General features: G+C 41.8%; 1 protein-coding gene and 1 long non-coding RNA gene across 6 annotated transcripts; one reads left to right on the top strand and one right to left on the bottom strand.

Annotated features, from left to right (window-relative positions):
• Positions 1 to 4,135: 4,135 nt before the first annotated feature.
• pde9aa (phosphodiesterase 9aa) lies at positions 4,136 to 111,165 on the top strand. Of its 4 annotated transcripts, none has more exons than XM_053440161.1 (19): positions 4,146 to 4,304; positions 13,749 to 13,819; positions 14,808 to 14,885; positions 30,845 to 30,888; positions 42,049 to 42,103; positions 49,154 to 49,224; positions 62,787 to 62,871; positions 63,599 to 63,659; positions 64,130 to 64,204; positions 64,347 to 64,406; positions 71,227 to 71,313; positions 71,489 to 71,593; positions 85,180 to 85,262; positions 85,746 to 85,902; positions 85,977 to 86,090; positions 98,214 to 98,318; positions 102,271 to 102,399; positions 110,640 to 110,735; positions 110,815 to 111,165. In XM_053440161.1, the coding sequence occupies exons 1-19, from the start codon at positions 4,242 to 4,244 to the stop codon at positions 110,863 to 110,865; spliced, it is 1,590 nt and encodes a 529-aa protein (XP_053296136.1). In that variant the 5' UTR covers positions 4,146 to 4,241; the 3' UTR covers positions 110,866 to 111,165. The 4 variants fall into 4 exon arrangements, 3 of the variants coding, with proteins under 3 accessions (XP_053296136.1, XP_053296137.1, XP_053296138.1); XM_053440163.1 differs by lacking the exon at positions 4,146 to 4,304 and adding an exon at positions 30,063 to 30,670 and having other exon boundaries at positions 13,766 to 13,819; XR_008341791.1 differs by lacking the exons at positions 110,640 to 110,735; positions 110,815 to 111,165 and adding an exon at positions 86,898 to 86,956 and having other exon boundaries at positions 4,136 to 4,304; positions 102,271 to 102,300.
• LOC128456108 (uncharacterized) lies at positions 44,188 to 45,903 on the bottom strand. 2 transcript variants are annotated; one of them, XR_008341793.1, is made up of 4 exons: positions 45,750 to 45,903; positions 44,817 to 44,940; positions 44,527 to 44,704; positions 44,188 to 44,418 (listed from the first exon to the last, which is right to left on the bottom strand). It is a non-coding gene; the product is annotated as an uncharacterized LOC128456108 (long non-coding RNA). The 2 variants fall into 2 exon arrangements; XR_008341792.1 differs by having other exon boundaries at positions 44,188 to 44,704.
• Positions 111,166 to 131,610: the final 20,445 nt, after the last annotated feature.

Below are 131,610 nucleotides of genomic sequence, written 5' to 3' on the forward strand. Positions count from 1 at the left end.
AACCCCGGGTATGAGTTTATTTTAAAGCGAGCGACGGAGGTGGCAACGAGCTGCTGGTGACCGTCACCGGTTCGTGCAGCTCGGGGTGCGTGGAGCACATCTCTACGGCAAAACACACACACACACACACACACACACACACACACACACACACACACACACAAGCTACTACTCCGAGAGCATTGTTCCTCCACCCCGGACCCTTGGGCTTGTGACTTACCCCGACCACAGGCTCTGCTTCTCGGCCAGATCTCCGCCTCTCACCCCGCTCACTGGCTGGTTAGCGTCCCCCCTCGGCTAGCTTACCAGCTAACACCCGCCGCCTCGAGCTGAGGAGGGTGCTGTGGCTCGTAACGTAACCCGGTCTCCTCCTCCACCATATCTCCGCCTCCGGGGGGGGCGGCTATGCCATGTAGACCGACTGTGACGTCAATTCTGGTCGTATTCCCATTCGACGCACTCTATCATATAGTTCCTTACATAGAGGAGTCACAACAAATTGCAGAGTTGTTTTTTTCCAGAGTTTTTGGGACGGTAGACATGCTAGATACCCAAATTAATGTGTAGAAGCACTACAAAAGTGGATTTTTCATAATATGTCCCCTTTAAAGTGACCAGGGGATCAGTATTCATGATCCAACCCCATTGAATAATAATTTAATACATGGTCGATGTCATCTAAATAATCCAAACAAAAAACACAACAAATGAACGTGAACTAGTTCATTTAAGGACCCACAAACTTAGTAAAAAAATAAAACTATGAACCTTAACTTGTCCATTTTCATCTGTTTGAACTGAACTTTTAACTTGTTCTTTTTAAGTGTGAACTGGCACAACAATGATTGTAAGGTTGTCATCTAGCGGCTGTGGCTGAGGGGTAGACTGGTCGTCCTTCAACCTGAAGGTTGGCAGATCGATCCCCAGTCTGACCCATCTACATGCCGAAGTGTCCTTGGGCAAGATGCTGAACCTGAATGGCCCCCCATAGAATAACAAAGTGCTGCGAATAGATGCACTATATGAATGGGTGTGTGAATGGGTGAATGTAAAACTGTACTGTAAAGAGCTTTGAGTGGTCATCAAGATTAGAAAAGCACTATATAAATACAAAACCAAACCATCTAAATCATAACCATCCCACCCTGTTTACCAAGCTGGTTACATTCACCCTCAGCCAAATGTTTAATATTTATTCAGAGCATTTTTTGTTAACAGAGCCAGAGTCCATTTTATTTATTGTTTTGGTTGTGAATGTGATATATTTTATTTATTAAGCATTTTTAATTCTAATTCAAATGTCATAGTGAATAGTCTTAAGAATTGAAAGTTCATTGCTCTCTGAAAGGGATTACGTTCTAATATAAGTTTTAAATGATGAAAATAATATTATTTATCACAAAATTTTCTGGGATAATATATCATCCAACAAAATGTGTTGGACAGTATCAAATCCAAGCAAAATTGGTATTGTAGACTGAAATATCCCTAACTGAATCGATATTGAATTGAATCAAGATTTTCTGAGTCGTAATAATAATACCCCTTACATTTTATTGATTCCGATTCAACTTATCGGTGCCCCATTTTGATCAAAAAGAGTTAAAAAAAAATAGGTCAAATGTTGAGATAACAAAAATATCTATTTGACTGGACCGATGCACAGTAGCTGTGCTTCATGTTACAATGGGGCAGCAGTGGTAACACCTTGTGCTAGACAAGCAACATTACAAAAGAAAACCCACACAACTCATCTCAGAGCCTCATCAGACATGCTCAATGTTTTTAACCCAGCTGTGTAAATTAGTAGTAACTGAGATAGAGGAAATGTTGAAACCCTTTGCCTTAAAATACTGGTGTTTAAATTAAACATTAAACAAACAGTTGTATGTGTGGATAAATAGCAGAAAAAAATGTTCCAATTTTCCCTGTTAACTAATATAACATCAATAATTGTCAACTTTAAGATCTGTAATGAAAATTAATCTCTCATATATTCTATAACACAGTGGAAATTCAACAGTTCAACCATTTGTGGATAATAACTCTTTGAGCTAATTGTAGTACATCCTATTTATATGAAACCTACTTTCATAATCCATACAAGTCATGTTAGTGAAGTTTCCCTTGAATACCAGCGAGAACGGAGTGTCGCTGCCATCACGGCTCGCTAGCCCTGGAGGTGCTAGCGAGCTGCAGCTAGGCCAAGATGAAACACTCAGACTCGACCGCAGGACATTAAACGGTGTACAGTCTTTCAGATCGATGTCGTGCGGCCTTAAATGTTTGGTGAGCTTCCTGCATGCATTGCACGTTGCCTTGTCGTTGTTGTCTTTTTTAAAGTGAAGCCATACTTCTAAAGGTCGAATTATAGTACTGCGACTGCAAAGGCGGCTGGCCACGCAGTTGCATCGACAGACTCGTTTTGGTTTATGGTTCCTCAAGGGTTGGGCGCACTGCAAAGCAATTCCCCGCCAGAACACTAGGTGGCGTAATGTTTTTTGTCGAAGACGACCTTAGCGACGCCTTCTTTCTTCATCGTTTATTTACATCGCCACTGCAGCTACTCATAGCCTTTTTCTGGCGAACAAATCCGCCCAATCAGTTACGGGTTATACAAGTGGTCATACTATCAAATCTCTTCTGCCAAACGCTCTTCTATTAGGTCCATATTCGTTCTTCTAAATCTTCAATGTTTTGTGCCGGTATTATGGGGCATGAAACCGGAAATGCGACTCCGGAAAGGATGTAGTTAGCAGACCAATCACAGCCTTGCGGGCTGCGTGAGGCTCGCGTAGCTTTGTCGTATAGTTAGAAAAATTGGCAGACGCACGCAAGCCGCAAGAGGGGGGACGCAATAGGCACGTTACGTGTCATGCATGCTTGCGTGCCTGCGTAAAGAACGACTATAAATCGGCCTTAACTTCTAGCCACATTAGCCATGCATGCTAAGTAAAACATGTTGGTATATGCTTAAAACACATAATGACAGGTTAACATTTGTGATGCCTATCTTCTGGACACTCAGACATTTTGGTAGAGCCCTCCAGATGTTTATGTTGTTTGCTCTCTTAACTCTTGAGGATGACCTTTGACCTCGGGTGTTGTCTCCGACCATCTGGTGGATGGATGCAAATGGAATGTTTTGACCAATGTGTCTATATGTTCGGACACAAAAACGTGCCCTTATTTAGTCAAACATCCCATAAGGGGACGTCATTTACCTGAAGTCAAGGGTGGAACCAATACACAGAAGCTTATATAACTGTATGTAAGACCCCCGAACGTCAGATTTTCACCATTTGGCTGTGTGATGTCTCCGGGTTTCTAGATGCCCGTCCTGACCTGTGAAACTTCTGTGTAATAAACTTTGTTATACTGAAAGTAATAGGTCCTCGGAGTCCTTCCTTCATCATCAACAACTTCTACAATAAAATCTACCTCTCGGCTACATAGAATATTCTATAGCGTCTAGACAAATGGACAGGCTGTTGCGTAGTCCGTGACGTAGACACGTAGGAAGGTCCTAGCAGATACATACTCCCTTTACCGAATCCAAATGGTTCAGAATACTGCTGCACAGAAGTTAAGTACAATCAAGAAATATGAGAACATTCCTCCAGTATTTTAAAATGTACAGTGGCTGCCTCTTAATTCTGCACTGAAAAAGAATATAATTATGAAGCAATCAAGGATTCAATATTAACCCCATATGTGCCATATGAGCTTTGATTATTGAACGTAGGGTTACTTTAACTATACTAATGAATTGCTTTTGTTTTGAAAATAATTATATAACTCATACCTCATTTGCACCTGGCATTAAAATTCTTTCTAAAACAGGTGGTTACTACCGAGGGTTGAGGCAGCACGAAGCACATGGGACACAGCTCCGTTTGAAATATGTATTAAGATCAATTCACACACTTTAATACTTCGCACCAGTATGTGTGCACATGTGTTTTTGAAGTGACTGAAGAGTAGGCGGGACCAGTGTGCACAGGCTTTAACAGATGAAGCCCGATAGCGAGGTGACAGAGAATGCGCAGACCCTTAAGAAAGAGCTACTCTATGTCTTTGTGTTGAGAGACAGACTGGCGGGCTAAATGTCGGACCGCTGACTCAGTTTTCACCTCCTGATTTTTGTTTTTAACGACGGTTTGCGTAGGACTGGAGCGGCGGCACGGAGCCCGAAGCAGGAACCTCACAGTCACACGGTGACGCCGTGCAGACGGTCTACTATGGGCTCTGCTTCCTCCTCTTATCGGGTCATCCACCTGGACGTGGATGGCAGGATCCAGAAGGTACAAAACATACAGAATGGGGGTTGGATGTCACTGTCATACAACAAATGCAATTTATCTTAGTCATCTTGTAGGCACTCAATCATCTAGATAATTTAAAAAATTTGATATCTTATCTAACCTTAGAAAGTAGGCATTTTGAGATAACAAAATATGTAATATATATATATAAAACGTCATTATTTAGAATATAAATATTAATGTTGTCAATATTGAATAATTCAATTTGATTGGAAATTGTTTGATATATTTAGGTTGTGTTATTAGGCTATTGATTTCATAATCTACAAGTAATGGTTATTGTTTTTAAAGTACCAAGTAAATATATAGGGTTATCTCACTTTTTGTTGCCCTGCAAACAATATCTCTCAACTGTAGCAGCCTGATCGGTAAAATTACCAGAAATATATAGGTAAAACCTTGATAGACACCCTGAACAGCAGTCATATGAAGTCACCTAAATTAAACTATTTAAGGGCTACTGTTTGTCTGAGGGTTGAACAAATGAAACGAATAAAACATCACAGAGTTGCTTTAAATCCACAGCATGCACAGTGGAAATCTTGCAGCTCTCATTTGAATTGCATAAATATCTAAATGCTCAACATTTCAGTTCTTATGAGATCAACCTGCCTGATACAAGTAAAACCATGAAACACTGGACATTATTCTTCAGTTTTAGTAAGACAAAGCAAGAATTCCCTTGCCAGCATATGCAATAAAAAAAAAATTGGAATGCCTTCACACACCACACCACTGCTGTTGAGTCATTATTACTCATTGACAGTGAAGGGCAGTACATGGTCTTTATTTATATAGTGCTTTTCTATTCTTGATGACCACTCAAAGCGCATTACAATACAGTTTTACGCACTTTTCTCTGTGAGAAGGCTAGGATTGAACCACCAACCTTCTGGTTAGAGGAAGACTGGTCTAACTCCTGTCACACAACCACCCTGAAGTGAAAACATTGAAATGTTGAGAGTTTTCACTGTCCATCTCCAGAATGGAGTTTGTGAGACAGAGAATGTCAGAGCTCTGTTGACACTGACAAACCAATGGAGGAGGGACAGCAGATCATAAAAGGCCATATAATGAGGTTTATACCTCACCAGCACTTTGCATTTATTGTGTTGTGGCTCTTTTATGGAGTTCACAGAGAGTATGTAGCTGTCCGCTGCACAAAATACATGTAATTTCCTCATGCACACAATTTCACAAATTGTAAATAAAAATCCAGCAGGGTGAGAGGATTAACATTTGTATAAGGGTCATATGGCTTTATGTTTATCAAGCAAGGATGTTTTTTTTAACTGTCTTGGAAACTGGAAAAGATACTAGCCAACATTTTATGCCCAGTATAGTTCAGTGCTAAGGCTACATTTTGTTTTTTTATTGGGGCCGAGCACCGAATGGTGAGAGGCCCTACTGAAATTGTAAGGATTTTTATTAGGGCTCGAGCACCGAAATCGGTGGGAGGCCCTATTGAAATTGAAACTATTATTATTAGGGCCCGATCACCTCAGGTGGGAGGCCCTATTGAAATTGAAAGGATTATTCTGAGCGTTTTTCAACGTGCTCAAAAAGTTGTAAAAGTTTGCAGTAAATTAGAAATGTGTGAAAATATATTCTGGAGTATTTTGGAAATGGGCGCGGAAAAATGGCTCAACAGCGCCACCTACGCGAAAGCCCCTCATTTAGCATTCACTGATCCTCTCAAAAATGAGGATCGTTGTGTGGCATGACCAGATGCACTAAAAAGCCTCAAGGAGCATTATGAAAAACGCAACAGAAAGCCCGCCATTTTGGATTTAGTGGCCATTTTGGTCATATTCCATATTTTTACTTTGATGTACTTGTCGTAGAGCTTTCATCAGATCAACTTTAAATTTAGATGAGTGTCATCACAACAAGATTGAGATCGTGAAACACGAAATTGCTGTAACTTCAGTGTTCATGGTTCTATCTCACTCAAACTACATGTGTGTAACAACATCCCCCCCTTGAAGATATTCATATGGTTTTAAGGAATGGGCGTGGCAAAACAATTGACTAGCGCCCCCTAACGGGCAGCCCCGGCACTACGATTGGCCTACATTTACAAAAATCAAAAGGGACATGTGTCTTTTCATTACAAACACATAAGTATATTGGATACACATGCTAGACCAAACAGGAATTCCGCCATTTTGGATTTAGTGGCCATTTTAGCCATATTCTACATTTTTACTTTGATGTAGTTGTCGCAGAGCTTTCATCAGATCAACTTCAAATTCAGATGAGTGTCATCACAAGATTGAGATAAAGAAGATTTAGGGATTTATTTTCCGTCACACCGTGTGACCGTGGCGTGGCGTCAAAGTTTGGTTACACGCCATCAAAACACGGGTATCTGTATCTCAAACATACACGGTCCAATCCAATCCAAACTAGACATGTAAGACAGGAGTCCCGGCCTAATGACATCTACATAGAAATTATTACTTTCAATAACAGCGCCCCCTGATGGCTACAGGAAGTGACATGTTTTATACTTTGATGAACTGCTCCTGGCTGCTTTACAATATACAGCTCAAATGAGCTCAGTCAAGTCATTGGTTGATGGTCATTATTGTGACATTTCCTCAAACCGTGTAAACATTGAGGTGCGGCGAAGGATAGTCCTTCGCCAAAGAACACGATGTTGTCATAACTCCACTCTGCATTGTCATATCACTACCAAACTTCTGTCACCTGATCAGATTCCAAGCCTGAACAGCTCTATGTGTCAATATTTCCTCAGTGTCATAGCGCCACTTACTGATTCGCCATGAAACAGGAAGTACTTTGTTAATCCACTTTGCATTATCCAACCGGCTCCAAACTACTGACCTACGATCACAATCCTGATCTGAACAGCTCCATATATGAATATTGGTTCAGGGTCATAGCGCCACCTACTGATCAGTGTGAAAATTTAATTGTGGAAACATTGTCCAATTGACCCAAAATTGCTCATGCTACATCAGAGTGCCTACTTGAACAGATCTATATGTCTGTGCATAATAATAGTGATGGCGCCACCTACTGGCAACAGGAAGTAGGCGTTGTGCTACAACTGTCATTCGATGTACATAAAATGTTCACTATTTGATAGCGTGGACCGTATTGAGCAATTAGCAGGCAAGGATCGATATCGCGTGACGGACGCAGGAACTGAAGCGTTTATCCTCGCCACAGAGTGCAAAACGCATGCAACGCGGAGACGGGCTCTTTGTCATCGATCGCTCTCTCCACCGACCGCAACAGGCTTCAACGTGCGAGTGCTCGGGCCCGCAAGTGCTACAACATAGCCCTAGTTTTCTCTTTATTTTACTTAAATCTTCTGGTCGGGTATGTGTTTTTCCAGGAATGAGTGATTGCATTTGATGCCTCACCACCAGCTAAACCTGCTGTGTGGACTGTTAATAATATTGAGTTTTTTGTCTCATTGGTTCAGTAGTCACTTGCTGTGAGGCTGCTTAGATCCTGTCTATGCTGTGTAACAGACTTGGCTTTGGGTTTTAACAAACTACTTTTAGGTCATAGTTACACACTGAAGGTCAAATGCAGCAATATGTCTATGTAATAATGAAGAATCTGAACAAAAATCAAGGGAAAGGATGTTATTGAAATCAGTCCCAGCATTTTAAAACTCGAGCATGGATATGTTTGGCAATGGATATTAATGTGGAGAATGTAATTAAATAAACACTGTGATTTAAATCCTACCAAGGACTGCAACTGCTGTATAACCAAAAAGTAACACAACGCATGTTTACCTTTTTTCATCAGTAAAAGTGCACTCAAGTGTTGTAGGGCTGTTATTGTTAACTAAAAGACATATATTTCTTTCAATATATAAATATGATTTTATCTTTTTTTTTCATGTTCATCATCATCATGTTTTGTCTTAAAACCTTGTCTTAAAATTATTTATTTTCAATTAGATTTAATTTGTATAACACCAAACAAAAATAAAGAATTCATCTCAATGAACTTTACTAAGCAAGGTCGAGACCATCTTGGGTCTTAGGAAATTGTGGTTTCCTAAAACCTTTTTTTTCTATCTAAATGTTTTCAATTTATCTGTTAATTGATTTAGCAGATCATGAGAAACATGTTAGTTGAGTCTTAGTCCTTATGCTTTTCCATACACTTATAATTGTAACACCAGCAGAATTTTTTGGTAAATGTCTTGCTGAGGAGATTTACAGAAATTAGAATCAGCTCAACTTTTCTGACTACATAAAACTCAAACCTTGTAGGATATTTAAATCGATGTCGGTGTTTCTGAAGCACTGACCTCCATCAGTTCCTGTCTCTTCCACATGTGATGGCTGCCAGTATCACACTGCTGAAGTCAATCAATCAATCAAATTTTATTTGTATAGCCCATATTCACAAATTACAATTCATCTCATAGGGCTTTAACAGGGTGTGACATCCTCTGTCCTTAACCCTCAGCAAGAGTAAGGAAAAACTACTAAAAACCCTTTTAACAGGGTAAAAATATGTAGAAACCTCAGAGAGAGCCACATGTGAGGGATCCCTCTCCCAGGACAGACAGAAGTGCAATAGATGCCACGTGCAGGAGAACATCATCAATAATCAAAGTCTCTAGCAGCATTTGATGAGGGTAGACATCCCGAAGGACAACCCCAACATGACATGCCAAGCAGTCCCGCTGCAAGCACAGTCCATGCTCAGCAACCATCTAGACCACGATCCACCATCCAGACCAGACGCCACTCCAGTCCTCAGTCACCGTCCACCGCCGCCCACCAGGACCCATCACAAGCCACCACCGCGGTCCTGGTCCACCGCCCGGGCCCAATGCCAACGCGACACAGGGTCCGCCACCAGCACCACGATCAGCCCACATGACTCAGAATCCGCCACACTGGATCCAACACCGCGACCCCCGGTGCGCGATCCACAAACCGCAATCCATGGTGCGGCCACAGAGGCCCTGGATCTGCGGGTGATAAAGCAAAGGGATTCCAGGGAAGGGGGATAGGGATGGAGAAGAGGAAGGAGAAGCTGGAAAGAGAAGCTCCGTGTGTCATGTGTCATAAAATAGAACAAGTAACGTTCTGGGGCACTAATTAGCTCTAACTATAAGCTTTATCAAAAAGGAAGGTTTTGAGCCTATTTTTAAACGAAAAGATGGTGACTGCCTCCCGAACTGAAAGTGGTAGATTATTCCACAGCCGAGGGGCTTGATGGCTAAAAGCTCTGGCTCCTACTCTACTTTTAGAGAATTTAGGGACAACAAGTAGGCTTGAATTCTGGGAGCGGAGTGCTCTAGCGGGTTTATAAGGTACTAACAGCTCTTTAAGGTAAAAAGGCGCCATATTATTAAGGGCCTTGAAGGTGAGGAGAAGAATTTTAAATTCTATTCTAGATTTAACTGGAAGCCAGTGTAGCGATACTAATACTGGAGAAATGTGCTCTCTTCTCTTTGTTCTCGTCAGGACACGTGCTGTGGCATTTTGGACAAGCTGTAGAGTCTTTAACGACTTACTGCTGGAGCCTGATAATAATGAATAACAATAGTCCAGTCTCGATGTAACAAAGGCGTGGACTAGTTTTTCCGAATCTTTTTGCGAAAAGGACGTGTCTGATTTTTGGGATGTTACGCAAGTGGAAAAAGGCAGTCCTAGAAATTTGTTTTATGAGACTATTAAAGGATAAATCGGGATCGAAGATCACTCCCAAGTTCCTGACTGTTTCATTGGAAGCAAGGGCAATGTAGTCTAGCGCAGCTATATCATTAGATAATGTATCTCTAAGGTGTTTGGGGCCAAGTATTATAACCTCTGTTTTATCTGACTTTAATAAGAGAAAATTGCGGGTCATCCAGGTTTTTATGTCCTTGATACATGCTCGAAGTTTAGTTAATTGATTACTTTGTTCAGGTTTTATTGACAGATATAACTGGGTGTCATCCGCATAGCAGTGGAAATTTACCGAGTGTGTCCTGATAATGTTTCCTAGTGGAAGCATATATAATGAGAATAAAATTGGGATGACTCATCATTAATTTGCACGAATTGGGAGCGATAAGAAAAATAAGATTTAAACCAATTTAGGGCGGTTCCTTTAATTTTAATTAACTGTTCTAGTCTCTATAATAAAATTTGATGGTCAATTGTGTTGAATGCTGCACTGAGATCTAACAGAACGAGGACAGACACAAATCCCTGATCTGAGGCTATTAGAAGGTCATTAGTGACTTTTGCCAAGGCTGTCTCTGTACTGTGATTGGCTCTTAACCCCGACTGAAAGTCTTCATATATATTATTTTCCTGTAGAAACTCACACCGCTGATTGGCTACAACTTTTTCTAAGATTTTAGACATGAAGCGGAGATTATATATCGGCCTGTAATTGGCCAAAACTAGTGATGCACCGATTTATCGGCCGAACATCGGTAGCGGCCGATATTCGCCTTGTTTACTGATATCGGCTTATCGGTAATAAACTTGACTTTCACCGATATCATTGGCCGATGTTCATATTTGTGGTAAAACCGCTGGGCATGTGCCGCGGCTGGGGGAGCAGTCGCTCCGTCGCCCTCCTCTCCGCGCCGCCGGAGGCTCAGTGTGCGGCACCGGGAGGTCCTCATCCGGTGGCGTCTCACGGCGTCGCTGGTGCGGGGGCTTTCTTTCTCTTGGACCGCGGGGCGATGTCCGTCGCCGGTGCGGAAGGTGGGCCCTTCGAGGGGACTGGGTACCTGGCAGCGGCGGCCACTCTGGACGCTTGTCAGGCCCTTCTCGCTCATCACCTCAGCTACGGCGCCCGCTGGGGAAACACTCTGTTCGCGTGGGGGGGGCACCCTGCGGTGCGCCTCGGCTGGCGCCTAGCAGCTGACTGAGAACTGGTGCGGACCAGGGGAATCCGACTGTTTAATTAAAACAAGCATCGCGAAGGGCCACGGTGGGTGTTGACGCGATGTGATTTCTGCCCGACACTAAAAACAGGCAAAACTGAGGAGGGCTTGTTAAGTTATCTTGACTCACGCAGTGTAACTTGGCGTAAAAAGTATGAGCGTAGCGTCTGTTTAAGTACTTTATTCTCATGTGCATCGGCTCTATTCATCCGTCTCATGCACAGGTAACAAGGGAATTGACAACATACGTCATACACACAGCAGCCGTAACACATCTAATAAACGGGCAATACTGCTACCGTAAATCAATGAGAAGAGCGTTCTCTATAATGATACTTTAACATGGCTGTTTTAGACAGGGTAAAAAGGTGCTGTTTTAAATTATCCTTGTGGTATTTTGACCAAAATATGTTAGTCATTTCATTAAGATCCCAAGGAACCATTTCAACTTGCGGTAAAATGGGCATAATATGTCTGTTAAATAAAGTTTAGTTAAATCAAAGATTGTTTCATAAATCTGATTCAATTTGTGCTCATTAAAGGTAAGAGTGATGAAGGGCTGAACATTTTTTAAATAGTGCTTTTTAAATAATGATTTAATTATTTTTCTGGCACAAAAGGGTGAATGAATAACAACAAAAAGAAAATAAACAAATATCGGTATCGGCTATCGGCCAGATTGTTATTTTAAATATCGGTATCGGTATCGGCCAAGAATTTCCATATCGGTGCATCCCTAGCTAAAACCTCTGGGTCTAAGGTGTTTTTTTTGAGAAGGAGTTTGATTACAGCTATTTTAAAAGACTGTTACATAACCTGATGATAATGACAGATTGATTGTGTTAAGTAACAAACTATCAATTAGGGACAGAATTTCTTTAAGTAATTTTGTAGGAATGGGATCTAAGATACAGGTTGTTGGTTTAGAACCTGAGATTATTTTTGGTAAACTGATCACGGGTGATCAGAGAGAAGCTGTCTAAGTAATGGGAAGGATTCTCAGCCGTTTCTGAGATCTCTGTTGTTGGGAGGGTATTAGTGCCAATTGAGGTCAGGAGATGTTTGATTTTATTTCTAATAGTTAGAATTTTATCATTAAAAAGGTCATAGAGATATTGGTATTTCGGGATCATGGAATACTGGGTTCGGTGGAGGTGTGACTCTCTGTCAGCCTCGGGAGTGATCACTCCTGAACTCAGACACACTGAGGACTGAAACTCTTGAAAGGACTGAGCTGTAAAGCTAGTTGCTTTAAGTTGAAGTTTATTTATGTTTGTTGAAGTGTGTCTGGATTAAATAAAAATGTTAAAACCTGGATGGTTCGTCTCTGGCTTGGTCTACTGTTACAGTGCGTTTTTACATAGTGTGGAAACACTTTAGGAAGCCAGCGGAAGAGAGGAGACGGGGACTACTGGCTGAAGTATCTGCTGTGATATATTTGTTATTGAAACTCCGGAGAAGCCAGCGCTGTTGTTTGTGGGTCCACAATGCCAACCGGAAGAGCACACAGCTCGGGGATTTTCACTTGCTTCTCCAGGAACTGTGTCTCTTGCTATGCAATAGACATGAATTTTGAGTCTAATGTTCCTGCAAGTTGCGTCATGCATGTTGCCAGGGGTGAGAGACGCAGAATTTGTGTCAATTGGCATCTTTTCTCTTTGGGTTGACTTAATATGTAAACTTGTCGCGCACCAATCATCACAGCAAAACAATGTCTCGAGCACAATATCAGCATCAAAATGACCTCTTCGTCTCTCTAGATAAGCAGGGTACTCAACCCCAAAATAAAACATTCGACATCGATCTAAGCAAGATTGTCTGATGGCAATATGGATGTTGCCATCAAGAGGCTACACGTCAGTGAAATAGGATTCCTAGCACACAAATTTAAGTGTGTTGTGCAGAAAATTGGCCACATTACCTACATTACAAAACAAATAAATTTATAAATGGGCAGGCTGCATCAGAGCAGTCTTTAGGTTTAGGAAATCTAAACCATCGTGAAGGCAAAGCACCAGGTAAAAGGCCAGGTCAACCAATAATATTTTATTTTGGAATTCCTAGATTTTAACCAATTAATTCAATATTCATGTGTGTGGTAATTGAATTAGTTTTTTTTGTTGATATTGTTGGTGTTGATGTCGCTCCTGCACGTGCCCTTGGGCAAAAGTGTGTGCAATTTTCCGGTGGTGTAAATGAGGTTCGAGTTGATGAACTTCGGGGCTTGAATCACCACACTTTTTGTATATTTCAGTGAACTGTCCCTTTAATCACTTAATTAGTTTGTTATCATTTCTTTAAAAACACACACATTTTGAGAGTACAATAAACATACCCAATAGATCTGAGTTTTGTATTGGTAAAACTTTAATGATACTCATTTGTAAATCCCTGATTGTGTTTTACTTTCTCTGCCTTTCAGTGTGCCACCATGTTGTAGATATTTCAATTTTATTCACTGCAAGTTAACTATTGGGTCATCAATTATAAATTAAATCCTTGTCTTTAATGAATATGTGTGTTGTTCTCAGGTGGTCTTCAGTAGATTCTGCAGCCCGTATGACATTAAGGAACTGTTCTGTACAGCACTCGGTGTGCCAAGGTAAAACACACACACACACGCACGCACATTTACCTTTGCTTTATTTCTCACAAAGCATAGATAAATCTGAACAATATTGTCGACCACATTTGGCCACTACACATTTAACATTTTTAATCGGTTACCATTATCTACTCAAAACTCAGCAACCAAGCATCTATTCCCCTTCTACCTTACCCCCCTTACAAATACCCTTACTGGTCCTACTAAAGTGTAGTTTATGCTTGCTGTTCCCGGATGAAGATTGCAGAGACTATTGATAAGGTATTCTGCAAGAAACTATGGAAAGGCAAATAAGTATGTATATTTAACCAGCCTTTTTCCCCAAAATTTTTTTTTCAATGATTTATAAAAATGGCAACAAAACAGTTGCAGCAGAACAGTAAGGTTTTTTTAACTTTCACACATTTGGAGGGCTAAACATGCGTGAAAAGTCGCAAAGCTCGTCACGCATATCGGAAGTGACAAACATTTACTTCCAATATGGGTCTTGCATGTGTGGTAAAATGGCTAGATAGGGCCCCCTATACAATTTCTTTGAAGCAGTCCTGTAGGTAGGTATATGTTCTATGTCCAGACAATTTAAAAAAAAGAGCCCTAGACCCTGCAGGAAGTTGCACATTTTGAATGTAATGTACAATATTTGCTTGTTTTTTTACCAGTAGCATTGTACTTTAACAAACTCCTCCTACAGGATTAATCGGTTGGCTTCATATTGGGTCAGTGTAATCTAAGCACCTTCAAAACTAAAAGTTTGTTTTGTTCTGTTTCTTCCCCTTTTTTTTTGTATTGTAGCTGTACTTCTCTCAGTGGGGACACCTATTGTTTAGGAGAACACTGCACTGAGTCACTGCACATCAAGCGGGCATATGAAATGGAAAGGAGCTGTGTCATCATCACAGTTGGCTAGAGACTATGGTAGACACACATCCACGATATCTTAAATTCAACATCCGGTAACACAACATCAATTTTTGTCTTCTTGCAGAAACACTAATCTTTCCTTGCTGGATGCCTCTGGAGCCATGGTGTCCATCGACCCCACCATGCCACACAACACAGAGAGGTATTGAAAACTAATTGATTCATTGATTGGCAGAACATCTGTTCAGTCCACCGGATGGCTGATGGACTCTTTTGCCAAATGACCAGAGTTTTAGATGACATTACTTTGGACTTTATAGATCACCCTTGGAATTTACCTGAAGCTTTTTGATAACCAAGTAGTCCTAATAACAACTAACTCCCAACAACCAAGGCCCAATCCCATTTCACCCCTTGGCCCTACCCCTTAGCCCTTACCCTACATTTTGCGCAGTCACGTTCAGGGGTAGGCTCTCCCAATACCTGTTTGGACAGAGGGGTAGATGGCTCTATACCCCTCCAAAGGGATATTTTTGGATTTATTTTTCTGGGAGTACCCAGAATGCCTTTCGAAAAGCCGGCAAGGTGCGAGAGAGACCTCAAAATGTAGTATTTTCTACATTAATAAGGATTAAAAATTTACGATAATGATTGTAATATCTTAGTTTTAAATCATTTAAATGTATTATGGTCACTTTTCGAGATTGAGAGCCCGCTAGTGTTAGCACACCTGAATTAGCATGCTAGCTTTCCTTTTTTACATAATAATCCTGTATTTTTACATCGATGACTACTGATGATGTAACGGCTTCTTGAAGGGCTGTCCCAATTCTTAGATTGGCTTCAACCACTACCCCTTGTGACTCCATTTCAAGAGGCAAGATAACCCTAAAAAGCAAGAGGTAGGGCCAAGGGATGAAATGGGATTAGATCTAATACCCATTTTTAACAATTTTTTAACACTTTTATTAACATTGTTTACTTTTAGTGTAGGGGGATCATCCTGCGCACAGCTTATCTTGGTTTCCTATCGACGCTCCAAACATCTGACAAACAAGCAATGTTGACAAGCAATGGAGGGAAAATTTCCATTCGAACATTAGACATTTTTCCGATGTTACTTGATTCAATAATAGCTTTCCTCCTTTCATGACCTAAAGGAGAATCTATCTGATCGCTGAACACATTTATCAGGCAGTGTTTACGAATAGCACTGGTGTTTGACATTTTCTATTGTAAAACATGTCTTTAGGGGTTGGGATCACAATGCTGTGCTAAAGATCATAATGTCTGTCAGCCATCAGTCCAACCCGACAATATTGACTTTCATAAAGAGACAGTTACCACTGTCCAGGGTTCTCATTTATAACCATTGCATACGCAAAAAACGGGGCGTGAAACATACGTATGCCACTTCTAAAGCAAACGTTGGGATTTATAAAAACAAACTTGATGGGAAAATGTAGCGCATTTCCATGCAAACTCTGACCCATGCGTATGAACGTTTTGGAGACGGTTCATCATTTACATTAAAACCAACAGCTTTAGTTGTTCTCGCGCTACATTTCTCTTCAACACAAACCTTTTAATAGATAAATATATAAAACAACTTATAGCAAATTATGTTCAGAATCCATTGAACAGCAGAGTTATAGAGCCGAGTCATAAATAGGTTTTAATAATATCTTCTAACACTGTGCATGTATAATCAGATCGCTGCAGTGAATGTGACTTTGCCATCAGGCAAACAGAGCACACAGAGCGCACTAGTGATCACTTCCAGGATCAGCCTAAGTGATTTTTCAGAAGGTAGAACCCCATCTTCAGAGGCCAAATGCTCATCGGGGTCGGTGACCAACAAATACTCCAGGTAACAGAGCAAGCTGCTGAAGTTCTCGTCTCCCCAAATAATCGAAAAAATCATCCGCATGAAGGCTGCGGGACTGGTTACAAGAAAACATTCCCTCTAAGTGCAGGAAGGACCTCCACTTTGTGAGGCAGTGGTTGTGCATCTTTTACAGTCTTTGCATTGAGCCATCTGAAGTCAGTACAAATGCACAGACTGACATCTTTCTTCCACACCAAGACCAGTGGGGATACATCGCATACTCACTGTGTGATGTCCGGATTATGCCCTTTTTCTCCATTTCATTGATCGATGTTCTCAGTTTACATACTGGCTTGGTGTATGCAGTGGTAAGGTAGTCGGAACAGTCTCTCGTCCACGGGGTGTATTTCGTGGACGAAGTCTGCAGTCTCCCCACAGTCCATCTTGTCCCTTGAAAAGACAGACTCATATTTCTCAACAAGCTACATCCAAGTCTAAGTCTTATTGCCCTAACTTGTTTAAAGCATCCCTTCTCTGCTTAGGAGACTTTGTTGTCAAAGAGCCCTGTGTGACATCATGGTTATTGACAAAAACCTTTTCAGGTGAAGTCAGCTCCGCAGCTGCGACACACGGAAAGACATCTGCAATCTTGCAGTTTTGCCTTCTAGTCACTGCCCTGCTGCTAGGGTTTATCCGTTTAAGACGAACCCACCTGTCACCCCAGAGGTGTGAAAACACGTCAAACCAGCACATTCCTGGGTATGGATCTTGACTGCGTTGTTTCAACAACCACTGTGATAAGGTGCGGATGCGGGCAGCTTGCCCCAAACAAGGTGTTTAAGAAGAGGTTCAAGTGTCACACTCTGTCTCAACTCTATCATGCAGATCTTGTCAAGCATTGGTCCTCCCCACCATTACTCCGAGTTGGAGAGCAGGGAAGAGATTTGGCCACAGTCCTCATCTGCAATGTCAACTGGTGCAGCAAGAAGTCTCGCATAGTCTTCAGACTTTTTCATCAAGTGTATGATCATCTTGATTAGCCTGGATGTCAGACGAACTTAGCCCCGCCCACAACATGATTTGGTCGGGCAGTTCGGTCTGGGGTCGCTCCATTGGGAAAAAATTATGGCCGGACCGGGCCAATCAGATTGTCAGGGCGGGCTTTATACGATGATTGACAGATGATCAATGGTAACGTAATCAACCACGTCATCACAGTGCCCTCGGGTTGAATTCGTTTTCAACAAACATGCCAGCCGCTGGCGAGCTGAGATGTGTAGATGCTGCCATTGAGTCTGTTTTAGAAGACATCGACAGCGCATTCATTTTGAAAGAAGAACACAGAACGTGGAGGCTACACCAGAGCACCGCGCTAATCCCTATCGCCCCGGCGCTTGGCTGTTCACAACGGACACTGAAGCGACGCTGAACCGCCGGGCAGCGCTAATAATATCACCCGTTGATCCAGTAGATCGCTGCACGGCTTTGTGCCGGTCACACCGGAGGCTGAAGCACCGCGCTGCGCCAAGGCTGCCTCGCGGTGCTTCAGCCTCCGGTGTGACCGGCACAAAGTTTTAACATGGGAGTGGATGGGAGCCAGCTGTTATTTAAGGCTTGGCGCTGCGCTGAAGCGTCCGGTGTGAACCCAGTAAATAACTCACAATGCGTTGCTTAGCATACGTCACATACTACGTTGCTCTGATTGGTTGTACGTCTATCCAATTGAGCGAAGAGGAATTTTACTTCCTGGTCAGTTGAAACACGCCCCATAATTTTTTCCCAATGGAGCGACTCCAGACCGAACTGCCCGACCAAAATGTTGTGGGCGGGGCTAAGTTCGTCTGGCATCCAGGCTACATCTTGATAGCATTGCTACCAACAATCATGTCATTCGCTTGTCCAGGGATGACCAGTGTTAGGGATGAGCAACTTGAAACCAAAGATAACCACCTCTAAATCATAAACTGCTTTCGGGTAGAAGTGATGACCTCCAGCTCCAATAACAACAATGTCATCAGCAGGACAACTCTTTAAATCAGGGCAGTGTTGCAAGAGACAAGAAGCAGCAGCTCCATTTAGTGAGCAAGACATAGAGCCACTCTTAATGAAAAAAAGTCCAAAAATCAAAAAAGTGGTCCGGTGAGTGGCACAGAAAAAAGAGCTTATGGTCACGACAGTGAGTGAAGGTGGAGTGAGCTGCATCATTACAGACAGAACAAGGCATCTCATGTAACCCTTTAAACCTGGGATGCTGTGAGCCAGTGACTGTCTGGATGGAACTGAATGAACAGGTCTCCGCAGAAGCAACTTCTCAAGCATGCTGATAAGGTGTACTAGGGTTGCACAGTCTGTGGCCTGCAACTGCGATGAGCCCTGCCCCCAGTAGGTGATGGAGTGGCAGTGAACTGTGTGTTCATTGTAACCCTCTCCTTACTTACCTTACTCACTATGGATGTCACCCCTGAATGATACTCACACTCATTCTCAAAATGTCCTGAACTTCCTGAGCAGTCAACTTGCCCATTGTCTTCGACCAAAAGGTCATGGAAAGTTCAGGATAGGGACAGTTTCTTATGAACATGCGTGTAACCTCAGTGCCAGGATAGTCAAGCGACTTGCCCTACTCTTTCAGACATTCAATGGCAAGGTCTAAGACATGGTGCAGCCTGAGCAAGTAGTGAAATGCATCCTCACCTTTCTCAGGCAGAGTGGTATAAAAGTCTGCTAATGGGAGGTGTGAGAATGGAGCTGAGTCAGAGACCATAAATATTAGTGATGGGAAGTTCAGATCATTTTACTGACTCGGTTCTTTGAATCTCGTTCAGTAAAATGAACAAATCTTTTTTCGAGTCATTCGTTCATTTCAGCGGGCGGGCTTGTGAGCGCCGCTGAGCAGTGTTTCGGGCCGGAGAGGAGGGACACACGGTGAGAGCCTGTCCGAAGCGGAGTGACCCAGCTCCAGCCGGCACTAATGCGGCTACGAGCGCTGGGGCGGGGACCACGCTGCTCCTCCGGTAGCGGAGCAACTGGGACCCGCTGCCCCGCCGGCCCCCTCGGGGAGCCGGATCGACCCCCCTACTGTGCTGGCCGGCCCCAACGGGGAGCCGGTCACCGCGGGGCGGGCCGCCAAATCCGAGCGGCCGGTAGCTGCTCCACGGGCTTCACCGCCAACATCTCCGCGGACCATGTCGGGGCGACATTATCAAAAGAACTCAGATAAATGCCCGTCAGTTTGGATGATTTGATGTTGGTCATTTATTATCATGCTACCATTTAATTATCACTGCATACAAATACGCTGCACTGAACTGTAAGTAAAGTACAAAAAAGTTAAAATAACGAAACCTGTAATTATTACTTGTGAACGAATATCATTCACGTCTTAATAAACCTAGTCACGCGAAAGTGAACGAGGTAAACAAATCCTTTCTGTGTCCTCTTCTGAGCCTATGAAGCTCACGTGAAAAATTATCCAAAGACTCGTACCTGGCAGATGAACGAATCGTTTATCTCCCGACCGTGTCTTGGGGTCTCAGGTTACCTTTCTTAATAAAAGTCCTAATGAGGTTCTCCCACTTTCTGACAGAAACAAGGTCAGAGCTGTTCCCTCTGAAGCATGGGGGATCTTCTGACTCTGATTGAAAATCTCAGTGGCAAGGGCATCAGTGCTAAGAATAGTAGAACTATTGTGTCGAGACTCATGTGAAATGCATACAGGGCGACTTAGGGGAGAAGCTACATCCCTATTGATTGAAGGGAACCCTGGTGTAACCTGTCTGTCCCCCTTAGCATTGGCGGTAAAGTAACCACCATCCAGCAAGAGAACCGAGGTTCACAGAACCAATGTTACCTCCTCCATATTGCTCTGCTGCTGCTATTTTAATGCACTTCATAGGAGTCAGCATTGTATGGAGAAGTTGGACCGATTTATTCTGAAACACATGGGACAACCAAACAAACACAGTTGTGCAGAATTAATGGCAAGTTGGTCAAAAGTCTGTCCCCACTCGAACCACAGCGTTTGCTACTGAGAGATAAGCACAATGCACCGAATTTAGTGGCGTGGTTATGGCAGCGAACTAGGCACACAGGTTTTGTGTGAGCTCCTGGCAATTTTCTATTAAACTCCTGAACATTATCCTTTAAGATCACGGACACGAACACCAATTGTTTGATACACCTCTCCAGTGTACATGTTCGATAATATGCCGACGAAAAAGGCAAAGAACGCCGCTAAAGCGAACTTTTTCCCAACCGAGGAGGATGACGAGGTGGATGCTAGCAGTCATGCTAGCAACCTAGCTAGCAGCCCTGCTGGCTCAACAGGTAACACGAGCCCTATCGCTACTGTTACGACCCTGTCTAGGGGAAAATATAATCGCAACATGGTACAATAGTTCCCCCCCCTCCTTGCCACGCTCCCAAGAACCAGCCACAACAATTAACAGCCCGTTCGTATTTATTGACACATTTGCTTCAGGGTGGGCTTACAGCAAAATAACAAACAGAAAACAACCCTAAGGCGAAACAACCTAATCTTCCCTACTCAAAATAAAAGAAAACAAAAGACATCATACTGACCTAACTCCTCACCAACAAAACAGGAGAAAACATGGTTGGAACGGAAATGCTACCCACCCCTACCAAGAACGGGCTGTTACCAAAAGAACAATTTACAGAAGGCTGCATAAGTTGAGTCCGGCTGGAGGTCCTGCTGGCAGTGGCAAGAGGAGAGAGAACAGCAGGAGCTTTGGGAACCGTCCTCTTATCCTGGAAATACGATCCACCTCCATCCTTCGGCTGGAACCAATCCGCTCCCTGCAAACACATCCACCCACTCATCCACTCAAAGAGCCACACCTGAAACGCATCCACCCACTCATCCACTCGAACAGACCCACCTGAAACACATCACACAATCATCGAGAGAGAGCGAGATAGAGATAGAGAGAGAGAGAGAGAGAAAGAGAGATCCACACAACCTCAAGGTTGTAACACTACCCTCCCGTCAGAAGTAGCGGCTGCTGAAACGGTTCATAACTTTGATGTCATTAAAAAGCTTGAATTGATAAGAAATGGCATTGCCACAAAAATTGACGGAAACCCTAAGGCAATTCAAGATGTTCAGAGGTATGTGCAGGATTTTTCCGGTCGCATGGATGAAGCAGAGTATCGCATTAGCGAGGTCAAGGATACAGTTAACTCAGAGAAGGGCAAGACTGAAGCGCTGGTTAAACAAGTGGCTCTCCTCACAAACAAGGTCGACGAGCTCGAAAACCGCTCACGGAGAGCCAACCTCAGGCTGGTTAACCTGCCCGAAAAAGTGGAAAATAATGACACAGTTGCTTTCCTCGAGAAGTGGCTGCCTGAAGCACTGGGACCTGCAGCCTTTCCTACAGCACCGGTCATCGAGAGAGCACACAGACTGCCCTGTCGGACACAATCTGATCGAACCTCTTAACCGAGAGTCCTTATTATGAAATCTGGGAACTTTCAAGATGCAGTCCGAGTTATGCGAGCAGCCAGGGCCAAGGGCAAGGTTCTTTGTGGAGGACAAGAAGTCATGTTCTTCCCTGACTTATCGGCGCAGCTGCACCGGCAGAGGAGGCGTTTCGACGTGGTAAAGCAACGACTGAGGTCCCTGAACATTCCCTATGGAATAGTGTGTCCAGCCAAGCTTCGTATGACGTTCAATGGACAAAAACGTGAAATCATCTCCGCAGCAGAGGCTGAGGACTTTGATCAGGGCATACAATGCGACGAAGACGCACAGAAGAGGTAAAAAGAAACTATGGAGATTCTCAATTATTTGCACTTAAAGCTGAATACGAGGAGCTTCCACACTTAAGGCTGAGAACAGTCTAATAAGGCATAAGCAAACTTTTTACGACCAAGGTGAAAAACCCGGGAAAGTGTTATCCTGGCAAATTAAAAAACTTAACTCAGAAAGAGCCATAAATGCAATTAGGAATGAACAGGGGGTAATCACTACAGATCCATTGGAAATTAACAATACTTTTGTTTAGTTCTATAAGACCCTCTATCAATCTGAATATCCAATAAATTCAAGGAATCAGAACAGTTTCCTAGATAAATGGAGTTTCCTAGAAATTCCATGTATCTCTGAAGATAAAAAACTTTAGCTGGATAAAGATCTAAGGGCGGTAAGGCATCAGGCCCGGATGGGCTCCCAATCGATATTTATAAATTATTTAAAGAAAAATGTATATCTTCTTTGTTAGATATGTATGCAGAATCCTTTAAACAGGGTTACCTTCCCCCTTCGCCACGAAGTGCCGCTTATTCTGAAGCCAGGTAAACAGAATGGGGCTCCCACAGACCAATCTAACTCTTGAACTCTGACGCAAAGATCTTTGCCAAAGCCTTGGCTATGAGACTTGAGACCACCCTACCACCCCTGATACCGCCATACTGTCACTTGACGCGGAGAAGGCATTTTACAGAGTCGAATGGCCCTTTCTCCTGGAGGTGCTTAGGCGTTTCGGGTTCGGTGATTACTTTCGTAGATGGGTTGAAATTCTTTTTGTTGATTCATCTGCAGTAGTATCTACAAATAATTTGATTTCACAACCGTTAAAACTCTTTCGAGGCACGAGACAAGGCTCACCAATTTCACCTTTGCTTTTTGTAATAGCAATGGAACCTCTAGCAATAGCAATAAGATCACACCCTTCAATTTGTGGTATTAAGACAGGAGATCTGGAACATCATATAGCATTGTATGCAGATGATGTCATTGTATTTCTATCAGATCTAGTTAAATCAATACCATCCCTCTTAGAGCTGATCAGCCAGTTTGGTAGCTTCTCTGGTTTTAAAGTGAACAAAGATAAATCCTCTATTATGTTCCTAAATGAACAGGAGAGAAGGAATCCAACGGTTGCTCACCCATTTGTAAATGCTATAAACGGTTTTAAATTTCTGGGTATTAGAATAACCCCTACGATAAACACCCTTAGTGCAACTAACTATGAGCCCATGTTAGCTAACCTGTCAGAAGATGTCCAAAGATAGACAACTTTGCCTCTGTCTATACTAGGAAGAATAAATATAATTAAAAAGAATATATAACCTAAATTCTTATACATTTTTCAATCAATCCCATTAGCTCCTCCACCTTCTTTTTTCTCTAAAGTAAGGAAGCTGCTTTCAGACTTTATTTGGAACAACAGGAAGCCACAACTAAGACTCTCTCTTCTATACTTGCCTTATGATAGGGGAGGGTTACAACTACCAAACTTACAGTGGTACTACTGGTCTGCACAATTGAGGGCCGCCATGTTTTGGTTCTCTAAAGAGGATGCTCAGCCCTGGTTACAAATTAAAAAAATGTTGTGTTCAAAGGGTTTGACGCTGGATAGTTTTTTATACTCGGCTCCCCTTAAGAAACTAAGAAAAAACACAGATAATCCCTTTGTGATAAACACCATTACTGTCTGGCATGAAGTGCATAAATATCTTAGATATCTCCTAGTGTTGTCCTGTTTCTCACCTATCTGGGGCAATGAACACTTTAGCCCGGCTAAGAATGACATGGGGTTTAAAGCATGGTTAAGTAAAGGCATAATTAAACTACTAGATCTCTATAAGGACAACACTCTAATGTCGTTTGACGAGCTGAAAGCAAAATACGATGTACCACAGAAACACTTCTTTAAATATCTACAACTGAGAAGTTTTATTCTTAAGTGTTTAAAGATTTCAGTGCAACAACCCCCAATGTCCACACTGGAGATATTTTCTACAAAAACTTGTTCCAGTAAAGGGGTGGTTACTCAATTATATAACATATTGGTGGGAAACCATAAAGACAACTCTGAAAGTAAGAGACAGCAGTGGATTGGGGACTTACAAGAGGACATTTCTGTGGAGGATTGGGGTATCACACGACTGAGAGTAATACAACATAATTGGATAATGAGAACGTACATCACCCCTGTGAAGTTAAACAAGTTTGATCCTAATATGCCTGATCGATGCTATAAGTGCAATATTCATCAGGCTACTTTATACCACTGTTTGTGGGAATATGAGGAGATTCAAAAATGTTGGAGTTCGGTGATACAGTATATCTCTCAAATTACCTCTTCTCCAGTACTTCTAAATCCTAAGCTATGAATATTAAGCCTCTATCCAGACAATTGTTCTCTGTCTAGTAGAGATAGAAAAATGGTTGACCTGTGTCTTCTACCGGCCAGGCGCTCAATCACTCTGTCTTGGAAGAATGTACGTTGCCCCTCTCTAGGCCACTGGTTAAACTTAACGACGAGTTTGTCTCTTGAAAAGTTAACCTATATAGTTATGAAGAAAGCTTCTCAATTTTACCGTATATGATGTTTTTGGACTTTATTAAGAATGGTGACATTGAAGAGGCATTGGAAATGCGAAGTGACTATCTGTTGTGAGGAATGTGTGCTGTACTCTGATCAATGTGTGTGACTGTAATTTATTTTACTTATGTATATATTTATTAAATTTTTTAAATTAGTACTTTCATTGTAATTTTTTGTCCTTCTTGAATTTATGCTTTAATTATAACTTAGCAATTTTTGTGATATTTGTATGATTTACTGTCATTTTTTACTGCCATATATGTAGGTTGGTGAAGGTTCTTGTATGTATGTAAATTGCTGTAAATGTATAAACCAATAAATATATGTTTAAAAAAAAAAAAAATGCACCGAATTTAGTTCGACATCAGCTTCCGATGTGGATTTTCAAAATAAACCACTTTAAGTTAAACTATGGTTACAGTCCGACGTTTAACAGTAATTAAACAATAAACAAATTCATTATTTACACTATTACGCTCCTAGCTGGTTTAAAATGTATACCTCAAATGTGCTCAGAAAAGCAATACGAACTTGATAATAATTCACATTCAAATTGTCGGTTTACAGTCATAGTGCCACCTATTGGTAACAGGAATTAAGTCTTGTATGACAACTTTCATTCTGATTTATGTGCGTGGTCTAGCACTGCATGATGGACACAGGAAGTGACGTGCCTAGGTTCTCTCTAGTGCCCAAAATGCACTGAGCTGTTTTCCTAAGTCTGGTTTGCGTTGCTGTGTCCGGCCTTGGCTTGTCTCGACATGTGCAAGGTGCGTGGGCCTGTAAGTGCTGCTTGCTGCCCTAGTTATTACTATTATTATAATTACTTTCAAGTCCAGGGGCCTGTAGTATGAAGCTAATTCAACATACCCAGGATATATTTCAGTTATCCTGGTGAACTTAACAAACGCAGTCAGGCTAAGCGGTCACAAGCTGTTTATCCACTTTTGTAAGTCAAACCAGGCTTTCCTGCTCAGCTTCTCATATTTGGTGGCATCTGATCATGATTGTGAATCCTGATCAAGGTGGCTTCTGACTGTGGACTATGATTAGACTTGATATACAATATGTCTTCTCAGATACTCTACCATTACTGACAATAATCCACAATTAATTTACCTTCCATTATGCTACAAACTGTTTATTCTAATCAGAGCTGTAAATACACTTTACCTTTCTGTTGTTCTCCATTACACGTGGCATCTGTTGTACTTCTGTCCGTCCTGGGAGAGGGATCCCTCACATGTGGCTCTCTCTGAGGTTTCTATGTTCTTTGTACCCTGTTAAAAGTTTTTATCACTTACTCTTGTTGAGGGTTGGGGGCAGAGGATGTCACACCTTGTTAAAGCTCTATGAGACAACAAATTGTGATTTGTGAATATAGGCTTTACAAATAACATTTATTGATATTTAGGAGGGATTGGACAGGGTCATTTTGCTGTGAATGTATTGCTGCTAAAATATTATCTAAGTATGCCATCAATCTATCATATATGCATGTTCTGCTTGGTACAGTGGTTTGTCAACCAAACCTTGAAAGAAACTACAGATTTTACAAAATGATGTTATATTCTTTTGTGAAATCTTGCATCCCCTCATACTCATATTGGCAATGAGGAATTCAAAAAAGTAGAGCTGAGGCTGTAGGGTGGTCATCCCCCAACCAGATGGTTGGAGGCCCGATCCCAGTTTTCCCCATCTGCATGCCGAAGTGTCCTTGGGCAAGATATTGAACCCTGAATGGCCCTTTATAGAAAACAGTGCTGCCCATACATGCACTGTATGAATGTGTGTGTCAATGTTTGAATTACAAAACTGTAATGTAAAGTGCTTTGAGTGGTCATGAACACTAGAAAGTGCTATATAAATACAGACCATTTACCAGTACAGCTCAGAGTAGAACAACAGAAGCTGAATCATGTGTGGTCATAGCACCACCAAGTCTGGGGCAGACACCAGGGAGCCATGCGCAGCTCCACTAAGTCCACTTACAGTGTTAATGTGGGTCTTAACTTTCATGTTAGGACTGTGAAAAGTTATTTCTTTAAGGTCTTTAGCGTCTTCGTCAGTAATTTACTGCTCCTGTGTCTCTATCATTCACGCTGTGCGCTGCGCTGACTGCGTCAAACCAAACAGAGTGCCCCCCGCCACCTCCTGCTCCACATACATATACTAAGTCTAAAAGGTCGGTTGTTTTAACCCAGACTGAGTTTACACATGTGCCTGATCACACTGTGTGTGTGTGTGTGTGTGTGTGTGTGTGTGTGTGTGTGTGTGTGTGTGTGTGTGTGTGTGTGTGTGTGTGTGTGTGTGTGTGTGTGTGTGTGTGTGTGTGTGTGTGTGTGTGTGTGTGTGCATGTGTGTGAGAGAGACACTCACTCATTCATAAAAGAATCGATCATCATGTGTTGATCAGTGTTGATATTGTGACTAAAAACAAATCAACTTTTGAGAGAGAGAGAGAGAGTCTCAGTCTGTGTGTGGGCTGTTACGTCCTCAGAGACCCTTTAACAATTTGTGAGCTTCACAGGAAGTTACCCCGATAAACGTGAATCCTGCCTTATAGTACAGGCCCCATGCCATTCCATAAATTGAATGGTGAACCGACGAGCAGTTCCATCCAGTCTTGCGCAATCCATCCAGTCTGAAACATGTTGTTACTGTGTGGTCCTTCAATCTAAATGATTATGGCCTGGGGTGATTCTACTCTACTTGATAGCTGAAAGCTCTGGCTCCTACTCTACTATAAGAGACTTTAGACATGACAAGTGAGCCTGAATTCTGGGAGTGAATTCCTCTAGTGGGGTGATATGGTGCTATGAGCTCTTAAAGGTATGATGGTGCCATATTAGCAAGGACTATTCTAAATTTAACAGGAAGCCAGTGTAGAGAGGCTATTATAAGATAATTGTGATCTCTTTTCCTGGTTCTTTTCAATAGTCTGAAGGCCTGTGGGAAAAGCTCTAGGTGAGTCTGCCAGAGGGCAGAAGGTTAAACGGGGCAGGGTGCGTGGAATCTCTGACTATCTTGGCGGCTCTGCTAAGGCAGCGTGTCTGTTGTACTGTAGATCCTGTATAGATATAGAGGCTCTGATGATTTTCTCTTTCGTCCTCACCACTCTCTGGAGGGACTCCGAGGCAGTGCACCTGCCATACTAGACTGAGAGGCTGATGGTCAGGATGCTCTATAGTGCCTCTGGAGAAATTAGACAGGAGAGGCGAGGTTTGCTCTCTTCATCCGCCGAAGGAATTGAAGATGCTGCTGTGCCCTCTTGACAAGGGAAATGGTGTTTGTAGTCCCAGGAACTTGGGGCTTGTCACTGATTCCACAGCGTTTCCATGGATTGTATGTGGAGTATGTACAGTGTGCTTCCTCCTGAAGTCAAAAGTGTTCTATCTTGTCTTGTTGACATTCAGGGACAGGTTGTTGTTGTCACACCAGACACAGAGTTGGTGCATTTCCTCTCTAAAGGCTGAGTCATTTTCATAGAGGCCCACTACCACTATTGTGTCATCTGCAAACCCGATGATATGGTTCGAGTCCTCCTTGGCACATTATATTACATTATTATATTAAATCACATGTCATTGAATGTTGATGTTGAGTGCACTAAGTGTATTGGATAAAAGCGACTTCCACTTAATGCATTCAAAATCTATGAGAGGCCCTTCTGGGTTCAGCATCTTTCCCAAAGACACTTCAGCATGGGCTGGGATTCGAGTAGCTGACCTTCTGGTTGGAGGACTACCACACTACCCCCTCAGCCACAGCTGACCACAGCACCAGCAGGGGTCATCAGTGGAGCGGTTATGTTGGTATGCAAACTGGAGTGGGTCGAGTGTTGCAGGGAGTTTTGATGTTATGTGGTCCTTGACCAGCCAAGTAGTATGGTCTTCATTTTAACGGTGGAACTCTATATCTTCCGAACAGTAACTTGAGACAATTTCAGTGTTGGAGCACCAGTTGTTTAGCCTGGATGCCAGACGAACTTAGCCCCACCCACAACATTTGAGGTCGGGAAGTTCGGTCTGGAGTAGCTCCGTTGGGGAGAAATTATGCCCGATTCGAAAGTGACCGGACCAATCAGATTGTCAGGGCGGGCTTTATACGATGATGGACAGATGATCAACGGTAACGTAATCAACCACATCATCAAAGTGCCCTTGGTTGAATTCGTTTTCAACAAACATGCCTGCCGCTGGAGAGCTGAGATGTGTAGATGCTGCATTTGAGTCTGTTTTAGAAGACATCGACAGCGCATTCATTTTGAAAGAGGAACAGAGAACGCGGAGGCGACGCCAAAGCGCTAATCCCTATCGCGCCGGCGCTTGGCCGTCACACCGGACACTGAAGCGACGCTGAACCGCCGGGCAGTGCTAATAATATCACCCGTTGATCCAGTAGTATAAAAGCATATACTTACTTGTTGCTCCAACATTAAGCAACAGCATCCCAACATTTGTCTTTCTTGGTGTTGTCTTTATACAACATGTTCCGAGGATCATACAACTCACTGCACTTCTCCACTTCAATTATTAATTTAATGTTATCCATGTTGAAAAACTTCTCCGCTGTTTGCTCCGTTAAATGTCGGGTGTCGAGGGTAAATTACGTATTCTCCACTCAAGCCTATGTGGAGAATACGTAGCCCCCTCTCTCTTTCTTTTTATCTGTATCACTGCTTGTGTGGCCGTAGTGGATGGGCAGAGGGGGACATTTAATAATGTCATTGGTCAAATTAAAACTCCAGAACAACAGAAGGGGAATTCAAAGTATGGGATGCATATTTGATCATTTATATCATACAAAATATGTCATCAATATCGTTTAAAATCTTTTTTTCAGTGTGTTTCCTGGCGCGATACGCTTGCGTCAAGCGCAAAAAATAGACTCGACGCAACGGCGCGAGGCAGCCTTGGCGCAGCGCGGCTCTTCAGCCTCCGGTGTGACTCGCACAAAGTTTTAACATGGGAGTGGAAGGGAGCGAGCTGTTATTTAAGGCTTGGCGCTCCACTGAAGCGTCGCTTCGGCATCGCTTCAGCGTCCGGTGTGAACCCGGCGTTAGTAAATAACTCACAATGCATCGCTTAACATACGTCACATACTACGTTGCTCTGATTGGTTGTAGGTCTATCCAATTGAGACAAGAGGCATTTTTTTTTCTGGTTCAATTGAGCACCATCATTGTCTTTGGCAGGTTGAACATCTTCAGCTGCCGCAGGAAGTACATCCCCTGTTGAGCTTTTTTGGTGAGAGAGATGAAGTTCAGCTCCCACTTGAGGTCCTGGGAGATGATGGTGCCCAGGACTTGTCTACTTCTCCTCAAAATTTAAAGAAATTGTTGACCACAAAAGAAGGGTCTATGTATGTCTTGTTTTGATTATTTGTTTCTTTTTTTTGCAAATATAAGCTTATATAATCTACTTTAAACTCAGTTACGCACCTCAGTATATTAATCACTTTTCTGTTCCCTTTCAATCTATTGGATCTGGGCTATATGTCTAAACAACCCACTCCCATCCGGTGACAACTTCACCTCTTCCACCCTGACAACTACACTTAATAAATTGACTAAAAAAGCCTCACACCCCCACACCTCAAGGATGTGTTGAATTAACACATTATATTGCATTACATTGCATATTGCCATTTGACACTCTACTGTTTGCATTTTGCATTTCACTCTTTACTGTACTTTTTATATCTTTTATCTTTATATTTTTTATTTTATATATTGTTTTTTATTGTTATACTTATTGTGTTTTTATGTTCATTGTATGTACCAATAACCGAGGCAAATTCCAGGTAGGTGCAAACCTACCCTGCAATAAATACCTTCTGATTCTGATACTGATGTTCTTCCATGTGTTATATTTTGACATGGTGAAAAATAACAAACACAGTCTTAAAAAATAAGGACTCACACCATCTCCGGTATTAACTAATCTTTGCCTGTATGTGTTTCCTGTTGTGTTGTAGGTCACCGTACCAAGTTTTGCCTATGACTGGAGGACAGTTTGCCGGTGAGTTGTAGAACACACTTAAGCAAAGCCTTTATATGACACGTTTAATAGTTTTTCTTGTTTATTGCACACAGTCAATCGGTTTAAAAGCCATGAGTTCACTCAAGTTCTAACACAAAAATGCCTAACCCGCAGGATTCTTAACACGATTTGTGCACTAATGAAAAATTTGAAAAGGTGTAACTGTCTTGTTGTATTTATGGGAGGGAAACTCCTAAAGCTTTTTTCTCTGTGACTTAAAATACGTTGATACACATGTGACTATTTTGTACAGCTACAATTTCCTTTTGACAAGTACAAATTCCATTGTCACAGTGGCTCGGTATTTTTGGACAAAAAAAACTTCATAAATACTGCAGTAACTTTCATAGGACAGAGCTGGAGGGGATTAAAATGAGGCTTCTTACTAAAACATGACCAGTTATATGTATCAAAAAAGAGTGGATTAGACAAAAAGTTATTCTAGAGTGGAGCTAAATTAAGGTCCCATTACAAATTAAGGAAATACAGTATACAAATATTTGTATATGGATGATGATTGAAAGAGTCAATCTACTGCCATGTCACACAATGGGCAGGTAATGAACAGGCCCCCTTTATTGCAGGACTGACAGGAATGCGTTGGAACCTTCAACCAAAATGTTGCTTATTTACTTTGCATGGGGTAATGACTTGCCTTACTTAATTGCATTTTGTTTTCTTTGTGTCACTTTCCATGTAGCAACAGAGGCACCAGCCAATCAAATTATGTTTAAACAAATACTCAAGAGCAGGCACTTGCCAATCAAATCCCTTTATTGCTAAAGAGGAGGCAGTGTTAACTGGTGAGCCTGGTGTGTTAATATGGTCTTGGATTTAATCTATTGTGTTCTTCTCTTTAGTATTGTATTGATAGCTAGCATGGAACATTATCACGAAAGAGGGCTATGTTGTGTGTCCAAATCATGGAACTGTAATTGTTGTCATTATGATGATTACACATGTAATAAGCACCATCAAGTTTTAATGAAAAACATAGGTGTGAGTCCAGCGTACTACTCTTTTTCAGTGCAGAGGGAGAGATACCCTCATTAGAAAATGTCATACGTAAGAGAGATCAACTTTTTCAAGTGTCTTTTTGTAAATCAATTAAAATATTTCACAAACTTTCCTTTAATTGTCCGTCCTCCTATATAGTCTGTTAAGTAGGTATGTATGTGTCGAATTAGTTTTTCTAAAACCTAAGTCTTGCCAGCTTACTTTCAATTGTGTCCTCTTGACTCCTCTTAAAGTCTAACCTTAATGATTTGCTACCTATTGTTTCGATATACTTTCCCTGCTATTTAGGCAAAAAATACACATTTAATATTGATGGTTTAACTTAAAGACAGGACTGGAAGGTTAGAATTAGTTAGTTAGTTTTGCAAACTAAAATAACTTTCAAATCGCATTATAATTCCAGGAATCGGGCCTTTACTTAATCCAATTACAGAATACCGTTGTATCACTAACATGAGATGGACATCCTGAATGTTTAAATCTACTCCAAGCTAAATCAAAATATTTAACATTCAAGTCTGGGGATCAGTGCAAACCTTGAATTATCTACTTATGGTTATCAGCTGAATTGCACAATCAAAGCAATTTACAGTAGCTGTTTTATGAGCACTAAAGATAAACATCTCTGGTGGTCACTTATACCGTCAACTAGGGATGGGCATAATTAATCGACGATCGATTAATTGATCATTAAGAATTTCGTCGATGAAATAATTTTTTCATCGAGAAATTCGCTAATTACACATTTGACCACGGGGGGCAGTGTTTTAAGAAAGCGCCACAGTCCTACTCAGTTATCTGCGACTGGCTGCGAGTTACCGTGTAGTTCCATTTCCAAAGTAAACAGGAAGAGGTCATCGCGAAGTGTAGCGTGGGACCATTTTGAGTTAAAAAATGACTTGGTTCACTGCCAATACTGCGAAGCTATCCCAGAGACTGGAGGAGACGAGGAGCCTGCGTTGTCTGACACGGAGGAGGGGAGCGCAAACACCGGAGCCGCGGCCAGGCTAGCCAAGTTAGCACGGAGCTACCTGTGTATCACGGCGACGTCAGTCCCCTCAGAGCGGGTTTTCCGGCGGCTGGACTGACGGTCACCAGGCTGCGTTCGCGTCCGACCCCAGAGCATGTTAACATGCTCATCTTTCTCAACACAAATCCGTAGGCTGGTGCTGAAGTTGTATGTGAGTTACTGGTTATTTTTAGGAAGCTTTCTCGACTCGGTACCTTGTTTGATAGTTTTGAGTTACAGTTGGCAAAACCTGTCAGACCTAAGTATTATATATTTGTAGTTGTTGTTTAACATTATGTTTTTTTATATTATTATTATTATATTTTGGAGGAAAAAAAAAACGAGGGTCAGTTGTGTTTAGTAGCACCGGCTTCTAGCCGGTGCTACTAAAACATGCGCTGCCGCTGCTTAAGATTACGGCAGCGCATATTTTGTTCATCTTGTAATAAAGATCTCAATGAGGAAACACGCTTTTTTTCCCCACTGCATTTTAATGTAGCTTATAAATAGTGAATTTTTGAACTTGAAAATATTAATGATTAATCGAAAATTCGTCATTAACTCTCCCGACGATCGACGAAGACAATTTAATCGAACGCCCATCCCTACCGTCAACTCAAACTCAACTCTTCATGTATTGAGGGGAAAATTGGACATATCTGTGTCAAAATCAGTTGTGCTCTAGGCACTACTTGCAGGAACCTGGGCGCCCGCAGGGACTCTGAGATTCGCCCGCAAGGCATGCTCTAAATAAAAAAGAAAAAAAAAAAAAGTCAAACCGCCATCTCACTCTTTGCCAGTGATTCTCCAACTGGTGGGGCTCAGAGGCATAACAGGTGGGGCTCGCAACCGGGAGGGGGAATGTGAGGCGGAACTAATGTTTTGACGTGCGCATCTCTTTAACAGTGGAAACAGTAAACAAAAAGTTATTTCGCCGTAGCCAGGGGTCGGCAACCCACGGCTCTGCAGCGGCTCCCTGTACAGCGTTGTGTATGTCGCGCATATTTTTCGCGAACAGTGAACTCACGTTCACGTTAATTTGTTAAATTATCATTGTATCAGGCCAGCATGAAATACCAGGAGCGGGAAATGTGTGTGTTTGTCCCCAAACCACATACAAACACACAGGCCCCGGGGCTCCGCCCCCACTCACTTGCTCAGAGAGACACACAGTGGGATCACAGCTCGTTCTTGTGAAGCAGTCGTTCAGTGACAAACAAGATTAAGTGTTCAAAAACCAAGTTGAAAAGAAAGTACGATGAAGCCTGTCTTGCTCTTGGGTTCACAGTGAATGAAGGAGGACATGAGGGTAGACCAGTGTTTATTTTAGGTCTGAAAACTCTGGCAGCTGACTGAGACAGTAAGAAACAATTAAGAAGACACCTAGAAACATTACAGCCCGGTCACATCCATGTTTTTTTTTCTGGTTGAGCTTTGTAACAAAGTGATTATAATTTAATAAATTTTTCTCTAATTATTGTGAGAAATAATTAAACTTGACGTGGTCTCTTCACATATATTATTATTAATATTAAAAGGTGATCTGTGCAGCTTTGTTATTCAGGAAGTTTGTATCTAACAAGTAGCCCTTCGTACTACTCCGTACCTTCGAAGTAGCTCTCAGTCTCAAAAAGGGTGGTGACCCCTGCTCTAGACTATGCCATAAATACAAGTAGAAGCTTGTACTTATTGTGGGAATCCAACATTTAACAAAGCCTCTATGAAGAGCAGGATTGTTTTGAAGTACATCAGCATGAAAATCAACCATTGAATTATCTGTCTGTCCTACTTGAGAGATTTCAGTATACTACATTCTCCAAACTTTGAGGGAAAGTGTTATAATGTGGAGGATGATTACATCAGCCGACAAGATGGTAGATATCCCTTATTTCCACAACTTTTTGCAGTGGAGGTGTTACAAGTAACTTTCAAATTGAGCTATGCAATTACAATCACTGACTTTTTTTGACAACAAGAAATAGACAACTGCAGACTATATCTGTAAAATGCAGTTGTCATTTCAGAAGAATGAAAAGCTCTACTCTGATTTTCTATGGAATACTTACTACTGTTGTGCACATAGTCAGATTTTGATTGTTGACTCAGTTTAATAATCATTAAAGATGGTTATTGATATTTCAAAAGCTATTTAATCGGATTTTATCTATATTATAAGGCACCACCCTCGCAATAATAACGATCAATATACTAAATAAGTTTAAATTTAAATGTTCACCTAAAATATCAATATATTACAACACCAGATCAGAAACAGTTGAAATTAAAACTCATCACCTTTGAGAATGATGATTATTTGACCTGTTCTACAAAGAGACGATAAAAAAGCACATTATTTGATGTTTGACCTCATGAATTGTATTGTTTTTTCAAAATAAACACTTTTTTTCAAGTTTGATTCTTGAAACATATCTCAAAAAAAGTTGGGATGGTAAAGCATTTACCACTTTGTAATGTTGCTATTCCTTTTCACCAGTGGTGGAGGAAGTACTGAAGTTTAGTACTTAAGTAAAAGTACAAGTACCCAGGAAAATATATACTTAAGTAAAAGTAAAAGTACTACATCAACAATCCTACTTAAGTAAAAGTAAAAAGTACTTGCTTTTAAATTTACTTTAAGTATTAAAAGTAAAAGTACTCACGCAATGGGTTGTCTCTCAATGTCTAGGCTGTGCCATTTTGATAAAGAATGCAGATACAGTGCCTTGCATAAGTATTCACCCCCCTTGGACTTTTTCCCATTATGTACTGTTACTAACTGGAATTCAAATAGACTTAAATAAACTTTTTCCCGTTTGATCAACAAAACATGCATAGTACTTTGGAGGTGCAAAATAAATGTTATTGTGACACAAACAATAATGAGAACAAAAAAGTTGACATTTGTTGGGTGCATAAGTATTCACCCCCCTGTGTCAATACTTGGTAGAATCCCCTTTCGCTGCAATTACAGCTGCAAGTCTTTTGGGGTATGTCTCTACCAGCTTTGCACATCTAGAGATGGAAAGGTTTGTCCATTCTTCTTGGCAAAAAAGATGAAGCTCAGTCAGATTGGATGGAGACCGTCTGTGAACCGCAATCTTCAAGTCTTGCCATAGATTCTCTATTGGATTGAGGTCTGGGCTTTGACTGGGCCATTTTAGGACATTAACATTCTTTAATCCAAACCATTCCTTTGTAGCTCTGGCTGTATGTTTAGGGTCATTGTCCTGCTGGAAGATGAACCTCCGCCCCAGTCCCAAGTCTTTTGCAGACTGCATCAGATTTTCTTCAAGGATTTCCCTGTATTTGGCTCCATCCATCTTTCCCTCTATTCTGACCAGTTTCCCTGTACCTGCTGAAGAGTTGCATCCCCACAGCATGATGCTACCACCACCATGTTTCACTGTTGGGATGGTGTGCTCAGGGTGATGGGCAGTGTTGGGTTTTCGCCACACATATCGTTTTGCATTGAGGCCAAAAAGTTCAATTTTGGTCTCATCTGACCAGAGCACCTTCTTCCACATGTTTGCTGTGTCTCCCACATGGCTTCTGGCAAACTCCAAACGGGATTTTTTATGGATCCCTTTCAACAATGGCTTTCTTCTTGCCACTCTTCCATAAAGGCCAGATTTGTGGAGTAGACGATTAATAGTTGTCCTGTGGACAGATTCTCCCACCTCAGCTGTGGATCTCTGCAACTCCTCCAGAGTAACCATGGGCCTCCTGGTTGCTTCTCTGATTAATTTTCTCCTTGTCCGACTCTTCAGTTTGGGTGGACGGCCTCCTCTTGGTAGGTTTGCGGTTGTGCCATATTCTTTCCATTTTCTTATGATGGATTTTATGGTGCTCAGAGAGATGTTCAAAGCTCTGGATATTTTTTTATAACCTAACCCTGCTTCATATTTCTCCACAACTTTATCCCTGACCTGTTTGGTGAGCTCCTTGGTCTTCATGATGCTGTTTGTTCAGTAATGATCTCCAACAAACTCTGAGTCCGTCACAGAACAGGTGTATTTATACTGAGATTAAATTGCAGACAGGTGGACCCTATTTACTAATTATGTGACTTGCAAATGTGACTTGTGAATGCAATTGGTCGCACCAGATCTTTGTTAGGGGTTTCACAGTAAAGGGGGTGAATACATATGCACTCAACACTTTTCAGATTTTTATTTGTAAATAATTGTGAAATCCATGTAATATTTCCCCCCACTTCCAAATGATGCACTATTTTGTGTTGGTCCATTACATAAACTCACGATGAAATAAATTTTAATCTGTGGTTATACCATGACAAAATGTAGAAAAGTCCAAAGGGGGTGAATACTTATGCAAGGCACTGTATAGCTACTGGTAATACTCATGCCTCTACAGATGTCACTACTAGTAATAATTATAAGCAACACATTTGTTTATTGGAAAGGTTGGTGTACTTATTGTGCTTACCCTCTGTAATACTGTTCACACTCTATCTTACAATTCTGCGGACGACAAGTTACCAGGGATTATCTGCAAAGTTAATACCATTAAGCCAAACCAATAAAGACATGTTATATCTTTAAATCTTTTATTTAAATGTAAACGTGTAAAAAATGGAAACATGGAACATGAAAAACAACTGTAAAACTGGTCAGAACAAGGCAGATCTTAGAATGAGAAATTTAAAATGAAGGACCTTGAAATGAAAATTTGACCATTGGTCAGGCAGCCAAAAGTTAGTGTAAAAACATGGCCATCACAAGAACATGGCAGTATAAGTGCCATTCAGAACCCTTTCATCAACTTTGCATTAACAGAACCTTTTGTTCAATTTCAATAAGAGTTGGTTTTCAAAATTTTTGGACCCTATTCTGCCTCTCTTTGCAGAAAAAATATGCCCTGCTGTACTAAAGAGCCGTTCACATGCTGCAGAGGCAGGCAACGGCGTGTTGAGCTTCAGGGACAAATTGGCAACTGTGGGCACTGACTTTAGGGTGTCCATGGAGGTAGCTGAGTTCGCCAGGTAGGCATCCAGTTGTTTTGTGGTTTCCTGGACGTTTCCCTTCATAAGGCCAAAGAAGTCCTCCTCCTCTGACCCGGAACTTCTAACTGGTGATGGGACCGCATTCTCCTCCATGTGTCTCTTGATGTAGTCCATACCTACACAGAACAACCCAAAAACAGAATAAAGGAAACATTATTTTAAGAGTACTGTTTGTCTCTATAACCATCATGATAATCGTAATAACTATGGCTGTGGTATTTTTGGATCAACTGTCTGGAACAGGGTAGGTCCTTTGCCAGGCTTCCTTTCCAATTGAACACTTGCCAATTTAATAACCATTTAAATGACTTACCCAACTTCAGCAAGTCCTCATTGCTTGTCCACGATGTGCGAAACTTCGGAAGTAAAATTGCTGCAGCAATGAGCTCAGGGTCAGCAAGCATGTCTCCAAACCGCCGCTGTATTCCTTCTTGAAGGGCAGTAATCAGTGGCTGGCAGAACTTGGATGATGTTTTGAGGCGGTCAAGCTTCACAGTTAGGAGGGTTATAGTGGGCACCAGCCATCCCATGTGAACATCCACCTGTCCCTGCAATATGTTGAGTGCCTTGGAGATTGGGTTCATGGTTGACACATATTCCGTCAAGAAAGCAAGTTCTGCAGGGCTGAACCTGTAATACACAATATCAGAATATGCAGAATGTCATTAAGAGATATATGAGAAATATTTCACATACCTAGATATACACAGTGTCATTACACAAGTGAATATTCAGCTATTCTGAATATTTCAACATGCATAAGCATACATCTGAAAATAGCAATTTCAACCAAAATATTTATGCAAGATTATGTGTTTAGCTACAGAAAACTATTAAAATATGAAATAGTGGCCTGTCTCATAATAAGGGATAGGCATTGAGACATGACACAGACATGGCTGATAAGCTAATAGTGTTCTAAATTATCTAAATAATAATAGGCTACTCTACTGCAGTTGACTTGAATGAGGTGTACATGATTAGTCAACTACAATATTACTACACCCATATCATAACTGCGCATCTGCTCCGAGCCATACTTACATCGGGACTTTGAGTGCAATGGTAACCGCTCTGATGGCTCCTTCTCCACTCTCTCTAATTATTCTCAGTATTCGTTCCACTGAAAGAAAGTGAGAGTTCCACCTTGTGTCAACTGGGCGGATGAGTTGCAGCTTGCACTCCTTTTCAACTACCTCTGCAGCAGTAGATGAGCGGGCACTCTTGTTCCAGAGAGCTGAGCATTTGGCAAATGCTGCGCGAGAGATCTTCCTGTAGCCATCCTTTGATTCTGCTTTTTTGGCATCTACTGTTGAGATCAAATTCAGAAGATGACATGCACAACGGTGATGCTTTGGAAGTTGGTATTCAGAGCACTCATCTTCTTCCTCCATTAAACCTTCCACTTCAACAGCCTCGGTCTCCACCTCCAGATCTTCATCATCCTTCTCACTGTCATTCACATCTTCCCTCTCCTCTTCAGTTGTACTTCCCTCATCACCAGCATAAACCCTGAAGGCCTTTATAAAATTTGAGGCATTGTCAGTCGTGGTCCTCACAATCTTTTCCCGAATGTTATACTCTGTGTGGATGTCATTAAGGGCCCCGGCTAGTACATCGTATGTATGTGCTCCTTTTAGCCTTTTGCATGCCAGAGCAACAGAACATCTCTCTAAGCTATCAGGGTCGATCCAGTGGGCAGTGACTCCGATGAAGCTCTGTCTATGAGCTGTCCAACAGTCTGTGGTTGTTGCGATGTATTTAATGTTCTCCATTGCATTTATCACTTTGGCTTTCATTTGCTTTGTGTTATTTTCCATTCTGTCTCTCAAGGTTGTACGTGACATCCCTCTGTAACTTGGCAGAATATGCTGCATTAAAGCAATGAAACCAGGCTGCTCTACTACACCAAAAGGGTGCAAACCCTGGACAAAAAAGTTCAGTACAGCCAGATCTGTGCTCTTCTGAGAGGCTTTGGTCTCCTCAAGTTTCCGCTGCTTACTGGTTGAAGCACCCTCACCAGCAGGCAATGTCCCCTTCCTTCTGGTTGAGGTTGCTGTCAGGGCATTGTAATTCCCAAGAAGTGTTCTGTGCTTTCTCTATAAAAATAGTAAAAATAACAATAATATACTGTTAATCTTCATCATAATTTATTCAACCTGTAAGTCAAATTCTCACAACCTAATTAAAAACATTTGCAGGGACAAGACTATTTTATATAGCACCATATAAGCAAAGGTCAAGTGCAAAGTGCCCATTGTAGCATCCCGGCTGAATGATGGTCTGATTCTTTAACTGATGGTTCACATCCTTTTATTTCCATTTTCATACACACTGTGATATATGAACACACCGTAAGAACTAGAAGGAAAACAAAACAAATATTACTTCCCTTATATAACTATTTATCTTAACAAAATAAACTCTTAATAGAGGGCTGCATATAAACATATTTCACTTGAAAAAAATTATTTGTCACCTTATAACATAACCCATATCATATTATCGTTAAGATAATGACAAATTATAAGAGTGAATGATATCATTTCCGTATGAGCATACCTTGCCCCACATTGTAAATTTAACACACGCACACACACACACGTGTCCTTACACCGCAAAAATACGTTTAGAATTATGTTTATAATAAAGACAAAAAGTAACGAAATAATCACAAACCGTGTGCCTTTATCAGCCACGTTTTTCAGGAACTACCTTTTCAAAATAAAAGTATAACATTTCTCTTTCCGTCTAAACCATTTCAAAATATATGTATCAAAAACCAATAGGGCATTAATAGGTCATTTAAACCCATTAACACTAATCTAATAACCTAGAAAGACAAGGGCCTGTACTTCGATGTTACGTCGTGTCTTGTGATCACCATCTCTAGTGAAAGACGAGCCACTGACCACGAGATAGGCGGTCAGCACCACTGTACCAAGCAGACCATGACGTCGAGCTAGCACGCTAGCTTGACATAGCTAACCTACCAGCTTTATCTTATCACTACGTTAAATAAATAATAACGGTACAATCATGTTAAGTTGATGCTATTGCTGTATGTCAACATGCATGTCGCTAGATAACAGTATAATGTCACGTCAGTTACCGAATTAAATATATATATTAATTAATTATTAAAAAGTCAGGGACATGAACTTAGCATAGCAAGAACTCCGCTTACCTCGATGTGCTTCCTTAAATTTGAAGGCGAATTCTTGAACGCCAGCAACTCCTTTTTTTGAGGGAGACAAGAAACGCATTCAAACCTCCACGAGTCATTCTTGGGGCCTTTGAACGTGAACATCTCTTTTAAATAGGGCCAAGGATGGCTCATTTCCGCGGGCTCAGTTGAGGCTGACTCTGCATCCATGTTGATAACGGGAGCTACTGGCTAGCATGTACCTGCCGCTGGTGCTGCTGCCGAACGCCCACTCTGCTGTCATTGGAGCTGATAGAGCCACCTGATTGGTTTAAACTTCCAAAACAGCAACGCAATCCATATTTCCCGAAACTGTGTTCATGAAATGTAACGAGTAACGACACATATTTTTAGAAATGTAACGGAGTAAAAGTATAGATAATAGCTGCAAAATGTAACGGAGTAAAAGTAAAAAGTATGCACTATTATTTTTACTTAAGTAAAGTACAGATACGTAAAAATTGACTTAAGTACAGTAACGAAGTAAAAGTACTCCGTTACATTCCACCACTGCTTTTCACAACACTTTAAAGACATTCAGGGACTCAAGACACCAAGTGATGAAGCATTTCAGGGCCAGAACCTGGCTTTGGGACTTGTTGCTGGTAACAGTCTGGATGGTCCTTTTCATCTTTGGTCTGGAGTAAACAGCGTCCATTTCTTCCAAAAAATACCTGAAATACTGGCTCGTCTGACCACAATACACGTTTCCACTGTGTTATGGTCCATCCCAAAAGCCTTCAAGCTCAGGGAAGTCACTTCTGGACAAAGTTAACATAAGGCTTCCTTTTGGCACAGTAAAGTTTTAACTGGTATTTGTGAATGTAACTACGTGCTGTGTGTATGAGCAGCCTTTGTGAATCTACACTTGCTCTCTCAACACAGATAAAGAGGAACTCTTTCAGAATGTACTGACGCAAGTAGCTGAACAGTTTTCAAGGTAAGCAAATGGCTGAACATGTTTCTCACAGCAGCAGCTCTATTAACTATTTGTACTGTAGTAACTGTTGAACATGTACATTTTATATGTGGATATTTTCTCTGGTAATGTAAATCATTTTTTAAGTCACTCTTACTTTCCTTTTATATCAAGATTTTAATTCTTGTGAGTATTTTATATTGTATCTCCCAAACCAAAGACTGGCTTAAGCAAAGCAACTTGTTTCGTACCTTGTAACAATACAATAGAATGGTCTCAGCTCATACAGGAGTTTGCAATCCTTCGTAATCGCTAAAGGGTTTTAATGCAGTTGCAACATGTGAGTTCAACAATTAGTGATGTTGCCTTTTCTCCATATCACTTCTTTCATACAGTATCTGCCTCTTGCCTTTGTCTTTGCACATTTCATACAGTGCCTTGCATAAGTATTCAACCCCCTTGGACTTTTTCCCATTTTGTACCGTCACAAACTGGAATTCAAATAGACTTAAATAGACTTTCTCCCATTTGATCAACACAGAATGTATAGTACTTTTAAGGTCCACATTTATTTTATTGTGACACAAACAATAATGAGAACAAAAAAGTTGACATCTGTTGGATGCATAAGTATTCACCCCCCCCACCCCGTGAGTCAATACTTGGTAGACCCCCTTTCGCTACAATTTCAACTGCAAGTCTTTTGGAATTTGTCTCTACCAGCTTTGCACATCTAGAGATGGAAATGTTTTGTCCATTCTTCTGCAAAAAAGCTGAAGCTCAGTAAGATTGGATTGACACCGTCCGTGAACAGCAATTTTCTGGGCTTTGACTGGGCCATTTTAAAGGGAACATATTATGCCCATTTCACCACATTTGATATGGTTCCTTGGGGCCTAAATGAAATGTCTGTAACATTTTTTGGTAAAAATAGCACAAGGATCATTTAAAACAGCACCTTTTTACTCTGTCTAAAACAGCCCTCCTGAGATCAAGCTGTTTTGAGGGCCCCGCCCCCCTCTCAGCCCGCCCCCATCTTACCCCACCCCCTTTCACCCCTCTCATCCCTCCCCCTTCTCACCCCTCCCCCCTCTCATGGAGGTGTAGGACATAACGTTTTTTACCTCCATTAATTAGTGTGTTTGAATGTGTTCTCACTACAGAATGCATTCAACATCTATAGGGCAGATTATGGGCCTTTATGTCTAAGAGGAATAGAGCAGTAAGTTTTTTTTTTTTATGCATGAGATATCAGTCATTTCTGCAATACAAATATGACTGAGGAATAAAATACATAAATTACTCTTCCCTGTGTATTACTTTGCTAACTGCTCATCTTACACGTGTCAATTGTTAACATGTTACATATCAAACATTAAAAGCACACAACTGTTTCTATAAACTTTTATTGTCAGAAAGATTGCTAGAAAGAATGCCACAGAGCTTTTAAAAAATAGTTATTAAATGTACTGGCTGGGACAGAGGTAATAAATACAAAAAATACCAAGTATAATGAAAACATTGATTTCAAAAATACAATTTGTGCCATCAGTAGCCATACTGTAAACAAAGGAACACTTTATATTTGTGTGTCACCTTTATTCTCTAAATACAATGTGAACTTTGCTCAGCCGTTACAGGTATTTGTCGTAGAGAAGCTTTGTTAGCTGGTGTTGAGGCTATCTGGGCCGGAGAATCAGGGTGGTCCTGCCCTCCTGCTCGGTGCTCCAGATACGCAGAGTGTTCCCTGATGCTCAGGGAAGTTATACAGGGTTCAGACCTGCCCTTGATTGAAACTCGACACATAGCTGGCTATAACTTCCTGCTTGTCAGGTTTCTCATACTTAGCAGAGAGGTCCTCAGGTTATGAGATCTTCAGCACCTCATTCACGTATGGGGCCGGGTCCTGAAAAACCTGGTGAAAGATGAGGTCCAACAGGTTATCCACGTGATCTGTAATACAAATTGAGGGGAAAAGTTGGACATTTTGCAGTTTTTGTATTTATTATTTTCTTTTTATAATTATTTTATTCTACTTATCGTGAAGACGATAAATAAATGGTCTTTAAATCGTGAAGACAATTTAAAGACAGCAGTTAATCGATATGTTATTTATGTTTCACATACTGTTTGTACACTGTTTGGCTTTTAAATAGAGCCTGTGAGAATCACGGAAGGTTGCATCTGCTTTCACCGGCTTTGCTGTGCACTCGCCCTTCTTATATATTACATCTGTCCCCCGCCGACACACAGGACACACCTCAAACAGCTCCAGGAGGCAGTTTTCATAGACAATATATGTGGGTGTCTTATGAACAGGGTTGGAAGATTCCATTCTATTAGAACGACAAAGATTTCACCAAAAGGCTGCAACAGCTAAAAAAGTGTAGGATGGTAATCTATCTGATTATTGAAATGTTTAGATTAAATATTGAGTCACTCACGTCACATCTGCTGACTCAGTCAAGACTGTGATCGAGTCATCAGGATCATAGGTAGCATCCTGTGGCTCTCCGAAGTCCATACTGCAACAACTTGGGTTGTCCTGTCCCTCCTCCAAGCGAGGTCTCTTACAGCTGAGGTCCCAACACCGACATCAGTGCAGCACAGTTTTCTGTGTGCCTATGATAAAACAGACACAGTATCCATGGAGTCACAACAAATGAGATGCTGTTACAACTTTAACACAGAGACACAATCAATGACATGACGAAGTAACTGAGGGTAAACCAACCTGTACTTTTGTAGTGAGGTCGCAGTGTTTTCATAGAAAGCTGCGTTCCATGTGTGCGCATCTTTGGTGGGTCCGTCTGGCATGCTACGTGATGTAGCCTAGCACCGTGAACAGATGTGCTTGCCTGAACACCAAAAGCAGCAATGTTATTCATGTTTGTACTACTGTCATGGATACAAGGGCACATTTCCCCAACTACGGCTGGTAATGAATAATCGTTCTAGTCCCGCACATTATGACAACAACATCCTCCGATATCTTGAACGAGCGCCCGTAGCAGCAGCTGTAGCTGGAAGTTAGGTTCGTGAGTGTTGTGCTCTTCACGCTCTTTCCCTCCGTCCGCTCGTGTGTCCTCCCTGGTGTACTGTGCCGCCGATTTTTTCCCACGGCAGCACTGGGCTGGAAGTTAGCTACAGCGCCAGTAGCAACCTTAGCAGCTACTGACGGCCGGCGCAGCTACTGACGGCCGCGGCAGCTACTGACGGCCGCGGCAGCTACTGGCGGCCGCGGCAGCCGGCAACCGTGGCAGCTACTGACGGCCGGCGCAGCTACTGACGGCCGGCGCAGCTACTGACGGCCGGCGCAGCTACTGGCGGCCGGCGGCCACAGCTAACTTCCAGCTACAGCAGCTACTAGGCACACACCAGCGGAGTGGGGGAAAGCGCGTGGAGAGCACAACACTCATGAACCTGTCGTGCGAACACTGTTCGACGCCGTCTTCTCGCTAAGACTCGCCAGCCGTCCTCGATTAATTGTTCAATAACGTTATTAACAGTCGAACATGAAAACTCCTGTAAAGTCTCTCCCTACCCCCCACCACTACATACTAGCCCCCCACCCCCTCACACACGGCACAACATGCTAACGGCACTAGCCTCCACACAAAATGTCAAAAAGAAGCAAATACCAGAATTATTTTTAAAAAAAACGTACATTTCCCTCGTCTTCAGTATTGCGATGGAAAGATGGCACCGACCCCTCTTTCAATAACAACCTTTTAGAGAATCCGTTGTTATATTGGCCCAGGTTGATAAAACAGTCCGATTCAAAGTGGTGGCAGGAACGTTGCCATCATATATGAACTCAATCCATCTCAAATTTGTGTCTTCTGAAGCTGGAGTCACATGAAGACATTTGTGCTGATTTGTGCAGCCGACCACTGAGCATCTCGGTTGTCGAAATTGATTCATGCTGCTGTTAGCTTATCCAAGTGTTTCCAAGGCCAAGGCTTGCAAGAATGAAATGGCGGACACCGGTGGGCCGAGCTTCTATAAAGTGGGAGGGTCCATCTAGGGGTGGGTCGAGTGGTAGTGGGGGAGTGCATAGAGCAATGGGGGAATGTACTAAATGGGCATTTTTCGACTATGACGTCTATTTCGGTGGAAATTCCATTGGACGCACTTTAGCACATAGTTTCTGAAATAGAGGAACCACAACAAATCGCGGGAGTGATTTTTTTTCAGAGTTTTTGGGACGGTAGACATGCCAGATACCCAAACTAATGTGTAGAAGCACTACAAAAGTGGAATTTTCATAATATGTCCCCTTTAAGACATTAACATGCTTTGATCTAAACCATTCCATTGTAGCTCTGGCTGTATGTTTAGGATCATTTCCCTGCTGGAAGATGAACCTCTGCCCCAGTCTCAAGTGTTTTGCAGACTGCATCAGATTGTATTCAAGGCTTGCACCGTATTTGTCTCCATTCATCTTTCACTCAGTTCTGACCAGTTACCCTGTACCTACTGAAGAGAAGCTTCCCCACAGCATAATGCTACCACCATCATGTTTCATTGTTGGGATGGTGTGCTCAGGGGGATGGGCAGTGTTGGGTGTCCGCCACATATAGCGTTTTGCATTGAGGCCAAAAAGATACATTTTGGTCTCATCTGACCAGAGCACCTTCTTCCACATCTTTGCTGTGTCTCCCACATGGCTTCTGGCAAACTCCAAACAGGATTTTTTTATGGTTCACTTTCAATAAAGGCTTTCTTCTGACCACTCTTCCATAAAGGCCAAATTTGTGGAGTAGACAACTAATAGCTGTCCTGTGGACAGATTATCCCACCTCAGCTGTGGATCTGTGCAGCTCCTCCTGAGTTGCCATGGGCCTCTTGGTTCCTCCTCTGATAAATGTTCTTCTTGTCCAGCTTGTCAGTTTGGATGGATGGCCTTGTCTTGGTAGGTTTGCGATTATGCCATATTCTTCCATTTCCAGATGATGCATTTTATGGTGCTCCTTGAGATGCTCAAAGCTTGGGATATTTATTTATACCCTAAGCCTTCTTCATACTTCGCCACAACTTTATCCCTGACCTGTTTGCTTCGAAATGTCCATATTTTTCAAAGAAAGTATCTGGAGCATCACATTTGTGGGTTTGATTATATAAACTCAAAATGGCCAGAAAAAGAGGATTTTCATGTGAAACTCACCAGTATATTCTTGTTCTTAGAAATTAAGGCTATTCCATGCGAGAAATTGCGAAAAAAGTGGGATAATTGTATAAGCTGAAAGGGATTTTAAATAAGGAAGGCTATCACTCCATTTTGTGGACAGCGCTTGATTGGAGCCAATTTCCTCCTACAATTGGACAGTGACCCAAAGCACACCTCCAAATTATGCAAAAACTATTTAGGGAAGAAGCAGGCAGCTGGTATGCTGTCTGTAATGGAGTGGCCAGCGCAGTCACCAGATCTAAACCCCATGGAGCTGTTGTGGGAGCAGCTTGACCGTATGGTACACAAGAAGTGCCCATCAAGCCAATCCAACTTGTGGGAGATGCTTCAGGAAGCGTGGGGTGAAATTTCTACAGATTACCTCAACAAATGAACAGCTAGAATGCCAAAGGTCTGCAATGCTGTAATTGGTGCAAATGGAGCATTCTTTGATGAAAGCAAAGTTTGAAGAACAGAATTAATATTTAATTTTAAAAATCATCAATTCTAACCTTGTCAATGTCTTGACTATATTTTCTAACCTGTGAAACGGTAGTATACATGTGGAACCTATTTACTAATTATGCGACCTGCAAATGTAACTTGTGAAGGCGATTGGTCGCACCAGATCGTTGTTAGGGCGTTCACAGTAAAAGGGGTGAATACATGCACTCTACACTTTTCTGATTTTTATTTGTAAATAATTTTTAAATCCATGTAATATTTCCTATCACTTCCAAATGATGGACTATTTTGTTTTGGTCCATTACATAAAATACCAATTAAATAAATGGTAATCTGTGGTTATACCATGACAAGATGTAGAAAAGTCCACGGAGGGTAATTACTTACATTTTTCAGGGGATCATGATTTCACTTTTTTCTCTGTGAAGACTCTGAAGTGCATAGGAGTACAAAAGTTGACGAGTAGACGTACAAAGTCTGACAAAATGTCTTTAAAGAGCAAGGGATGAATCAACATTTTAGTTGTAATTCCATTTGCTTATTTTGTCTGGTTAATGGCCTGTCCCAATTCCTCTCCATTAGCCCTACCCCTACATCTGAATGACCCCACAACAACAGGACTCGCAACATCATAAGCAGCCGACCAACTTTATTGCAGTGACAAACAATATCAACTATTAACATATTAACAACCGTTACAACCAAAATTATAATAGTGACAGTGACACATCTGTACAATTTGAAGGACAGACGGACAGATTGATTCATCAATCAATACACACTCAATCACCACGTGCTATTTCAATGTTACGTAAGTCCTGTCCACAGAAACTAAATACTGAATTTTATAAAATTGCTAACATTTTGGAAAACTGCATATACTGGAGTAACGAATGTTACTCATAACTCTTAATCAGACCGGTTATAATCTTGTTTGCTACTGGATTAAACTAAGATATTTCAGTGGATTCTAAAACATTTTCATGGTAATTTTGCAAGATTTCATTCTGAAATGATTTGCCACAATGGTCACCATGTTGATTCGCTTTGTCCCTTTGTGAAGCATTTGAGATTTTGTATCTACCCCTTTGTTTTTAAGGTGGTCCTGAATATACTATGGTTGAAGGGTTGATGAAAGGCTAGATGGCCGATACCCGTAGATCACATGGAGAAACACGAAAGGCTAGGGCTAAGTGGTAGGGCTAAGGGGAGAATTTGGACAGGCCCTAAGTATTGCATCTGTTAAATTCACACAGATACCTGGTCTGGTTTGGTACAAAACAGTTTACACATTATTAAATGCTACCTGCAGCAGAAAAGTGTAATACAAAAGATGCATTGCTATCATAGAGACAAAGTCTCAGATGGCAGTAACTTTTCTTTCTTAAGTAATTTCTACCTCTGTCTTTTTCCCACCTGTGTCAATCTCTCCAAAGGGCGTTCAAGATTAATGAGCTGAAAACTGAGGTCACCAACCGTCTTGCCATGTTGGAGAAGAGAGTAGAATGTAAGTTTGTTCCCATCACCCCATGTAAGTATGTTGGCATTTATTTGACAGTTTAAAGACTGGAAAAATTGGTGGAGAGACATGCAACAAGCTCCCTGGTTGGAATTGAACTGGTTGGTTACATCCCCATATTTTCATGGCCCATAGTAATGTATTTATGATACACAGATTAAACACAGTAATGCAAAAAGATGCAGACAATCAGTTATACAGTACCAGTCAAAAGTTTTGACCCACCTTCTCATTCAATGGTTTTTCTTTATTTTTCTATCTTTCTACATTGTAGATTAATATTGAAGACATCAAAACTATGAAGGAACATATATGGAATTATGTGGTAAACAGAAAAGTGTTTTAATTTTAGATTCTAAAAAGTAGCCACCTTTTGCTTTGATGACAGCTTTGCACACTCTTGAACTTTCATCAGCTTCATGCGGTAGTCACCTGGAATGGTTTTCAACTAACAGGGTTGCCCTGCCAAAAAGTAATCTGTGGAATTTCTTGCCTTCTTAATGGGTTTGAGACGATCAGTTGTGTTGTGCAGAGGCAGGGTTGGTGCACAGTTCTATACAGTGAATGGGCCCATTCTACTACAGTTGTAATCCATATTATGGCAAGAACCACTCAACTAAGTTAAGGGAAAAGACAGTCCATCATTACTTTAATACAGGAGATCAGTAAATCCAGAAAATTTCAAGAACTTGGAATGTATCCTCAAGTTCAGTCGTAAAAACATCAAATACTATGATGAAACTGGCTCCCATGAAGACCGCCCCAGGACAGGAAGACCAAGAGTTACCTCTGCTGCAGAGGATAAGTTCATTAGAGTTACCAGCCTCAGAAACCGCTTAAGAGGCAACATAAATGCTTCACAGAGTTCAAATACTTCTCAACATCAGCTGTCCAGGGGAGACTGTGTGAATCAGTCCTTTATGGTCGAATTGCTGAAGAGCCACTACTAAGGAAGAACAAGAAGAAGAAGAGACTTGCTTGGGCCAAGAAACCCAACGAATGGACATTAAACCAATGGAAATCTGTACTTTGGTCTGATTAGTTGAAATTTTAGATTTTTGGTTCCAACCGCCATGTCTTTGTAAGAGGCACAAAAGGTGAGCAGATGGTCTCTACATGTGTGGTTCCCACCGTTAAGCATGGAGGAGGAGGTGTGATGGTTTGCGGGTGCTTTGCTGGTGATACTGTTGGTGATGTATTCAAAATTCAAGGGGCATACTTAACCAGCATGGCTACCGCAGCATTCTGCAGCAACATGCCATGTATTTCAACAGGACAATGACCCCAAACACACCTCCAGGCTATGTAAGGGCTATTTGACCAAGAAGCAGTGTGAGGGAGTGCTGCGTCAGATGACCTGGCCTCCACAGCCATCCGACCTTAACGCAAATGAGATGGTCTGGGATGAGTTGGACCACAGAGTGAAAGCAAAGCAGCCATCAAGTGCTCAGCACCTCTGGGAACTCTTCAAGACTGATGGAAAACCATTCCAAGTGACTACCACATGAAGCTGATTGAAAGAATGCCAAGAGTGTGCAAAGCTGTCATCGAAGCAAAAGGTGTCTACTTTGAAGAATCTAGAATATAAAACATATTCTGGTTTGTTGAGCATTTTTTCTGTTTACTGCATAATTCCATATGTGTTCCTTCATAATTTGGATGTCTTCAATATTAATCTGCAATGTAGAAATAAAGAAAAATAAAGAAAAACCATTGAATGAGAAGGTGTGTCCAAACCTTTGACTGGTACTGTACATTGAGAATAATCAGAGACTTGCTTAGCTTTGACTTTCATCTCAGCATTGAATATCACATGGTGCATTGAGGCAATTATCCAGTGATTGCTAAGGCCTTAAGCAGAGAGTAGTCGTACTTTCCTGATTTATCAGTGGCCATAATTATGGAAAAAGAATCTAAAGCGTCCAGGAATTTTGAAATAAACAGCATTGTAGAGCAGTGCTAGGGTCAAAGTCATTACCACTAAAAGCCAGTTGGACTATCAATAACAATATCTGCACTTAAATTATAAAGAGTAAAGTCCAATACTGCACGAGTTTGAAACACAAAATAAATGTTTTATGCAAGTCCACACACCCTCAGGATCTTTGTACAGATCATTGCAGCTTGAGGCATGTTACTTCGACAATAAACACACCAGCTCTATTTCACCCTGACTCAGGAATACACCACTGATGTATAACATTTTAGGTTCTTCATATACAACAGATAAATGGTAAATAGTCTGTATATATATATATAGCGCTTTTCTAGTTTATTGACACTCAAAACACTTTACTGTGGAGTTTTACAAACACCCATTTACGTACACATTCATACAGTGCACCTAAATGTAGCAGTTTTCTCTATGGGAAAGAGCAATTTGCGGTCTAGTGTCTTGCCCAAGGACACTTCGACATGTGGAATGGGGAAGGCTTGGATCGAACCGCCGACCTTCTGGAATCACAGTCATCATTTATTATACAAGTATATGATTATAATCAAAATGAAACTGATCTGTTGACTGTTGTTTAAGATAAAATCATTTAAGTTTTTGCAATTTTGTGTCTCATTTGAGTTTATTGTGAAAGAAAAAACAACATAATATAACCATCATATATCATCATTTGACCACGTTCCTCTCTAAATATTGACACCGGTTGTTAATCCGTCCCACTGTCATGCATACGATATCTAAAGAATGCCTTGAGGGTAACTGATTTGATTTTGGTCGTCAAAGGTCACGCTGACATCTCAAATAAATGTTTTGCATTATGAAGGTGAATTGGATCTGAGAACAATGACAGGATGTTACACTTTTTAGAACGTATAGTGCTCTATTTATTAACAATTACCTAGTCACGTATTATACATTTTTATACATTTATGAGGAACTCATAATTCTCCCATCTATGTTATAGTAACTGTGTAATGACTCTTAATTTAAAACTGCAGTGTATTGGTGACATTAGAATAGGCCTAAAATGTTTACATACACTGAAGGTCGTGTTCCCATGGGAATGATACTTCAGTCGCCCAGAAAGGGCAAACTTGTTAGAAACAGGGTTCTGCGTTTGTGTCTTGAAAAAGCAGCATAAATTATTTTTATTTTATTTTATTGCAAGGTAGAGAGGATGAAACATCAACAACAAAAATGATACAAGGCAGACAAAAACAGTGGATAAATGACCATCACAATAACGAATCAGAATTGTGTGTATAGATATGCGTGTCGGTGGGGGGGGGGGGGGGGGTGTCTGTGCTAGATGCCTGTAAGTTTTGGTTCTGTGGAAAATAAAGAAAACCTAAATACAAAATAATAAGTTAATAAATTAAGAATAGAGGAACTAAATCAATAAATAAATTAAAAAAGGAGTGGTTGGTGGAATTGACTGAAATCAGAGCTTATAGCAGGACCAAGACGATGTCAGGGTGCTCCAGAATGGGTCAACAGGATCCTCGTGGGTCAAGAAGGTAATGTTTTGTGTGTTCATTTTTGTATTATTAGGATCTCTTTCTTTTTCCTTTTCACTTTCTAAAACTTGGTTTACAGCAGCCAAAATAACACAAAAAACAAACAAACAAATGGAAGCAGCATGAATTTGTCAGACAAAGTAGAAGTGCGGCCCTAAAATAGCTTAGAAAAATTATTCAGACGGGGAGGTTGTTATTAAAAGTTTGTTGGGAGTTTCTTTACATAAATTACACAAAATGGAGGATCATACTTACACATTAACAACAGAGAAAAAAACGATGAAGCATAGACCAACGTTGTCAAAGACTGCTAAAATACATCAAGGTGAAACAAAACAGGACATCTGACAGAAACGGGTCTAATACATGTGTTGCTTCCAAAATGGAAATCTCTGATGACGGAAAAAGGGTTTCAGAATGACGCAGAAGTCTCCAGTTTTATACAGGACAGGTAATTCACCACAAAAATATAAATCAAGTTTTGTATCTGTTTTACAACTATGCGCAAGACCAGAACTAAAGTTTTGGTAAGTTGAACCCAGGCAATGTATCAGAGACAGTTAGACATTAACTGTTGAACATTATTACATCAATGTTACATTTTAAACAAGACAGCTACCACAGAAATCGTAAAGTAACATTTACATTGTAACAGACAGTTGGCATCAGTTTTCCAAGCTTCATCTACTAATGCCCAAGGTCAGTGTTGAGCATTCCTAGATTTATATATTTTGAGTAATTTTGTTTGTTTGTGCAAGTAAACTTCCCACCACCTTGGGCTATAAAGTATTATATGAGCAAAGTAGCCCACTGTGTCATGTAGCTCTTATTTTCTTACTGTTCTTTTACAGCTATCAGAAAGACCAGACTGCCTGTAGGGAATTTCATTCAATCTGGACCTTATATGAATCTGAAAAGAAGTATGTCGAAATATGTACACCGAAACTTCAATGGGAAAAAAAAATGGTGATGTATTGGTCTTGTTAATATCATGCAGACCACGTTGGATTATAAAAAAATGTTTTTATATTAAAACAAACCTGCATAGCTTCATTGTTACAGTTGTTGTGATACTGCCTTACACAGGCCAGACAATATTAAATGTTGTGCCTTTGGGCATCCATAACTTTAGCTATCAGAAAATATTTAATATTGATATTAAAATATACTCCATAACATAAATGAAATGGAGTTCTTGACATTGTAGAGGTTGGCAAAATTCACACTTATGATAGTATAATAAGACCGATTCTTGATCCCACGGGATTAATAAAGTATCCATCTATCTTAACGGAAAAAAACACGTCCAGCAGTTGAAAATAGTCTTGGGTTTAAAATAAATAATAATTTTAATTGTAGATATTATGAAGGATTAATAATAGAATGCATTCAATACAATTATTCCCTTTAATTTAATAAGTATGATATAAAATCTATGACACTTAATATCTTCCTACTACATCTATAACATGTGCAAGTTAAGTGGATTCAATTATTTTATTGATTAATAAGAGCTTGTTTCATCAAAAGATAAACATAATTATATCTCATAACAGAGCAAAGTTGATTTTGAATGTCAAATGCTTATTTCATAAGTGTAGCAGCCGATTGTCAAACAGATAAACGTATCAAATCAAACTTCGAATTATACTAATCAAAGGGCCACTGTTGCACCATGGGTTGTGGTGTACGCGGATGGGAAAAACATAGTGTCCAAACAGATGTCCAGTTTCTGCGAAAAGCGTGGTTTATTTAACCAAACAGCGAGCAAACAAAGAACAAAGAAAATTCCTGTGCCTCTCCCGCTCCGGTAAAAAACCATTTGCCCACCCAGGTGCATGCTGGTCCCTTACCGACAGCCTACCTATATAACTTCAGGTGCCCCCCTACCGTGCCCAAATGAAACAAAACACAAATAATAAACAAGAAACACCTAAAGTAAACAAATAATAAACTAGAATACTAATAGAAATCTAATCATAATGAAATCAAGCAAATTGACTGAGAATAACCAAAAAACTAAATACTCACTAAACAAAATAATAAACTAAACAGCACTAAGTACTACAACTAAATAAATAGCTCCAACAATAAGGTTTCAAAGTTGTATCCCCACTTTTTGCCAACACCTGAAAATGCCTGCTACCTGAACTTGTTTGGTGAACAAAATGCCTATTACGTCAACTCCGTCAAATCTGTCTGTGGTGACAGGCTTATTACGGAGTTTGATGGTAAGAATACTTTTGTGTTTTTTGAGTCTAATATAGATATGGATAATTAGTTCTTCAAATAACTTTCAAATATACTAAATATGTGGCATCAGCATTTCCGCTTTTTTTATTGCTTTTGTGAATCATCAACTCTTTTAGGGTTTAGTTGAGGGAACAAACACAAACATACTAGTGAAGGTAAACAGACACACTCCCTTTCTAGTACAGGAAAATACGACTTGACTTGGTGAGACGAAGAGCATTTTGCAGAGGGAACGACAAAGAAACATTTAAAGGCATGTGCTTCTATGCAGATTTAGTGAAGGGGTGAGATGTGTGTGTGAACCACGTGAAAAATAAAATCCCGAGGACTTGGTGGGGATGACGAGCAAAGTCTCCGATTTGTGGCTCTGATGTCATCTTGGCAGTTACACAAGCAGAAATGCTATACATGAACAGAGATAATATAGTGGTATAATTTTACATTACAGGGTGTTTTTGACTCCACCGCCAGATATCGGTCAACTCCGTCAGGTCTAGGTCACCTCAATAAGATGCATATTTTGATAATATTTCAGTATGATATTTGAATTTTTTTTAAGAATTGTTGGTCATATGTGAAATAGTAATCTGTCTCCTAACATGATGTGTAGTTTAGATATTTTGTCTAGCATAGCAGAACACCGTTCACGTGTTTTAAATCTAAATAACATTTTGATTGCTTTTTAAGGTAAAGTTAAAAATACATTATACAGTACAATAAAAAAAACACATGAAAATCTTTATAATGTGAAAATAAATACATATTGAAAGTGCTTTTCTTGAGGGCTCTGTCAGCCTAGGTGAAGATTGTTTTTGCTATAGTTTTTATATATCTAGCATTATGTGAGTGAAAATAAATTTGAGTTGTTGGTGTTAAGTACATGGTAGATGCCTACATTTAGTTTAATTTTTCTGGGCTTATGGTGAAAATAGTCACTATTGGATCCAGTTTTTTCTCAGTTCTCAGTTCATTAGCTGCACTACAAACAAGATAGCGGTTAATAAAGAAAACTACAATGGGTGTCTCAACCACATGGCTGCTGTGTTTCTTATGCCACATCCCATTATATCTTGGAGCTTGGCCCTCGGAATGACATCACACCTAAATAACCGTGTTTATTGCATTCCAGTTGCAAACAGGAAATGTTTACATTAGTCAGCTAGCCATTGTCAGAAAAATATTATTTCACGTAAACTAACACCGTAGTAACACGTCCACAGACAGTATATTGGTTTGTATTTTATATAGTGCTTTTCTAGTCTTGATTACCACTCAAAGCGCTTTACAGTATAGTTTGTCATTCACACACACATTCATACAGTGCAGCACTTTATTTTTCTATGAGGGGCAATTGAGGGCTTGGCATCTTGCCCAAGGAAACTTCGGCATGCCGATTGGGAAGACTGGGATCGAATTGCCAACCTTCTGGTTGGAGGTTGGCAATTCGATCCCACAATTCGATCCCACAACTGTGAATTAACTGTAAAAACTACAGCTTTCACTATTATTGATACACTATTGGCCATCTTGGATTTGAAGTCAGGGGTGGTGAGGATTTGGATTGGATTTCTTGGATCTTGGATTTGAAGTCACCGACCTTACGAGTCAAAATTCCGACTTGAGGGGGTATTTCAGTTGCAAATTCTGACTCGTGGGTTGGCAATTCTAAACATGAAGAAAAAATATATATGTTCGATTCTTAGTGATACTGCAGCGGGTCAGAGGACGTCAGCAGTGTATGAGGTCCTTCATATGTGCTTTCACACCTGTTCTAAGAGCTGTGAATTTGTGATCCGATCAAAAAAAACACATGTTAATACCAGTTGTGTATTGGGCCAAAGAAGACATGTATTCAGGATTTGGGTACACATGTAGTTCTGTCTATTATTCTCCAAAAGTGGGTCCCAACACAGTGTTTCCAGGCTCTCCTCCCTGCAGGAGCTGCTCCGGGAGCCGACCATTGTCTCGCCCTGATAGATCCTCCGCCCTCTTCCTCTCCCACCTCCTCATCCTCACTCTTCACCTCTGTGCCACGCTGAGCTGTTATAGTCTGTCAAAGGAGAGGACATACTTGTATGTCTCCTGCTAACTTTTTTGCGAAAGTTAGTTTGCTTTAGCATTCAAACAACTACCTAATGTTTGTAATATAGCCGAACCACAAAATGGTTATAACTTTTCTACATGTAAGATATCAACTACAGTATATAAAATATACAAATAACATATTTAAATTTATGAATCTGAATATATCTCCTCTTTTAAGTAGAGACTGCCCAATGCGGTTGTTGATATTTTTCAGTAAGGCCATCGTAGTTCTCCTCACGATTGGGAAGTGAGTGGGTGAACCGAGGGCTAACAAATTGGTTTGCTCTTCACCACTTTCATATGTTGTTCTAATTAAGATACAGATTATATTTTTTTAAATGCGACCTCAGTCTGAACAGCCATTTGACCCATATCGGAATACAGATTTAGATTAAAGTTACCTCTGGGCCCTACCCTTCAAAAGAATAGAAAAGATTCACAAATCACAATTTGTCTCATAGGGCTTTAACATGGTGTGACATCCTCTGCAGTTAACCCTAAACAAGAGTAAGGAAAAACTACCAAAAAAACCTTTAACAGGGTAAAAAGAACGTAGAAACCTGAGAGAGAGCCACATGGGAGGGATCTCTCTCCCAGGATGGACAGAAGTGCAATCAGTGTTAATTTTGGCAGCTATTTTTGATTTAGTCTTAGTCTTAGTCTTTTGACAAAAATGCATATTAGTTTAGTCACATTTAGTCATTTTTATCCTTCTTAGTTTTAGTCTAGTTTTAGTCGACGAAAACGAATTACATTTTAGTCTAGTTTTAGTCACATTTAGTAGCCACATTAAACTCCTTATCTTCCCTTCTCAGGCCCAGGGACCCTGTGTTGTGTCTAAAACTGCATAATAGTCTAGCTTGCACTACTTAGGTTGTCCATTAGATATCCCTACCAGCATAAGTCTATAGCAGGGGTCGGCAACCTTTACTTTGAAAAGAGTAATTTTACCCCCTCTTCCCCCAAATAAAATTTGTCTCAAGCCGCAAAACATATTTGATAACAAAGCTAATACATTTTAATATAAATTATACTATACTAAACTATAGTTTGTTGCATTTACGAAATTATAGAACGACAATAAAGAAAAAAGAAAACACCGAACACTTATGAAGAGAAGAAAATACACAGGCAAGTGTAGGCCTACTTTGAAATAAATTAAACAGAACTTTGTAGGGCTATTTGAGTCCTCCTAATATTTGTGGGAAATGTATGAAATAAGAAGTACGCTATTTTTAAATAAATAAAAACATATAGCTGCAGCCTAATAGCTTAGAAATATATATTTAGTTTTAAATGTGAAAACAAAAAGTGAGAGAAGTTCAGGCTGGAGGCGGACACAGAAACTGAAGCTCGTTACAAACCACCTGCAGCTTCTGCTCTGATCAAGAAGCTGCTGCGCTGATCTCTGAGCAGCTGAGACCAGAGAAACTCTGTTTTCACTGTTTCCACTGTTAAGAAGCAGCCGGTTCACGTGAACGAGCTCTGATCTTGTGTCTCTGAGCGAGTGAGCGGGGCGGGGGCGGAGCCTCGGGACCGGTGCGCTATCTGGCGCGCACACACACACACTCGCCCGCTCATGATACTTCATGACGGCCTGACACGATGTCTAAAAAATTTTTTGTGACTTAGTCAACCACCAACATTTTCGTCTCGTCAACGAAAGTTAAAATAGATTTAGTCTTAGTTTTTATTTTCAAAGATCCGTTTTCGTTACGTCTTCGTCATGTAAAAAAGATCGTTAACGAATATTTTTCGTCAACGAAATTAACACTGGAAGTTACTTGAGTTTTTTTTTTCTTATTCTAAATTCAAACACAGCAAATCAGAATGCATCATTATATCCTCACTATAATATTTCACAAATTCACTTGACAAGATATCTTATCTTCTAAATAAGACTGATAATGATATTTTTCAAAATCCACTCTCCCTGACTGGGTGTACCATAGTAGCAGTTTCAGATCTGACGCGCGTAGCCACTTTACACAAGAATGCCATTTACCTGCAAACCTGGTTGCTACAGAAACATCATGGAACCCACATGCATCTCCATCTTCTCTTTGCTTTTGTCGCCATGGTCACAGATTCTAATGGGAGCTGGAATGTTGAGCTGATTCAGAGAGGGGTGGATTATGAAAGAGGAGGATAGGAGCTACAGTCCTGCACACCATTATTGGCACCCAAGAAGTTTAAGTACATAATGTGGACCATCTCCTGAAAATAGAGAATTTATGTTTGATATAAAAGAGCAAATGATAAACAATTTAAAACAATGGTATTGGCACCCTTTGCTGTAAATAAATATGGAAACACATTATGACTCAACTGTGGTAAATCACAAATGAGAATCACCTGTGATAAATTGTCTCTGCCAATGTGACATTAATTAGCCAATGAATAATGACTTCCGTGTTTTAAAAAGCCACCTGTTATTCCCTGTTCCTCTGTCACAATGGTGAAGACAAGAGCTGTCTGAGGACATCAGAAGGGCTATTTGAATACACAAGACCTCGGAAGGGTATAAGGCCATCTCCAAAGACCTTGGTATCCCCGTTTCAACAGTGCGTAACGTTATTAAGAAGTTTGCCAAGCATGGAACTGTCAAGAACCACCCTGGAAGTGGGGGTGAAGAGAAAAATTCTTCGAAGGTTGGTGCCACACACTAAACCAAACAGGGCTTTATGGGTGTAACAACCCCTGGCTTGACCAAGCATGACGCAGAGAGTTCTGAACTGATGTTACAGCTTTTTATTCAAAACATCACATCGTGGCGCCGTAGAAACAGCGTAAAACTAACTTGTTTTATTTTTGTTTTATTTTATTTTAATAAATAAATAAATACAGATTTTAAAAGCATACATGATCTGTGTAAATATATTAATACTCTGTGATCAAAAGGACTCGAAAGGACTCAAAACTCAAACAGCAGGACTTGACTTGAGACTTGTCAGTCTTGACTTTGGACTTGACTCTGGACTTGCTTGTCTTGACTTGGGACTTGACACAGGACTTGCTTGTCTTGACACGGGACTTGAGGGCAAAGACTTGGGACTTGACATGGGACTTGAGGGCAAAGACTTGAGACTTACTTGGGACTTGCAAAAAAATGACTTGGTCCCACCTCTGTTATCAGTTAAGACATTTGAAAGTCCAAAAGCTTCTGGTAGCAGCTGCAAGTCAGCACATATGTAACGGTTTGTGGACAGAGATGGACCCAGGAGCCGAGGTATTTAACAATAAAATATTTAATATAAAAATAATCTTAACTAGACCAAAACACAAAACATAAACACTAAAAGAGTGGAAAAAACGGAAAGACAAGATCAAGAGGACAAAAACACTAGGACACTTACAAGAGGCTCAGGAGATCAGGACAGGGCAGGAACACAGGAAAGGACAGCACCATGGAACATCAAGAACATCAAGAACAGCAAGACAGTGAGAACAGCAACAACGCAAGAACAATCCGACAAGGACAAAGGGAAGGACAGAGGCTTATATACACAGAGGGAAGGCAGGGCCAATTAAACACAGGTGAAACTCGTGAGGACTGAGGAAGACAATCACCGACAGGAAGTGAAGACAAACAACACACAAGGAACAGAGACTACAAAATAAAGCAGGAAACAGAAACAGAGTGCAAACATGAAAACAACTCAAACAGAAACAACAGAGATCTAACAGATAAACAGAAAACACTTACAGAATTAAGCTTGACAAATACAATCTAAATGCCAGACTGTTACAACATATATACTTGTATTTTACTATTAGCCAGTGAAGCTGGTTTTGTTCTTCATCTGGTAAATTTGTAATTTTAAAATTTTGAAATCTCTTTTTAGTGCTATCCTTCAACTTCTTTTCTAGAGACAGACAGAGATGAAGGAGGTGTATGTGAAGGTTAAACACTAAACTTTGGCAGTTCCCTAACTCTATATTTCTGAAGCCCAGCTCATCTAAAGAATTTGAATCCAATCCCTTCTGTAACTTAACTCTGCCCAAATATTCCAACTCTTATTGAACTACTTTTTACCGTAACTTTAACAAATATCCTGGGAAGGACTTCCATTCAGGGCTCCCGCCTACTTCCTTTTTCTAGCCTGATCTGCAAAGATAGGTATACTGGGTATACGAAAATACTTTCTCAGTCCTGACATGCATACAGAATAAATACTAAGCGTGGAGAATGATCTCCGAGTCGCCGTCTCCAAAATAAAACAGAAAATGGACTTGCTCTGCCCCATGCATATTGCCCACCTATCTCATTTGTGTGTTTAAGAAATGGAAGTAATGTGTAGGCTAAAATAAATAACCCTTAAGTTTTTGCACATGGCAGCAATAAGGTGTCTGCTGCTCCTTAATCATACAGACGCGCACAGACAAACACAGACACATAGCTGCCAACTTTTCAAAAAACCTTGGAGTGAGATTTTGTAAGGGTGACCAAAATTTTGCCACGCACGCAGCCACACATGTTGGTGGCTCAAATATCAGGGTATTGTAATTAACTTGGCGTTGTGCCCTGCATTCTGGTGGTTTGTGGGGCCCAAAGTCGTTGATAGGGGCGGCCCACTGGAGATGGGCAACATTGGTTACAAAGACATAGCTGAAGGTCCACCCCCAGGAAATTTTGGTTTAAGAAGATGTTATTTTCTGCATTCTAGTGAATTTTTGGGTGGTATGCTAAAGATGTGCAATACCTGAACTTATTCGGATTCATGTTCTTCTGATCATGACTTGTAGGGCCTTCTAGACTTGAGCTGAACATTCAACCAGAAAACTATAGTTGTGCCTCAATGACTGTCTATGTACTGATGTGTCGTCTGCAAATTTCTGCAGAAATCACCTGCACACTTTTTCATGAAAAGGGGGAAAAGGATCCTCTTTGAGGTGCTGTTTGAAATCCAGTGAAGCGGTCTTGCTGGTTGTGGCTCCTGTGGTTGTGCATCTACTGGTCAGACTTTGTGTCGTGGCCAATTGCAGTTCCTAGGCAGGCTCTCGTTTTGCTGCCTTTTGGAAGGTTTTAGCAGTCTGCTTCAGGCAGGCCTACTTAGGGCTTGAAAGGGGTTGGGTAGGGAGAGGGGTCCCTGGTTGGTTAAGCAGAGCTGAGAAATCAGAAGAAAAGAGAGACACCCACCTTTCATACAGGAGAAGTGAGTAGAAAGAGAGGGAAAAGAGGGGGAACGGGGCTTTTAGGTTGAAAGTTGTGTCCTTGGGCAGGTTTAACACCTAGGTTTGAAGTTGAAGCACTCTGAGAGTCTGAGTTTTGGAAGCTCTAATTTGTCTCCAGAACAAAGAAGACATGTGGGAAGGCTTTGGCTACACCTGTAGGCCCAACTACTGTTCACAAACACCAATTTTTGTACATGTTAGTCAATCCTGGTGCTAGGGCTGCTCTTAAGGGCCGCTGTTCAGCTATTTGGCCAAACAAATTACCTTAAAACCATATTAAATTGCTTTATTTACTTAATGTATATACTTTTATGCAGTGATGGGTACAGTGCTTTTTTTTTATTGATTACATTTCTAACCGACAAAATGACTCTACATTAAATGTCACAAAAATTAAAAATCGGTTAGTAGCTATATATGAGACCAACCCATCTATCAATAAGATCATTTTAATAAATACAATAATTAAATGCCTGATTACTTCAAACGAAGACTTAAACAATTTTGGGGAAACAATAGGTCTAATAAGGTATTAACATTTAACATGACATTGTATTTGCCTACAGTGGAGGGCATGAAGGTGGTGGAGATTGAGAAATGTCGCAACGACATCAAGAAACTCCGTGAAGAGATGGCATCAAGACACAACAGGTTACAGCTCCAACAGTAACAATTCGTAAATGGTCTATATTTAAATCGTGCTTTTCTTGTCTTGACCACTGAAATCACTTTACAGTACATTTAGCCATTCACCGCTTCATAAACACAGTCATACAAAATTGGGTGTCTGCCCAATAATAATGCCTTGATTCTCACTTTTATTGCAGCTCATGCTTTTATTGAGCAGCAGACTGTTGTCAGGACATCTGCATTACATTGAGCATCACGATACTCTAAATGCCAAAATGCACAGTGGTTAGTAAGTAATTAGAATGCAATTTCCCTTTTACTGCAGTAGTAGCGGAAATAGTAGGAGCTACTGTATTATTGGCATGGGTTCAAAGACCGAAAATGTCATAATTAAAAACATATTTAAGTCATTTATTAAGGTAGCATTTGAAAGGTTATTTCTTTAAATCAGTGATGTCCCATGTGGAAATACAGTATATCACAATGTTATGATAATAAAGATAATTCAGATAAAAATGACAACAATCAGTATTTAGGTGTCACTTGTAGTTCTAGCATTAAACCTTAATAGCAGCTGTTTTTACAATGGGAATAGTAACAGACTGCTGAAAGAACATTGTTAGAAGATCTATTTTGGAAATAAAGGTAATTTAACAGACTTTGGATATTATACAGAATATACACAGTATGAAATGTTATTATTTACTCTTGTTTTTTTTCCTAATATGAAGCTGTTTTCTCTTGTTAGTAACTTCCTGGAAGACAATAAGAAGCTGACACCTCGTAGAGATGTGCCCTCCTATCCCAAGGTAAGGCTTTACTAGAAAGTCTCCACTGCAAAATAAGCCTCATGCAAGACCATTTTTGTGGAATTTTCATAATATGTCCCCTTTAACATTCTACAAGTCATGCTAGCCATCATGTGTAGCTTGCACAAAACGCATGACAACTGCGCTATTAAACAGAATAATGTCAACATAATTATGAGGTATAATTTATATGGATACAATCCATTAGTGTAATTTTTATTAGAATAACAGCAGATTAATTTCGTGCCACTCCTAGGACAGGACTACAACATATGTAAATTATGTTGGTACTTGAAAGAAAGTTAAAAATACGAGAAACCTGAGCCGTTTTCAGTAGGGATGCACCGATATGGAAAGTATTGGCCGATACCGATACCGATGTATAAAACAACAATCTAGAGGATAGCCGATACCAATGTTTGTTTCTTTTGTTTTTGTTGTTATTCAACTGCGACCTCTGTTGCCTGCAGTACATGCTGTCACAACAGACCATAGACGCCCTCAAAAAACCCTACTTTGACGTCTGGCTGTGGGAGGCCAATGAGGTAAATCTCACGACTCACAGCTAAACCTGTCTCACCCATAATTTGTATCTCTTTACTCTCTCCCTGTGTTCCATGTCGTCCTGTCTATCCGGCTGCCTGCTCTGTGTGTGTGTTTGTTTGTGTGTACTACCATCTGTCTAAGGAGACAGTAGAAGCTCTTAGATTTCCTACATTTGATGCTTGGCAGTGGGAGCCTAAAGAGGTGAGACTTGCTCTGTGATTAATCAATTTATCAATTTTGCATTAAGGACAGGCTAATAAAGTTTAATTTTGTTTTAATTTCTGATTCATCAACTAATTGAGTTATAAATATCAATTGATATATATACTTTTAATAAGTTCTAAATCAGACAATATCATTTCCTTAGTTGAAGTAGGATGTGATTTTAATTGGAAACTCACATTCTCTGGATTAAACTTACTGAACAAAAACTGTCTAATGGCAGACATTTTGATCTGAAAATAATGTTGAGTGCTTCACCTATTTAGCATCACACTTGTAAAGAACCTGATGGACTCATAATGGAAGACTTAAAAGGATCAAAATCGATACAGCTGAACTGCAATTGTTAAGCCCTATGATATTTAATTGTATTTGTGGATATGGGCTATACAAATACTATTTGACCTTATCCACAATTTGTCCTACTTCATGATAAAGGTTGGGAAATGTGTCTCCAAAGAGAATGGCATGTGATAAACAGTCTCTCTGGCGAACATAAGACTCTGAGAAATTAGCTTACTATACCTTTCTATCCACTCATCATTTCTGCCGGAAGCAAACGTTAACTGCTACTAAGATAACAAAACAAATTACCAACTCCATTACCAACCACTGTCAATGGTCAATTGTACTTTATGTAGGCGCCATCATTTGACAAGGAAGAGGAATGTTTGGAATATACTGTCAGCAATAATGGAGTATTTGAGTTGACTTATTGTATATCAAGCAGTCTTGTTGTAATCATAGTCCATGATCAGCAGCCACCATGATCCACCATCATGGTCAGATGCCACCATAGTCAATAATCCATCGTCATGATCCACTGCGGCCATCAGGATCCGCCATCAGCTGCCACCTCGATCTTGGTCCACCACCACAATCCACAAGTAGCTGCCAACACAATACAGGATCAGCCATTACTATCACAATCAGCCAGCACGATACAGGATGCGCCATTAGGATCACGATCTCTGATTCACGATCCACCATCATAATTCACGATGTGGCTGCTGCTGTGGCCCTGGATCTGCAAACGATAAGGCATGAGGACTCCTGGGAAGAAGTCAAGTCAGGAACATGTATTGATGAGATATTAATTTCTTTAATGTGATAAGGAGGAAGAAGAGATGCTCCCATGTGTCCCCTGACATTCTAGACCACGACTGGGCAACTCGCTGCTCTAGCCCCTCATGTCGCTCTTAACCCCCTCTACAGTGGTTCCGTGCATAGTGTTGTGCATGAAAACGTTCATATGATTCATTCATGAACGATGAACTGAACGAATCAGTTTTCATATGATCAACGTGAACGTTAGTGAAGGTCATTCAGGTTCATTCATAGTCATATCAGGCCATCATGTGAAATGCAAGGAGCGAGCGTGTGTGTGCTCCAAGATAGGACAAGCACACACAGGCTCCGGGGCTCCGCCCTGCCCACCCCCACTCACTCGCTCAGAGAGACACGCATTGAGATCAGAGCTTGTTCATGTAAATGAGACGGTAAGTGACTTTGATCTGAAGTTATTAGACGGTCATTAGTGACTTTTGCCAAGGCTGTCTGCTTGCGATGATGAGATTCTAACGCTGACTGAAAGTCCTCATATACATTACTTTCCTTGAGCCACTCACACAGCCGATTGGCTACAGCCTTCTTTTAGACAGGAAGGGGAGGTTTGATATTGGTCTGGATTTGCCTAAACCTCCAGGTCAAGGGTGTGTTTTTTTTTTGAGAAGGGGTTTGATTACAGCTAGTTTAAAGGACTGTGGTAACTATCCTAATGATAATGATAGATTTATTGAATTCAGTCAATTACTATTAATAAGAGGTAGAATTTCTTAAGGTAACTTTGTAGGAATGGGATCATAAGATACAACTTTGGGTTTAGATGATGATATTATTGTGGTCAGCCGATCAAGGGTAATCAGAGAGAACCTGTCTAAATAATTGGTAGAATTCTCAGCTGTTTCTCAGATTTCTATGCTTGATGGTGTATAGATGTCAAATGAGGGCAGGAGATGGTCGACTTTATTTCTTAAAGTTAGAATTTTATCATTTAAGAAGGTCATAAAGATATTGCTATTAAGGGATGGAGGAATACTGGGTTGGATGGAGGTGTAACTCTGTCAGCCTGGCTAAAGTGCTGAAGAAAAACCTGGCGGCTTTATATTCTATTTTTTAGTTAAGAGTAGTAGCCAGCTCTTGCTTTGTGGAGTGCCGTCTTATATGCTTTAACACTATCTTTTCAGGCTAGGGCATTTTCAACACAGTAGTTGGAGCGCCACTCCCTTTCTAGTTTTCTTGATGCTTGTTTTAATTCATGTCTGTTGGAATTATACCATGGAGCAAATTTACTATGTTGCACAAGCTTCTTTTTTTAGAGGCGCTATGGAGTCTAATGTTAACCGTAATCAGTTTACAGAGATATCGACAAGATGGTCAATCTCAGGGGAGCAAGGGTTTTTAAAGATTTCGTTGGTTATGTCGACGGATAGTACGGGTTTAAATGTAATTGAAATTATTTCTTTAAATTTAGCTACAGTATTATCAGATAGACATCTGGAAAATAAGTTTTTCATTAATGGTATGTTGTCTGATAATGGGAAAACGAAGGTTATTTAATGTTGGTCTGATAGAATCGGTTTATGTGGAAGTACTATTAGATGTTCACTTTTGACACCGTATGATAATACAAGGTCAAGTGTGTGGTTACAACAATGAGTGGGTTGGTTTATACACTAACTGACACCGTATGAGTCAAATACTGACATGAATCATCATTATTGTAAATATGAATATTAAAGTCACGGACAATAATAACTTTAATTATCTGTTTTTATGACTATGCATGATAAAAACTCAAAAAAAACTACAGCAAATATGATTGGCTGTTGGTATTTTTTGGATGGGTGTGGAAGACTAACAAGACTTTCAAATGATTGTAGCTTAGTTTAAGTTTAGGATTAATTGATAGACTGGAGTTCAAAATAGCAGCAACTCCACCTCTTCGGCCGGACTCGGGTAATGTGTTTATTGATATCAATCAATCAATCAATTTTATTTGTATAGCCCATATTCACAAATCACAATTTGTCTCATAGGGCTTTAAACTGGTGTGACATCCTCTGTCCTTAACTCTCAACAAGATTAAGGAAAAACTACTAAAAACCCTTTTAACAGGGTTAAAAGAACGTAGCAACCTCAGAGAGAGCCACATGTGAGGGATCCCTTTCCCAGGATGGACAGAAGTGCAATAGATGTCAAGTGTAGAGGAGAACATCATCAGGATAAAGGTTTTACCAGCATTCATAAGGGTAAACATTTTGAAGGATAACTGAAGGTCAATGACTTGAATTGTCAGTAATGGTCAAGTATCTGAGAAGGAATACTATCAAGCAGTCCTGCTGCAATCATAATCTATGGTCAGCAGCCAGCAAGATCATGATCCACCATCAAGATCGGATGCCACTATAGTCCACAGTCATTGTCCACTGCCGCCAATTAGGATCCATCATCAGCTGCCACCTCGGTCATGGTCCACCACCATTGTCAGATGCCAACACGATAAAGGATCCGCCATTATTATTACGATCAGCCAGCACGATACAGAATTTGCCAAACTGGCTCCATCATTACAGTCTCTGATAAGCGATCCACAGATCGTAATCCATAATGTGGCCACAGCTGTGGCCCTGGATCTGCAGACAATAAGGCAAAGTGACTCCGGGGGAGGGGTCAAGTCAATGCTGCTTTTGGTCGGAGGTGGTTAGCTGTGAGAGTCAGAGGCATCAACCTCCACCACGAACGGAGCTGAAGTGTCAGGGTGAATCAAAACAGGGGCAGAGGAAAACAAATACTCTAACTCAGAGAACGCAGCCTCAGCTGCCGGCGACCACCCGAAAGGGATTATCTTTTTTATCCACAAAACAGAATCCTGCCCCCATTGGTGATGGGAATGGAAGAGGGACGAATGAGACCGGTAGCAAGAGAGTCAGTGATATAATCCTCCATGGCCTCTCTCTCAAGTTTGGACAAGTTATAAAGAATGGAAGAAACAAATCACGGTCTATAATAAATACCTCCTGGAGGTGATGATACTCAGAGGGACAGAGGTGAGATCAACCGGCTTGGATGGAGACGGTGTGGTTTTTATCTTGGGGGGAATGGCGTCATGCAAACTGTGAGAGTGACAGAAAAGGCTCCAATTGGTAATGGAGGAGGTAGACCAGTCTATGTGTGGACTGTGGAGTTTAAGCCAAGGGAGACCTAGCACTAGAGGAGCAATAGGAGATCAGATAATGTAAAGTGATATTGGTTTGTGATGGTTACCAGAAAGCAGTAGAGAAACCGGTACAGTACGGTGAGTGACACAGTCAAGGAGCCTTCTATCTAGAACAAACACATTCTTGGGTTGAGGAAGGGGCTCAGAGGGAAGATTTGACTGAGTAATGAAGTCAGAGTCAATGAAATTGTCATCCGCACTGGAGTCAACAAGGACGGAAAGAGGTAAATAGACCTGAGACCATGAAACAGTACCTTCGAGTAGCAGGCGGGAAGGAGATCAGATAATTTAAGAATGGCTCACCAGTGCTTCTCCTGTGGCTGATGAGCCGCCCTTTTGGCAAGGCCGGACAGTGGGCTACCTCGGTGCGGGGGGGGGGGGCTGTCTGCGGAGGAATTACTCAGGAGGAGGATGGTGAAAGAGGAGAGTCCGCAGGACCCCGAATGTGAGGGCTCTATGTCTGACTCAAGGGAGGGGTGTGGCTCTCCCTGCCTGATCTCTCCCTGCGTCTTTCACGGAGGTGGTTTCGTCCCAAGCAGCTAACTCATCTTTGAGCTCCTCCCTAAGACCACGGAGAAAAAAACCTTGTAGCGCTCTCATCCCATCTTCTCTCGACTGCCAGAATGCGGAAGTCAATAGAATGTGAGTAATATCCTTGACACAGAGAGAGGAGCCGGCTACTGGCTTCCTTAATTTGCAGGGGGTGGTCAAAACTTTGACGAAGTCAGCTGTGAATGATTGAAAAGAGTAGCAAATGGGAGAATTACTGTAGGAAACGGCAACAGCCCAAGCCGCGGCTTTCTCCGACAAGAGACCCATAATAAAGGCAATCCGTGACTTGTCTGAAGAATAAGTCAACGACTGCTGGTTGAACACGAGACTAAACTGGTAGGGTTAGGGTTAAGGAACTGTCTACATGACCCTAAAACTCCTGCATACCTGGCGGGCCTGGGGCAGAAGGGTTAGTCAGTAACAAAACACAAGGAGCTGAGGGAAATACCTGCGGCTGCGCTACCGAACAAGACAGAATTATCTGTCAGCGTAGTGGAGTCAAGACCAGGCTTTATTGAGAGGTGATTTGATGAATGACGGCAGGTGTGCCTTGTCAGCTGCAGCGGGGAAGCCAGCCACACCCCCTGCCACACACACGACCTGCAGTGAAAGAACAGAAAGGGGAGGGGGAGAGAGAGAACACCAAAACAGCCAAACATAGAATCATCACAGACTATTGTATATAAGCAATACTTACTTGTTCTATAAATAATTAGAACAAAACCAAAGAGAAAATATTGATTAAAAAAATGCTGACATAGAATTAAAGATACAAAGAAAAAATTGGTTTATAAAAAAAAAAACACATTAAATATAACATTTATATAACATATGTTAAAGCTTTTAGAGTTGGACAGTTCAATGTTCCATTATCATTTTGTATCCAGAAAGCAGCTCATAGACTGGAAGTGCATTAATAATGGGGCGCAACACAGTTTAGCGACCCTGTCAAGGTTGGTCTGTCAAGCTCCGGAGATCTAAGCCAGGGGTGTCGAAACTTTTTGTCCCATATACAGAAAAATATAAAAAGGACTGGGCCACTCATTAAACGTGAGGTATACTGCCTCACTTCTAATGCACTAATATTGGCAAAATCAATCAAATGCAGGTAAATTACTTTTGATAATTGAACATGTTTGAAGAAAAAAAGCCTCCATCATAGTTCTCCATAATGAGATTTTCATATTATTTTTACAAAAAAGTTGGCAGGTCATTCTCTCAGTGACAGCATCAGATTGGTTCTTAGGGTGCTGATCCCCCTTCATTGTCCTGTTAAAAGGCAGAGACAAGAAGAGAAATAGGGGATGTGTATATTTCAAGCTTATTACACAATTTAATTATTGGGCTTGTTAACAAATTGTCATCAAGTTTAATTGACTGAATTTATTAAGTAATTGGGCATATTAACAAATGAAAACTGTGTATTTTTTTAACTCACCTGTAATGGGAAGATTGTTACGCCCAGTGGGAGCAGCATTGGTCTTAAGAACAGCTGGCAGGCCAGGAGTAAGTTTGGTGCCACCTAGTGTTTAAACCAAGAAGTGCAATACAGTGGGCCATAGTCCCTTATATTTTTAGACTTTGATACGGGCCAATTAAAAATGGATGCCGGGCCGCAGTAGGACTGCGGGCCGTAGTTTAGACACCCCTGATCTAAGCCAATCAGTGTGTGTAAGGTAGTCACTATGCACACTGCATTAGTGGAGTAAGTGAGCTGGATGGAAGTATGGGGTCCTCAGTGAGTTTTATTTTGTCTGTGTGTTATGCCTGATAGAGTTTTACCTAACTGCTTAGATATTGTATCAGATCCTCTGTAAAAGTTAGCACTAAATGACCAGCCAGTGCCCTACTATATGCTCCTGCGCTACAACATACACTTTTGTTTTTTGTTCATAGCTTTGTATATGGTACCGGAAGATCCCTCACTGCATACAGACACATCACAACTGCTTTCCTTTGTTCTTCCAGATGCTGAGCTGTCTGGAACATATGTACCATGACCTTGGCTTGGTTAAAGACTTCAATATTAACCCCATCACACTCAAGAGATGGCTGGTGAGACCTGGACCACAACAATTCAAATAGATTTACAGAAACAATGCAAGAACTTCCAGATTCCTGACCAAAGTTATAATTGCACAGCTTCAATATTTAAAAATGTTGGGGATTTATGTGAAAAAACACAGAAAGAAATAATAACCTGTCTCCATTTCTTTCTCTCTCTGCGTAGTTATGCATTCATGACAACTATAGGAATAACGCCTTCCACAATTTCCGCCACTGCTTCTGTGTCACCCAGATGATGTACAGCATGATCTGCCTCTGCAGCTTGCAGGTAATCAGCTTCATAAAGATGAGACTGCTGTGAGGTTTCATCCAATAATGACTTTCAACTGTACACTGAACCAACCTTTTTGTTATCCCCCCGGTATATATGCGGTGCAATATAGTGTTCAGTATACAGTGCTGTCAATCTGTCTTTCTGCAATCAGTTTGTTTCTAGAGCAGAACTCATAAACCTTCAGGAATTTCATGAAACTTAAAAGTTATGTGAATCAGATATTTAATTTGAGTCTTATTATTATGGGTGCCGCCTAGTGGCTGGCACCTCTAGGAAACGCTACTATTCCGAGGTGTTACTATTACTATTCCCCGTCACTTATTATCAGGGGTGGACTGGGACAAAAATTCAGCCCTGGCATTGTCTGTCCAGACCAGCCCACTACATTATCAGCGGACACCACATAGAAGTCCACAAATCTCGCGGCGTCTTCTCTCATGCATACTACTGTTACCACCTAGCTCAAAGATGGCTACAAGAAGGGAGGCCACACACAAACCTCTCAAGCCAAAAGTAAATTTATTTAACTCCAAATCAAGATAGCTCTAACTACGTAGTGGGATGTGTAAAATATGTAACGCGTCAGTGGTGTAAACAGTGTTTGGATGTGTGAAAATAAGGTGTGATGTATGTTGTAAGGTGCAGAAGCAAAGAAAAACAAAGGCTGAGGGCCCCATGCCCCTGGAAGCAGCCTTTAGATCTGCAGCTGAAGCCCAGCCCAAAAGGGCAGGCCCAGGGTGACGCCCCTGTTAGCTCTACCTGTGTCTGGAAAACAACTCCTCAGGCTCTCACATGTCAAGTGGTCAACCTGAGAAGGACATGGATACATTATAATGTCTCTAATCATCACAAATTAAGTATGATTTCATAAAACATAAAAAATGATAAACTCACCAGACTAGAGGAGACTCAACAGACAAACTTTGGTACAGTGAAGGCAGAGAGTGGAGGCAGACAGAGAGCAAGTCCTCGAACATGGACAGAGGGTGAACAACTCCTCAGGCTCTCACATGTCAAGTGGTCAACCTGAGAAGGACATGGATACATTATAATGTCTGAAAAATAGAGAAAATGTTTTCCTCTTTCCTGCAACTAGAGTTGAGAACTTTTTGGATGTGTGTTTCTTTTAAAACCTTTTGAAAATTATTATAATTATGAAGTATGAATTTATACATTAAAAAATACATTAAACAGTGGTCCCAAATGTCCACATATAAAACAGAGGGAGAACGACTCCTCAAATATATCACAACAACCTGTAATAATTGATCATTTAGTGTACACAATCACACCATTAAGGATCAACACATAAGCACTCTCATCTCTATTTACAGCTCAGAAAGTTGACTGGTGCTATGGCAACAGTAAACGACGTTAGCAGCTCTTAGCTAGCTTAGCTGAATCATCTGAACAACAATAACCCATAATATCACAATTTGGCATATTAAAACAAAATCAAAAACGTTTTCTACTTTGTTTTGGACATGTCTCAAAAATGTTACTTACCATGTGTGCCTCCACTCGCTCATCATTGTCAAGTCCTCCTCGCTCGTCTCCCGGCGCACCTGCTGCTGCTGGGCTGGTGAACCCGGCACCAAATAGGTCCGTCAGTTTGGCACAATTAGCAGCCTCCACCTCCAGAGACTTCAGCTTTCTTTTCCGATGCTTCTCAGCGCCTCCCGGGTGTTTTTTACTCTTATTATCCATTTTAAGTTTCTGTCTCAGCAGCAGCCCGTCCCGCGACTCCCCCCGCCAATGCCATGAGGTCCCGCCCCAACCTGGTTTGTGTTGTGATTGACAGCACTGTCAGGGCTCTCTGAGCCTGTCAGCCCATGATTGATTGACAATGACAAACAATAGACCAATAATATGTGTCGATGCTGGCAACAGACTGCTAGCCCTATGTAGCCAATTGGCCGGCCCAATTGGAGGGAATTTAGAGAGGAAGATGAGAAAAAAAAAAAAAAAACATAGCGGACCAGACCGGCCCACATTGGGTCAACGGCCCACCGGGACGATGCCCGGTATGCCAGATGGCCAGTCCACCCCTGCCATTATTATGGGTGTTGCGCCATGCAACGCACTACATTTACTATGCCGAGGTGCTTATTATGGGTGCCGCCTAGTTGCGCCATGCAAAGCATTACATATTACTATCCCCCATACTTATTATGGGTGCCTAGTGGTGCAGGCACCACTAGGCACCGGTGTTACGGCTCCAGGATGTTAGCTTGCTACATCTAGGGGGGGAGTAGGGGAACCATAACACATGTTACTGTTAGGCTGACTCGGAGAACAACAAAACAGGGCACAACAGCAAACTGGATAAGTAAGTGTGTTTTATTTAGCCAGCGATCCGCCAAGGGGAATAGGGAACTATAAGCGGAGCCAAAGCAAAGAAAACAAGATAAAGTGACAACTAACTAGTGCACACATACAACCTAGCTAATACATACAGAGGGTGGCCCCGCTCCTAACCTGATGTGATAACAGAGTATGGTCTACGTGATGGCAGTGTAAACCCAAGGGTGTCTTACCTATTCACCTAAACCCCGGTGGCATCTCACAAACAAAAGGCAACAGCCCCACACAGCCCACACACAGGCAGACAATGGCCTTCCTCAATGGAGACAAAACAGGTGCAAGTTATCAAGGCCTGACGACACTGATTGGCCAACAGACAGCTCCCAGATTGGACAGGGGGTTGGACGATGGTGGAGGAACAGCCAATGGTGTGAGACCTACAGAGAATGAGAGGGGAGACACAGGAAAACAACCACACACGTAACACCCCCACCCATAAGAGCAAACATCACACACGAGAAAGGGCATCCGCACACATATTCTCGGAGCCCTTCTTGTGACGAATCACCAGGTTGTACCCCTGCACAATCAGCGCCCACCGCATGAGGCGCTGGTTCTGATTATACATCCGGTGGAGAAAAACCAGCGGATTGTGATCCGTGTAGACCACAATTGGCCTAGAACTCGATCCCAAATAAACTTCAAAAAACTGGAGTGCCATCAGCAAAGCCAGAGCTTCCTGCTCAATAGTAGAGTACCGTGTCTGGCACTCATTGAACTTCCGTGAGAAGTAGCAGACCGGATGGTCCAGCCCGTTGGAATCCTCCTGGATAAGAACGGCACCGGCACCTACATTGCATGCGTCTACCTCCATCTTGAATGGCTTCTCAAAGTCAGGAGCCACCAGAACAGGGGTACTACATAGCAGAGTCTTAACAGAAACAAAAGCGTGTTGGCAATCTGGAGACCACGCAAACGGGACCAAGGGGCTCAGCAGACTAGTCAGAGGGGCGACAACAGAGGAAAAATTCCTACAGAACCCACGATAATACCCAGCCATACCCAAGAAGCGGCGCAGCTCACGCCGGGTGGTTGGCACTGGGAAGGCAGTGATAGCAGTCACCTTAGCCTCCACGGGGCGCACCTCACCACCCCCAACCTGTTTACCAAGGTAAGTAACGGTAGCCCTACCAAACTCACATTTTGCCAAATTCAGCGTCAAGGAAGCCCTCGCCAAACGCTGGAACACTGTTGTCAAGGTATCTACATGAGCAGCCCAATCAGACGAATACACAACCACATCATCGAGGTAAGCAGCACAGTGTGGGATGTCAGCTAAAACAATATTCACTAAGCGCTGGAAAGTGGCAGGTGCATTCCGCATCCCAAACGCCATCACTGAGTACTGCTGAAACTTGTCTGGAGTGACAAATGCGGAGATCTCCGAAGCACGAGCAGTAAGTGGGACTTGCCAATATCCCTTTAACAGATCCAGCTTTGTCACATACCGGGCAGACCCAATGGTGTCCACACAATCATCAATACGCGGCAACGGGTACGAGTCAGGAACCGTGACTGCGTTCACCTTCCTATAATCCGTACAGAAACGGAACGTGCCATCAGGCTTGGGTACCAAGAGGCATGGTGAACTCCAAGGACTAGAGCTCGAAGACGCCAGACTATTCTCTACTAAATAAGACACCTCCTGCGACATGATCAACCTTTTCGTAGCGTTAATGCGGTATGGATGCTGCTTGATAGGTGCTGCACCTCCCACATCTATATCATGCTTCAAAACGTTGGTCAGGGAAGGAACATCACCGAACAGACAAGGGAACCCACGTATTAGGGCTACCATGTCAGCCCTACGTTCCTCATCCAGATAGGCCAGATGCGAGTCAAGAGATGACAGCATCCGAGAGTTCAACAACCGAGGGGTCTGTTGAGGAGCACTCCGCAACTCCAATCCATCCTCGTCACCCTCAGGAACCTGGTAGGAGCCTGGAACCAATACAGCTGGAACGGCAGACTTGACTGTGGGACCCGTAGACCCTTCTACGGAGTCCTCAGGAGGAGTAACTTTTGCATGATACAACTTAAGCATGTTAACATGGCAAACTCTTGTCTTGCGCCTCCGATCTGGGGTCTGTATAACATAATCTGTGTCACTCAACTTCCGTCCCACACAATAAGGACCGGAGAAACGGGCAGAGAGGGAGGATCCGGGAATGGGAAGCAGAACTAGAACCTGGTCACCCGTCTGCAGTGAACGTGGGACAGCCTTCTCATCAAAGTGACGCTTCATCCGCTTCTGTGAGGCGGACAGAGCTTCCCTAGCGAGGGCACAGGCACTGTGCAACCGTTCACGGAACCGGCTCACATAAGTTAACACATTTTGAGAAGAAGCACTACCCGAGATAAGCTGGTCTTTCAGAACTCTGAGAGGGCCGCGTACCGTATGTCCAAAAACAAGGTCAGCCGGACTAAACCCTAAGGACTCCTGAACGATCTCACGAACCGCAAACAAGGCAAAAGGAACACCCTCATCCCAGTCTCTCCCGGTCTCGAGACAGTACTTTCGCAGTATGGATTTAAGCGTTTGGTGCCAACGTTCGAGGGCACCCTGAGACTCAGGGTGGTAGGCACTGGAAACTCTGTGTGTAATAGACAAAGATGTCAGCACCTGCTCAAAAAGGTTAGAAAGGAAATTACTTCCTTGATCAGTTTGCACCACTTTCGGGAGCCCAAACGTCGAGAAAAACTTAACCAAAGCCTTGACCACTGCCTGAGCAGTGATTTTCCGAAGGGGAATAGCCTCAGGATAACGTGTAGCAACACACATAATCGTCAATAAAAACTGGTTACCAGTCTTAGACTTAGGCAATGGGCCAACACAATCAACTAACACGTGCTCAAAAGGCTCACCTAACGCGGGTATCGGACAGAGAGGAGCGGGTGGAATAACCTGGTTTGGTTTTCCTGTGACCTGACAGGTATGACAAGTACGACAGAATGCAGCTACATCACGTTTCAGTCCAGGCCAAAAGAAGTGCCTTAGAATCCTGTCATAGGTTTTCGTGATACCTAAATGACCAGACCATACGTGACTATGAGCAAGTGATAGAATATCCTGTCGATATGCAACAGGCACTACAATCTGATAGATCACACTCCAGTCACGTTCTGAATCAAGAGATGAAGTCCACTTACGCATGAGAAGAGCATTATCTAGGAAGTAACCCACCTTACCGTCGATATCCCCACCCGGAGTAACAGCCTTCCCATAACACTGCTCCAGTGTAGAATCTATCTTTTGCATAGCAACCAGCTTATCACGAGTTATCGGTAGAGGCAATGGGTCGAGACTAAGGCCAGCACTCTCAACGGCACTGTTCTTATCAGGCTGTGGAGGGGGCACAGAGGTAGAACCAGTAACCTCATTTACGTCCCCCACTGGGACAAGAAAGGAGTCAGACAGGTCAACCACATTACTCAATGGTCGGGACTGCGCCCGTGTAACAGCCCCCACCGGAAAAATCCCAGGGAATCTCTCGGCTAACTCATCCTCAGCGTTAGCTTCGGGACAGTCCAATACCTCCAACATAGGCAGCACTCTGCCTCCAGCAATATCATTGCCCATGATAAACTGAACGCCTTTTACCGGCAGGTTATGACATACCCCGACTTTGAAAATTCCACTGACTAAATCACATTTTAAATGTATCAGGTGCAAGGGGACTGGCACAAACCCCATCTCTATGCCCTGAACCAAAACACTGAAACCACAGAATGAATCACCTGACAATGGCACTGCATCAGAGAGGATAAACGACTGGGCCGCCCCAGTGTCACGGAGAATCTGAACCTTTTGCTGTTCCTTTGGATCACCGGTCAGTGACACGAGACCACTCAAAATGAATGGTTTGTAGCTGGGGTCAGGAAGGTCAGAAATACACACATTCGGCATAACTGCCACAGAGCGAGAAACTGTACTTATCAACCCAACCCCCTTTGGTTGTTGAACGGGCGGTGGATGATTTCTCATACGAAGCTGACAGTCAGCAATTAAATGGCCAAATTCATGACAATAATAACACTCCCGTTCCTCCCTAGAACGTAAAGGTAGTGAAACTGACCTGCGAAACTGAGTGGTTGGAGAGGTAGAGAACGAATGAGCGGGCTTGTGGGTGAGTACAAACTCGTCCGCTAATACAGCTGCCTGGGACATTGACACCACTTTTTGCTCATTCAAGTATGTTACTATACGTTCTGATACACTATTCTTGAATTCCTCCAGCAGGACTAATTCTCGAAGAGAGGAAAAATCTGTAGTTTTAGTGGCGGTGCACCACCGATCAAACAAGGTGGACTTCTCTCGAGCAAACTCCATGAAAGTACGATCAGGAGACTTTTTGCAACTCCTAAATTTTTGTCTATATGCCTCAGGTACTAACTCATACGCACGAAGAACAGTGGTCTTAACAATTTCGTAATCTAGACTGTCCGCCAACGAAATGGACGCCAACACCTCCTGAGCTTTACCAGTTAGTTTACACTGAAGCAAGAGGGGCCACACCTCTTTAGGCCACTGCATAGAAACTGCGATGCGTTCAAACACACCAAAATAAGAATCGATTTCCGATTCCCGGAACTGCGGAACCAACGCCATTTGTTTAGTCACATCCAATGTGCAAAATGAGCTAGCTAGTGGAGAAGAGAGGGTGGTTTGGGGTGAACGTGCTGCACTTGCAGCCTCCAATTCCAACCTCCGTAGTTTCACCTCCTTCTCTGCCTCAATCCGTCGGATCTCCAGATGGTGCTCACGCTCAGCTTGCCTCTCTCCACGCTCAGCCTCCATTTGCAAGCGGGCCAACCTTACTTTCAGACGGGCGTCCTGAGACGACATTAATAAAGTAGGTGACAACGGATTAAAGCGTGGTAAGGTAGCGGGTGGCTTAGCCTCTGCCCCAGCCTGCATGTCCTCCCTATCATCACTACAAGGAGAAGCCACATTCACACCAAGCACCTCCTTGCCCACCAGCATATCCACGACACACTCCTTAAGTCTCGCTTTGAGCAGGGTCCCCTGAACTGGAAACTCAAAATGAGCCGCTATGGCATATAAATCAGCCTTCCGGCATCTGTCAATTCGATCCATAGACGGATCAGCCAAAAAGACACCCAAATCAAAAGCCTCCATAACGAGCCCTACAAAAACAACTACTGCCTATCTTATACACACAAACCAGCTACACTATGTGCACACCTGCATCGAACACCTCACAGCCAGCCCGACGTGGAGTCCTACAATGAGGATCCCGGACGAGCCCCCAAATATGTTACGGCTCCAGGATGTTAGCTTGCTACATCTAGGGGGGGAGTAGGGGAACCATAACACATGTTACTGTTAGGCTGACTCGGAGAACAACAAAACAGGGCACAACAGCAAACTGGATAAGTAAGTGTGTTTTATTTAGCCAGCGATCCGCCAAGGGGAATAGGGAACTATAAGCGGAGCCAAAGCAAAGAAAACAAGATAAAGTGACAACTAACTAGTGCACACATACAACCTAGCTAATACATACAGAGGGTGGCCCCGCTCCTAACCTGATGTGATAACAGAGTATGGTCTATGTGATGGCAGTGTAAACCCAAGGGTGTCTTACCTATTCACCTAAACCCCGGTGGCATCTCACAAACAAAAGGCAACAGCCCCACACAGCCCACACACAGGCAGACAATGGCCTTCCTCAATGGAGACAAAACAGGTGCAAGTTATCAAGGCCTGACGACACTGATTGGCCAACAGACAGCTCCCAGATTGGACAGGGGGTTGGACGATGGTGGAGGAACAGCCAATGGTGTGAGACCTACAGAGAATGAGAGGGGAGACACAGGAAAACAACCACACACGTAACAACCGGCAGTAGGCAGTGGCACTACATATTACTATTCTGTATACTTATTAGGGATGAGCGAGTACAGCATTATCTGTATCTGTATCTGTTAACCATATGAATTATCTGTATCCGTATCCGTACTCGGAGTGGGCGGGGCCTAACCCGGACGTGGGTGTGATTTAACCCGGAAGTAGGCCGGGTTGTCTTGAAACGGGCGGGGCTTTAACCAGTATGTTATTTTAAGCATGCAATTGATATGGGTTGATCAGAAATTGTTATATTTATTGCTGATTAGAAAACTATTACAGGACAGCATCAGCAAGTTTTGCAACAATGACTACAAAACATCCTGTTGCAATTATGAAGTGAAATGTAATAACAAGTGTTTTCATACTCAACATAACTTTCTTTTTTAACTTTGAAATTTTTTTATGATTTTTGTATTTTTATTTTTTTTTTATTTATTTCCACACCAGGTGTGTGTGTGTGTGTGTGTGTGTGTGTGATGTTGTTTTCTTGGACAAGGTTAAAAGGGAGGTAGTAGTCCTTGAGGTAGCCTGTGTCTATGACCTCTATATGGACATAGCCTTCCTTGACAAGTTGACCAAATACCAGCCCATTGCTGCTAAAATAAGAGACCTAGGCTATACATGTAAGCTGGTAATATTGATATTTTGAAGTCTGGGGCATGTCCATAAGCTTTCGGTCAGTGGACTACGACTGGCAGGACTTTGTAAGACACGATCTAAACAACTAGCAAAGTTCTGCTCTGTATCAGCTGCTATAGGTAGTCTTGCTGTTTGGCGTAGGAGATGTTTCTTGTACCCATGAGTCACTAAGCTGTATTCAACCCCTGAGAAATGTTAAAATCCTTTTTGTATGAATATGATTGGTGGATTCAAATAAATTATTTAAATTAAATGTGTGTGTGTGTGTGTGTGTGTGTGTGTGTGTGTGTGTGTGTGTGTGTGTGTGTGTGTGTGTGTGTGTGTGAGAGAGTGTGTGTATGAGTGTGTAAGAGAGAGACAGAGAGAGAGAGGGGGGCGGGGAGACTGTGTTCTACGGATCAAATAGTCCGATGCTGTTTTTCAGATCTGCATTGACTTTAATGAAGTCAATGTCCTGCAAGGTTAAGTGAACTCTGACTGGTGGTTCAGTGTCAGCTGAATTACTCTCTGTATCACTCATTATTCTGTATCACTGATCATGAGAGAGAGAGAGGGGGAGTGTGTGTGTGTGTGTGTGTGTGTGTGTGTAGCTCAATTTGTAATATTTTTTATACCACTACTACCTAGAAAGTGTCAGACACCCAGTGCGTGAAGTAAAATAAAACTGGTTAGAGCCAACTGACGGTTTAAAAAAAAAAAAAAAAAAACTCCAACGACCGGCAGAGAGAGGGAGAGAGAGAGAGAGTAGCCAGACGCTAGAGAGTAGTCAGACACTCAATGCATGAAGTAAAAAAAACAAAACTGCCGACACGTCTGAACGAACCCACGTTTAACAGAACTCTACTGGTTAATAAGTAAGTACAAACTGAAATAAAAACAAACTTCAAGCTGAAGAAACCCTAAATGTTAACAGAAAAGACCCGCGAACCTGAGTGACTGAGAGACAGAGAGCTGTTCTGTGAGTGAGTGAGCAGAGCGGTGTGTGAAGGGGAGGAGCGCTGTGACGCTGTGTGAGGATTTTCATTCAGTCCGAGCACAGATATTGACTCGTATTACTCGTATAATACTCGTGCTCGTCAAAAGTGCTTTATCCGTACCGGATACTCGTTTCAGCCGAGTACCCGGCTCATCTCTAATACTTATTATTATGGGTGCCTTATGCAATGCCTAGAGGTGCAGGCACCACTAGGCATTGCATGGCGCATCACTAAAACTGCTCTCAAATCCCCAAACGGAGGCCCTCAGACATGATTTTTAGATATTTGAGGTGGTGAGATTGTTTCCTTCGCAGAGATGTCACTCTCAAATCTCTCGGACCTGTGCTTATATCCACATCGAAAAATCGAGGAATTACTTCTGGATCCTTCTCCCATTGGAGCCCCATGTTAATTTTGAAGATTTTTCTGAAAACATTAAAACTGAAAAATAAAACGTAAATCGCTCCCACGGCTCCATTTCTCAGCTCTCATGAATAAATAATAATAAAATATATCTGGTTATATCTGGTTGTAGTGTAAACTCTTGTGATTCTCAAAATGTTTTCATTTTCCAGATAGGACTAATAGTTTTTGAGTAACAAGTATTTGTTTGATGACGGTGCTAGAGTGTGGAAATAAATCTGCTCCATTGAAGTCAATGTAGGTTTTCGGAGGAGATTTATGAAATGAGAAGTACGTTTCTAGACTGCTCGCATGGCCTCATTTTTTGTCTCTAAACAATAATATAGATATGTACTTGTTCGTCCAAGCCTTGTGATTCTCACGGTGTTTTCATTTCACGGACAGGAGTTATAGATTTTGAATTAGAGCATTTTGTTCGGGACCTTCTCCTGAGGTCTGACGTCTCCCTCTCATTCTCGCACACCTGCGGTAATTAGCGAGTTACACACGCTGAGGAGGGGGGCCAAATGGGGAGAGGGGAGATTCAGTACTATAACAGGTGTTGATCAACACTATAGGTGGGGAAGTCAGCAGAGCAGAGGGACAGTGACCCAGAGGTTGTCGGTTCAAGTCCCAGTGTGGGCGGGACTTAAACATCGATTTTTTTTTCTTTGTCTTTCAGGGGGGAACTGTTGAACTACAATGTGATTGGCTCTACATCAGATTCCTGTATTAGTGTGTATGAAGTGATAGTGATAGCGCCACCTGGTGGTCGGTGTGAAAATTAAGTTTAAGCAATCGCTCCCAAAATCCTGTCACATGATCAGAGCCCTGACCTGAAGAGATCTATGAGTGTGTATGCAGTGTTAGTGATAGCGCCACCTACTGATAAAGTCTGTATACCAGCCAGTTTCTCTCTCTCTCTCTCTCTCTCTCTCTCTCTCTCTCTCTCTCTCTCTCTCTCTCTCTCTCTCTCTCTCTCTCTCAAATTGACACAGTCTGTCTCTCTTCCCCAAAACAAAAAAAAATTTAGTCTGGAACCGGCAAATTCTAGGCACCCATTTGAAATTTCTCGGCAGGAGGAATTTTCTAGTTATTCTTACTTCTTCTTCCGTAAAATGTCGATACACTTCTCTTCCCACAAATTTTGTCACACATTCACGAGACCTATAAATAAACCTGCGGAATTACATCAATCAGTGTGCTATTACTTTTATAAGATAATTTCTCCACTCATGCAATCCAATGTACATTTTAGGAGGAGATTTATGAAATGAGAAGTACGTTTCTAAACTGCTCGCATGGCCTAATTTTTTTACTCTAAACAATAATATAGATATGTACTTGTTCGTCCAAGCCTAATGATCTCACGGTGTTTTCATTTCACAGATAGGAGTTATAGATTTTTAATTAGAGCATTTTGTTTGGGACGTTCTCCCTAGCTATAATGTCTCCCTCTCTCACATCGCACCTGTCGTAATCAGCGAGTCACACACGCAGAGGGAGGGGGGCCAAAAGGGACAGTGAGATCTATTTTTAGACTACTGCACAGGTGGTAATCAGCACTGCAGGTAATTCAGTCAGTAGAGCAGAGGGACAGTAACACAGAGATGGAGGTTTCAAGTCTCAGTGTGGGTAAGACACAAACATTAAATTTTTCTTTTTCTTTCAGGGGGGAGCTGTTGAATTCTTTAAATAATCAACTGTCAATGATATCTAAAGTCAATGTGATTGGATTAGTGGGTCTGCCGCTGACTCGGTGATCCACTGGTTGTGACTTCAAAACCAACAGAAGCCAAAAAATACTTTTGAACAAATATATTAATATATCCGGTAGTAGTGTCAAGCCTTGTGATTCTTAAATTGTTTTAATTTTCCAGATAGGACTTATAGTTTTGTGAATGTAAACAATGTGATTGGCTCCTCATCAGATTCCAGGAGAGATTTTCTAGTTGTCTTTTAGTCTTTATATTTGGAGTTTAATGTTTTTTTCCCCCTGTATTTCCATGGCAATACGTTTAACTTGGCTAAGTTGAGAATAGGCACTTAATGGTAATGGTAAATGGTTTTGTATTTATATAGCGCTTTTCTAGTCTTGATGACCACTCAAAGCGCTTTACAGTACAGTTCTTCATTCACGCATTCACACACACATTCATACAGTGCATCTATTCGCAGCACTTAGTTATTCTATGGGGGGACATTCGGGGTTCAGCATCTTGCCCAAAGACACTTCGGCATTCAGATGGGTCAGACTGGGGATCGAACGGCCGACCTTCAGGTTGGAGGACGACCACTCTACCCCTCAGCCACAGCCGCCCATGCTAATGCAGAACTCTTTACCAATTATCAGCGGAGAGACATACCATGTTCACAGGGTGTCTATTTCACTCAATACCCTATACCTGCACAGTAATTAAACACTATATAAGATAAGGATCAGGCTGTTCAGCAGTTGGCAAAGGAGTCTTTTCTAGATTTGGTGAATTTCCCATTTATTTCAATAAATAGATCTGATATTTTATTTATACTTTATCTATCAGATAAAATAAGCTTTTTACCATCCTTCATGTTTAAATATTGTGTAATGGGGGTGTCCTTTGCAGGAGATGCCATATGGTCTCTTTGCCCTTTCCTCATATGTCCAGCTTATCAATGTTTTTAGGCTTAAATGCTCACTCTGGATTGGAAAGTGAGTCTGACATTTAAGTTTGTTACCTACTGTATTTCCGGTACTACTTTTATTTAAAAGAAAATTCAGAATGACGTAAAAAAAAACATATCTGTGTGTAGAAATTAACTGGTTTAATTTATATTAATAAACTAACCCTATAATAAATATCTAAGCTTTCATTATAATTTTGCCTGGATAATATATTTCTCTTTCCTCTCAGATCAAGTAATCATATACTTGCCTCTCCTCAAACGCTTTTTTGTTTTGGCAAAGTCTTTCAGTTCACCATCAAGTAACATTTTAATTAATATGATGTAACAATGATAATGCAGTCATGCTGTAAAAGTCATTGGAGGGTTGGGATGGAAAGCTATGCTGTGAAAAAGTGACATGTCAAATAATTGTAAATGCTGAAGAGAGAATAACCGGGAAGGAGGAGCTTCTTGTCAGGAACTCTCCCTCTCATCTCTTCTACCTCTGATATTTTAGACGACTTTTCACAAGAGGCTTAATTATCATAGGCCTAATGAATGATTATGAAGCATTTGCACCAGTGATGGGCTAACAAGATCTCACACACACACAAAACACAGTTAAACACTTGATTGCTGCATTGTGTAATATAATTTTATATATGTAATATGTTTATTTTTAGGAGAAGTTCACACAGGTGGATATTTTGATTCTCATGACAGCTGCTGTGTGTCATGACCTCGATCACCCCGGATTCAACAACACGTAAGACAAACTAGCACAAACACATGCATACTCAGAAATCTCACCATACATTGTAACTATTTAGTTTCTTTGTTTCAAATTATTTGTTCCTGCTCTGCATCATTTCTTCCTTCCTCCTCACTCCTCACTCAATCTTCTCTTTCTCCCTCTCTTACTCTTTTCTGTTTTTTTCACATACTCTTCCATTCCTTTTTACTGCTCCTTCCTTGATCTTTCTGTGCCTATCCATCTTTCCATCCCCCTTTGCCCCAACTCCTCCCATTACTGTTTCCTACTTGTAGCATTCCCTCGGTCTTCTATCTTAGAATTAGACTTTATTAAACATGAACAAACAAGTCACATTTACCCTGGCAGTTAATTTAGTGATGCATTGGCAAAAGGTACTGAATCCAGGCTCTAGAGATAACAGTTCTCTCCTTTCTTTTTGTATTTGAAGCTTAATTCTTGTTTGCTCTTTCCATCTCATCCTACCATTTTTTCCAGGTACCAGGTCAATGCGAGAACAGAGTTAGCAGTTCGCTACAATGACATCTCCCCTCTGGAAAATCACCACTGTGCTGTAGCTTTCCAGATCTTCGTTCAGTCTGATTGCAACATCTTTTCCAACTTCGACTCAGAGGCGTTCAAACAGATACGACAGGTAAGTCTGTGTGCTTCTGTGTGTTTGTGTATATGTGTGCATGATGAGTTGTTTAACCTTGTGCTTTGTTTCAGGGAACAATCACACTGATCCTGGCCACAGACATGGCACGTCATGGTGAGATCCTTGATTCATTCAAGCAGAAAGTCGACAACTTTGACTACTCAGATGAGGAGCATGTCACCTGTGTAAGGACACTTTTATTTACAAACAACTCGAAGGCTGCTGTGTTGTCACAGACAGTTTTTAAAGATGCTATATTACACCAGCATCATCAAAACATGGACACACTATAATTAATGATACATAGATTATTGATGATTGATAATAACAGCCTGCAGGTCCTATAGCTGATAAAATAACATTAAACAGCTTCATTTAGTTGTGTTGCACTCTGGCCAACAATGACATCAGCTGATATTGAGGTTTGTCTTCCTGTTCTTCTAATGTATAGGTTATATCTCATTATATGTTGAAGTGTTACTACTGTACAATTTGAAGGAATTGTTATGTTTACTTTTACATTCACATTTTACGTGAACATGCTTTTTTATACGTGAATACTTAAATTACTGCCCATTGTTAGCTTTTCTGGTATTCCCTGCTCCTTTATTGGTAAAGCTTTTTATGTGGGTCAGGGACAGCCAGTGGCTAAAGGCAGTACGTTTTTGTTTGTCCATACGTACAGACGGATCTGTTAATCCTATTTTTGTGAACACAGTATCGCATCAACACCTTCAGGGAATGTCTTGGAATTTTGAAAAATGTTCAGTTGGACTCAAGGATGAACTGATTAGAATTTGATCATACTCATAGGGACCTCACAAAAGCCTTTTTTTATGTTGAACATGTAATCTTTAGAATGCCTTGAGAGAATACTTAGTTTTGGGAAGTCAAAGTTTATAGTCAAGATTATGGTGTCTTCGGCCTCACAAAACATGTTATTGGCCTTTTGAACGTCAAATGTCTAATCTGCTTTAAATCAATTTCTTTAGATTTTGACCAGTGGTCACTTTGAATCCATGAGCAACTGATAAGATTTCATTGGTCAAAGGTAAGATCACTGTGACCTAATTTGACTTAGAAAATAATCAGAACTAGAATTTGAATCTTACACTTTAATTAATTCCTTTGAAACTGTGAGTTTTCAGCAAACGCCATGTTAGAAAATGGCATAGAATTTTAACAAGTCGCCATGACACAAAATTGCTGTAACTTCAGTGTCCCATGCCCCCTCAAGACATTCCTATGAGGGCAGCCCTAATGCACGATTGATCAACATGTACAAAAATCGGTAGGGACATCAGTAATTTCATTATGAACAAAAAATTCTCTCTTTTGATTGAAGTGGCAATTTTTACCATTTTCACATGCATTTTCAAGAGCTTTCATTTAATCAACTTTAAATTCAGTGGGTGTCATCTTCACAACATGCAGACATATGTGGTGTCAAATCTTCATGATTTGTCAAAAAAAGGGATTGATTATAACTCCTCTGTGTATTTTCCAATCAGCTCAAACCTCTTTCACATGATCACAGATGTGCCCTTAACAGATCCATATGTCAATATTGACTCATCGTCACAGCGCCACCTGCCGCTGACAGGAAGTGAAATATTTTATTCTTTAATGCACTGCTCCTTGCTGCTGTACAATATACAGCTCAAATGAGCTCAGACAAGTCATAAGACTTTCATGGTCAGAATTGGGGCATTTCCTCAAACCATGTAAACATTGAATTTCATCCTTTGCCAAAGGCGACGATGTTGTCTTAACTCCACTGTGCATTGTCCAATCGGCACCAAAATTCTGTCACATGATCAGAGTCCCCGCCTGAACAGCTCCATTTGTCGATATTAACTCAGGGTTATAGCGCCAACTACTGATCAGCATGACAATGAAGTTGTTGTAACTCCACTGTAAATTATCCAATTTGCCCCAAATTGCTCCCGTGTCATCAGATCCGTGGTGACACAGGATTAGAATATATGTAGAGATAGTGATAGTACCACCTACTGCCAACAGAAAGAAAGCCTTGCTTTACAACTTTAAATTCTATTTACATAACATTTTCAACATTTGGTCTATTTGATAGTGTGGACCATAATGCTTGATTAAAGGGTGTGGGAGCACCACAGAACCATTTCGCCCGGTCCCCGACCGCCCTCTCCCACGGCTGCATCTGGTCCAGAGTTCGCAAGTGATCGGGCCTGCTCAGTGCTGCTTCACAGCCCTAGTTAGGGCCCAAGCACCAACAGTGTGAAGGCCCTATCGAACTTGAAATTGAAATGATTATTAGGGCCTGAGCACCGATAGTGCGAAGATACAGAAATTGAAATGAGAAATTAGGGCCCGAGCACAACTGTTCGAAAGTAATATTGAAATTGAAATGATTAATATTTTTTTCTTTTGGAGTAATTCTAAATGGGTGCGGAAAAATGACTGTTTTACACATGTTGTATTTGAACGAACTCTTCCTAGAGCTTTCATCAGATCAACTTCAACTTCGGCGAGTGCAATCTCAACCAGATGAAGACTAAAACTGAATTAAATTGTGAGCTTTCATCACACGATGTGGCGTCGCGTTAAATATTGATTACTTGCCATCCAAACACAAGGTTGTTGTTTGTTGGAGACTCATGCTCCAATTGACTCCAAACTGGACATGTATGACAAGGGTCCCAGCCTGACAATATACAAAGAATTCATGACTTAAAACCACAGCGCCCCCTGGTGGCAACATAACATTTCTTGTTTTTTGCAATTCTTACACTGTGATGTACTCCTCCTAGTCCACTAACTGCAACCATGTCAAACTTTGTCAGAAGGGCCTCAAAAGATGTGTCAGTATTAACTCAGGCTCATAACGCCACCTACTGACTGACTGGATAGGGGGATCCCCTGCTATGTAGTTTTTTTTTCTCAGGATGTTTGAATAGGCAGCACCCGAGCACCCCGTTTTATCAAATTGCCACTGGTGGACTATTATACAGCCATCCTCTCTGTTCAAGAACTTCAATCCTCAAAGCAGGTATGCCTGATGCAGACTGCTACGACTTTCCTCAAGGCACTGAATGCAAGAGTCTGGGACCAAGAAATTAAATACCTCAGTCTTGCCAGCACATTTTGCAACAACAGGACAACAAAGGAGCTTCCTAAACTCCAATTCTTTCCTTGACCAAATCCAAGTTTTCGCATCCCAATTAAGTTATTGGCTAAGAAAGCAGCACACTAAAGCCATTTTCAGACATGACCGGTAGAGGATCTCCAGAAAATTGGGTCCGGACATTTTCTGGAAGTTGCTTTTCACACATGAACAACTCATTGGGAGATTCTTCGCTGCGCTTAACAAGTCCTCCAGAGCTTTCAGGTGAGGGGTGTTCCAGCAAGCTGAGGCAGGACGTAACGTAATGATTCTATGACGAGACGGCCATCCCTGGCGACGTATTTATGTTTTTGTAGCCTGAATACACTAGAGGCATACAATCGCAATAGCATAGTGTGGAGATGAGGGGGCTGGGATGGCACCCTCACCTGCACCAGAGATGATCAGTCAGCGCAGGTGAGAGCTGTTAGCTGATTGGTCCTCTTGCTTAAGAGGCAGCATCAGAGCGGCCTCAGGAGATCACTATGGAACTCGGACTCGCTGACACAGAGGACTGACTTTGTAGTTGGAATTTATGATTTGGTGAATAAAGTATGCTCAAATGAAACACTGGTGTCTCTGGCTGTGTGTGGGAGAGCCCCGCGGCAAGGTCAACTGCCACACATTTGTAATAAATATGAAATACCTAGGTCAGCGATGCCAGGGTTACGGCCCGCGGTGTGACTGTACTTCAAATCTGGGTGATAAGGGGAGAATATATCTTTTTTTTTTTTTCTTTGGTGGAACTCGTCAGTTGGTCTGTTGCTGCTCCCCGCCTCAGCTGCAGCAGCGACGGTAGTGCTGATCGTTACTAGCTATCTACACTGTGTTGAATAAGTACTGAGATGTCCTGAGGGTCAGTGAACAAGTCGGCGCAGCACCGCCTCGACGCAACGCGCATCTCTCTCTCGCTCTGTCCGGAGGTTGGTCGGGCTGCCTTGGTCGACCGGGGTCGAGCAGGCTGTACCGGTAATGATCCCTCCGCAGGTTAACCTTCAGAAACTTTGTTACGAGTTTGACTTCCTCATGAGAGTCCAGTTTGATCGTCCTCTCAACGTTTCATCAGGGCCGTGACCGACTCTGGCGGGGCCGATCCGAGGACCTCACTGAACCATCCAATGGGAGTAGCAATGTGTGTACAAAGTGGAGGGACCTTATCAACACAAGCACATTCCCCATCCATTTATTCCCTTTAGAATGATCCAGGGCCTCATGCAGGAGCTCGGTTCAGTTCAGTCTTTATTATCCTGTCTGAAATTTGGCTGTATCTAGTGATACTCCAGTCCAGTCTTCTCTGTACTAGCAAAGTGCATGCTAACAAAATAGAATCTATCTTATTTTGTGTGCCTAGAATTGGTTTCCCTTTGCTGAGTTATTATAAGAGGCATTGTGTATCACTCCTGCTACTGATGAAAGGTCCATGTCTAGTTATATTTACAGAATGTTTTAGTGGTTATACTGTGGTTAATTAATGTTCTTAGGTAGACACAAGAGGCAATTGTTTTTAGTTGATATTTGTTGTCTCTAGAAGTTCAGATGCACTAGTCCATTACTATTTGAACCTCAGCATCTAGGGTTCCAAATTTGTAAAATAATATATTATACACATTATATGCATATTGTTGTTAACATTTTTCATTCAGTTGAAATACATCTTGAGGAGAAACATTTTGGGTTGTTTTGTGTCTATATAGGCCTACTATAAAAAGCAATTTGCTATTTTAATTTTGGTACTTTTACTTTTGATACTTAATTACATTTAATATGAGCGACTCTAAGACTTTTACTCAAATCCTTTTCTGACGGGTGACTTTTATTTTTACCGAAGTCACTTTAAGGTAAGATATCTGTACTTTTACTCAAGTATGTCTTTCAAGTACTTTATACACCACTGGTGATATGGGTGGGAGGGAATAAAAGGGGTTGGGGTTGACAGTGGTAGTGTGGAAATATGGGTTTGGATTGACTGGTGATGACTGGCAAAGTTAATGTGCCTGAACTGTTGTTGAGCTAATTTAATGTTTTAGAGGGTAACTGTCTCTTACTTCAGGCTAGGCTGAGGTCTCGCTTGAAAAAATCTGTCCCCCTGTCCAATTTTACCCTGGCATCCCTGACCTAGGTGGTGTTATCTTCCAATTGAAAGGTGAACCAGTGCATCTGAGAGCAGTTCAGTTCATGTACACGCAACCGGAAGGCGTTTGATAAAAAAACTACAGCTAGACCTACAGAAGCCTCCTTAACAACTATTTACACCGTATGTTATCCACTCTAACATTAAAGGACCAATCGTATGCCCATTTTACCACAGTTGATATGGTTCCTTGGGGTCTTAATGAAATGTCTGTAACATATTTTGGTCAAAATACCACAAGGATAATTTAGAACAGCACCCTTTTTGCCCCGTCTAAATCAGCACTCCGCAGATTGACCTGTTTTGAGAGCCTCACCCCCCTCTTCCCTTCCCCTCCTTCACGAGATACAAGCACCCAGATTTTTGTGGCTACTAGAGAGGAAGATACAATCTTGCAACCATATCGTTTTGAACCAGAGTCAGTTGGGCAGAAGCCTGGCTGCGAGAGCCCCAGCGCCCAAGCTCTGGGCTCTGGGCTCTGGGCTTGCAAGCCCGTCAGACATCTAAGTGGCTGCATAAACATGCCGATCGTCTAGGCGGAGACCCCCGGGCATCGAAGCTGTCTCCCCTGGGAGAGCCCGGATTAGAGCCCTGAGCGCGAGCCTGGCAAGATGATTGTTGGGGGTGGTCCAAGGCCAAGTAGCGAGACTCCCTACGTTGGAACATTACGTATTTTTCGGTCGTAATCACATTCGACGCCATCTAGCGTATCGTTTCTGACATAGAGGAACCACAACCAATCCCAGAAGTTGATTTTTTCCAGAGATTTTGGGACGGTAGACATGCCAGATACCCAAATTAACGTGTAGAAGCACTACCAAAGTGGAATTTTCATAATATGTCCCCTCTAACAAAAAAAATTGTAGACAAGGTGCCAATGACCACAAACTGAGAGAATTCTTTAATCTCATACAGTTAATCTGTTCACCATGAGGAGAGTACAGCCCAACTCATTCCACAGATACTCCCTCTCCAAGCAGTACCCAAGGTCAGGTTATAGATAAAGGGCCAACTAGCAGTACATTGCAGTGTCTACACTCATGGACTTGAACACCTAATTTAGATGCCCAGACAGAGAAGCACGAACTCCAATTATTTTGAGTATTACATCAGTGGTTAGACGTAAAGGTTAGGTATTCATGCTTTCGTGGATGGGTTAAACAAGGTAAGGGAAATAAATTGAGATGCTGTGGGAGACATCTTCAGACTTAAGGGGGACAATTGCTCATGTTACTCTGTTAGCGTTGGTCTACTGTTCAATCTTCTGGTCTCCTTGATGCATCAAGTCTACATTAAATTGTTCTTCATAAGACATCAGCTGCTGCCTGAGTTCTCCTTTTTCCAGCTTCCAAAAAAACTATTATCACACTGTCCATACGTCAATTATTTTGCAGCAAAACGAAAGATTTGAAAATGATATTAGTGACTTTTATACATCTTTGACCCTGAAAAAAGTGTTTTGACATTATACAAATATCTATGTTATTGTGCTCTAACCTTATATTACAGTCAAATGCCTTACATAGTGCGAGCTGTTTTCATGAAATGTCAAATGCCGTGGACGTACCAGGGAAAGTGATGATGAGGCGTTTCAGCAGCTTCAGGAGCAGTGTTGTCTAAGGGAGGGAGGTGCTCGGCTCTGTGGACTTGCCACTATGCATAACTTTTACATCGAGAGTAAAACCATAAAACCCACTAGAGTAGGGGTATTCAACTAAAAAGAGGTCCAGTTATAGAAATTTCTTGAAGCAAAGGTCCGAAAGATCATGATGTCATAAATTAATTCAGTACGATTCCAAAACTTTTTGACAATATTCATTGTCCCGTAACTTAGAACGGAACATATATGTATGATTGCAGATATGTATAATGTTCTCATTAAATAAATGTAGGGCTGCATTTAAAAATAGGAGAAAATTAATAAAATGTGAAAATTGTGCATGTTCACATAAAGGGCTAACTTCATAAAATAAGATAAAGGGAGCAAAAGCTTGAATTTCCCTTTTTCGGTTTCACATCTTAAATCAAAAATCTTAACCAATTTTACAGACAATAAATCTCAAGACATCTTAACAATTGAAGAGTTTGAGAATCACCTTCTTCCCCTCTTATTTCCCACTAACACTTCTTTCGTCTGTTTCTCTGCCTTTCTCCGTCTCACTCCTGTGTCTCTCCTTTACTCCACTCCTGTTTCTCTACCTTTCTCCGTCTCACTCCTCTGTTTCTCAACTTTCTCCGTCTCACTCCTCTCTCTCATCCTTTCTCCAGCTCGACTCCTCCGTTTCTCTCCCTTTCTCCATCTCACATGTTTCTCAACTTTATCCGGCTTAGTAGTCTGTATCTCTCCCTTTGTTTTCTCTACCTGTATCGCTATCTTTCTTTTTATTTCTACTGTCTTTTCGTGTGTAACTTGCCTCTAGCTCTCTCATCTGTCTGCACTGTAGAGTCGCAATCGATGCATGGAATGCATAAACCTAATTGTCGTGCGTTTCCTCATCCGCTAAACCACTACAGTAAGGACTACAAAAGCTGCGCCGGTTACAAATAGAAGCGCCCCCTTCAGGTTTTAAATATAATCCTCTGTTTTGGCTGTAGATCCGCGATCCACGGTACGTGAAGCGAAGGTGTGATCTAATTAGCATATGAATTGTAGTGAAACCGATGGTGAGGACTCACTTCACCATTGGATGAAACCACAGACCTTTGAAGCTCGTGATTGGCTGGTAGATCTGTTGCTATTGTCCACCCTTGATCATTATAATACACACGTGGACAAAACCCTCCCATACAATATTAATAATAAATAAAATAGTATATATATACATTTTTAGTAAGCCTATACCAAAAGCACTGCAGTTACTGAAGACTATACATATTTTCATGTGATGCAGTGATGTAGCTGTGTAATTCAGTGTAGCTTCTAGTCTTATTTGAAGTGTGCCATCAAGTCAGTGAGCTCCTGGCTGTGGAAGGATGGATCCATGTCATCTGTCCAGCTTCAATCAGCTGTTAACACAAGCAGTACAATCAGCACAGTTCAATGACAATATACCCCTATACATGTAACTCTTTCTTCTCTATCAACACCTGAACTTTTCAGTGCTGCTGCAAGAGCTACAAGGTCCGGTTGGATGTACCGGGAGTTCCTTCATTCTGGCTCATAGTACGTCTTAATACGTCATAATGGATTGGATGGTGGATCGTGGTCTAGATGGTTGCTGAGCATGGACTGTGCTTGCAGCGGGACTGCTTGGCATGTCATGTTGGGGTTGTCCTTCGGGATGTCTACCCTCATCAAATGCTGCTAGAGACTTTGATTATTGATGATGTTCTCCTGCACGTGGCATCTATTGCACTTCTGTCCGTCCTGGGAGAGGGATCCCTCACATGTGGCTCTCTCTGAGGTTTCTACATATTTTTTACCCTGTTAAAAGGGTTTTTAGTAGTTTTTCCTTACTCTTGCTGAGGGTTAAGGACAGAGGATGCCACACCCTGTTAAAGCCCTATGAGATGAATTGTAATTTGTGAATATGGGCTATACAAATAAAATTTGATTGATTGATTGATTGATTGATAATACGTCTTACAGGCAGCTGGAAAACAACATAGATAACATGAGTATATTATTAATGAACGGAAATAGCCTAGTTAATTCACCGTTGGAAGATCCAAAGTAGAAAATACAATTAATGCAGTTACTTACATACAATGGTGTCATTTTCCACACTGCAAATCCGGATTTGCAGCGAGAGCTTAGGGGGGCCTCAGGCTGTGAAAACACAATGATGAAATGGATTAGATAAAGTAAACTTAGAGAATGTATTTTATACAGCACAGCGCTTATCTTGTTTAATCTTACCCTTGGGGGCGTCCGTCATTTTCCTCACAAGTGTGAAGAAGACAGACAGTTTCCTATAAAATATAATAAGACAAAAAGTCTGGTTTATGAAAAAATTTAACAATAACAAACTGTTTAAGTTTAAGTAGATCATACATATTTAAACATACACTAGTTCTACTCAAGCAATCAATGCTCTCTTTTTCTTTTAGCAACTTTCTCACTAATCCCACAGTTGTTTACAGGCTATTCAGATCTAAGAGTTACTTAGCTTACTAGTTAGCAATGACGACTCTCTGTACCTTAGCTCTTACCGTAATTTGGGGATTTTGCGCCCGTCTTTTTCTCTTCAACTCCTCCACACTGGGCCTGTGGCTTTGCTTTCCAACGCAGTCATCCTCTCCTCCAGGGGAAACAGTTTGGTGTTGACTTCAGCAAGTTATTTACGCTGAAAATGGTCATTTATCGAACCACGCCAAACAACTGGTAGGAGTTTCTTGTTTGCAGGAGAGAGACGCTTCATTCCTTAGGCTGTGATTTGACAAACCCTCTAACGTGAAAAGTTAACGGCGGACATCGCCTCTTCAGGAATGGACATATTCACGAGCAGAGTATGATGTTTTCAGAGTTAAACTTCTCATATGACCTTTTCAATTTTGAAGCATATATTTTGCTTTTATATACTATATGTGTGTGACTGAGGAACAGTTTATTATTTCTGGTGTTAAATGAATGTAATTACATGATTCTTGCTGTTCTGGGTTTGTACCCTCAGAGTTGAATGAACTTATTATAAGCCGCTTTGGTTAAAAGAGTTTTTTAATGGAATACTGAGAAAGTTAAATAACAACATAAGGACAATTGAAGTCCAAATTTTCCTGGATGGTATTGAGAGCATTGCAATGTTAACAATGTATCATCAGTTGTACCCTCAAAATTGTATCACTGATTAGTGATTAACCTCATTATAGCAAACTTATGTATATAAGGTAAATCTATTCAAGCTACAATTTATGATTTTATAATTATACTAAGCCTGATGTATTTATAGGAGAGATTTTCTAAAAGGGGGTTAAGGCCGATATATGCTACTCCGTTTTGACGGACACGGACACATGGGAACGGCTTTGCCGCTGTGGAACGCCCTCTCCGAGCACCTCGGAGAGCTCTTCGTGCAACTCTGATTTGTCTAACTACGCGTCGGCCTTTCGGAGAGCCTAGGGACAGCCCTTGGCTGTGATTGGTCCGCTAACTACATCATTCCCATACAACGTCATTTCTGGAATCTCACATTTCCAACTCCGTCTCCTCTTCTGTTGTTGTTCTCGTCTTATAAAATATGTTACAAGCAAGTCCTCTTCCATGTCAAGCAGCTCCCGCTCCATTACCGTCCTTTTTCTGTTAGTTGCCACCGTTCACTGTGTGTGATGAAAGCCAGGAGGAGGTAAATAAACAATCGTGGACTTTTTAATACAGAGTTCACTCAGTGGTGTCACCATCGAGTGAAACTATTCTGATTTGCATTTGTAAAGATCACAGTTTTGGCATTTACATGTGAAGCCTCCCCTAGATCTAGGTGCAGGGGGGCCAACTGCCAAGCTTCTCAGGCTTGAAAAACTGCCTGAAACTGGAACCCCACGTGAACTGCCTGCATATTCCTGTGAACAGTCCTTAACCTGAACTCTCACAGAAATTTACAGGGGCATTAACTGACAAAAAAAAATTATTTACATGCATTGACAGGGAGCAAGCAGGATAAATAATCACCTGTTCAGAGCAATCAGGAGTTATTACATTTTTCAGCCATTAATCAACCAAGACAAGGTTGCCCAAAATGTGTAAGCAATCTATTGCCATTCGTGTGAAAAAATACAATCACCCCAAGGTGCTCAATGACTAGACGAGTAGCCCTGACTTCATGAGTCATTCAGTGCTAAGAAAAATTAATGAAAAAAGAGCTTCCACTCAATAACGGAGAAACTCCTTGGGTACCATGCCAGAAATTGTATTATTGATTTTTCATTTGGTTTAATACAATTGAACATTTTAGTAGATATATTTTTAGAAAAAAAGGTGAGGTTGATCTTAATATTTTGGGTTGGATTCTTAACTTTTTATGAGGTATGCCTCAGTTGTGGGGCTGCTGACAAGATGCCGCCCGCACCTTTACTAAACAAGGTCTTGGCTACGAATTTTATCTCCAGAACTCTGGAGTTCTTTTTTCCTTTGCCACATGTTTCCACAGAGGCCCCAGAGGCTTGGCAATTTGAGTCCTGTGTATTTTTGCACTTCAGACCAGCTTTTTGTGTCATATGGAGGAACCATGCTGAGCAGGCAGATTTCAAACAATGTCTGTCCCATTGAATATTTATTATTTATTAATATATTGTGTATGTGATCGGCTTATTTTGTGTGGATCACCTTCAGGGTTTGTGACACATTCTACAAGGGGGATGGTCGCTTCATGGGGACTGGGTAGGGGTGTTCGACAAAGGGTGAAAGAAGCACTATAGCAGTAACACTAATAATTAATTTCATGAACATTTGAAGCTGTTCTTGTCGAGACTAAGTTAAAATATGGACCTACAAATGGCCACGTTGTACTTTAAGTATATAATGTTAATACTAATATTGCACTCATATTGGTGATATTCTGTATTTTGCCTCCATATCATAAGTGCAGTTTAACATTAACATTTCTGTACCTTTAGCCAGCATTGAAGTTCTCAATGCAGGAGTTTTATTTGTAACAGTACTTTCCCACTTTGTTAATAATATTTTTACATAACCTAAGGATCTGAGTACCCCCGTCCTCTCTATCTACTGCTGACACTTTTGCTGCCAGGTACAGGAATTCTCTTTTACTGCTCGTCCTCTGGCAAACCTGCCCATAAAGTATTCAAAATCACCAATACAGAAATAAAATGCTATTATTTATGGACACACGCAGAGTTTAGTTTCATCATTCGAGGAATTCTTTCATATTAGCCAAGCAGCAGTGGTATTAATTTTCTAGGGTAGCAAGTCAGTGCACTTAAACTTAAAAGGCATTCCTTCTCACTATGCCAGGTTATGAACTATGCTTTTCGGTGTTTAAATCTTGTTTACAGTGGGGCTCAAAGAGTGTACTCTCTCAGACCCATCGTAATAACTATTTTCATGGTGACCTATGTCCTCTTACACTGTGCTCTTTTCAGCTGAAGATGGTGCTTATCAAATGCTGCGACATTTCCAATGAAGTGCGGCCCATGGAGGTGGCTGAGCCATGGGTTGACTGCCTGTTGGAGGAGTACTTCATGCAGGTGAGTCCACTAAAATGGGCAAATATTTTCAAATTGTGCCATTTTTATGCAAACAGCAATGCCATTAGTTTTCATTGTTTCCTATTTTTTCTTTAGTTTCATTGTAAAAAGTATCTAACCCCATTTCTTCCACTGAAAGAAATGGGGTTACTCTAAATAATATCAAAAATGTAATGTCATAATTATGAGATAAATATTTGAAATGATTCCTGACTGTTAAGGACAGAGGATTGTTCAGCACTATGAGACAAAATGTGATTTGTGAATATGTTGGATACAACCAGAATTAGATTGATCAATTGCTTGGGTCATAATTATAAGATGTAAGTCATAATTGTGAGATAAAGCCAGAATTATGAGATAAAAGTCAGAATTATGAGATACAAAGTAGTAATTATAACATACAGAGTGGAAATTATGTGATATAAATTCATAATTGTAATAGAGAAATCCATAACTATGAGAGAAAAAGTTACAAATTATTAGACAAAGTCTTATAAGATAAAAGGTTTATGAAATACTTTTATACAACAGTAGAAGGAGCCGCCTTTTTGCTGGTATATCCTCTTCACTTAATATGAAAATGAACTGCAAGTACATTGAGGACACCTTTAAACGGGGCTTTACAGGTGAGGAAATACATATGCAATAATATCTTTCACTGTAGAATCTAGCAAATGTTGTTTACAATATGTTGATTGAACCTGGATGTTCAATGTGTTGGGATTATTCTACATTAAGCGTAGCACCATTAATTGGTGTGCCTTTGGGTATTCAAAAAATTCGTCTGTCAGAAAATATAATAATATTAAATAATAACTTCAATTGACAGTAAAGCTACCTGGGCACCACCCTTAAAAAGGAAGTGGAAAAGATAGCCAATTTATTGATGAAGTGTAGTGAAGTGAAGAAAAATTACGAACTACAAGTTTGGAAATCTGATTAATAATTAAATTAACAAATTTAACCAAAAATACCAAGTCAGCAAAGTTGAAGGATATAGAGATCTTGACAATGTAGAGGTAGGCCAAATTCACACAATTTACTGACAAAAGCATGTGTGTTAAAGAGCGTGTTTCAAAATGGCAGCCGGCCACTAAAGGCTGGTGCATGCTTCTGCAATAAGGCTGCGGCTTTTCACACAGTTGTGTCAACGGACTATTTTTAATTTATGGTTCTCCAAAGGTTGCGCGTGTTGCAAAAATTGGGCGAAGCCCGCAAGAAGGGGTACACAATCACGCAAAGGGCACGCAAGGGTAACGCAAGAGGCTCTTGCGCTTGCGTGTCCTTGCGTGTCTCTGAAAACGCAGATGCACGCACAGGCCTTTAGAAGACAAAGGCCACATGGAAAGGTGGGACCATGTGGCTTAGGTGTGATGTTACATATGTATGTTAATTTTGGGGAGATGTGTATGAGTTTTGTTAAAGAAAGTTTTCAATTGCATGCAAATACCCTAACTCTGAATAGCTTTATTGTAACATAAATAACAACCCTGTGTTACCATTTCATGAAAAAGGGGGAAAAGGTAATTGATGGTATGTTGGAGTCCAGTGGCTCCCGTTGATGTATTCTGTTGGCAAGACTTTGTGTCGTATCAGCTCTGTGCTGAAGTACTTAGGCAGGCTCTTGCGCTGCTGCCTTTTGAAAGGTTTTAGCAGTCTGCTTTAGGCAGGCCTGCTTGGAGGTCAGAAGAGCTTTTGTAGGGAGGCTGGTTGAGCAGGAGAGGTACCCCTCTCCTCCAGGAGAAATTAAGTAAGAGTGAGCGATATTCATTTCTCCTGGAGGAGAGTGAAGAGAGAGGTGACTGGGGATTTATTAGCCTGGTGACCTCATGGTTCTTGGGGCACACAGTGACCAATAGTGGTTGAAAGTTGTGTCCAGGGGCAGGTTTAACACCTAGTTGTGAAGATGAAGGACCATGGGAGAATGAGTTGTGTAAGCTCACCTTTGTCTTAAGAATGAAGGAAACAAGTAGTCGCCGGCGTGGCTACACATATAGACCGAACTTTTTTTCACTAATAGTAGGTCCAAACAAATTAATTATCAAAGAAATGCACAAATCTAAAGGAACAACAATGAACATGTTTTAAAAAGCTTTTTTGTAGGTGCAAAAGACTATTCATGCCATGTGCCTTTTTTCTAATGTTCTTAATGGCTTGGATTTCTTTCAGTACTATGTAGAAAAAAGAAAGTAAAAATAATCCCAAACAAAGAGGTGTGCTCTTTTTGACCAGTGTAATAATACAATTTGACTCTGATTTACAGTCACTAGGTCAGATGACATCAGGGGTGTATGGGTGAAGGCTTTAAGTTGGGGGTGTTGTCGTGGAAGGGGGATTTTTTGGTTTGTTCTGCCTGGGGTTAAGAATAGCCCATAGAAATCTGTTGTGAAAATTCCATTCAGGTCGAATACTATAATATGAATAAAAATGATGTCAGACCCCAGCCAAACCATAGTTAAAAAGGTTCAAAAGGCTGTTGCATGCCGCCGACAAGAACACATCCACATATGCAAAATATTTTAACCCTAACCCTATTAAAGCAGCCCCCCCATCAACCACGACTGTCAGACAGGGGAGGGGGAGTTGCCGTCATTTATAGAAAATGTAATCCCATTTTTCAGAATTGTTTTTAAACTGTAAATAAATGCAAAAACCCAGCACTTATTTTCATAATAAAAGACCGCCCAACCCTAATAGTTTTTTTATTATATCAGAGTTTGCTGGCTCATTACATTTTGTACCAACATTTTATAAAATCCTTATCTTGGGTGATTGTAACATAAATTTCTGCGGTTTTACTTTTTTTAATTAAGTTTTATTACAGATTAGAGACACTGTGATTATTTATCTCAGTCAAGCAATACATGAACCAACTCACTCAAAGGGTCACACTTTTGTAACGGTATTAGTCCTAACAACATTGAAACTAAGGATATCTGTCTGTCTGACCACAAAGCATTTTTATTTAATGTGGTTTTATCCCAACTACCTTTCAACCTTGATGCACCTGTTAACAGCCATGATTATAATCCTACGTCTGTTAGCAAGTTTTCTGAGCTTTTTACTTCTGCTTCTTTAACTGCTTTTAATCCAAATTTGAACACAGCGGAACTGGTGTCCCATATTAATCACACCTGTCACACGGTCCTGAACTCTTTAGCCCCCTACGGTCACCAAAAATTCCAGGATGGCAGCCCAGCCCTGGCTAAATGAAACCACCCATGCATTTAAAAGAGTCTATAGGAGAAAGGAATGCAAATTGAAAAAAAAAAAGTTTACATGTATCCTGTGACATCTGAAAAGCTGCAATGATAGTCCACCAAACAGCAGTTAAAGACGCAAAAGCATCATTCTTTTCTAACTTGATTTTAATCAATTACTCTAATACTAGAATTTTATGTTTGGTAATAGATTTTACCATCACCCCCTCCCCCTCTCATTTTAGAGATGCTTTAAAAGACATGTGTGAGTTTCTTTAATGCTTTTCCAGGCAGAGTGAATATCATTAGGCAACAAATCATTTTTGCAAATTTAAACCCGTCCCACTCTCTTGACCACCCCATTTGCACACCACACAACAACATCAACAACATAATTCTACCTTCTGTCTCATATTAACGATTTTCTGTTTCATAATGTCAACTTTTGTATCTCATATCTTTGATCTCACAATTATGAAATTTCTATCTCATTTTTATGATTTCCTATCTCAAAATCTTGTAATTTTTTTTTTTATTATTATCAAGACTGAGTTTCCCTTTTATTTTATTTTTCAGTGGCAGAAATGGGCTCCATAGAAAAGTAGACTCAGCATTTTACTTATATAAGATAAATATTATATAGGATTATTATTCTGGTTGCATTATTGAATGAGCCGAAAGATCATTTCTCCATCCTATCACTGTTATGTGAGATGTAACCTTTTAATCTTTGTGGATGTTCTGTGCAGAGTGACAGGGAGAAGGCTGAAGGGCTTCCTGTTGCTCCATTCATGGACAGAGAAAAGGTCACCAAACCAACAGCTCAGATTGGATTCATCAAGTTTGTCCTCCTCCCAATGTTTGAGACTGTTATGAAGGTGAGTATTCAGGATAAAGTCAGGTTACATTTAAGGCTGTTATGGAAGTTTTCTGGAAGCTGGGGAAAGGAGAATAATTTAATGTAGACTTAACCCATCAAAGACCAGAAGGTGGAACAATATACAAAGGCCACCAGAGTACCATGAGCAATGGTCACCCAGAAGTCTGAAGATGTTTTCCAGAGCATCCCAGTATATCTCCCTCTACTTGCATCACACATTCCAACAGCACATCTATGAATGGCTAGAATTGCTGTAACTCTCTATGTTATGTAGTAGAAACAAACTTGACAAACTATTTTGTATTTAGATAGTAAGCATTCGAAGTCTGTCAAGAGACTTTTATGACTTGTATTTACATACTACAAATGTTTATCTACGGAGCTGTTTTATGGTCGGAACGGTTTGTGGCGTGAATACGGTGAGACTATTTGTGACTTAATTACCCATCAAAGGAAGGAGTGTATGTCTTCTTATCACCTAAGGAAACCCATGTGAATCAGCTGCTAATGTTTCAATCAATCAATCAAATTTTATTTGTATAGCCCATATTCACAAATGACAATTACAATCATCAAGATTAAAGTCTTCAAGATTAAAGATTAAAGTCTCTAGCCGCATTTGATGAGGGTAAGCATCCCGAAGGACAACCCCAACATGACATGCCAAGCAGTCCCGCTGCAATCACAGTCCATGGTCAGCAACCAGCAGGACCACGATCCACCATCCAGACCAGAATGCCACTCCAGTCCTCAGTCACCGTCCACCGCCACCCACCACGAGCCGCTGCCGCGGTCCTGGTCCAATGCCCGTACCCGATGCCAACGTGACACAGGGTCCACCACCAATTTGCACGAATTGGGAGCGATGAGAAAAGTACAATTTAAACCAGTTAAGGGCGGTTCCATTAATGTTAATTAACTGTTTGAGTCTTTGTAATAAAATTTGCTGGGCAATTGTGTCGAATGCTGCACTGAGATCTAACAGAACGAGGACAGACACAAGTCCCTGATCTGAGGCTATTAAAAGGTCATTAGTGACTAGGGATGGGCATTCGATTAAATTGTCTTCGTCGATCGTCGGGAGAGTTAATGACGAATTTTCGATTAATCATTAATATTTTCAAGTTAAAAAATTCACTATTTATAAGATTTAAAATCTTAAGCAGCGGAGCCGACAGCTAGAAGCCGGTGCTACTAAACACAACTGACCCTCGTTTTTTTTTTTTTCAAAACAAAATAATAATAATATAAAAAAACATAATGTTAAACAACAACTTCAAATATATAATACTTATGTCTGACAGGTTTGGCCAAATGTAACTCAAAACTATCAAACAAGGTACTGAGTCGAGAAAGCTTCATAAAAAATAACCAGTAACTTACATACAACTTCAGCACCAGCCTACGGATTTGTGTTGAGAAAGATGAGCATGTTAACATGCTCTGGGGTCAGACGCGAACGCAGCCTGGTGACCGTCAGTCCAGCCGCCGAAAAAACCGCTCTGACGGGACTGACGTCGCCGTGATACACAGGTAGCTCCGTGCTAACTTGGCTAGCCTGGCCGCGGCTCCGGTGTTTGCGCTCCCCTCGTCCGTGTCAGACAACGCAGGCTCCTTGTCTCCCCCAGCCTCTGGGATAGCTTCGCAGTGTTGGCAGTGAACCCTCTTCATGTTTACTTTGGAAATGGAACTACACGGTAACTCGCAGCCAGTCGCAGGTAACTGAGTAGGACTGTGGCGTTTTTTTCGATGAAAAAATTATTTCATCGAGGAAATTCTTAATGATCAATTAATCGATCGTCGATTAATTATGCCCATCCCTATTAGTGACTTTTGCCAAGGCTGTCTCTGTACTGTGATTGGCTCTAAACCCCGACTGAAAGTTTTCATATATATTATTTTCCTGGAGAAACTCACACAGCTGATTGGCTACAACTTTTTGTTGAGGGCAGGAGATGGTTGATTTTATTTCTAATAGTTAGAATTTTATCATTAAAAAAGGTCATAAAGATATTGCTATTTAGGGATCGAGGAATACTGGGTTCGGTGGAGGTGTGACTCTCTGTCAGCCTGGCTACAGTGCTGAAGAGAAACCTGGGGTTGTTTTTATTGTCTTCTATTAGTTTTGAATAGTAGGCGGCTCTTGCTTTTTGGAGAGCCTTTTTATATTCTTTAACACTATTCTTTCAGTCTATGAGGTTTTCAACATGGTTGCTGGAGCGCCACTTCCTTTCTAGTTTTCTTGATAATTGTTTTAACTCATTTGTCTGGGAATTATACCACGGAGCTAATTTACTATGTTTGACATTTTTCTTTTTTAGAGGGGCTATTGAATCTAATGTTAATCGTAATGAGTCTGCAGAGCTATCGACGAGGTGGTCGATCTCAATGGAGCTCGGAATTTTAAAGAATTTGTTCTTTATATTTACTGATAATACGGGTTTAAATGTAATTGGAATTATTTCCTTAAATTTAGCTACAGCACTATCGGGTAGAAATCTAGAAAATTACTTTTTTATTAGTGGCATATATTCAGTTATTGAAAAATCAAAGGTTATTAAATTATGGTCTGATAGAGCTGGATTGCGCGGAAGTACTGTTAAATGTTCAATTCCGGCACCGTACGATAATATAAGGTCAAGTGTGTGGTTACAATAATGAGTAGGTTGGTGTACACACTGACTGAAACCAATCGAGTCTAGTATTGAACTAAATGCTACGCTAAGGCAATCTTTCTTATTGTCAACATGTATATTAAAGTCACCAACAATAATAATTTTATCGGTCTTTAGGACTAAGTTTGATAAAAACTCAGGGAATTCCGTTAAAAATTCAGTATAAGCCCTGGGAGCACGGTAAACTACAGCAAATATGATTGGCTGTTGGTGTTTCCTGGATTGGCGTGGAAGGCTAAGAACCAGACATTCAAATGATTTGTAGCTGAGTTTAGGTTTAGGATTAATTGATAGACTGGAGTTAAAAATAGTAGCAACTCCACCTCCTCGTCCGAGTTCTCTGGGAACCTGTGAATTTATGACTGGGGGGAGTAGATTAATTTAGACTGACATATTCATCAGGATGCAGCCATGTCTCAGTGAGGGATAATAAATCTATGTTGTAATCGGATACTAGTTCATTACCTAAAATAGCCTTAGTTGACAGTGATCTAATGTTTAAAAGACCACATTTAAAAGTATTAGTTCCCTGTGTTGTTTCAGAGGTTGTTTTAGTTTGTATTAGATTATTGTGTGGAGTTCTCGCTCTGTTATTGTTTAATTTCAATAATTTAATCGGACGGTGGATAGACACAATCTCTATGGGGTTTTGTGACTGATCCAGAGGGAGCGCAGAGAAGTGTTTAGCACTGCAGCTCTGCTTCCTGGTCCCAACTATGGGTTGTCATGTTATAGATTTAGTAATATTCCTAGATAAGAGAGCTGCTCCATCCCAAGTGGGATGAACGCCGTCTCTCATAACAAGACCAGGTTTTCTCAAAAAAGTTTGCTAATTATCAACAAAGCCCACGCCGTTTACAGGACACCACCTCGACAGCCAGCGGTTAAAAGATAACATGCGGCTAAACATGTCATCACCTGTTGTATTAGGGAGCGGGCCAGAGAAAACTACTGTGTCTGACATCGTTTTTGCGAAAGCACACAACGACTCAACATTCACTTTAGTGACCTCCGACATGCGAAGCCGGGAGTCATTGCTGCCGACGTGAATTACGATTTTATTGTATTTACGTTTAGTTTTAGCCAGCAGCTTTAGTTTAGATGCGATGTCGCCGGCTCTGGCCCCTGGGATGCAATTAACTATGGTCGCTGGTGTCACTAACCTGACGTTTCTCAGAACCGAGTCGCCAATAATCTGAGTTTGTTTATCAGCGGGTGCCTCGCTGAGTGTAGAGAATCTATTTGAAACGTGAGCTGGTGGCTCTTTAATCGTGGGCTTTTTAAGACTAGCAATATGCCCCCTCCGGACCGTCACCCAGCTGCCCTGGGCTCCCTGCTGCACGGGACTAGTCAGGAGGCTGCTAGTTAAGGCTAGGCTACGTGCTAAGCTAGGTGGCTCCGCGGCCTTACTGCAGTAAAGTGAGCCGTCATCTGGGAAGCCAGCCGCCACCGGGTTTTTTTTGCGCGTCTACTTGTGGCTTTACAATAAAACAGCATGGTTGGCTGAAACGGCCTAAAATTACTACAACTATAACTTTATTTTTTATTTTTTTATTTTTAAAATCTTCATGGCGTATCTGCTCATGTCAAGTATCATGTATTTTTACTGCAAATTAAAGGACAAGTCTGTAAAAAAGAAAAAATGTGTACATAATGTAACCATATTTGGATGCTGATTAAAAATATCCCTTGAGAGGTTATAAGTTACTTCGAGTGGATTCCTGTTCATGGTGTCTCTGACTATGCTGATACAAATTTTTGGGCACTTTTACTGTAGAATAACTGAGAAAATTAAACGGCAAATCTGGGAAGTGGCCCAATGCATTCATAATGTTACCATATTTGGAAGCTTATAAAAAATATTCCTTGAGGTTATAAGTTACTTCGCGTGGATTCCTCTTCATGGTGTCTCTGACTATGCTCATACAAATAACTGAGAAAATTAAAGGGAAAATCTGTGAAAAAGGACGAATGTATTCATAATGTAACCATATTTGGAAGCTTATAAAAAATATTCCTTGAGAGGTTATAAATGACATCGAGTGGATTCCTGTTCATGGTGTCTCTGACTATAATGATACAGTTTTGAGTATTTTTACTGTAGAATAACTGAGAAAATTAAAGAGCAAATCTGTGAAAGTGGCCAAAGGCATTCATAATGTAACCATATTTGGAAGCTTATAAAAAATATTCCTTGAGAGGTTACAAGTTACTTCGAGTGGATTCCTGTTCATGGTGTCTCTGACTATGCTGATACACAGTTTTGAGTATTTTTACTGTAGAATAAGTGAGAAAATTAAAGTGCAAATCTGTGAAAGTGGCCCAATATACATCTTTGGATGGAATTTTAAGATATTCCTTAATAGGTTATGAGTATTTCCAGTGGATTCCTGTTCATAGGGCCTCTGACTATGCAATGTCCACATTCAAATTTAGATGGAACCTCCTGTTTTCACAGACTCATTCCACTTCAACATGATAGTAGAACATCTCTGAGTGTCAGCGACATTATATCAGTAAAGACTGAACTAAATGTTCAAAATGACTCCCCTTTAAACTGAAAAGGGATTTTGTTTTATTTTTTAAACAATTAATTAATTGTTACTGAATATCATTTAGGTGTCTTACCTTCCTCCATGTTGTTCTCTCAAAAAAGCATTTCCAAATAAATGTACAAGGATATGAGGTGGAGTGTGTCAACTTGTTGTATTTGTAGTAATTTTAGGCCGTTTCAGCCAACCATGCTGTTTTACCGTATAGCCACAAGTAGACGTGCAAAAAAAAAAACGGTAGCGGCTGGCTTCCCAGATGACGGCTCACTTTACTGCGGTAGCCGGCTAACTACGTCTAACAGAGTTTCTAAGCTGCGGAGCCGAGCTTCTAAGTCGCTAAGCCTCGCCTCCATCGCTACCAACACACTAAATGTATTACAAGTACCTCTACTGTTAAGGGAGGCAGAGGAGTAAGTAAACATAAGACACTCGGAGCAAGAGAGAGCAGTGGAGCAACAGGGAGAGAGAGAAGACATCGCTGCTATAGAGCTACGAGGGTGAGCTCAGAAAGAACACAGAATCACCAAGGAAGATAGAGTATGGGCTGTTATGTGTGGGTGTTTAACTACAGACCGGTGATTTTAGCCGTAGAGAAAAGGCTGTGTTTAGCGGAGGAGCTAATATAGAGAGCGACCACCGCCAGCAGAAAGAAAACAGGCAATGACGCAGCACGCTTACCGTAATGACTTCAGACCATGTTTAGATTCCTCTCCTTTCCCCAGTTATGGAACCAGTTTGGATTGGCTCAGAGGGACAGCCCTCAGTCCTCCTATATAAGATCTGTGTTTTTGACTGTTCTGCATCTTCACTCTGAGATCCTTAGGACTCTTGGAGTGTTGATCCTTTCTGTAGAAAGCCCCTTATTAAATACATGTTGATAACTTTGTTGTTTCCAGCCTCTTGTATCTCCAGATTTCTATCAGAGTTACATGTAGGTGTTTGCATACTATTGGATAGTTAAGCCTAAAGTATGCATTCCTAAATTACATTCTGTCTTTACATCTTGCCACTTATGAAAGAAAGAGAGGAAGTTGGTGCCTCTCTGACTAGCTCATCTGAGTTAGATATGAAAGTCCATGAGCGTAGACACTACAAATTACTGTTTGTTGGCCCTTTGTCAATAACCTGACCTTGGGTACTGCTTAGAGAGAAGGGAGTATCTGTGGAATGAGGCAGGCCCCACTCTCCCACTGGTGTACAGAAGTAATATACACTATATACATTATATAAATAGTGGTATATACAGTAAGGTGTAAGGATGGTAAAAAAATCCTCAATAATGGTAACTTATTGACAGCATCTGTCTGTGGTCCTGAAGATTTGGCTAGAATATTTTGACATTTCTAACTGTCTGAAAGCTGTTCACATTAAAAAATCTGTGAAAAAACATTTCACAGATAGGAGTTATAGATTTTGAATTAGAGCATTTTGTTTGGGAAGTTCTCCTGATGTCTTATCTGTCACTCGCTCTCTCCCACACCTGCAGTCATTAGTGAGTTACACACGCTGAGGGTGGGGCAATTGGGGAAAGGGGGACAGTGAAATCTTTATATTAACCACTTCAAAAGTGTGGATCAACCCCATAGGTAGTTTAGTGGTTAAAGCAGAGGGTCAGGGACCCAGAGGTGGCGAGTTCAAGTCCCAGTGAGTTCAGATCTTTAACATTATAATTTTCTTTGTCTTTCAGAGGGGAACTGTTGAACTCTTTAAAATAATCAAAAGTCAATGACATTTAAAGTCAATGTGATTGGATCAGTGGGTTGAGCCTCTGACTAAGTGATCCACTGGTCGTGAGTTCAAAACCAACAGAAGCCAAAAGCTCCTTTTGAACAAATATATTAGTGTATGCAGTGATAGCGCCACTTAGTGGTCAGTTTGAAAATGAAGTGTGGCAATCAACCCCAAAATCCTGTCACATTAGCAGAGTCCAACCCTGATCAGGTCAAGGCTATCGCTATCACTTCATATACACTAATAGTGATAGCGCCATATAGTGGTTAATGTGAAAATGAAGTTAGAGCAATCGACCCCAAATTCGGTCACATGATCAGATCCCTGACCTGAAGAGATGAGTGTGTATGCAGTGTTAGTGCCACCTACTGATCAAGTGTGTCTCTCTCTCTCTCTTCAACCAGCCAGTCTCAGTCTCACGCCGGGTTCACACCGGACGCGGACGCGACGCTGAATCGCCACACATCGCTAATAATATCACCAGTTGACCCAGCATATGCTATATAAAAGCATATACTTATTTGTTGCTCCAACATAAACTGCAGCAGCGTCCCAATGTTTGTCTTTTTTGGTGTTGTCTTTAACTGAACGGCGTCCGGTGTGAACCGCACAAAGGTTTAACACGGGGGTGGATGGGAGGCGCTTGGCTTTTCTGGCATGGCGCACACTTCAGCAACGCTTCAGCCTTCGCTGTGAACCGGGCTTCAGTCTCTCTCTCTCTCTCTCGGGGTCTGTCTCTCTCTCTTAAAGCGTTCAGTCTGTCTCTCTTCCCCAACAAAAAAGATTTGGTCTGTGGATCTGGACGCTGAAGGCACCCATTCGAAATTTCTCGGCAGGAGGAATTTTATAGTTGTATGTTGCTACAGCTCTAAGTGATGTTTCATAATAATGACGATCAATATCTTACTTAATAAAATAGAGTAAACAAAGTTTAACTCTATTCTGAGATAGTGTTGAGTTATTTGTTCTCTACTCTACAAACACACATTATTTAATACCTACAGACTGATTGTCATGTTTTAAGCTCAGGGGACTTTGGGTGAATTTGAAAAGCTTTAGGATTTTTTTTAAGTAGTTCATGGTTGGTTGAGGTTCTGCTTTGGAATATTGTACCTGTAAACAGATATCCTGAAGAATACTTCAGGATATCAAGATTATGATGCATTACTCTACTGGATGCTGGAGTTACCTCCCTTCACCTCATAAATTAACAAAATATGGCATATCTTTTACAAACGTATTGCAGTGATGATACATACATTGGTGTGTGTGTGTGTCAGCTATTTCCACAGATCGAGGAGGCAATGGTGCAGCCACTCAGAGAGTCTCGGGACCGATATGAAGAACTCAAACAGATTGATGATGCCATGAATGAGGTTGGAGGATTTCTATAAGTGTACATTTCATCTGCCCTTGATGCGGATTGTGGCTGATAACTATGAATGTTCTTTACAGGTGCAGAAAAAAAAAAGTGAGAACTTGACCATGGGAGGGAAGAAGATGTAAACATTTTTGAGAGGGTTGGAAAGAACTCTTGCCATACTTCCTCCATCCATCCATCAATCGAACTAAGCATACATCTGTCTTGGGCCATAGATGGATGCATAGTTGGATTCACCTACCCAGCCTACTATCTCCCTACATCCCACCTATCCATCAATCCACTTCACTTTCACATTTGTACAGCACAGACTATTTAAGTGAAACATATTTAGATATGTAATTATTTAAATGACTTGTTTTGTAAAGATTTTGAAGGTTATTTGTTCTTTGCTACAAAAGTAAAGGTATTACTTTAATTACAAACTTGTGTCTGAACCGTTGATGTTGCTGCTTATTAGGGCCCGAGCACCGAACAGTAGGAGAGGGTGGGAGGAAATTGTAAGGATTATTATTTGGGCCAGAGCACCGAACGATGGAAGGCCCTATTGAAGTTGTAATGATTATTGTTATAAGGGCCCGAGCATGGAACGGTGGGAGGCCCTATTGGAAAAAGATTATTATTATTATAATTTTTCCGGCAAAAGAAGGGGCTTTTTGAGGGCTTCAACATGCTCAAAAATCTTCTAAAGTTTGCAATAAATTAGAAAGTGGTGAAGATGTACGTATATTAGAGTATTTTGAAATGGGTGTGGCAAAATGGCTCAACAGCGCCACCTAGAACGCAGCCCCTAGGTTTCCCCTCGACCGATCTTCACAGAAAACACAGGTGTATCGTGACCATTCATCCAAAAAGGTCTCAAGGAGCATTATGAAAAAGGCAACAAGATGGACATCCAAACTACCTAAAATTTCAACTTTTCGTCATACCCTGTGACAGTGGCGTGGCATCAAAGTTTCATAACACGCCATCAAAACTTGAGGTTCTGTATCTCAGACATATTTTGTCCATCGGGTCCAAACTAGACATGTAAGACAAGAATCCCGGCCTGATGACATCTACAGAGAAATGATGGCTTAAAATCACAGCGAGGTTTAACTTCATCAGATGACTGAAATGTAAATCAGCTGATTTTGTTTTTGTCTTTTGATTGTTTATTTGTAATTCCCCATGGCAGAATAAGAGAGATCGGGAGGCTCTGATTATTTGGGTCAGTGTGTCAGGCAACATGATTAGTTGGGGTTCAGAGCAGGTTCCTGATTAACAGGGAGCTGTGTCAAAAGACTAGCTAGGACTACAAACAGGAGGAAAAATCTAGCTTTAACCATATTCCCTATCTGAACATGGATGACATGACAGCTCTCCAAAAGTGAAGCCTCGGTTGGATGCAAAAGCAGACACTGACTGGTGAGTTGTGAATGAAAAGAGTTCATTGGTAGGAAATCACAGATGCAGGCTGGGGCGGCAGGGTGCTGGCTGGCTCGGATATCCAAGACGAAACGGGAATGAATGGTTATTGGTTTTGTATTTATATAGCACTTTTCTAGTCTTGATGACCACTCAAAGCGCTTTAAAGTACTTGGTTACTCTATGGGGGGCCATTCGGGGTTGCGGTTCAGGTTGGAGGACAACCACTCTACCCCTCAGCCACACAGCCGCCCAAATGAATGAAGCACAGCGGCAAGGCACACGGGAGGTCTAGGCATTTGAAGGAGAATACACGAGTAAGTAACAATACGGGTTAGACCGAGAGAATACGTAGAGAGAATGCTACCGGACAGGGTGGAATAATCTGGCAGCATAGTGGTGAGCAGATCAAGCTTTTATTGTGATAATGATAAGGTGAATTGAGAGCAGGTGTGGAGCAAGAAACCAGCTCCGCCCCCTGCCACACACACACCTGCACAGGAAGAACAGAAAAGGAGAGGGGGAGAGAAAGAACAGCAAACAGAATCATCACAAGTAAGTGTGCTTTAACGAATTACATTCTATACTATGAGCAAGGTCAATGCTATACATTTTTTTTTAAAACAGTGCACTTTATTTCAACATTTTATTATTATTATTATCCAATACAATGGGGCTCAGTAATTCTGTTTCCCTGGAAAGGAGTGACAACCCACTTCTTCAATCTTAATTGCCCGTGACCACTATCCTAAATCTCCACCACTGTGCAGAGTGGCACGATTACTCCGTATCTCAGCCGTATCTCACGCTCTCCCACAGCTCTGCTCTTTTTTTTCTCTTTTTTTCAAATCTTGTTATTTATCCTAATTTATTTTGCATCATGCACTCTGGTAAAAAACCCTTTTCCACCGCCACCAACTACAAACAAAGGAGACTTCCCATGGCGCTGTTTACCTGACGTACATGGAACACGGAGGCGACGAAGACAACAAGCTGGAAGAACTTCGTAGCAGGATGGCTTTCCAACGGGACATTAAGTTTTGTAACGTGTTGGTTTTCATGGAGACTTGGCTCGACCCCTCGATCCCGGACTCCGCCATTGTTCCCGAGGGGGTCTCATTCACCGCCAGGACCGGACAACAAACTCAGGTAAGAGCAAGGGAGGAGGTGTCTGCTTCATGGTGAATAATCTGTGGTGCTCTGATGTGAGGATTATTTCTTCAGGCTGTACTCTGGACCTGGAGCACCTCATGATCAGATGCCGACCTTATTACATCCCGAGGGAGTTTACAACGGTCATCATAACAGCCGACACCAACCAGGCGCTGGACGAGCTGCATGCGGCTATCGACAGGACGGAGACATCACGGCCCGAGGCTGCGTTTATCGTGGCCGGGGATTTTAACACGCTTTGAGAGTAACTCCCCGGCTGCGGAGATCGAAGAGGCCCAGGAGGACCGCTGCCCCCGTCATATCCAGGGCAGACTTGTGAAAATCTCTCAACCGGATCAACATGTGAAAGGCACCTGGCCCTGATGGCATCCCTGGCCAAGCTCTCAAGGTGTGTGCAGATCAGCTGGCAGATGTGTTCACAGACCTCTTCAACCTGTCACTGCTCCAGTCTGTTGTCCCTGCATGCTTCAAGAAGACCGTCATTGTCCCTGTTCCCAAAAAAACTAAAATCCTCTGCCTGAACGATTACCGCCCAGTAGCACTCACTTCCATCATCATGAAGTGCTTGGAGCGGCTGGTCCAACCCTTCATTACCTCCTCCCTCCCTAACTCTCTGGACCCTCTTCAGTTCGCCTACAGGTCAAATAGGTCGACTGCAGATGCCATCTCCCCCACCCTCCACACTGCCCTCTCCCACCTGGACCAGAGGGAAACATGTGTGAGAATGCTGCTTAACATCGCCCTTGGTGAGTGGATACTGAACTTTCTGACGGGCAGACCACAGGCGGTGCGGATCGGCAGCACCACATCCTCAACCCTGACTCTCAACACCGGTGCCCCCCAGGGCTGCGTGCTCAGTCCTCTCCTGTACTCCCTGTTCACGCATGACTGCATGGCCACCCACAGCTCCAACACCATCGTCAAGTTTGCTGATGACACAACTGATCAACGGCGACGATGAGAAGGCCTACAGAGAGGAGGTCAGAGACCTGACATCTTGGTGCCAGGACAACAACTTCCCTCTCAACGTCAGCAAAACGAAGGAGCTGATCGTGGACTACAGGAAGAGACAAGGAGTGGAACGAGTCAGCAGCTTCAAGTTCCTCGGGGTCCACATCACTGATGACCTGACCTGGACCCATCACACAGACTCCATCAGGAAGACGGCCAGACTGCGGAGGCTCCACATGAACTCCAGGATTCTCTGCAATTTCTACAGGTGCACAATAGAGAGCATCCTGACTGGCTGCATCACCGCCTGGTATGGCAGCTGCACCACCCTGAGCCGTAGGGCTCTAAAGAGGGTGGTGAAGTCCGCCCAGCACATCACCAGGACAGCGCTACCATCCATAGAGGACCTCTACACCCAGCGGTGCAGGAAGAAGAGCAGCTGGATATTAAAGACCCCTTTCACCCCAGCCATACACATTTTTGCCTGCTGCCGTCTGGCATATACTTTATTTTCTATTTTAAATTGTTATATTCTTTTTTATACTATTTATATTTTATTTTTTAGGTTGTAATTACTTGAGCATTGATAGAAGAGAGCCTGTGACTCAAGCATTTCACTGCCAGCGACTGCTTAATGTTATTGTTGTGCATTTGATAATAAAAATATCTGTCGAGCCAAAATACTGGCAAATTCAGCACCATATTCACATGCTAAAAAGAGGGATTCATTAAAACTCCTCTGCATTTTTTTTTTCAGCCTCACACCTCATTCACACATTCACAGTCCTGCCCTGATCAGATCCATATCAATATTGACTCATCAGTACACCGCCACCTACTGGCTACAGGAAGTGACATGTTTTAAACTTTGATTAACTGCTCTTGGCTGATTTACAATATACAGCTCAAATGAGCTGTATACATAAAAGAACACTTAAAAGGATTCATTAATCAAATAATTGTTTGCTTTAAGGTCACAGTGTCAGTGATGTTAGAATCCTTTGTCTTAGATGAAAGATGAAAATTGTATACGATCTTAAGAGAGAAAAGAGTGTTTTTTGCCTGAACAGATCTATTAGTCTAGTATAGTGATAGCGATAGCACCACCTACTGCCAAAAGGAGCGAAGCCTCGTTTTAAAACTAAATTTGATTTAGATAATGTTTTCACTATGGGGTCTAACTTGATGGGGTGGACCGTAATGCGTGATTAGTGATCCTGCAGACATTCGGAGGGCTTTAAGGAATGGCCATGGCATAACTGACTAGCGCCCCCTAAAGGGGCGCTAGTCACTATGATTGGCTTACATCTACAAAAGTCGATAGGGACATGTGTCTTTCTTGACAAAGAAATAAGTCTCTTGGATAGATATGCTAGACCAAAAAGGAAACCCGCTATTTTGGATTTGTTGGCCATTTTGGCAATTTCCCACATTTGGGAGTTTGATTACACGCCATGAATCCTTTGATGCTGAACCGTAAACAAACAACTCCACTCCTGCAGTGACAGAGACAGAAACATTGAGGTACGGCGAAGGTTCATCCTTCGCCAAAAGAGACGATGTTGTCATAACTCCACTGTGCATTGTCCTATCGCCACCAAACTTTTGTCTCATGATCAGAGTTCAAGCCTGAACAGCTCTGTGTCAATATTTCCTCAGTCATTATTTATTTTCTTTAGGCAAAACGCATGTGCTCGAGCCCGCTCAGTGCTGCTTTGGAGTCCTAGTTCATCTTGAAATTTGAAATAATGAAATTCTCAGACTGGTGTTGCCTTTGAGTCTTTGTAATAGTAAGCTCTGCAGAGGTTACACAACAAGCATGGGTGGTCAAAGTGGAACAACTGGCCACAAGTTAAAAAAAGGCCAGCACTTATACAAAGAGGTGCTTCATAAAAAATATATATGAAAAAAGACATGAAATAATCATCTTTGTCTATCTTCTGGGTCAGCCCTGTGTCTGCTGAGCACACAGACCTGGACTGGGTCTTGGAGGAGCAGGACCGGTCTGCTGTAGAAGAGTGCAACGAGGTAGAGCTGCAAGACCGGAATGGATAATGTCAGGTGAGATCGGGGTTGAATCGAATAACTTTGAAATGTGAATTGTTGATAAATAATACAAATCAGATGTCATTTTTACCCAGTCGAGTGGAAAAAAATTGCAAACTTATCTTAACATATTCGTATTTAATTTATTATATCCAGCTGCTCTTGTGTTGCCTATGTTTGAAGTAAAAGTGATGGTGATATTGCCATGAATGGAGGGCTATTGGTTATTGTACACAGACTGATGCAGCTTGAACTTGACACCATTCTTTTTTGCTCTGCCTCAAAGTAGAGAAACCCTTCACTGTACAGAAACACAGCCTTTTCATTAGTTGATAATATTTGTTATCATTGTGAAATTGCCATATTTTCAAAGTTTTAAGAGAAAATACTATACTGTAATCCTTGATTTAAGTACAAATTTCTGTGTGAGCTGATTGGGAAAGATGGCGCTGCGTGAGTGGCAGCCTGTTACAGCAGCTCTCACTTTTCGTACCTCTTTTTAGTGTGTAAATAGTGTTTTTAGTGTATTTTTCTTGTTGTTTTTTTTACCACATTGACACTTTAAGCAAGTGCGCAGCTATGGATGTTCACATTTTAACATTCGTAGTTTGCTCCTTGCTGTTTTCGGCACTTTTTGGTGTGGCTGTGGGGAACCCATTCAACCACGGCTCCATTGTTTACACCCGTGATCAGCTGTTGGGCCTGCGCCGCACACCCCTTCTCTGCGCGGAGCGGCCGGAGATCCTCGAGGAGTTACGGAGGAGGAGAAGAGGATGCAGAGCGGGAGTGAAGCGCAGGGAGCGGAAAAGACGGTTTAAACCATGTTTACCGTCTGTCATCATGGGGAATGTAAGATCTCGACCAAACAAGATGGAAGAGTTGACGGCGCTGACCCGACTGCAGAGGGAATACAGGGAATGCAGCCTCATGTGCTTCACAGAGACGTGGCTGGACGGCTTCCAACTCGTACGAGCGGACCGAAAAGCAACGGAGTGCGGTAAGAAGAAAGGAGGGGGGATCGCTGTGTTGGTTAACGATAGATGGTGCCACCCAGGACACATCAGCGTGAAGGAGATACTCTGCACCAGAGATTTGGAGCTGTTAGCGGTCAGCATGCGGCCATACTATCTCCCGAGGGAGTTTTCACATGTTATTGTTGTGACTGTGTACATCCCCCCCTCGGCGGTCGCTGCTGTAGCTTCAGATCGGATCCACACAGTCATCTCGCATCTTCAAAGCCAGCACCCCCAAGCCCTCCTCCTCATCTCCGGTGACTTCAACCATGCCCCTCTGTCCTCTGCTCTTCCCACCTTCACCCAGTACGTGTACTGCCACACTAGAGAAAATAAAACTTTGGACCTACTGTATGCAAACATCAAGGATGCATACACCTCATCCCCCCTCCCCCCGCTTGGTCGCTCGGATCACAACCTCGTTCACCTCGTCACGGACTACACCCCTGTGGTGAATAAACAACGACCTGTGAAGAGGCTTGTTAAGGAGTGGTCTGAGGAGACCAGTGCTAGGCTCAGAGACTGCTTCGAGACTACAGACTGGGATGCACTCTGCAGCCCCCACGGCACTGATATTGACAGCATGACCCACTGTATCACAGATTATATTAACTTCTGCGAGGAGAACACTGTGCCCTCCAAGCTGGTACGGTGTTTTCCCAACAACAAACCCTGGGTGACCCCCGAGATAAAGATCCTGCTGAACGAGAAGAAGAGGGTCTTCAGTTCGGGGGACAAAGAGGAGCTGCGCAGAGTCCAGAAGGAACTCCGGCTGATGATCAGGAAGGGGAAGGACAGCTACAGGAAGAAACTGGAGAAGCGGCTGGAGCAGAACAACGCCAGGGACGTCTGGAGAGGGCTGCAGACCATCGCAGGCCACGGAAAAGGTGTGGGAAGACAACAACCCAGCGGGGACAAGGACTGGGCAGATGAACTGAATCTGTTCTTCAATAGATTTGATTTCCCCCCCCCCCCCCCCCTGCCCCCTCTTCACATCTCTCCTGGCCAGCCCCCCCTCCCCCTCCCCTCCTCAGCCTGCCACCTTCGACACCTGACCCCCACCAGCCCACCCCCACCCCATCTCCAGATCATTATTCCCCCTTGAGACTCTCATCACTCCTCACCCCCACACCCCCACCCCAGTCATCCTCCACCCCCCTCTCTATAACTGATGATCAGGTGAGAAGCCAACTCAAGAAGATCAAGGCAAGGAAGGCCCCGGGCCCGGATGGTATCAGCCCAAGACTGCTCAAGGACTGTGCTGACCAGCTCTGTTGTGTGATCAGGTTTTTGTTCAATCTAAGCCTGAGCCTGGAGAAAGTCCCAGCCCTGTGGAAGACCTCCTGTGTGGTTCCGGTGCCGAAGACGCCGCGCCCCAAGGAGCCAAACCACTTCAGGCCAGTTGCCTTGACTTCTCACCTGATGAAGACGATGGAAAGGATTATCCTGAGACACCTACGACTGCTGGTGGGCACACAGCTGGACCCCCTGCAGTTTGCTTACCAGCCTGGGATTGGGGTGGACGACTCAGTTACCTACCTGCTGCACAGATCCCTGCTACACCTGGAGGACAGCAGGAACACTGTGAGGGTCATGTTTTTTGACTTCTCAAGTGCATTCAACTCCATCCAGCCTTCACTGCTCAGAGTGAAGATGGAGAACGTGGGAGTGGACCAACACCTGGCTGCATGGACAACGGACTACCTCACCAAGAGACCACAGTATGTGAGGCTCCATCACTGTGTGTCTGACGTGGTGCTCTGCAGCACAGGTGCCCCTCAGGGTACGGTGCTCTCCCCTTTCCTCTTCACCCTCTACACCTCCGACTTCACCCACAACACCACACACTGCCACATCCAGAAGTTCTCTGATGACACAGCCATCGTTGGATGTGTTCCTGAGGGGAATGACCTGAAGTACAGGGCGGTCATCACAGACTTCGTCAGCTGGAGTGAGCTGAACCAGCTTCAGCTGAACACCAGCAAGACGAAGGAGATGATCGTGAACTTCCGGAAAAAAGCATCCAACTTAACACCAGTGAACATCCAGGGATTGGACATAGAGGTGGTGGAGAACTACAAATTCCTGGGTGTTCACCTCAACAACAAACTGGACTGGTCTGACAACACACATGCCCTCTATAAGAAGGGCCAGAGCCGCCTCCATCTGCTGAGGAGGCTGAGGTCCTTCGGAGTGTGCAGGGCTCTCCTCAGGACTTTTTATGACTCTGTGGTGGCCTCAGCCATCTTCTACGCTGTGGTCTGCTGGAGGGGGGGTAGCACGGACAGAGACAGGAGCAGGCTCAACAGACTGATAAGAAGAGCGAGCTCTGTCCTGGACTGTCCTCTGGACTCCATTGAGGAAGTGGGGGACAGAAGGATGTTAGCCAAGCTGGCGTCCATCATGGGCAACACCTCTCACCCCCTACATGACATTGTGGGGTCCCTGAGCAGCTCCTTCAGCAGCAGACTGTTACACCCACGGTGTAAGAAGGAGAGGTTCCGCAGGTCCTTCATCCCGGCTGCAGTCAGGCTCTACAACACCAGCACCACCTGATAATGTTGTAGTCCCTGTCTATTATCTCTATCTCCACTAAACCTCTCACCATAGCTGTATTTGTATTTTTATTTTTCTTATTTATGTTTGTATTTTTTTTTTTTTTTTTTTTAACTCAGTTCACTACCATGCACAATAATATTCAACACTTAACATCTATATTTATATCATGGTCACTTAAAATGGTTAAATTGCAATATTTATATTTCCAGTATGCTATCTTGTAGTATTATTTATATTATGGTCACTTACTTTTTAATTATTTTTAATTATTTTCTGTATCATGGTCACTACTGTTGCATATTTTTGTTTTCATTACAATAACACTTAACATCATTCCACTTTGTCCCCAGCACCTGCTTTTGCACAGTGTCTGTTTTGCAGGTTGTTTGTTTCTGTACTCTTATTATGTGTAGTTTTAGTAGTGTACATATTGTGATCTTTTTTTTTTTTTTTTTTTTATTGTGCTTCGGCACTGTTATTTTAATTCTGTTTTTCTATTATTGCTGTAACAAGTGAATTTCCCCATTGTGTGGATAAAGAAATCTAATCTAATCTAATCTAATTGTAGTAACAATTTATTTGGTAATCTGATCAGAGCTTTCATCAGATCATCAGAAGTACCTGTCCCAGGGCTTTCATCAGATCCACTTCAAATTGAGTGTCATCACAACAAGAGGGAGATACAAAATAACCCAAAGATCGATTTTTCGTCACACTGTGGGACCCTGGCGTGGCATCAAAATTTGATTACACGCCATCAAAACACAAGGCTCTGTATCTCAGACATATTTGGTCCAATCGAGTCCAAACTAGTCATGTAAGACAAAGTTTCCTGGCCTGATGACATCTACGTAAAAGTCAAGTCATTGGATCATGGTCAGAATTGTGACATTTCCTCAAACCGTGTTAACATTGATGTGCATTATCCTACCAAACTTCTGTCACATGATAAGAGTCCAAGCCTGAACAGCTCTATGTGTAAATATTTCCTCTGTCATAGCGCCATGACACAGGAAGAACTTTGTTAATCCACTCCGCATTATCCAAACGGCTCCGAACTACTGACCTATGATCACATCCTGACCTGAACAGCTCCATTTATTAATATCAGTGCAGGAAGCAAAGCGTTTATCCTTACCCCAGTGCGCAAAACGCATGCAAACGCGTGCGTTGATCATTGACTGCTCTCTCCATTAACCGAACATGCTTGTTAAATGCCTGTGCTCGGCCCGTTCTTGCTACAAAATACCCCTAGTTATTATTATTATTATTATTATTATTATTATTCAGGCAAAAGAAGGGGCTTTTTGAGGGCTTCAACATGCTCAAAGAGTAATATGGAGCTCTGAGGCCCCCGGGATCTCCGAGTTAGGGTTAGGGTGGTATTTTCTGTTGCTCAGACTCTTCTTGAAACTGAGAAAGAGATCTCAGCTGCTCAGGCGTTTACATTTCTCTCACCTGGGGAGCCTGAAGAACCACATTTATAACGTGTGTGTCAACGTTTACATCTTGAATTACTAGACTATAAATAAAGACAAGACGGCTCCCAAAAGTGAAACTAAATGATCGGTGTCTTCGTCTTGGGTCTGGCTGCAGATCATAAACCATCCTCCTTCATGTAAGCAGATGGGACATGGAGCACACTACTTTGTGCTTTACTTAAATACTAAAGCTCAATTGTTTCAGAAACAGTTCAAGCGGAATTCCATTTAGTTATTTGACTTTTTTACTTTGTGGAAAACTCTAACCTCATCGGACCTTGTGACCTCGGAGGTGAAGTGAGAAACCTGAAGAACAGACAACAGGTCCTTTTAATCCTGAATACATTCAGATTCCTCCAGGCTTCATCCAAACGCTCAGGGTATACGTCATCGTTTCCAAACTTCTCACTTTCTGCATGTCAGACCAAAACGCAGACAGAGTTTCCAAACTTTTGTGTGCTCCGCACACTGGAAGAAATCCATCTACCTCAACCCTTTGTGGACATCATCACAGACGTGTACAAGGGATCCAGCTCTGGTCAAAGCTGGAGGTAAAACATACCAAATGTGCAGTACTCTATGAACGACGCAGCGGTGGTAACCGCTGGTACAAAGCGAAGTCAGATAAACTTCCCACCTTCACACTAATGGGACAACCAATCAGGGTCTACTCTCGTCACGAGACTTACACCTATCTGGGCCATAAGTTCAACATTTCAGGCGAGTGGGGTGAGCAAATACAGAAGCTATCCTGTGACTATAAGAACAGAATTGATCTAATTGATTCCTCACCCCTCCCTGTAGTTATGAAACTGGAGGCCATCAGAGAAGTGGCCCTGGCAAACATACAACATCTCTTTGCGAATGTCCACATCCCACAGAATGTCCTACAAGACATGAACAATTGAGCAGTCGAAGCTGTCAGGAGATGGCTGGGACTGAACACTCACTCAACTCGGGATATACTCTTCCTCTCACACAAAGAGGGGGGGCTCGGTGTCCCTAATGTGGAGTGGACCTACACCACTACAAGGCTGACACACCTCATCAGGATGCTAAATAATGACGATGCTGCCGTTCGAGAGCTAGCCAGAGCCTCCCTCCTGCTGGACCTCAGGAGGAGAAAGGTCCCTTTGGCAAATACTGGCCAGGAGAACTTCTTGGGCTTCAGGAGGAAAGGTAATGGCAAGCTGGATATCCAAGCTGCAGGTTGCGGTTGTCGGTCAGACTGGCCGGACCTCAATGACCTGTGCAACAGAGCGGCAGTTCGACTGAAATGAGATAAAGGAAATTCACCCACTGCACCAGACGCATCTGATGCAGTTGTCACGGACCCAGCGGTCAATGTGGAGGCTACTGTCTACCACAATGGGACACAACAAACACTCCACAACACAACAGCAAGAAAGTCCCTCCTGAACATTAAACAGGCAGAGACAAAACAACACTGGACTGGACTGAGACTGCAGGGAAAGTTGGCATGCCTTGACTTTGCTGACCACTCTGTCTCTAATACAATGTACAGGAAAGGCTCTGTAGGAGAGGACATCCTCTGCTTTACTGTTAAAGCCAGACTACAGGTGTTGCCAACTAAATACAATCTTGCATTGTGATAATAATCATCACCCACACTGTATAATGCATTCTAATCCCAACCAACATTTAGAATCCATTGCTCATATCGTTAATGGCTGTAATAAGTACAAAGGACTCTATATTGCACGCCATGACCGCATTGTCGACCTCATTTCAAGTACTGTTAAGGGAGTATTCCCCCCAAATGTGTCAATGTACAAACACTCCCGTATAATGCCAGATTGGTTCTGATGATGTGTTCTGTAACATCCCTAACACCCCTGATGTTGTTTTCTTGGACAAGGTTAAAAGGGAGGTAGTAGTCCTTGAGGTAGCCTGTGTCTATGACCTCTATATGGACATAGCCTTCCTTGACAAATTGACCAAATACCAGCCCATTGTTGATAAAATAAGAGACCTAGGCTATACATGTAAGCTGGTAGTATTGATATTTGGAATACTGGGGCATGTCCATAAGCTTTCGGTCAGTGGACTACGACTGGCAGGACTTAGTAAGACACGATCTAAACAACTAGCAAAGTTCTGCTCTGTATCAGCTGCTATAGGTAGTCTTGCTGTTTGGCGTAGGAGATGTTTTTTGTACCCATGAGTCACTAGGCTGTATTCAAGCTCTGAGAAATGTTTGATTCCTTTTTGTATGAATATGATTGGTGGATTCAAATAAATTATTTAAATGTGCGCGTGCGCTTCACTGCTGTAGAACTGAGTGGGTGTGAGGCAACACTCTAAGCATTTCAATGTGTTTGGTCGATGCTGGTGATAAACATTATGGACGAGCATTTGTAGAACACGTGTGCGTGAAAAACCAAAATCTGATTAATGACAATTTAGATTGATCCATTTTTTAAATCTTCAAACTTAGTTTCTTACTTTACATCTTGTTATTTAAGTGTCAATTCATGTGAATTCAAGAACGACTTGATCGTTTTAAAAAACCAAAGCCTCTTGAGGACCCGCCCATACACATATTCAACCAATCAGGAATCAGTTTCAGCTGTCAATCATCACATCTCCATCATCATCAAATAACGGATTCAAACCAAACTGATCAGAAACACTTCAGTGAGATCAGAACGACCTGAAATGAAAGAAACATCTTTACAAACATTTATTTCACGTCTACTTTGTTTAAGTTTGGTTCATGTCCCATCTGCTAACATGGAGGAGGTTAGTGACCTACACTGCAGGCAGCCAGCAGGGGTTGATCTATATGATTTGGTTTCTCCTTTGGGAGCTGTCATGTCGTCCATCTTAATTCACAGTCAATGGTTGAACAGGATAACATTTCATGTCACTCAGAGAATGAAGCTACTGAAACCTTTTTGTTTTGGACATTTTAAGTTTTTGATTTAATAATTGAGATAAAACGTGGCCTGTGATCAGCAGCGTGAACAGAAAGTTACCTGTTGTCAGACGTTATGTAACGTTCAAAGCTTAAGTTACAGCGTCAGTCATGTGGAGACTATTGAGAGAGAAGGTGGCAGCTCAGAGTCCGACCTCCATCAGCAGCTCATAACATAACTCTACCCTGTAAAACCAGTCCTGGCCAGACCAGACCAACCCCCCCTCACCAGACTCTGCTGAGGGGGGGGGGGGGGGGGCGCTCAAAGGGGCCACACGGGTAGAACAACAAAGCCAGGCTCACTTCCTCCCAGCAGCGCCTGCTTCTTGATCCTGTCAACATGACTTTATCAGGATCATAGTTATAGGTCTGCCGTCCTCACCACTCCAGGGTTTTCCAGCCTCTGAATCAGAGATTTGTGTCGTTTCTGTTTGGAAACTCTGGGTTTATGTTTTAGTCTGAACAGAAACTGAGACACCCATGGCTTCTTCCTGATTGGTTCTCATCCGTCACATGACTCGACGACCATCGTGTACACAAAACGTCGCTAACACCTCCTGTCAGTAACAGTTCGACCTCTTCGTCGCTCAGAGAAAATAAATCCCTGCTCAGTCCACACTGAGAAGTGTGTATGAATATGAATTATAATTTTAGGAGAAGATGAAAATCTTCTGTCATTTCTCCGCCGTTTCTTCATGTTTGTTGATGACTGAAACGTTCTTTCCTTCTTCTTCTTCTCTTCCTGTCATTATCAGGACAAAAGAAAAGACAAGAGCCAGATGAGCGGCCGAGATGACGGAGGTGAGTTTCATATGTTTATCAGTGAGAGACGATGGATGTTCTCATTCTCATCAGGCCCTCACTTCCTGTTTTCTGAAACCTGGGTGGAGGTTTGACTTCACTGCGTTCACCACATCAGCAAATTATTTACAGAATATGAAGCTTCTCTTGGTTTATTTAGGATGTTCTCAGGATATTTTTAGTTTTCATTAATATGGCGAGGCCTGCGAGCTAGTTCTGGCAGACAACTCAAGCTGCGCTGCGCCAATCATATTACATACATCATGTGACATACATCATGTGACATACCTCAATCTCCACAACCATCTATAATACACACTCACCTTATCAGGTGGTCTATTTAACCAGAGAGACATATCCCATCAACCCCTATTGCTCGCACTGCTGCTGCAGTATTGTTACCTGTTGCTTCAGCGTCTCAGCGGTTGACCAAGTGACCGTCGTTCCTCCGTGGGTCGTTGTCTCTCTCAATCCGAGTGATTCCTCCTTCGAAGAAGTTCGCTTTATTTCCGAAATTTCGGCTCGGTCCTTCGAGATTCACTACGTGGGAATCGGACATCAAGCGTCTGCGCCACAACTCCCGCGGGCCTCTTGGCGCGCACCACATCCTGGAGGAGCTGCGCACCCGAAGCATTTAATTCATCGGGTCTGAGCCACCAGTAAGTTTCAACTACTTCTTGACTGAAGGCGGCTCCGCGAGGCCGAACAAACGCTGGTGGTAGCGTCGCTGACGGCTTCTTCCCGGGACATCTCTGCTCGACCAACTTCTCCCTCAACTCGGGATGTTGTCCCTCGGAGAAAGAGGAAGCGCGCCTGGATCCGCTGGGGCTTTCATCCTGTCTCCTCTGCTGAATGAAGTCTGCACTGAACGTTATGAATGAAACAATTCAGTCTCAAATAACACGCCATCTTCCCTGCACGTGATGTAAACAAACTGGCGTCCAAGCTCATGTTATAGTACTTCCTGGTACGTCACTCCAGCAGGATTATGGGAGTTGTAGTCCAATCTCCAGCCATGGGTTCGAGGCTCCTGTCTCCTGACAACAGTACCTTTCCCAAAGGAATCAAATGCTAGCAGGTAATCTGTTTTGTTATTCCGGAAACATTCAATTATATAATATAATATATATATATGTGGGTAGAGTGGTCTTCCTCCAACCAAAGGTTGGTGGTTCAATCTTCAGTCTTCCCATCTGCATGCCAAAGTGTCCTTGGGCAAGATACTGAACCCCTCAAATGGGCCCTCATAGATGTTGAATGCACTACTTGTAAATAACTTGTATATATGACTTTCTTATATAACTTCATATATAAGGATCCTGGCATGCAATGGTGTTGCAACGGACGTGCCATGTGCTATATTTGTCGCATTGCACATGCCCGAGTTTCAGGGATAGGAAGGGAGCGAGATGGCTCACTCCTCAGCTACTTCCATCAGCACCTCCGGTAAAACAAAGTTTATTACAGCTGCACGCGCTATGAGGTAACTAACGAATGATCGACTATCAAATTCGCGGGCAACTATTTTGTCTTTGCTTTGTCACTACGATCTGGTCCACTTTGAGGAAATAAATATGTCAGAATCTACTGTTGGTGGTCATAATCTACTTGTGGTGTGAGAAACTGTTCACAGACACACTGAGCAGTAAATGGTTCAGTCAACTTTGCAATTGGAACTTTTATAATACTTTAAATAATTAAAGTAACACTATTTTGCAGCATAAATAATACAAATTAGGTTAACATTGTCACCGATATAATGCTACAACTTTCTCAAAAAGAGCCACGATGTGGCATATCTTTAATGCAACAAAGTTTTCAGCTGACAAACACAGGGAAACAAGTTTTTTCACCTAAAGAAAAAAAATAAAAAATTACCATCAGCCAGTATCGAACGTGGACATCGGGTTGTTATTCTTTGTGGATTGAGGCTCTCATCCAACAACAGCACAAACTGAACAGCCTTGTTGACGTCATCAACAAGCTGTAGCTCTATGTATGGTGCTATTCCGAATTTGGTTATGTATCCGGGTTTTCCTTTCCGCAGATGAACGTCTTGGTGATGTCCGATTCGGGAAACCTTCTTCGGAAATTTCTGAACATCCTTCATTGGATGTGAGAGAGTGGTGGTTTAATGTTGTGTCGAGACACAACATTAAACCACCACATTAAACCACATTAAGGCCTACACGATTATGGCCAAAATCATAATCACGATTATTTAGATCAATATTAAGATCATGATTATTCCTAAATTTTAAGAACAATATATTTGTATTGTATTTTTATGTTTAAATGCACAAGAATACTGCTTTCACTTCCATGTTGTGCTACATTCCAGCTAATGTACACATCTTTGATCAGTTCCTGGGCAATCGACTCTCCTGTGGGTTCTTATGGGAAAAAATTCTGTATGCATCGACTCTTCATTGCAAATTACAATCGATGCAGTGAATTGTCAGGGACATGTACGGCTCCATTGTTGTGCTTGACCATAGTTCAGTCGTAGTCGCGAAAATACTCCACAGCTGTGACATCCCTTTGTATTTACCCCAACGTTTTTTATTTTTAGTGCAGGTAAGGCCTGTTTGGAGAAATAATTGCGCCTTCATTGCTCAAAGTATTTATAGGACACATGTCTTTGGCCAAATGAAATGCGATCGCATCCGTTATTTCAGTGTGTCTTCGGGAGGTGGATGTATACGCTGTCGCGCTATGCATGGTCGTTTATGGTTTTCTCTGTTGACGTTTGACATGGACGGAGATTCAGAGAGGTAACGTTAGCTTTAGCCTTAATGCACTCGTCGTACTATGGTTTGTGGGGATTTTTCAGGTGGTTAAACAAGGTAGTTGTATTGCTATGCGGCGCAGACACAACTCTAAACGCACTCTGGAAGTTTTGGAATTTAGGGCAAGTGATGATAACCAAGAACAAATCATGCACAAACAACGGACGATGATCCTTTTTGAAGGACTAGCTCCTCGCCTTCTGCTCCTGATATTTGATTTACCTTCACACGACACCATGACTGTTTACTCTCTACTCTTCTAATAAATACCGGAATCAGCTGTAGACAGAACTTTTGTTCAGGCTACCGCTGCAGGGTGCATGCATGACACCCCCCGTCTTGTTCTCCCTCTGGTGGTTAGCGAATGTTAGTTGAGAAAGCGCTTGATTGGATATAAAGCAAAGCACGCATTTTTAATGTCAATATCGCTGATGATCATGCAATTCGATTAATTGTGCAGCCCTAGTTGGTGTGGCTCCCATTGTCACTCTGAGGTCTGTAGAAGTTAAATCAGTGGCAAATGAGTTAACGTTAGCAACGCTAGCAGTAACGTTACAAGCTTCAGCTGTCGCACTCGTACTTGGTGGTGTAACAACATAAGCGAGGAAGGTGTTGCCCAATGCTCAAAGGATATACGCTGCATTCTCCTGCAGGCAATGCGCCTATGGAGAAGGGCCACACCACGGCGGTGAATGGCGCACATAAAAGGTTCACTAGTTAGCATATTCTCCTGCAGGCTATGCGCCTATTGAGAATGGCCACACCGCGGCGGTGAATGGCGCACATAACAGGTTCACTAGTTAGCATATTCTCCTGCAGGCAATGCGCCTATGGAGAATTGCCACACCGCGGCGGTGAATGGCGCACATAACAGTTCAACTAGGTAGCATATTCTCCTGCAGGCAATACGCTGTCTGCGTGCCGTAACGGATTTGTGGCTAGCGCCTTGCACATGTGACCGTCCTCTACAAGGAAGATTTGATAACGACAAGTGCTATTCGTGTCGCGGTCTCTTGCTTGGGGACAAACATTGCCTAGCTACGCCGCTCGAGCCCCGTCCCCGCTTGAATGCCATATTTTGTAGCGCTGTTGAGAGGACTACAATAAATGAATTCACATAAACTTTAAACAATCTTTGGACAAATATGCTATTCACATTGAAAAAACAAAACAAAAAGGGGGCACGTAACACTTCACTATATAGTATATTCTCATGCAGGCCAAGGCGCCTATGGAGAATGGCCACACTGCGGCGGTGAATGGCTCACATAACAGCCTCATTAGGTAGCATATTCTCCTGCAGGCAATGCGCCTATGGAGAATGGCCACACCGCGGCGGTGAATGGCGCACATAACAGGTTCACTAGTTAGCATATTCTCCTGCAAGCAATGCGCCTATGGAGAATGGCCACACCGCGGCGGTGAATGGCGCACATAACAGGTTCACTAGTTAGCATATTCTCCTGCAAGCAATGCGCCTATGGAGAATGGCCACACCGCGGCGGTGAATGGCGCACATAACAGGTTCACTAGTTAGCATGTTCTCCTGCAGGCAATGCGCTTATGGAGAATGGCCACACCGCGGCGGTGAATGGCGCACATAACAGTTCCACTAGGTAGCATATTCTCCTGCAGGCAATGGCGCACATAACAGTTCCATTAGGTAGCATATTCTCCTGCAGGCAATGCGCCTATGGAGAATGGCCACACCGCGGCGGTGAATGGCTCACATAACAGTTCCACTAGGTAGTATATTCTCTCGCAGGCCAATGCGCCTACAGAGAATTGCCACGCCGCGGTGGCGAATGGCACACACAATAGATACTCTTTGGTCTGTAGAGGTCTTAATGGATTTATCCACTTTTAATACTTTTCAAAGACCCCGTGGATACCCTGATATAAATAAATTTAATTAATCACAATATAAATAAATTAAATCTCTGCCCATAGAGAGGAAGTCTAGACCACAGCCGTTTTGGTGGAGTCTTCATTAATGTCTATCCAACCAAACCCGAGCATCTTGACCCCATGATAGTCATCCAATTCCTACAGAGCAGTGAATAGATCAATAACCAATAATTTTATCATGCGTCAATGCTAATACAATAGAAAATCTATGAAGCCTCAATGATGACAGTCTTAACTAACAATTACCTTGGCTTTATATTTCCATATTACTGAATTGTTGTCAAGGTGAGTCAGAGTATACGATAACGGAAGCAGTCTAATAGGAAATCTGCCAAGGACGCTCATTTAATACAACAGGTGACGACATGTTTAGCCGCATGTTGTCTTTTAACCACTGGCTGTCGAGGTGGTGTCCTGTAAACGGTGTGGGCTTTATAGATAATTGGCTAACTTTTTTGAGAAAACCTGGTCTTGTTAGGAGAGACGGCGTTCATCCCACTTGGGATGGAGCAGCTCTCTTATCTAGGAATATTACTCAGTCTATTACATGACAACCCATAGTTGGGACCAGGAAGCAGAGCTGCAGTGCTAAACACTCCTCTGCGCTCCCTCTGGAACAATCACACAACCCCATAGAGATTGTGTCTGTTCACCGTCCGATTAAATTATTGAAATTAAACAATAACAGAGCGAGAACTCCACACAAAAATTGAATACAAATTAAAACAACCTCTGAAACAATACAGGAAACCCAGACTTTTAAATGTGGTCTTTTAAACATTAGATCACTGGAAAAAAAGGCTCTTTTAGTTAATGAAATAGTCTCCGATTACAACATATATTTATTGTCCCTCACTGAGACGTGGCTGCATCCTGATGAATATGTCAGTCTAAATGAATCTACTCCCCCCCAGTCATATCAATTCACAGGTTCCTAGAGAATTTGGACGAGGAGGTGGAGTTGCTGCTATTTTTAACTCCAGTCTATCAATTAATCCTAAACCTAAACTCAGCTACAAATCATTTGAATGTCTTGTTCTTAGTCTTCCACGCCAATCCAGGAACCACCAACAGCCAATCATATTTGCCGTAGTTTACCGTGTTCCCAGGGCTTATACTGAATTTTTAAAGGAATTCCCTGAGTTTTTATCAAACTTAGTCCTAAAGACCGATAAAATTATTATTGTTGGTGACTTTAATATTCATGTTGATAATAATAAAGATTGCCTTAGCGTAGCATTTATTTCAATATTAGACTCTATTGGTTTCAGGCAGTGTGTGCACAAACCTACTCATTGTGGTAACCACACACTTGACCTTGTATTATCGTACGGTGTCGGAATTGAAAATTTAACAGTACTTCCGCGCAATCCAGGTCTATCAGACCATAATTTAATAACCTTTGATTTTTCAATAACTGAATATATGCCACTAATAAAAAATTCATTTTCTAGATGTCTACCTGATAGTGCTGTAGCTAAATTTAAGGAAATAATCCCAATTACATTTAAACCCGTATTAGCAGTAGATATAAACAACAAATTCTTTAAAACCCTGAGCTCCATTGAGATCGACCACCTCGTCGATAGCTCTGCAGACTCATTACGATTAACATTAGACCCAATAGCGCCTCTAAAAAAGAAAAATGTCAAACATAGTAAATTAGCTCCGTGGTATAATTCCCAGACAAATGAGTTAAAACAATTATCAAGAAAACTAGAAAGGAAGTGGCGCTCCCGCAACAATGTTGAAAATCTAATAGACTGGAAGAATAGTGTTAAAGAATATAAAAAGGCTGTCCACA

The sequence above is a fragment of the Pleuronectes platessa genome, chromosome 14, assembly GCF_947347685.1.
Source record: "Pleuronectes platessa chromosome 14, fPlePla1.1, whole genome shotgun sequence".
NCBI lineage: Eukaryota > Metazoa > Chordata > Actinopteri > Pleuronectiformes > Pleuronectidae > Pleuronectes > Pleuronectes platessa.

Excerpts from the sequence above, each read along its gene's own strand:
- pde9aa (XM_053440161.1), top strand. The coding sequence starts at position 4,242 with ATGGGCTCTGCTTCCTCCTCTTATCGGGTCATCCACCTGGACGTGGAT. Across the intron at positions 4,305-13,748 it reads TGGATGGCAGGATCCAGAAG|GTGGTCTTCAGTAGATTCTG; the intron begins GTACAAAACATA and ends TGTTGTTCTCAG. Across the intron at positions 71,594-85,179 it reads TCTGCCTCTGCAGCTTGCAG|GAGAAGTTCACACAGGTGGA; the intron begins GTAATCAGCTTC and ends GTTTATTTTTAG.